We start from the raw sequence: 144,179 nt of genomic DNA on the forward strand, positions 1-144,179 counted from the left end.
GACGTCACGCGCCCAAGTGCGCCTCCGCTAGGGGCGTGACGGCGGCGAACCGACGTCGATAGCATCGCATTCGCTGCCGACAGCGACAACAACAACCTGCTCTTTGGGCCAAGGAGCAACTGGCTCCTGAAAGTAACGACTTAAATTCAAACAGTACGCACTCGGTATTTCCTAGCGTTCTACTCATCATAAAATATTTGTTAATCGCTACTTTCGTACCCAGAATGAGAGTTTCACTCTGCAGCGGAGTGTGCACTGATATGAAACTTCCTGGCAGATTAAAACTGTGTGCCGGACCGAGACTCGAACTTGGGAACGTTGCCTTTCGCGGGCAAGTGCTCTACCATCTGAGCTACCCAAGCACGACTCACTCCCCCTCATCACAGCTTAACTTCCGCCAGTACCTCGCCTCCTACCTTCCAAAGTTTACAGAGGCTCTCCTGCGAACCTTGCAGAACTAGCACTCCTGAAAGAAAGGATATTGCGAAGACATGGCATAGCCACAGCCTGGGGTGGATGTTTCTAGAATTAGATTTTCACTCTGCAGCGGAGTGTGCGCTGGTATGAAACTTCCCGGCAGATTAAAACTGTGTGCCGGACCGAGACTCGAATTCGGGACCTTTGCCTTTCGCGGGCCAGTGCTCTACCAACTGAGCTACCCAAGCACGACTCACGCCTCCTCATCACAGATTTCGTTATTACCACGTCTTTTCGCAGATATATCGATTCCGAAATTGCAGTATCGACTGCCCATATTTTTATTTTATATTTTTTTTTTCGCAATTTTCGCTAATATTTGGAACTTCTTTTGAAATTGTAGCAGAATATTACTTTCATTGCGTGTAGGAGTCTTACTTCTGAACTGTTATCACGTTTTTCTCATTGACTGCGTGAAGGTGGCACAAAGAAGCAGCGAGATTGCACGGAGGGGGGGGGGGGGAGAGGGGGGGGGGAGATGTGATTGGAATAACAAGATTTCCGATGTGAAAAGGTTGCACATCAGTTGCGTTAAAAACAATTTTTAATGCGACTAGTGTGCTATTTCTTCACGTCGCAAGTTTCAAAAACAGGTGCTGAAAATTATGATTGCGGTGGACGAGATGTCTGAAGGAAAACGCTGTCGTAATCGGCGCTCGGAGCTTCTAACAGAAACTGCAACGTTTAACTTTACTACAGCTGCTACGTCGCCAGCATTTGCAGCGATGGAAAATCAGGGAAATGTTGCGGACAAGTCCGATATGTGACGAAACGGAACGATGGACCCATCGGATAACTTTTATTGTGCCTCTTACATGCGGTTACAGTTGTTAGCAATGTGGTTATCGCCAAGTAAAAGTGCATCGTTTTTCTTCCAGTTTTGTTCTATGAGGCATAAGTAGGCTACTAGCTAGATAATGGCTCTGAGCACTATGGGACTCAACTGCTGAGGTCATTAGTCCCCTAGAACTTAGAACTAGTTAAACCTAACTAACCTAAGGACATCACAAACATCCATGCCCGAGGCAGGATTCGAACCTGCGACCGTAGCGGTCTTGCGGTTCCAGACTGCAGCGCCTTTAACCGCACGGCCACTTCGGCCGGCTAGCTAGATAATGTACAGGATTGTTGTTGTTGATGTGGTCTTCAGTCCTGAGACTGGTTTCATGTAGCTCTCCATGCTACTCTATCCTGTGCAAGCTTCTTCATCTACCAGTACCTTCTGCAGCCTACATCCTTCTGAATCTGCTTAGTGCATTCATCTCTTGGTCTCCCTCTACGATTTTTACCCTCCACGCTGCCCTCCAATACTAAACTGGTGATCCCTTGATGCCTCAGAACATGTCCTACCAACCGATCTCTTCTTATAGTCAAGTTGCACCACAAACTCCTCTTCTCCCCAGTTCTATTCAGTACCTCCTCATTAGTTATGTGATCTACCCATCTAACCTTCAGCATCCTCCTGTAGCACCACATTTCGAAAGCCTCTATTCTCTTCTTGTACAAACAATTTATCGTCCAAGTTTCACTTTCATAAATGGCTACACTACATACAAATACTTTCAGAAACGACGTCCTGACACTTAAATCTATACTCGATGTTAATAAATTTCTCTTCTTCAGAAATGCTTTCCTTGCCATTGACAGTCTACATTTTATATCCTCTCTACTTCGACCATCATCAGTTATTTTGCTTCCTAAATGGCAAAACTCCTTTACTACTTTAAGTGTCTCATGTCCTAATCTGATTCCCTCAGCATCACCCAACTTATTTCGACTACATTCCATTATCCTCGTTTTGCTTTGGTTGATGTTCATCTTATATCATCCTTTCAAGACACTATCCATTCCGTTCAATTGCTCTTCCAAGTCCTTTGCTGTCTCTGACAGAATTACAATGTCATCGGCGAACCTCCAAGTTTTTATTTCTTCTCCATGGATTTTAATATCTACTCTGAACTTTTCTTTTGTTTCCTTTACTGCTTGCCCAATATACAGATTGAACAGCATCGGGGAGAGGCTACAACCCTGTCTCACTTCCTTCCCAACCACTGCTTCCCTTTCATGTCCCTCGACTCTTGTAACTGCCATCTGATTTCTGTACAAATTGTAAATAGCCTTTCACTCCCTAGATTTTACCCCTGCCACCTTCAGAATTTGAAAGAGAGTATTCCAGTCAACATTGTCAAAAGCTTTCTCTAAGTCTATAAATGCTAGAAACGTAGGTTTGGCTTTTCTTAATCTAGTTTATAAAGTAAGTCGTAGGGTCAGCGTTGCGTCACGTGTTCCCATATTTCTACGGAATCCAAACTTATTTAATAATAAATAAATATTTAAGTATACAGCTCTAAAATAGGTGGTATATTTACAATCTGCAGCCGATACCTTTATAGGCCAGTACGTCATTATTTTATCAGTCGATACATTTTTTACGATGTATCCAGGGTCGGCAATAGTAAAGTATTAAATAGCTATGTATCACTTTCCCGATATTTTGAAAAATATCTGTAGTCCTACTGCCAACATCCAAGTCGCTGTTGCTGCGCTGTGGTTGGCTGACGGAGAACAGACGTATTTGATTTTCCTTAAGATACGGAAGATTGACGGCGTTACAAGATCTCGAAATTCAGAATGGACTTCAATATGAGATGCTCTGAATAGTTTCCACAGCGAAACTCTCTCTCGAAATCTGGCAGGAAACTCAAACAGATTTCGATCTTATGTACAGTATACTAGCAGCCAGTACCTTCATATCGTGATACCAATGGTGATGGCTGTGGTGTCACCGCCAGACACCACACTTGCTAGGTGGTAGCCTTTAAATCGGCCGCGGTCAGTTAGTATACGTCGGACTCGCGTGTCGCCACTATCAGTGATTGCAGACCGAGCGCCGCCAAACGACAGGTCTAGTCTAGAGAGACTCCCTAGCACTCGCCCCAGTTGTACAGCCGACTTTGCTAGCGATGGTTCACTGACTACAGACGCTCTCATTTGCAGAGACGACAGTTTAGCATAGCCTTCAGCTACGTCATTTGCTACGACCTAGCAAGGCGCCATATTCAGTTACTATTCTGAACAGATACTATTGTGAATCATGTACCGTCAAGAGCGACGTTCACCATTAATGGATTAAAGTTAAGTATGAAACTAATTACGTCCGCTTTCTGAATTCTCATTCCTTGTCATGTTCCAGACCCCACGTCAGCATAGTTCTTCCCTCCTCACGCCAGCCTGCGTGAGCTAAAACGAGTGCATTTCGGCCTCCAGTTGTAACACGGTGTTGGCTCTTCTCCCAACACAACAATGGCACTGGTGATAGTGCCTCTAACGCAGAGCTCCGAAATTCCTTTATAAATAAGCCAAGTAAATATTACAGAATTCGAATCTAGAAAAAATTTCAACATGAGTAGATATTCTCGGTGTAGCAAGGGAGCTTAAATCAATTAAATGCAAGGCTTCCAGTCCAGATTGTATACCAGTCAGGTTCCTCCAGAGTGTGCTGATACAATAGCTTTATATGGTTCAAATGGCTCTGAGCACTATGGGACTTACTTTCTGAGGTCATCAGTGCCCTAGAACGTAGAACTACTTAAACCTAACTAACCTAAAGACGTCACACGCATCCATGCCCGAGGCAGGATTCGAACCTGCGACCGTAGCGGTATCGCGGTTCCAGACTGTAGCGCCTAGAACCGCTCGGCCACCCCGTCCGGCTACTAGCTTTATACTTAGCCATCATATACGACCACTCTTCGAATGATCCATACTCAAGACTGGAAAGTTTCGAAACTCGCACTAATACCGAAAAAAATAAAAAATAAAATAGGAGTCATCCGTTGAACAGCAGACGAATATCACTAAGGTCGATTTGCAGTAGGAGTTTGTAAGATACACTGTCTTAGAACATTACGAATTACTTCTATGAAAAGATTTGTTGGTAACTAGTCGGCATAGATTCAGAAAATATCGTTCTTGTGAAACAACAGTTCTCACGAAGTAATGAGCATAATCGACAGGTGATGTCAAATAGAAACCCCATTTTCGGGCTTTTGACACCTTTCCCCACAAACGACTTCTAATCAAATTGCGTCCCTATGGACTATCAGCTCAGTTTTCCGGCTAGATACGCGAGTTCCTGTCAGAATGTTCGCAGTTCATAGTAAAAGAATAGAAATAATATCTGGCGTTACACAAGAAAGTGTTATAGGCCCTCTGCTGTTCCTGATTTACATAAATGACATGCACTATCTGAGCAGATCTTTCACATTATTTGCAGATGCTGGTGTCATGTGCTGTCTAGTAGAGTCATCAAAACATCAAAACCAATATTGCAAAATGATTTAGAGAAAATATCTGTATGGTCCGAAAATTGTCAATTGAGTGAAAATAATGAAAAATGTGAAGTCATTCATTGCTTGAATTTCTTGGAATAAGACAGTCTCGGTTGCAAAATCTTTTTTACTTATTGGACATGACGCGTTTCGCCCTTTTGGAGCAGCATCAGACTGGCCTAGGTGTGAAAAATTTCGGTAGCGAGGCATATGCAGATTAAAATGGGCAAATGGAGTTAACATCAAAATGCAAAAAGAGGCAAAGTTCCAGGCTGCGCAGCTGTCTCTGCAGTTAACTGCAACTGTGAACTGACGTAAAAATTAATGTCGAAAACCAACATTCGTCCATTATTTCCCGTATATGGCATTAAGATAAAATTTTCTAAGCAACATCGTCCTATCGTCAGTCCGCAGCTCGTGGTCTAGGGGATAACGCTGCTGCCTCTGGGTCACCGGGTACCGGGTTCGATTCCCGGCACGGTTGGGGATTTTCTCTGTCCGGGGACTGGGTGTTTGTGTTCTCATCATCATTTGTGGGAGTGACTAGATTGGATGTGAAAAGAAAATTGACTATGTAAAAATGGGGCTTTGTACGGGCCTTCATGACCGCTCAGTTGAGCGCCCCAAAAACCAAACATCATCATCCTCGTCGTAGGATGAATGAAAGCAGTGCGGAACCGGAAGTACAATGCTAAGTATAAGTACTGTGCTGGACAGGAAAGCTATGACAAACCGAGAAAAAATTCAGAAACTTACGTAATACGGAGCCAAACGCGTTCCGGTGTGCACAGCATGGAGCGTTGCGTACAGCTGAAAAATAGTAGACAATGCGGTCGAGAACAAGGATACATTCGCCCTCCAAGCCGGCGACGCAAACGCAGAGCCGTTGAGGCAAGATTATGCGACCGTAGTAGCAGACATTAAAGGCAGATGTCGTAAGCCAACCAGCGCCCTACTTACGAAAAGTGATTGCATAACTAAATTACATATGTGGAAGACGTACTAGGTAAAACAGTGAATTATTAAAATTGAATTTAGCGCAAGTATATTAATAAAATAGGTGCAAAGTCAAAAAATTAATACTGGTAGAAAGATACCTATAAAGTGTAAAATTTTTAAAACCTGTCAAACAGTAAAACTTAAATTGACGCTAAAACATTAATCAGACCGATAAAATCCTTTAAAAATAAGGAATAAAAAATGGTAACGTCACATTTACAATAAAAGCTATTGACGGGTTGGAATAGTGGGTAACATAACATCATAATAAGACTGGTTTCTATGACCAATTGATCGTTCGGCAAAATGCATTTCCCTGTACCGGAGTGTTTCAGAATTTCAATTTACTCTAAAAGATTTAGCCTTTTCCTTTTGCTGCCGGTATGGAGTACATGTAAAGTGTTCAACGTTTAGGGGCGGTGCCCACTACATTTTAGATGCTCTGCAAAGGTGTAATTCTGATTTATCTATACTACATTTTAGATCTGCATAGGGCTAATTCTGTTTAATTTATCCATACTTGAACTCATGTGAATGAGCATTAAAATAATTTGGGCAATATTCGGTTACACTATAAATCACGCAAATGTAAAGGCTGTAAATTCAGCTAAATACTTAGGTGGTGGTGGTTGTTGGGATGTTTAAGGGGGACTAAACAGCTAAGGTCATCAGTCCCCCATTCCAAAAACAAGCGAGACAAAGTCACAGAGCAGATAAAACCCCAAGGGGAAGGAGACTGCCCCCCCTCCCCCCCCCCCAGGTGCTAAAGAACACAAATTAGGCAACGAACACTACAGAAAAGAAGAGTACAGACGAACACCAGACAGAAAGAAATAGAAGAAAAGAAGATGGCTGGAGACTGGTTGACTGACCACGACAACAAAAAAGGGAAAGAGTCAACCATCCGATGATACTTAGGGTTTACCGTTACGATTAACTGAAGGTGGAACGATAGTGTCGATATTGTTGTGGGGAAAGAAAACCAAAGACTGCGATTTACTGGCAGAACACGTTGAAAGTGTAACAGGTTTAATAAAGAGGCTGCTTACACTACGCTTGTCCGGGCTCTTCTGGAGTAGGCGGTGTGGGGTGTGTGTCAGATGAGATTGACGGAGGACATCGAAATGGCAGCTCGTTTTGTATTATCACGAACTAAAGGAGGGAGTGCTACGACTCACGCCACGTCCTCAGAGCTTTACTTCTGCCAGTACCTGTGAGTACGGGGCGAGAGGCGTGCTTGGGTAGCTCATTTGGTAGAGCACTTGCTCGCGGAAGGCAAAGGTCCCGAGTTCCAGTCTCGGTCCGGCACACAGTTTTAATCGGCCGGGAAGTTTAATATCAGCGCACACTCCGCTGCAGAGTGAAAATCTCATTTTGGAATGTTCTTGTTTGAACTAAATTTCTTGTTAAAGAAACAAAGGGGCATTTTGCTCTATTGCAAATCCTTGCTATCCAGGCCTTAAGCCGTGAGTTGATGTTCAGTATGTGGCCATCAGGAGCGCTTTTATGTCAAGTATTTTTAAGATAAGGCCTTCAGCCGTCTTAAATTAAAATTTGAAAATTCACTTGTTTAAAACCTTTTTAAATTTTCTTCTCTATTGGAAATTCTTGTTATCCAGGACTCATTTCTGTATGCAGTGTGTGGCCTTCAGCCGAGTATTTAAGTAAGATTTTCTCCTTTAAGTAAGGCCTTCAGCCGCGTGTATTCCTTAAAGCAATTGTAATAACTTGTGTTCGGCCTTTCAGTCGTATTGTATTGAATCCTTTTAAGGACATGTGTGATTAAGTGTTTTTAGGAAAAATAAAGTTTGTGTGTTTTGTGCAAATGACAGTAACTGATTTTGGACCCTTTCCACAACCATAACCTGATCTGCTCTGTCCTGCGAAACCTGATTTCAGCACATTCCATCTTTAATGTTGGAATTCAATATGGTGCTGGCCAAAATTTAATGACAGCTTCCCCTATCGCAGGAATACATTCAATCAGATGCTGGAATGTTTCTTGGGGATTGGCAGCCCATTCTTCACGGACTGCTGCACTGGGGAGAGGTATCGATATCGGTCGGTGAGGTCTGGTACGAAGTCGGCCTTCCAAAATATTCCAAAGGTGTCCTATAGGATACAGGTCAGGACTCTATGCAAGCCAGTCCCTTACAGGGATGTTATTGTCGTGTAACCACTCCGCCACAGGCCGTGCATTACGAACAGGTGCTCATCGTGTTGCAGATAGACTATGTGTTTAACACTGGAAGGACCGCACCTCTCACTTTGACGGGTATTCTACTTCTGTATACTTATTTCTCCTAAATGGATTCTTCTACTGGTCCCATTTTCTATGACTTTTCACAAATATGTATCTAGAAAATTTTACATCATTCATGTGACATCCAGTTTCGAAAATTATATAGTTGTCAATAATTCCACTGCCCAAACATTATCAACCATACCTCCATCCTCATACTTTTCTTCCATATTTTCTTATAAACACATCATTTCATATCACTTTACAATGGATGCCCAACCAACACAGAGTCTCCACTAAGAATACACTACGTGGTAAATGACTTACAAATTCGTGGCGCCCTCCATCGGTAACGTTGGAATTCAGTGTGGTGTCGGCCCACCGTTAGCCTTGATGACAACTTCCCCTATCGCAGGTCTCGTTCAATCAGATGCTGGAATGTTTCTTGGGGAATGGCAGCCCATTCTTCACGAAGTGCTGCGCTGAGGAGAGGTATCGATGTCGGTCGGTGAGGTCTGGCACGAAGTCGGCGTTCCAAAACATCCCAAAGGTGGTCTGAAGGATTTGGGTCAGGACTCTGTGCTGGCCAGTGGATTACAGAGCTGTTATTGTCGTGCAACCATTTCGCCACTGGCCGTGCATTATGAACAACAGGTGCTCTGTCGTGTTGAAAGATGCAATCGCCATCCCCGAATTGCTCTTCAACATTGGGAAGCACGATGGTGCTTAAAACATAAATGTAGGCCTGTGCTGTGATAGTGTCACGCAAAACAACAAGGGGTGCAAGCCCCCTCCATGAAAAACACAACCACACCATAACACCACCCCCTCCGAATTTTACTGTTGGCACTACACCCGTTGGTAGATGACGTTCACCAAGCATTCGCCATACCCACACGCTGACATCGGGTCGCCACATAGTGTGCCATGATTCCTCATTCCACACAACGTTTCTCCACTGTTCAATCGTCCAATGTTTACGCTCCCTACACCAAGCGAGGAGTCGTTTGGCATTTACCGACGTGACGTATGGCTTATGAGCAACCGCTCGACATGAAATCCAAGTTTTCTCACCTGCTGCGTAACTGTCTTAGTACTTTCAGTGGATCCTGATGCAGTTTGGAATTCCTGTGTGATGGTAAGGATAGATGTATGCCTCTTACACACTACGACCCTCTTCAACCGTCGGCAGTCTCTGTCAGTCGAAATACGAGGTCGGCGTGTACCATTTTGTGCTGTAGGTGTCCACTTCAGTATCACATCGGAAACAGTGGACCTAGGGATATTTAGGAGTGTGGAAATCTCGCTTACAGACGTATGACACAAGTGACACGCAGTCACCTCACCACGTTTGACGAATGTGAGTTCCGCGGAGCGCCCCATTCTGCTCTCTCACGATGTCTAATGACAACTGAGGTCACTGATAATGGAGTACCTGGCAGTGCAATGCACCTAAAATGAAAAACGTATGTTTCTGGACGTGTCCGGATACTTTTGATCACATAGTGCACTAACAATGTCTCGCAGGGTGATCTCTTTGGGAGAGACGTTGCGCGCTATTACTCAGAAGCTACATCTACATACATACTCCGCAGTCCACCATACGGTGCGTGGCGGAGGGTACCTCGTACCACAACTAGCATCTTCTCTCCCTGTTCCACTCCCAAACAGAACGAGGGAAAAATGACTGCCTATATGCCTCTGTACGAGCCTTAAACTCTCTTATGTTACCTTTGTGGTCTTCCCGCGAAATGTAAGTTGGCGGCAGTAAAATTGTACTGCAGTCAGCCTCAAATGCTGGTTCTCAAAATTTCCTCGCGATTCACGAAAAGAATGCCTCCTTTCCTCCAGAGACTCCCACCCGAGTTCCTGAAGCATTTCCGTAACACTCGCGTGATGATCAAACCTACCAGTAACAAATCTAGCAGCCGGCCTCTGAATTGCTTCTATGTCCACCCTCAATCCGACCTGATAGGGATCCTAAAGGCTCGAGCAGTACTCAAGAATAGGTCGTATTAGTGTTTTATAAGCGGTCTCCTTTACAGATGAACCACATCTTCCCAAAATTCTACCAATGAACCGAAGACGACTATCCGCCTTCCCCACAACTGCCATTACATGCTTGTCCCACTTCATTTCGATCTGTAATGTTACGCCCAAATATTTAATCGACGTGACTCTGTCAAGCGCTACACTACTAATGGAGTACAGGATTCTTTTTCCTATTCATCTCCATTAATTTACATTTATCTGTATTTAGAGTTAGCTGCTATTCTTTACACCAATCACAAATCCTGTCCAAGTCATCTTGTATCCTCCTACAGTCACTCAACGACGACACCTTCCCGTACACCACAGCATCATCAGCAAACAGCCGCACATTGCTATCCACCCTATCCAAAAGATCATTTATGTAGATAGAAAACAACAGCGGACTTACCACACTTCCCTGGGGCACTCCAGATGATACCCCCACCTCCGATGAACACTCACCATCGAGGACAACGTACTGGGTTCTATTACTTTGACCCACTCACATATTTGGGAACCAATTCCATATGCTCGTACCTTAGTTAGGAGTCTGCAGTGGGGCACCTAGTCAAACGCTTTCCGGAAGTCAAGGAATATGGCATCCGTCTGATACCCTTCCTACATGTTTCGCAAGATATCATGTGAAAATAGAGCGAGTTGCGTTTCGCAGGAGCGATGCTTTCTAAAGCCATGCTGATGCATGGACAGAAACTTCTCTGTATCAAGGAAATTCATTATATTCGAACTGAGAATATGTTCGAGAATCCTATTGAAGCTTTACTTTTGTGCCGGCCGGGGTGGCCGAGCGGTTCTAGGCGCTACAGTCTGGAACCGAGTGACCGCTACGGTCGCAGGTTCGAATCCTGTCTCGGGCATGGATGTGTGTGGCGTTCTTAGGTTAGTTAGGTTTAATTAATTCTAAGCTCTAGGGGACTGATGACCTCAGAAGTTAAGTCCCATAGTGCTCAGAACCATTTGAACCATTTACTTTTGTGCGAGACATCCAAAAAATTACCAAAACTACAATGTAGTGTATAAAACAAAATCCTTACAAAAGTCAAATGGTAAGCACTGACTAGAAGATAAGGGTGCATTTTGGAAAAAAAGACAAAAAAAAAGGGCAGTGTGATAGCAGATGTATTGAGATACTAGGATTAACTTCCGCCGGTCGTTGTGGCCGTGAGGTTCTAGGCGCTGCAGTCTGGAACCGAGCGACCGCTACGGTCGCGGGTTCTAATCCTACCTCGGGCATGGATGTGTGTGATGTTCTTAGGTTAGTTAGGTTTAATTAGTTCTAAGTTCTAGCGACTGATGACCCTAGAAGTTAAGTCGCATAGGGCTCAGAGCCCTTTGAACCATTTTGATTAATTTCCCCAGAGCTACTTGCCGGAGCTCTAGAGGATAACAACGGTAGGAAATGACAAAGACTGAATTAAATCACACAGTTGAGGACGTTGGTAAGTGCTACTGTGAGATGAAGTGGTAGGGAGACAGGAGATTTTCGCGGTTGTCCGCATCACACCAGCCAGAAGACTGATGATTCAGAAGCAGAAAGCATCTGGTTTGTAATTGGGGGAGGGGACAGCTAACGGAATGCAAAAGCGCGAGAGGGCATCTCCCGCTGCCACAGGTGCCGCCCTTAAGCCGTCGGCACACGGACCGTGCATCCGAACGTTGAGCGTTGGGCGTGCCGAGTTTCTGACGTCATAGCGTGGAACAGCACGCTCGGGAGTATTTCCGAACGTGCAGAGCAATATCTGGCATGCCAGATATTCTGATCGTGCGTCTGAGCGTTGACCAATGAGATGGCACAACGCCACCTACGTCACACGCACGCCGTCTCCCTTCAGCACAGAGTTGTGAGGCGTCATATTGGCATTCATTTCAAGCCTATATGCATATACGCCGTTTCTGAGCGCCAGCAAACTGAGAATCACAAAAAAAAAAAAAAAAACCGTTGTTAACTGTGTGATTCGTTCCAATAAAAAAATGAGTAACATCATATTCGTGGCAAAAGAATTATTTTAACTTGCATATTGTCAGAGTAGGCTATTTGAAGCCAGCGACACACTGAAGATCTACCCAAAACGCATTGTTCTTGGTACAATTTGTTATAATTAAATTTCAACTGGTAACATAATTACCTACGATTAACGCTTTTAGCAAGGGGTAATACAATATGGCTAGGAACGCGTTGTTGGTTTAGCATGCCGGCGTGGTAGCTGAGCGTGTTCGGTCAGAGGGTTAGCAGCTCTTTGTAATAGAAAGACTGAGAAAATGGATCGACAACGAACTTAAACGGATGTTTTGCGACGTCCGCCCCGAGCACATGGAACGAACAAATGCGAACAAAACGAGATTTAAAAAAAAGCGTGTTTGGTCAGAGGGTTTAGCTACTCTCTGTAATAAAAAACTGAGTGAACAGATCAACGAACAACCTGAACCGGTGTCATCGGAAGTGCGCCACGAATAAATGCAACGAACAACATAAAATAAAATGAGATTAAAAAAAAATCGTAACGAGTAGCGTCTCCATTCAGTATTGAGGACAGGTTGGGGCGGTGGTTCGCGTCTCGACACTTCCAAAAAAATTTTTTTCCTAACATTCGCGTTTTTATTAGGTTCTGATACTTTATTATTAGTTTAATATAAGTATATGTTATAAAATTTTATGTTATGTAAATATAAGCTTACCTTTGTTTGAGGGGTGACTTTGTTAGATTGGCTTAACCTACAGGACAGCTTGCGCTACTTGTATAAAGATATTTTGCTCCTTTTTCTTTTACGCTTCGTAATTCACATGTCGCAAAGATTGTGCTACTGGGTAGGAACAGTGATCAAGTAAGACTGACCTTGGGGTTTTACTAAAATGTGGGAATGATGGAATAACGTTTATCTCGTGCAGAGAAATATTCCAAATTTGTACCGCACTGTTTGTAATGGAACTTTTATAAGCCAGTGTCATTACTTATTGGACATGGTACTTTCCTTTTCGTGGACAATGGAGGAAATGTGCGTTTTAATATAGCTAACGTGGGAATTTTACGCGCGCTGGTTGAGTGAACAGTGTGTTTTACCAACTAGAAACATCCCTCAACTGCCGCTGGAGTGCGTTGCGAACACGTATACCACGTTGGGGCCCACGTACCGTATGCACAAGTCTCATCGTTCCTGAGCGTTCAGCAGCACCTTAAACTCGGCACGCTAAACGTTGACGTTCGACAGCACGGTCCGTGTGCCGATGGCTTTAGGGAGTGGGACGGACCGTTGGCGCGTGCACGCACCACGCACCACGCGTGCCGTACTTTCCGGCCGGCACTACCTGGGGGTCCCCACTACAGCCGACAGAGAGAGCGGGCAAAGGAAAGCTGCCAGACGCCTCAGCGCTCGGTGACGCGGCGGGCTTTCGCTTTCTGCGTGGGAGAGGCGGCGGCGGCGTGGCGTGGTCAGAGGTCCCTATCCCAGCACTGCACTGTCCAGAAAGTAACGGCGCCAGACGGTTTCATCTGTCACCCCGAGAATACCGATATGTCCTTGAAACTTGTATCAGTCATCCTGTACACAGACCCGGACGTAGGATCTACGGAGCCCTAGCGTGAACCTCTGGTGTGAGCTCCACTCTACCACGAGAAATTTTGTAATACTAGCGGAAAAACATCCATTGGGAAAAATCTTCGGACTGGCACTTTGAACGCAGAACTTAATAGAAATTTACAATTCATTAGTAGTATGTAATGAACTGACAACGTTTAATATGAGAATAATTGAAATCATTAAGCCATTCGACTGACCCTACGACTTATCTTAGAAAATAGATCAAGGAAAGACAAACCTACGTTTGTAGCATTTGTAGACTTAGAGAAAGAGTTTGACAATGTTGACTGGAATACTCTCTTTCAAATTCTAAAGGTGGGAGGGGTAAAATACGGGGAGCGAAAGGCTATTTACAATTTGTACAGAAACCAGATGGCATTAGAAGAGTCGAGGGGCATGAAAGGGAAGCAGCGGTTGGGAAGGGAGTGAGACAGGGTTGTAGCCTCTCCCAGATCTTATTCAATCTGTATATTGACCAAGCAGTAAAGGAAACAAAAGTAAAATTCGGAGTAGGTATTAAAATCCATGGAGAAGAAATAAAAACTTTGAGGTTCGCCGATGACATTGTAATTCTGTCAGAGACAGCAAAGGACTTGGAAGGGCAGTTGGACGGAATAGACAGTGTCTCGCAAGGAGGATATAAGATCAACATCAACAAAAGCAAAACGAGGATAATCGAATGTAGTTGCTATTTGCTATTTGGGGAGCAAAATAACTGATGATGGTCGAAGTAGAGAGGATATAAAATGTAGACTGGCAATGGCAAGGAAAGCGTTTCTGAAGAAGAGTATTGATTTAAGTGTCAGGGAGTCGTTTTAGAAAGTATTTGTATGGAGTGTAGCCATGTATGGAAGTGAAACATGGCCGATAAATAGTTTGGACAAGAAGAGAATAGAAGCTTTCGAAGTGTGGTGCTACAGAAGAATGCTGAAGATTAGATGGGTAGATCGCATAACTAACGAGGAGGTATTGAATAGAATTGGGGAGAAGAGAAGCTTGTGCCAAAACTTGACCAGAAGAAGGGATCGGTTGGTAGGACATATTCTGAGGCATCAAGGGATCACACATTTAGCATTGGAGGGCAGCGTGGAGGTTAAAAATCGTAGAGGGAGACCAAGAGATGAATACACTAAGCTGATTCAGAAGCAATGTATGTTGCAGTAAGTACTGGGAGATGAAGAAGCTTGCACAGGATAGAGCAACATGGAGAACTGCATCAAACCAGTCTCAGCGCTGAAGACCACAACAACAACAACAAATCATTCGAGACGATCTATTGACCCTTTATTTGGCAATGTAGCTTTCAAGCAACATCGAACTGCTTTCTGCTAAATCTTGTGAGTTTCGCTCTCGTAAGGGCAATGGTGTTTACGAGCAACTTTTAAGCTATGACACGAAATGGTACGTTGTGGTCTCGCCTTATACGATTTCAGTGGTGCCAAGCAACAGCTCGTTGGAGGACGGGGTGGGGAGGTCTGTTGTGTCTTCTGTCGAAAGCTGATTCTGTTTCGGTGCCAGTGATGGCCGCGAGTTGATTGGAAAGAGGCCAGTTGAGGGCCTGCAACCAACCTGTGTGCATGCCAGACTCACTGGAGCTGGAACTGTATTTACAGTCTGGATTGCGACTTCGTACGACAGCTGGAGAACTCTGGTGGTTATCCCACGCATACTGACTGCAACTCTGTACGTTAGTCCGGCGATTCAATCTGTTGTGCTGCCATTCATAAACAGCATTTCAGAGGGTGTTTCCAACAGGACAACGCTCATCTAACATCGACGTTGTCATGTTACCTTCCACTGCTCGATCACCAAACCTGTCTCAAATGGAGCACATAGTCCGCAGTTCGTGGTCGTGCAGTAGCGTTCTCGCTTCCCGCGCCCGGGTTGCCGGGTTCGATTCCCGGCGGGGTTAGGGATTTTCTCTGCCTCGTGATGACTGGGTGTTGTGTGATGTCCTTAGGTTAGTTAGGTTTAAGTAGTTCTAAGTTCTAGGGGACTGATGACCATAGATGTTAAGTCCCATAGTGCTCAGAGCCATTTGAACCATTTTTTTGAGCACATATGAGGCGGCATCGGACTACAGCTCCAGAAATGAGCGTGTGACATTTGATTTTATCCATACTGGATGAGAGGTCGTGGTTGTGAACGTCAATGCTAGAAAATATATCGGCTCTACCACTTGTTTATAGTGTAAAACACTAAGATTGACGCGTTTCGGAAGTCAAGCTTCCATCATCAGATTAATAAAAAGTAAAAGAACCTGTTAAAACTCGCTAAAATGGAACATGCACCAGGCACAATAAAATTGATAATAATTTTTAGCAATTGGCAGGATACCATCATTTCATGAGGTTCTTGGAACATGTATACGTTATCTCATTGTATAGACATCTCTGTGACTTCCTTGTTTACTCGCGCGCGACCTCACTCGCGTTTCAGTGTCGTGTTTGGGGCGGTTTACGACGGTAGAGGAGAGAGCCACGTGGTTAGATGTTAAAACACCATAGGCGACACCATTTTAGAGTTATTTATATTTTGACGACTAGATGGAGATGCACCTTGGAAGGCATGGCTGCAAAAGGGAAGTAGCCACGATGTTTTAATTTTATTATCAATTTTATTGTGTCTGGTGCATGTTCCATTTTAGTGAGTTTTAACAGGTTCTTTTAGTTTTTATTATTCTGAAGATGGAAGCTTGACTTCCAAAACGCGTCGATCTTAGTGTTTTACGCTATAAACAAGTGCTTGAGCCGATATATTTTTTAACATTAGCGTGTGACATTGTTGGCCGGAAGGCGCTATCCGGGGAAGTTCGGCCGCCGAGTGCAAGTCTCATTTCAGTCGACGCCACACTGGGCGACTTCCGTGTCGGTGATGAGGATGAAATGATGATGAGGACAACACCCAGTCCCGGCCGGGAATCGAACCCGCGCCCACTACATTGTAGGTAAGCACTTTACCACAACTCCAGAATCACCCACAAACAGCACTAACGGTTACAATGAAATGAATACCCCTAGCTGCATACAGGCGTTGATATAACTCAACGCGGACAGTTGAAAATGTGTGCCTCGACCGGGACTCGAATCCGGGATCTCCTGCTTATATGGAAGACAATCTATCCATCTGAGCCATCGAGGACACAGAGGATAGTGCGTCTGCAGTGACTTATCTCCGGCACGCCTCCTGTGAGACCCATATTCCCAGCTTATTGTCCCGCACTATATTCATAGTGCCCCTGCCCATTATACTCATTACTCTCAGCTTTACTTCCGATTCCCGTAAGAGTTCGGGCACTGTTTGTGTATCCACACAGGAGAAAATGGTCAAATGGCCGGTGAGCCGCAACTATACAGGGTGTTACAAAAAGGTACGGTCAAACTATCAGGAAACATTCCTCACACACAAAGAAAGAAAATATGTTATGTGGACAAGTGTCCGGAAACGCTTACTTTCCATGTTAGAGCTCATTTTATTACTTCTCTTCAAATCACATTAATCATGGAATGGAAACACACAGCAACAGAACGTACCAGCGTGACTTCAAACACTTTGTTACAGGAAATGTTCAAAATGTCCTCCGTTAGCGAGGAAACATGCATCCACCCTCCGTCGCATGGAAATCCCCGATGCGCTGATGCAGCCCTGGAGAATGGTGTATTGTATCACAGCCGTCCACAATACGAGCACGAAGACTCTCTACATTTGGTACCGGGGTCCCGTAGGCAAGAGCTTTCAAATGCCCCCATAAGTGAAAGTCAATAAGGTTGATGTCAGGAGAGCTTGGAGGCTATGGAACTGATCCGCCTCTACCAATCCAGCGGTCATCGAATCTGTTGTTGAGAAGCGTACGAACACTTCGACTGAAACGTGCAGGAACTCCATCGTGCATGAACCACATGTTGTGTCGTACTTGTAAAGGCACATGTTCTAGCAGCACAGGTAGAGTATCCCGTATGAAATCATGATAACGTGCTCCATTGAGCGTAGGTGGAAGAATATGGGGCCCAATCAAGACATCACCAACAATGCCTGCCCAAACGTTCACAGAAAATCTGTGTTGATGACGTGATTGCACAATTGCGTGCGGATTCTCGTCAGTCCACACATGTTCATTGTGAAAATTTACAACTGGCGGTGAATCGAGGAAGTACAGTACATACTGACGAAACTGAAATGAGCTCTAACATGGAAATTAAGCGTTTCCGGGCACATGTCCACATAACATCTTTTCTTTATTTGTGTGTGAGGAATGTTTCCTGAAAGTCTGGCCGTACCTTTTTGTAACACCCTATATATGTATATATATATATATATATATATATATATATATATATATGAAGATCGTATATGTTTTTAGGACACGTCTGAAAGAACAGATACCATCTTTATATATATATATATATATATATATATATATATATATATATATATATATATATATATATATATAGATCATTAATCGTTCCTTTATTGATAAACCAAGTGCAACAGTCATGGAACACCATCCCATAAACTGACATCCGGCACCCGCACAACACAACACATGCACTTTTCCATCCCTGCCTTCAATATTCTGGCGGTTACACTGGTTATGAATGTACCATCATTTCACATTTACAGTGCCTTATCTCGCGTTTATGTTAAGCTATGGTCTTGCAATATTAATCACTTAAATATGTTAGCTAAACAAACGTACTCACGAAATTTCATTACTCTGCATTAATTAATTTGTGGTACCACGATGTTTTATTTGTCAGTTTATAACGCCTCTTCTTCTTGATGATTTGGTTTGATCTGTACGTGGCCTCAGCTAAAACTCGGCGAGAGTCGGTAGAGGGTTGAGATCGTTATCAAGTTACGAAGACGACGTTACACAAAATAACAGTGCTGAACCGGAATGTCGACGTGCCTGAGATATTTACTTCACCAAGAATCGTAATTAATCGTTCGTAATCGATCTTTAACTGATTAATGATTAAATATTACTGATAAAACCAATACAGTCACAAGTTGTGCCACAGACTTCTCTTCTCCCCAATCCTATTCAATACCTCCTCATTAGTTGTGTGATCTACCCATCTAATCTTCAGCATTCTTCTGTAGCACCACATTTTGAAAGCTTCTATTCTCTTCCTGTCCAAACTATTTATCGTCCATGTTTCACTTCCATACATGGCTACACTCCATACAAACACTTTCAGAAACGACTTCCTGACAGTTAAATCTATACTCGATGTTAATAAATTTCTCTTCTTCAGAAACGCTTTCCTTGCCATTGCCAGTCTACATTTTATATCCTCTCTACTTCGACCATCATCAGTTATTTTGCTCCCCAAATATCAAAACTCCTTTACTACTGTAAGTGTCTCATTTCCTAATCTAATTCTCTCAGCATCACCCGACTTAATTCGACTACATTCCATTATCCTCGTTTTGCCTTTGTTGATGTTCATCTTATACCCTCCTTTCAAGACACTGTCCATTCCGTTCAACTGCTCTTCCAAGTCCTTTGCTGTCTCTGACAGAATTACAATGTCATCGGCGAACCTTAAAGTTTTTATTTCTTCTCCATGGATTTTAATACCTACTCCGAATTTTTCTTTTGTTTCCTTTACTGCTTGCTCAATATACAGATTGAACAACATCGGGGAGAGGCTACAACCCTGTGTCACTCCCTTCCCAGCCGCTGCTTCCCTATGATGCTCCTCGACTCTTATAACTGCCATCTGGTTTCTGTACAAATTGTAAATAGCCTTTCGCTCCCTGTATTTTACCCCTACCACCTTCAGAATTTGAAAGAGAGTATTCCAGTCAACATTGTCAAGAACTTTCTCTAAGTCTACAAATGCTAGAAACGTAGGTTTGCCTTTTCTTGATATTTCTTCTAAAATAAGTCGTAGGGTCAGTATTGCTTCAAGTGTTCCCATATTTGTACGGAATCAAAACTGATCTTCCCCGAGGTCGGCTTCTAGCAGTTTTTCCATTCGTCTGTAAAGAATTCGCGTTAGTATTTTGCAGCTGTTACTTATTAAACTGATAGTTCGGTAATTTTCGCATCTGTCAACGCCTGCTCTCCTTGGTATTGGAATAATTATATTCTCTTTGAAGTCTGAGGGTATTTCGACTGTCTCATACATTTTGCTCACCAAGGGGGAATAAAGAGATATGCAAACTCCAAACTAATGTGCAATTTGCAACAACCGTCTGAAGATGAACTGGTCGGCTCCAAATAGATGATTAGTGGCTGTCTTTTTCTTTGAAATAATCAACCTACATTTTGTGCTCCGCCACGGCCTCAAGATAGTTTACGAAATGTTAGACCACTTTGTGTAGGTCGCCACAAAGCAGTTTCACTGCTGGAAATCAGAGGAATATGTTGTCGGCGATATACACTGATTCGCCGAAGAAACTGGTATAGACTTCGGTATTCAAATACAGAGATACGCAAACAGGCAGAATACGGCGCTGCAGTCGGCAAAGCCTATATAAGACAACAAGTGTCTGGCGCAGTTCTTAAATCGGTTACTGCTGCTACAATGGCAAGTTATCAAGATATAAGTGAGTTTGAGCATCGTGTTATAGTTAGCGAACGAGCGATGGCACACATCTTCTCCGAGGAGCGATGAAGTGGGTATTTTCCAGTACGACCATGTCACGAGTGCAACGTGAATATCAGGAATCCGGCAAAACGTCAAATCTCCGACATCGCTGCGGGCGGAAAAGGATCCTGCAAGAGCGGGACCAACGACGACTGAAGAGAATCGTTCAACGTGACAGAAGTGCAACCCTTCCGCAAATTGCTGCAGATTTCAGTGCTGGGCCATCAGCACGTGGCAGCGTGCGAACAATTCAACGAAACACCACCGGTATGGGCTTTCAGAGCCGAAGGTCCAGTCTTGTATCCTTGATGACTGCACGACACAAAGCTTTACGTCTCGCCTGGGCCCCTCAACACCAACATTGGGCTGCTGATGACTGGAAACATGTTGCATGGTGGGACGAGTCTCGTTTCAAATTGTATAGAGCGAGTGGACGTTTACGGGTATGGAGACAACCCCATGAATCCATGGACCCTGCATGTCAGCAGCAAACTGTTCAAGCTGGTGGAGGTTTTGTAATTGTGTAGGGCGTTATAACGCCTCTTCTTCTTGATGATTTGGTTTGATTTGTACTTGGCCTCGGCTAAAACTCGGCGACAGTCGGTAGAGTGTTGAGATCGTTATCAAGTTACGAAGACGACGTTACACAAAATAACAGTGCTGAACCGAAATGTCAACGTGCGTGAGATATTTACTTTACCAAGAATCGTAATTAATAGTTCGTAATCGATGTTTAACTGATTAATGATGAATTATTAATGCTAAAACCAATACAGTCACATCCACAACAAATCCCCTACAAGCTGGTTGTAATTTCAAGTATCTAAGAAATCGTAACAGTGAGCTTGTTATTTGAGTCAAAGATTCTACACAAGCGCCGAGCGCTACAGTCAAATATTATCACTGCGCGTAATTATTACTCGGGAGTTTCATGTCAATAATTTGAGAGAATTTTAAATCACAAATGCACGACTTGGCACGAGAGGGTGTTTTATTGCACAATATCAGTCACTTCCTAACCGAGCCTTGAGAAGAAAACTTTCCCAGGTGTTGGGGAGATTTAAGCTATATGCTTCGGACCTATCACTGAAGTTCCATAAACCACTGGCTATTATGAATGAAAATTGTCTATCAGTGTTCGTTGCCTAAATCACTGTCTAAGTAATGTTTAGTTCAAATATCTAGTTAAAAGTTCACTTTATTCTAGTAGGTAAAAGTCCTCCGTTCGAATTCTAATGCCGTGATATTTGAAGTCATAAGATCGTATTACTGCGTCATAATAGATCGCAACTATTCAATATCAAAAACAATCTAAGCGCGCCTACATGTACGAGCATTCAAATATATGACCTGCTTCGGCTAACTCTCGTAACGTAGTGACAATGCATTGAATTATACTTAGTCATTACTCACGATTCCCAAAGAGTATCCAACGAAGTATTCTTTGGGATCGTTGGTTCTACTTTGCGAATATTAATTTATGCTAATTTTGCAATTTATTATGATTTTGATTTTAATTTTACTGAATCTTAATCTTTCTTTCGTAGATTGCTAAATTGTCTAGTCTTAGACTCCATATTTAATTACTTGTTATTGTCCTAATAATAGTGATAAATGGAACTTCGTTCGCTTATTCACTTTTCTGGGAATTTGGGACTTGGGGGGAAATCTTTGGGGTATTGGGAGCTAATTTTTGATTTTTATTTCTCGTCCGAGGAAGTGGCATTACAGCATGTGCAGATGGAGTGATATGGGACCCATGATACGTATAGATACGATTCTGACAGATGACAGGTACGTAAGCATTCTGTCTGATCACCTGCATCCATTTCCGTCCATTGTGCATTGGGCGGACTTGGGCAGTTCGACACCCCACACGTCCTTAATTGCTACAGAGTGACTCCAGGAACACTCTTGTGAGTTTAAACACTTCTGCTAGCCACGAAACTCCCCAGACGTGAACATTATTGAGCATTGCAACGTGCGGCTCAAAAGAGATCTCCTCTCCCTCGTACTCTTACGGATTTATGGAGAGCCCTGCAGGATTCATGGTGTGATTTCCCTGCAGCAATACTTCAGACATTAGCCGAGTCCATGCCACGTCGCACTGCAGCACTTCTGCGTGATCGAGGGGACATTATAGGCAGATGTACCAGTTTCTTTGGCTCTTCAGTGTAATTGAGGAGGCTGGCTGGAAGTACTACTCTGAACTGAAGATCTGCCACTAGCAGAGGAATTCGTGGCAACCTATGTCATGCCAGTCACACGACTGCAACCTACAAAAGAATAAAAAACTGTTATGGACAGTTATGTGTGTAATCACACATATAGCATAAGCGAAATATTTCTTACGCCTGATCATGAATTGTTATAGCTGAAATTGGTACAAATAACGAAGATTCTCGTAACGGTTGGTGTTGTGTACATAGTTCCGCATAGACAGCGCGTGCACAGCTTTCCCACTAGAGCGCGCCCCGCTAAGCACAACAGCGCAGGCGCAGTGCTCGGCCGTCTCCGCATTACGAGATGGCGCTGCCATAGAGACGGACCAAATTCTGCTTCCGCCGATCCTCGTATTAATATGTAACGCAGCCAATGAGATTGCTGCTAACGTAGAACCTTTTCTCCTCACGGATCACACCCACGCAATGATACATGAACGCGTGAGGTATTATAACGAGTGTACAGACTTCCGATTAGGAGTCTGCATCAGTCTGTATTTATTTATTTTTATTTACTTATTTATTGTTCCAAGGGACCAAATTAAGGAGAAGTCTCCATGGTAATGGAACGAGTCAATACATGAAATTATAACACAATATTAGAAACAGATAAAATGAAATATAAAAAAACATATTCAGGTGACAAGTAAGTTTAAATCAAGAAAATCAACAATGTAACACTGGAATTTGCTTAATTTTTTCGCTCTTCCAGGAGCTCCTCGACAGAATACAAGGAGTGAGACATGAGGGAACTCTTCGGTTTAGACTTGGGCTACTGCTAAGATTTTTGAGTTCTTGTGGTAGCTTATTGAAAATGGATGCAGCAGAATACTGCACTCCTTTCTGCACAAGAGTCAAGGATGTGCATTCCTTATGCAGATTGCATTTCTGCCTAGTATTAACTGAGTGAAAGCTGCTAACTCTTGGGAATAGGCTAATATTGCTAACAACAAACGACATTAAAGAAAATATATACTGTGATGGCAATTTCAGAATTCCCAGACTATTGAATAGGGGTCGACAAGAGGTTCTCGAGCTTACATCACATATAGCTCGAACAGCCCGTTTTTGTTCCAAAAATACCCTTTTTGAATTTGAAGAATTACCCCAAAAAATAATACCATACGACATAAGCGTATGAAAATATGCGAAGTAGACTACTTTTCGTGTTGAAGTGTCACTTATTTCAGATACTGTTCTAATGGTACCAGTCTGCATTTGTCTGTACCAGTCTGTATGAGTTCTACATTTGTCTGTACCAGTCTATAGTCAAGTTTCAGTCTGCGCCTAATAAGATTACCATATTCCTGTGCATAGCCATGAAGATAAATGTATAGACACTTTTGTCAAGTATCAGAGATATATGTGAGAATAAGATTAACGTACCAATACCAAAGGAACTTGAGATTGCCAATTTAGGCCACCGTCAATCTGCTATTCTAAGCTTGCCAATGGCATTTCTATCGTCTGACCTAACGGCAGAAGATAAACAAGCCACGATAAGACCACGAGACATATTTCTGACACTCGCCTACTTCGTTAGAGCGACAAGTCAAATAATGTGATGGTGTGTGTACTGAAGGTACGCACACCACAGTTGGCTATGGTACAACGTGATTTTCTACCCAAATACATGGAAGGTGTGTGGCACCGATTACACCGAAACCTTTCACTGCGTGTAATACTCGGAACAGACAGCGGTGATTACACGGCCTTGAGTGGCTGCCTAATGAATGTCCAGGATTTCGCAGCCGCCGGTGAACGTCGCCCGCCCTTCAGCGCCAGAAGACGATCGTGCTCGTCCCTGACTCCGCGGCCGCCGCTGTGGGAACCAGACATTACGAGCCGCCGGCCAGGTTCCTCCCACGCACGGTGAAGGGGAACCAGTTGGATGCTCAATGGAGACACCGTGACCTCTGCCACGTGCGGCACCCTCCGAGTGACCCTGAGAGTCAACAACGCTAAAATCCGTCTTTTTTTAGGCATTTCAGCGTTCTCTTAACGATTATTCTGATATGACACCAACACCTGGGTCATACATACGTTTGTTTATTTACTAATATGGTATCTGTTCTTTCGGACATGTGCGAAAGAACAGATACCATCGTAGTAAATATATAGTTAAGGCTCACGGGCCACTAGACCATTTTCTTCCTCTGTGCGAATGCACAAACAGTGCCCGAACTCTTACGGGAATCGGCAACGCGCCGCTAGTAATGAGTATAATGGGCGGGGGCACTACAAATGTAGTGCGGGACAATACGTTGAGAATGTGGGTTTCGCAGGAGGCGTGCCAGAGATAAATCCCTGCAGTCGCGCTATCCTCTGTGTCCTTGGTGGCTCAGATGGACTAGCCGCCACGGTAGCTCAGCGTGTTCGGTCAGAGGGTTAGATGCCCTCTGTAATAAAAAAACTGAGTTTATCGATCAACAACGAACTTAAACGGATGGCTCAAATGGCTCTGAGCACTATGGGACTCAACTGCTGTGGTCATCAGTCCCCTAGAACTACTTAAACCTAACTAACCTAAGGACATCACACACATCCATGCCCGCGGCAGGATTCGAACCTGCGACCGTAGCGCTTAAACGGATGTCTTACGACGTCCGCCCCGAGCAGATGCAACGCACAAAAGCGAACAAAATGAGAATTAACAAAAAAAAGGGGGGGGGGGAATAAAGCGTCTGCCATGTAAGCAGGAGATCCAGGAGATCCTGGGTTCGAGTCCCGGTCGGGGCACACATTTTCATCTGTCCCAGTTGACGTACGTCAACTCCTGTATGCAGCTAAGGGTGTTCATTTCATTGTAATACATACGTTGGCCAGTCACAGAGTAGTGCCTCCTGTTTTTTTTTTTTTTTTTCTTCATTAGGTTGCTAATACTAATCATGAATTTTGCTTGCTTCCAGAAACCATCTTGTACAGACCGCTCCATGTAACAGCGTCCTACAACAACATATCCTAGCACCATAAGAGGGTTAAAATAAGGAAGAGTTTTCGTTGCACAAGATAGGTTTATTTAATGTTCATATCTGACGTGTTTCGCCTGTTCTAGGCATCACCAGACAATCTGCGGAAATTCCAGACTACTATACGAGGGTTGGAACTTTAATAGTGGCAACTATTTATTTACGGCTCGTACAAAATAGATACGTGTTTCAAAGTTTTACTGACCTTCAGAGTAGTCGCCAGCATTGTGTATAACCCGTTGCCAGCGATGTGGAAGTCGTAGGATACTCATAGCAGTGCCAGTTGTGTTGACAGTTCGAGCTGCGCGGTCTATTACCCGACGAATTTGTAGCAGTTCTGAAGCGAATGCCGTGAAGTGTTTCCTTCAGTTTAGAAATCGAGCTGAACTTACGAGAACTTAAGTCAGGGAAATGCAATAGGTGGTACAGCACTTAGCAGTCCCATCAGTCAAACAAATTGAAACGTCCCCTTAGAAAAAATTATGAATTACTGTGCTGATAAACCTCTTACGTTATTTGATTTTCAAACAGCTGAGCAGAACTGAAGGTACTCAGACATTTCTCTCTTTACTTATTCTGATCAACACTAAACTGACACACAACATTTTTAGCGCAACGCAATCTGACTTTCAATAATCCCTACAAAAGAATGGCCCTGACTAAAAATAACCTGTACCTTTCATGAATCACTTACCTCACAAAAATCTTCGTTACTCGAACTACTGCAATACAGCGAGCGCCAATACTGCCAGCTAAATAAAAGATTCTAACTACTGAAGGCACTAGCTACTGATAGGCATAGTCAGCAAATGAAAGATTTTGATAGAGAACAAACAATGTGCTTCACTTAATAATGTTCCAAAGTCATCATATATATATATATCAGTTCATGATATCCAATGTTACAAATTTACTCTTTCTGATGGACACACGTACAGATCGTCCGCTCTCAAAATTCTGCCATTTCTCTCGCATCATCCACCACTGCTGGCGGCTCACCTCCAACTGCGCAACGCTACGCGCTGTTCATATCCAACTGCCCAACACTACAATGGCGAATATTCCAACAATGCCAACCAGCCACAGACTGCACACAGCACAGCAAGTGATTTTCATACAGAGCGCCAGGTGACGTTACCAACATAAAAACCTAAACAGCCTACTTACAAAATCAGTAACAGCTTGCACTGTACGTACTTGAGCATTGTCCTGCAAAATGATGGTCAGGTCCTGCAGAAAGTGTCATCACTTCTGTCTCTATACTGTTCATTTTTGGAACACAACCTACGACCAGCTCAGAGACAGAAGTGATGACACTTTCTGCAGGACCTGACCACCATTTTGCAGGACAATGCTCAAGCACGTACAGCGCAAGCTGTCACTGATTTGTTTGACTGATGGGGCTGCTAAGTGCTGTACCACCTACTGCACTCCCCTGACTTAAGCTCTCGTGAGTTCAACTCGATTTCTAACACTTCACGGCATTCGGAACTGCTACAAATTCTTTTGGCAATAGACCGCGCTGCTCGAACTGTCAACACAACTGGCATTGCTAAGAGTGTCCTACGACTTCCACATCGCTGGCAACGGGTTATACACAATGCCGGTGACAGCTTTGAAGGTCAGTAAAACTTTGAAACACGTATCTATTTTGTACGAGCTGTAAATAAATAGTTGCCACTATTAAAGTTCCAACCGTGGTATATAAGTTGAGATTAAAGAAAATAATATATGAATAAATTAAAAATAACAAAAGGAAGACATAAATCGATTGGACTATGGAGTACATAACCACATTTGTGTTACAGAGGGTGGTGAAGGGTATCAGTTTTAACTCATAAAATACTGCATCATAGCTGACAATCGTGACCGAGGTGTCGAATACAATTAAGAGTCCCGTAGAATCCGGAGGCAACAGCCAGATGTCCACAGTCATACTTCATAACGTCACCGATAAAATTGTTCCTAGACGTATCCGAGGCGTCAAACTTGATTAAGAGTCTCAAAGCACTGTGAGGAAACAACGAGATAGCCAATAGCTCTGCTTCTTTGTATCACTCATGAAGAAAGCTCCCCATGAAAAGATGTATTGCGGTTGCTGTACCAGAGCCAAAGCAGTAGTTATCGCTTGGAGTGTTTCATATTTTGAGTGCTTATAGTAACCGTCAAACAAGAAAACCATTCAAATAAACATTGACGTAAATGAGTGGGGTGAAAGGTATAAAAAGGGAAGGGACTGGGGGAAGAGATGAGAGGGGAATAACGACTTCTTGCGAAGACAAAGGCGAGAACCGAAAATTTGTACCGGATCACACATGGAACACGTATTATGATCGAGTATAATGACTTTTCTGAAGACTAGAAATCTACTCTGTAGGAATCAGCATGGGTTTCGAAAAAAACGATGGTGTGAAATCCAGCTCGCGCTATTCGTCCACGAGACTCAGTGGGCCACAGACACGGGTTCACAGGTAGATGCCGTGTTTCTTGACTTGCGCAAGGCGTTCGATACAGTTCCCCACAGTCGTTTAATGAACAAAGTAAGAGCATATGGACTATCATACCAATTGTGTGATAGGATTGAAGAGTTCCTAGATAACAGATCGCAGCATATCATTCTCAATGGAGAGAAGTCTTCCGAAGTAAGAACGATTTCAGGAGTGCCGCAGGGGAGTGTCGTAGGACCGTTGCTATTCACAATATACATAAATGACATTGTGGATGACATCGGAAGTTCACCGAGGCTTTTTGCGGATGATGCTGTGGTATATCGAGAGGTTTTAACAATGGAAAATTGTACTGAAATGCAGGAGGATCTGAAGCGAATCGACGCGTGGTGCAAGGAATGGCAATTTAATCTCAATGTAGAGAAGCGTAATGTGCTGCGAATACATAGAAAGAAAGATCCCTTATCATTTAGCTACAATACAACAGGTCAGAAACTGGAAGCAGTTAATTCCATAAATTATCTGGGTGTACGCATTAGGAGTGATTTAAAATGGAATGATCATATAAAGTTGATCGTCGGTAAAGTAGATGCCAGACTGAGATTCATTGGAGGAATCCTAAGGAAATGCAATCCGAAAACAAAGGAAGTAGGTCACAGTACGCTTGTTCGCCCACTGCTTGAATACTGCTCAGCAGTGTGGGATCCGTACCAGATAGGGTTGATAGAAGAGATAGAGAAGATCCAACGGAGAGCAGCGCGCTTCGTTACAAGATCATTTAGTAATCGCGAAAGCGTTACGGAGATGATAGATAAACTCCAGTGGAAGACTCTGCAGGAGACACGCTCAGTAGCTCGGTACGGGCCTTTGTTGAAGTTTCGAGAACATACCTTCACCGAGGAGTCAAGCAATATATTGCTCCCTCCTACGTATATCTCGCGAAGAGACCATGAGGATAAAATCAGAGAGATTAGAGCCCACACAGAGGCACACCGACAATCCTTCTTTCCCCAAGCAATACGAGACTGGAATAGAAGGGAGAACCGATAGAGGTACTCAAGGTACCCTTCGCCACACACCGTCAGGTGGATTGCGAAGTATGGATGTAGATGTAGATGTAGACTCGAACCTGGATGCTCTGCTCCTCTTGAATTGTTGCCTTAACCGACTCTGAATTTACAACTTCACGCTCGCTGCACCCCCCCCCCCCCCATCTGCACTGTAACTCTTTCATAAAACAGCTTTGGCGCTCTTAGAGTAATAGATATGTGTGGTGTAGGTTCTGTCGAAGGTGACTGATGGCTGTCTGATGATAAGGTTTCGGTTCGTATGCGCAAACTAACTTCCGAACTCCGACGAGAATCACAAATCTAACAGTAGGGTGTTAATGGGTGAGGGGACTTCTCGTGGTTTGAGAGGGAAATTAGGAGTTTGCGTCTGGTGGAAAGTGTGTCCTGATGGCCAAGACGGTTAAGGCAACCGTTCAAGAAAAGCAGAGCATTCGGGTTCGATTCCCGGTTCTGCACGAAGTTTCAACTCTCGCCGATGGATTACCGCTACGGTCTCTGCCACTGGAAGTTGGTTGATTGGTTGATTCGGGGAAGGGGATCAAACAGCGAGGTCTAGATAGGAAGGACAGGGAAGGAAGTCGGCAGTACCCTTTCAAAGCAACTATAATGGCATTTACCTGAATCGATTTATGGGAATCACAGAAAACCTAAATCAGGATGGCTGGACGCGGGTTTGAACCGTCGTCCTCGCGAATGCGAGTCCAATGTGCTAACCACTGCGCCACCTCTCTCGATGCCGCTGGAAGTCACTTCCTTCCCATCTCTTCCTCATCCCGTTTCCTTTCCAGTCATTTCACTCCAAGTATTCATGTACTTATCCCAGATGCTTCATCGCGAGAGGTGTCATTTCTGTCCGACGTAACAGTAAACATTAGCTTTAAAATGATTACGTTGAAAGGGCAAAGTACCGCCCGACATTGAAAATAGGTACAACATTCTTCGTTATTCTTGTTAGAACAATGTATTTTTTGTAATAATAACTCAATTTCACGTAATACACCGAAGCCGGATACCAGTGAAGAAAAGAAGGAGAATTTATTTATTTAACTGATCACATGTGCACTCCCACAAAATAAATCCCTGCATCCAGTTTGGTGAGATCTGTGAAATGAATGAATATGTGGTCGTCTGCTAACCACAGATAGTGAATGTGCAATATATGATCATCTTTGAGACGATCCTTTGGCCACCTTTGGTGGGACCAAAGAGATGAAATTTACCTGAGCTTTGAGCGCCTGAAATGTGGCTGACCAATACGATAGCATGGTACTCCCCCACCTCGGCGGAGGTGTGAGATGACCTGAAGAACGGCCATGTTTCAGCACTCTGTTGCTGGCTCTAGTGTTGGTAAGACCTGTCTTAGGCGTGCTCCGTAAGGACAAAAGAGTGGAGACATGGTATGCATTTGAAATACTTAAGAGTAGTTTGGAATAATAATTTCTCTATTTCAGGAACTTTTGTGGATAGAATTAAATGTCAGGCAGGTAATGTTAAGGGGATCGTAGTAATCTTCGGAAGTGATCAACGGTCACAATGAAACCACGTGTAGCAATAAGTTGAAAGACTTCCGAGTGCTAAAGTTAAGCTGAATTACTAGCGTGTGTACTATAAGTTGGAAATATTTAAGAAATGGCGTGTGCAGGATATGAAATTAGAGACAGGCACTTCCACGTTGTGAGTACTGTGTGAATCTCAATCTGTGTATGAGACAAAGGATAAAGAGAAGTATTCGTCCAAGGTATCAGTTCATGACTCGCGTGTGTGACGAATATGATCTCAATATTACTTTGCGTGTTATGTTTCCGTGTGACGCTTGATTCAAACTCCAATACTCTGAGAGAGAAGCAAGGTGAGTCAGCCGTCTATCCAGAAACGCCACTTGGCTTGCATTGCACAGGAAGACGTGCATATATCCTCTAGAGTTAGTGGTAGGACAGACGAATATGGTCTTAATATTACCTTTGCGTGTTATGTTCCCGTGTGACGCTAGATTTAAACTCTAATACTCTGAGGGAGAAGCAAGGTGAGTCAGTCGTCTATCCAGAAACGCCACTTGGCTTGCATTGCACGGGAAGACGTGCATATAGCCTCCAGAGTTCATAGTAGGAAAGAAAAGTTACTAAGTGGGGCAGTGTCTTGTGAAACTGGGATGAATACTGATTGAAGTGGGAAAGCTGAAAGTGAGGTGATTCTAACATTGTGACTATTCTTTGTGATGTGTGTTGCCAGTGTGATGTATTTCACGTAATTTAAGTATGTGTGGTTTGCATGGGAGAGTAGCAAGATAGGTTCAGAGGAGTGGGTTATGCATGTTCCTTTTTGTACTGCTCGGTTTGGAGGAAATTTTCGTGATGGTAGGTGTGAGAGTCGAAGTGTGAGATACAGCAAAAGATCCACCATCCTATCCAGAAAGTGCACTGTAATGCTAGATAATTACGAGACCATAAGATAGAGAATCACCAATGTAAAGCCATGCCCACTGGGCGGAGTTTCCCATGTGTAATTGTTGTATAATATGTAGTGGTGTGTTTAGGTTATCTTTGAATCATAATAGAATTTATCGGAATCAAAAAGATAGTGAAAAGAAAAAGATTGGTGGCCTTGTTCTTCGAATAGTGTGTAGTCATAATATCCAGAATTTATAATGTGTGCGCCATTCATATTCAGTGCGATGGCCACGTGTTCATCAAAGCCGTTGGGTAAGAAAGAAAATGTGGTATTGGCAGTGCGTAGTGAACAATCAGAGTTGTGTAAATTACTAATAGTCAGATGTCCGTTATCCGTTTTCGTTGCGCAGTATTCAAACAGGAGAATAATTTTTAGCTTAATTGTGAGTACTAGAGCTCATAATCAGTCATTGATTTTACTCGATAAATAAGAATAAATCCACTCGCTTGGCAGACCACTCATCTTGCAGGCCTGACTGCTTGATGCCACAGTATGAGCAAGGCATGTGGGAGCCTCTCGACGTTAAGAGATATGAGCTCTTGTTCAATAGAAGAAAGCAATTTCAGAGTAACAAGGATGAATAAGTGCTTATTGCACTTAAGGTACGCGTGTTAGAACCTAAGTTGTAGGTTTGACGGTTACTACCGCCTCTCAAAATGTTCGCACTTTTCATAACGCCCTGTATAAGTTTGAAACTGTCGCACGTTCACGTTCGCATTCGACAACATTGTCTGACTGAACCACACACTGCAGAGAAGAAAGGCACAGAGTGAGACTTTCACTCTGCAGAGGAGTGTGCGCTGATACGAAACTTCCTGGCAGATTAAAACTGTGTGTCGGACCGAGACTCGAACTCGTCCCGAGATCGAGTCTTTGTCCGGCACACAGTTTTAATCTGCCAGGAAGTTTCAAGAAACGCCCAGTCATTTCACGAAAGGCTGACGAAGGTGTTTGGAGGTGCTACGGGGACGTCACGTCAGCAGCGTCAGGAGGTGAAGGACGGGCTCAACTGGCTGATGCAATGCGAAGCGGAGCGCCCGTCCAGCGGCTACGGTCACATCTGCATCTGAATACATACTCTGCAATTCTACCATACGGTGCGGGCTGCAGCGTACACTATACCACTACTAGTCATTCCTTTCCTGTTACACTCCAAACAGTGGGAGAGAAAATCGACTAACTTCTCGCATATTATATTCGAGGTCCTTGAGCAAAATTTATGTTGGCCGCAGTAGAATCGTTCTGCATGAACCGTGGCGATCGTTGCTGGCGCGCCACTCTCTTGGATGTCCATTATCGATCCTTCGATGTTTCTTATCTTTGCCTGCCTTGTTGTTTTCCGCATTCGCAGGGCGAATGGCAGTTGAGGTTTGCTCGGGCTACCTGCTGAGACGCCGCGAGCTACGAGATGGGAAGCAACCACTAATATGTGGAGTTGGTTGTACGCGGTCTGCCGGTTCAGCATGGAGGATATGTGTTCAAAAATGGTTCAAATGGCTCTGAGCACTATGGGACTCAACTGCTGTGGTCATAAGTCCCCTAGAACTTAGAACTACTTAAACCTAACTAACCTAAGGACATCACACACATCCATGCCCGAGGCAGGATTCGAACCTGCGACCGTAGCGGTCGTGCGGTTCCAGACTGTAGCGCCTTTAACCGCTCGGCCACTCCGGCCGGCAATATGTGTTGGCTGCCTGCCTGTCTGCTCTCCTGATTTTGCTCGCCGTGCCTTGCGACCGCCTAGCTTTGGTTGCTGCCTGGTGTATCCTACACGAGCCATACCGGACGTCCAGCAGACGTTAAGCAGCCTTGTGTTTCTTTTAAAGAAAAGGAGCAAATGTATAAGACCTTTTGTAACCACTTTTGGTGGCCTCTTAAGTGTGGCCTTCGCGTTTACACTGCCTTTGGGGAGAGCTAATTCTTTTAAATTTAAATTCTTGGGGTTTCCTATCATTTATAATATTTGGGGGGTTTTATTTGAATTTTCTCTTTGGGGTTTCTACCTTGTGCTTGGTTAAATGTTTACTTGTATAGCGCGAAGTGACTCCTGGTTAAAACTCCAAGAAGGTGTTTGATGTTACTGCCGCCTCCGGCATTCGTCTTTTCAATTAAGTGTTGTCCTCCCTTCAAGCGACTTGGTGTCACTCCTCGTTAATTAATGGTGGTTTATGTGTACTTAATTTTGAATTGGCCATTTGAAGTAATGTTTTTGAGGGCTGTATAGCACTAAGGCAACCTCATTGTATACCACCTTGCGCCCCGGTCTAGTACCTTAATTTTCAGTGGCACCAGTTAGCTCCACTACCGGTTTTACTGATGTGCTCCCTTCAAAATCTCGTCTTGTATAAGTTTGCCCCATGTGTGTCTGGGAACACAGAGATGAGCTTTAGTGTGACTTCAGTGCTAGTCAGTTAATGGAATCTTCATTTTGGCTTGGCTTCCACTGAAGAGTTTGAGTGGAGCGTAGTGTGTTTGATTCGTTATTCATTTAATCACTCTAAGTTTGTTTATTTAATGGAGAGAAAGACATTTAAAAACTGTTGGTATTAACTCCCCTAGTTGCGGGGTGTTGCTAATTCGTTCCAAATGGCCTACTACTTATTCAATGGCAAGACTGTTGATTAGTTGGCTACTGTGAGTACAGAGTCACGCTATTTATTTGTTACCGAAATTGTTGAAGTGTCTGTGTCGTGATTCAATCACTAGCTACGTGTTTGAGCTAAATTGATAAAAACCTTACATTGCCTCCTTAAAATTTGTTACCAGCAGAAACCCTTAAGACAACTAAGTTTTGTCACCTTTACTGGGGGCAATATTTCATGTAGTTAAATTTTGTCTTAAAATGTGTATTTCTCTGATGTAATAAACGAGTGATAAAAGAAAAAAGCAAAGGGGCCTGGTCCTTGCCATTGTGTCCGGTTTGTAACACGTATCACTGCACTCTGCTTCAAATGAGGGTTTTCTAAGTTTTATAGACAGATCGTCATATTACATTCAAGGATTTGCATTTGAGTTGGCCAAGCATCTCCGTAATACGCATATCAAATAAAGTTTTGCATCACCCCGGTTCCCAGAACTCCTGAAGACAGACGTTGACTGTGGATACTGTACCACAGACACAGTCCCTTTGGCTATTCAGAGACGTCACTAAACCCGCCCAAAGATGCAAACAACCGCGCATGAGCAGCGCCTACAAGACGGAGGGGGTCCAACAGCGGATCAGTTCCAGTTATTCTACCATGAAGGAGGTACACGGCTAATGTCGTCTGTGGTTCAACATGCCTACATGGCCAATACCGCTGTTCGATCGCGTCTGCATTGTTACTTTGTGCCAGGAAGGGCTCTCAACAAGGGAAGGGTCCAGGAGTCTTTGAGCGAAACAAAGCGATGTTATTTGGACATGGAGCAGATACAGTGAGACAGGAACTGTCGGTGACATGCCTCGCTCAGGCCGCCCAAGGGCTTCTACTGCAGTGGATGACCGCTACCTACGGATTATGGCTCGAAGGAACTCTGGCAGCAACGCCACCATGTTGAATAATGCTTTGCGTGAAGCACTGGAAGTCGTGTTACGACTCAAACTTTGCGCAATAGGCTGTATGATGCGCAACTTCACTCCCGACATCATGCACCACGGTACAGATGGGCCCAACAACATCCCGAATGGACCGCTCAGGATTGGCATCACGTTCTCTTCACTGATGAGTGTCGCATATGCCTTCAACCAGACAATCGTCGGAGACGTGATGGAGACTACCAGGTCAGGCTGAACGCCTTAGACACACTGTCCAGCGAGTGCAGCAGGGTGGAGGTTCGCTGCTCCTTTGGGGAAGGCATTATGTGGGGCAGATGTTCGCCACTGGTGGTCATGGAAGGCGCCGTAACGGCTGTGGGGTACGTGAATGCCATCATCCGACCGATGTGGCAGCCATATCGGCGGCCTTTTGTCGAGGCATTCGTCTTCACGGACGACAATTCGCGCCCCCATCATGCGCATCTTGTGAATGACTTCCTTCAGGATAATGACTTCGCTCGACTAGAGTGGCCAGCATGTTCTCCAGATGTGAATCCTATCAAATATGCCTGGGACAGATTGAAAAGGGCTGTTTATGGACGTGACCCAACAACCACTCTGCGGCATCTACGCCGAATCGCCGTTGAGGAGTGAGACAATTCGGACCAACAGCGCCTTGAAGAACTTGTGGATATTATGCCACGACGAATACTGGTATGCATCAGTGCAAGAGGACGTGATACTGTGTATTAGAGGCGCCAATGAGTACAGCAATCTGGACCACCGTTTCTGAAGGTTTCGCTGTATTGTGGTACAACATGCAGTGTGTGGTTTTCATCACCAATAAAAAGGGCGGAAATGATGTTTATATAGATCTCAATTTAAAAAAAAAAAAGAAATGGTTCAAACGGCTCTGACCACTTCTGTGGTCATCTGTCCTCTAGAACTTAGAACTACTTAAACCTAACTAACCTAAGGACATCACAGAAATCCATGCCCGAGGCAGGATTCGAACCTGCGACCGTAGCGGTCGCGCGGTTCCAGACTGTAGCGCCTAGAACCGCTCGGCTACCCCGGCCGGCGATCTCTATTTCAATTTTCTGTACAGGTTCCGGAACTCTCGGAACGGAGGTGATGTAAAATATTTTTTGGTGTGTGTACTTGCGCGCCGTGCGAAGGTACCGGTAACAAATGTAGCACCCCGGTTGTGAATTGCTTCATGAGTTCCTTTAATTCGACACCGTGCAGATGCCAAACACTCAAGAAGTTGACACTTCCTGGCAGATTAAAACTGTGTGCCCAACCGAGACTCGAAATCGGGACCTTTGCCTTTCGCAGGCAAGCGCTCTACCATCTGAGCTACCAAAGCACGACTCACGCCCGCTACTCACAGCTTTACTTCTGCCAGTACCTCGTCTCCTACCGTCCAAACTTTACAGAAGCTCTCCTGCGAACCTTACAGAACTAGCACTCCTGAAAAAAAGGATATTGCGGAGACATGGAAGGTAGGAGACGAGGTACTGGCAGAAGTAAAGCTGTGAGTACCGGGCGTAAGTCGTGCTTCGGTAGCTCAGATGGTAGAGCGCTTGCCCGCGAAAGGCAAAGGTCCCGAGTTCGAGTTTCGGTCGGGCACACAATTTTAATCTGCCAGGAAGTTTCATATCAGCGCACACTCCGCTACAGAGTGAAAGTCTCATTCTGGACTCAAGAAGTTGTCAAAATAGGTTGCACTGCCGTTCTATTTGTGATCAAAATTATAGACGAACCACACTTTTACGAAATTCTCCCAATAAACCGAAGTTGACCATTCGCCTTTGCTGCCACAATAGTCACTTGTTCGTTCCATTTCATATCGTTTTGCAAAGTTAGGCCAAGATATTTAAAAGACCCTACAGTTTCAAGCAGGACACTACTAACGTTGTATTACTGGTTTGTTTTTCTCACTCATCTGCATTAAGATACATTTTTCTACATTTACAGCTAGCTGCAATTCATCACATCAACGAGATATCCTGTATCTTGCAGTAACTCAAGGACGTCATATTTTTGTGCACAACGCCACCTGTAGTTTACTTTTCCCCTGTCTACCGAAAAGCAATGGAGATTTAGAAGCTTTCAGGAGAAAAATAAACTGCGGATGGAAACCCGTGTCTGAAACCATTATCCTCTGAGGCAACAGAGCATCACATTCACAGGAGACAAGGCCCTTTTCCTCTATTCGGTAATCGTTACGGCACATTCGTAATCACACTGAAGCGCCAAGGAAACTGGCATATGCAAGTGTATGCAGAAACAAAGATACGTAAACGGACAGAATACGGTGCTGCGGTCGGCAGCGTCTATATAAGAAGTGTCTGGTGCTGTTGTTATATCTGTTACTGCTATTACAATGCCAAGTTGGCATGATTTAAGTGAGTCTGAACGTGGTTTTATAGTCGACGCAAGATCCTGCAGTAACGGGACCAACAACGACTGATGAGAATCGGTCAACGTGACATAAGTGCAGCCCTTCCGCAAATTGCTTCAGATTTCAATGTTGGGCCATCAACAAACCTCAGCGTGCGAACCATTCAACCAGACATCATCGATTTGAGCTTTCGGAGCCGAAGTTCCAATGCTTGTTGTTGTCGTTGTGGTCTTCAGTCTTAAGACTGGTTTGATGCAGCTCTCCATGCTACTCTATCCTGTGCAAGCTTCTTCATCTCCCAGTACCTACTGCAGCCTACATCCTTCTGAATCTGCTTAGTGTATTCATCTATTGGTCTCCCTCTAGGACTTTTACCCTCCACGCAGCTCTCCAGTAATAAACTGGTGATCCCTTGATGCCTCAGAACATATCCTACCAACCGATCCCTTCTTTTTGTCAAGTTGTGCCACAAACTTCTCTTCTCCCCAATTCTATTCAATACCTCCTCATTAGTTATGTGATCTACCCATCTAATTTTCAGCATTCTTCTGTAGCACTACATTTCGAAAGCTGCTATTCTCTTCTTGTCTAATTTATCGTCCTCGTTTCACTTCCATACATGGCTACACTCCATACAAATACTTTCAGAAACGACTTCCTGACACTTAAATCTATATTCGATGTTAACAAATTTCTCTTCTTCAGAAACGCTTTCCTTGCCATTGCCAGTCTACATTTTATATCCTCTCTACTTCGACCATCATCAGTTGTTTTGCTCCCAAAATAGAAAAACTCCTTTACTACTTTAAGTGTCTCATTTCCTAATCTAATTCCCTCAGTATCACCCGAATTAATTCGACTACATTCCATTATCCTCGTTTTGCTTTTGTTGATATTCATCTTATACCCCCCTTTTAAGACACTGTCCATTCCGTTCAACTTCTCTTCCAATTACGTATCATCATTGACGCTACGATACAAAGCTTTACGCTCCGCTTGGGCCCGTCAGCACTTACGTTGAACTGTTGATGACTGGAAACATGTTGCCTGGTCGGACGAGTCTCGTTTCAAATTGTATCGAGCGGATGGACGTGTACGGGTATGGAGAAAACCTCATGAATCAATGGGCCCTGCATGTCAGCAGGGGAGTGTTCAGACTGGTGGAGGCTCTGTAATGGTGTGGGGCGTGTGCAGTTGGAGTGATATGGGACCTCTGATACGTCTAGATACGACTCTGACAGGTGACATGTCCGTAAGCATCCTGTCTGATCACCTGCATCCGTTCATGTCCATTGTGCTTCCCGACGGACTTGGGCAATTCCAGCAGGGCAATGCGACACCACACGCGTCCACAGTTGCTACAGAGTGGCTCCAGAAACACTCTTCTGAGTTTAAAAACTACCGCTGGCCGCCAAACTCCCCAAACAGTGACATTATTGAGCACATTTGGGATGCCTTCAAACGTGCTGTTCAGAAGAGATCTCCACCCCCTCGTCTCTTGCGGATTTATGGGCAGCCTTCCAGAATTCATGGTGTAAATTCCCTGCAGCACAACTTCAGACATTAGTCGAGTCCCTGTCACGTAGTGCTGTGACACTTCTGCTTGCTAGCGGGGCCCCTACACTATATTAGCAGGCGTACCAGTTTCTTTGCCTCTTCAGTGTAGAAATCCTGAGCGTGGAGCAGGCACGTGCGTGTTGGCGTTGAATGTTGAGCTCTCATTGCCATAATGAAAGGACCTACTCCACGCCAGGGTTTCCTACTACCACCAAGGAATGTAGATCTGATGATGGTCATCCACAGATAATAAGTAGCAACTTATACGGGATCACTACTATGTTTACTAAATTAATTGTAGCTAATGTAGCAAAGTAAAAAGACGACGGCTAGCAGAAATCCTTGGGTAACAGAAGAGATATTGAATTTAATTAATGAAAGGAGAAAATATAAAAATGCGTTAAATGAAGCAGACAAAAACGAATACAAACGTCTCAAAATTGAGATCGACAGGAAGGGCAAAATGGCTAAGCAGGGATAGCTAGAGGAGAAATGTAAGGATGTAGAGGCTTATCTCACTAGGGGTAAGATAGATACTGCCTACAGCAAAATTAAAGGGACCTTTAGAGAAAAGAGAACCACTTGTATGAACATCAAGAGCTTAGATGTAAACCCAGTTCTAAGCAAAGACGGGAAATGAGAAAGGTGGAAGGAGTATATAGAGGGCGATGTGCTTCAGGACAATATTATGGAAACGGAGAGGATGTAGATGAAGATGAAATGGGAGATACGACACGGCGTAAAGTGTTTGACAGAGCACTGAAAGACCTAAGTCGAAACAAGGCTCCGGGATAGGCAACATTCCATTAGAACTACTGACGGTCTTGGGAGAGCCAGTCCTGACAAAATTCTACCATCTGGTGAGCAAGATGTATGAGACAGGCGAAATATCCTCAGACTTCAAGATGAATGTAATAATTCCAATCCCAAAGAAAGCAGGTGTTGTCAGATGTGAAAATTACCGAACTATCAGTGTACTAAGTCACAGCTGCAAAATACTAACACGAATTCTTTACAGACGAATGGAAAAACTGGTAGAAGCCGACCTCGGGGAAGATCAGTTTGGATTTCGTAGAAATATTGGAACACGTGAGGCAATACTGACCTTACGACTTATCTTAGAAGAAAGATTAAGGAAAGGCAAATCTACGTTAGTAGCATTTCTAGACTTAGAGAAAGCTTTGACAATGTTGACTGGAATACTCTCTTTCAAATTGTAAAGGTGGCAAGGGTAAATAGAGGGAGCGAAAGGCTATTTACCTATTTGTACAGAAACCAGATGGCAGTTATAAGAGTCGAGGGGCATGAAAGGGAAGCAGTGGTTGGGAGGGGAGTGAGACAGGGTTGTAGCCTCTCCCCGATGTTATTGAATCTGTATATTGAGCAAGCAGTAAAGGAAACAAATTAAAAATTCGGAGTAGGTATTAAAATCCATGGAGAAGAAATAAAACCTTTGAGATTCGCCGATGACATTGTAATTCTGTCAGAGACAGCAAAGGACGTGGAAGAGCAGTTGAACGGAATGGACAGTGTCTTGAAAGGAGGATATAAGCTGAACATCAACAAAAGCAAAACGAGGATAATGGAATGTAGTCGAATTAAGTCTGGTGATACTGAGGGAATTAGATTAGGAAATGAGACACTTAAAGTAGTAAAGGAGTTTTGCTATTTTGGGGAGCAAAATAACTGATGATGGTCGGAGAAGATATAAAATGTAGACTGGCAATGGCAAGGAAAGCATTTCTGACGAAGAGAAGTTTGTTAACATCGAGTATAGATTTAAGTGTCAGGAAGTCGTTTCTGAAAGTATCTGTACGGAGTGTAGCCATGTATGGAAGTGAAACATGGACGATAAATAGTTTGGACAAGAAGAGAGTAGAAGCTTTCGAAATATGGTGCTACAGAAGAATGCTGAAGATTAGGTGGGTAGATCACGTAATTAATGATGAAGTATTGAATAAAACCGGGGAGAGGAGGAGTTTGTGTCACAACTTGACAAAAGAAGGGACCGGTTAGTAGGACATGTTCTGAGGCATCAAGGGATCACAAATTTAGCATTGGAGGGCAGCGTGGTGGGCAAAAATCGTAGAGGGAGACCAAGAGATGAGTACAATAAGCAGATTCGGAAGGTTGCAGTAAGTACTGGGAGATGAAGCTTGCACAGCATAGAGTAGCATGGAGAGCTGCATCAAACCAGTCTCAGGACTGAAGACCACAACAACAAACAACAATGCAGTAACAGTGTAGGTACAGCTTTTTTTCCGATACACAATCACCATTTGGCACAACCATTGTCGTCACAAGAATCCACTCTCTTCAGTCAGCGTATGAAATAAGAGAATTTTAAGATTTTTTAAATGAAACAATTAATTTTAATCTCTTTGCACACTGTTTATTGGTCCTTGGACAACATTTTCTGATTTGTTAAAGGAATTCGGTCGTCATTGTGCCCCTCATCAGTGAAGTTAGAGCGGCTCTCCCCATTAAGGAAGTCCTGCAGTCAGCAGATTTAATTTGAAATAAAAAAAAAAACAGTAGGAATAGCACAACCTTCTGAAATTAAAAAAAAGTTTAAACAAAGATTCAGATTGTCATGTGTTCTTGGTCGAATTTTTTGCAATAACTGAGGTATAAACTAAAGTCAAAACAATAGCGTAGTGCTCCCTGCGAATATGCCAGAAAAATAATTCAGCCAAATTTCAGAAAGATATCTTTATTAGTGAGTCTGCGATCCAGTCCGTCAGCTCAAAATACACTGTCACCAAAAGCACACGATAGATTTAAATCGTTCTTTCAAAAGTCCGTCTTTTCATTACTTTTTTCCAATTTCAAAAAAATTGAGTTATTACTCCGTGCGCAATATCCTATAGATTAAGGAAACTGTTTTCGAGTTTCCGTTCCTCAATAGGTACTAACTGAATTCTTATAGGATACTTTGGCGCCCGTCTGTCGGTCTGCCAGTCCGAGTGTTGAAAATCCTTTTTCTCAGCAACGAGGAAACGTATCAAGTTGAAATTTATGTCACATATTAAGGTCCACGGGTCCTTGCCAATGTAAAATAGAGAAGCTTCTAAGTCAATGCTGTCTAAATATACGGCCATTTATGTCACATATTTTCATACTCGAGAACTCTCTTATCAAAAACTACAAAGGACTAACCGTAGATCTATAACCATGAAACAGATTTTACACTACACCCAAAAGAAAAAACCCGAAAATTGTAGATTTTGAAAAAAAATCAGCCAATTTAGTTGCAAAAGGCTTCTTAAACTTCTTGTCAGATTAAAAACGTGTGCTGGACCGAGACTCGAATTCAGGACCTTTGCTTTACTACCTGCTGAGCTACTCAGTCACATCTTGTGGCCTCCCCCCACAGCTTCAGTTCTGCCAGTACCTCGTCTCCTACCTTCCAAACTTAACACAAGTTCTTCTGCGAACCTGGCAGAACTAGCACTCCTGAAAGAAAGGATATTGCGGAGACGTGGCTTAGCCACAGCCTGGGGGATGTTTCCGCAATCAGATTTTCACTTTGCAGCGGAGTGTGCGCTGATATGAAACTCACACTCAGATTAAAACTGTGTGCGGGAGCGAGACTCTAACTCTGGGCCTTTGTCTTTTGCGGGCGAGTGCTCTATCTTGCCTCCGAAAGGCAAAGGTCGCGAGTTCGAGTATCGGTTTAACTAACCGTTTTAATCTGCCAGAAAGTTTTATATCAGCGCACACTCAAGTGCAGAGCGAAAATCTCTTTCTGGAAATGTTCATCAGCCCTCAATCTAGGTTTAGATATTTCTAAAAATGCCTAATCTAAATGCTGCCGTAGAAGTGGGCAGCGACTAGTCGGGAGCGGTCCTTATGTCCTTCTCGCATAGAGGCCGTTGCTCTCACGTCGTCGTCCTGGAAAGCGGTCGGTCAGCATGCAATGGGCTTCTTCACAATCCTCTCTGCTCCATCGTTCCCGACTGGCGTCAGGCGCTTGACGTTACGATGGAACATTTTCTAAGACTCCCAGTCTATCCGTCTGTGATGTCACCGCCAGACACCACACTTGCTAGGTGGTAGCTTTAAATCGGCCGCGGTTCATTAGTACATGTCGGACCCGCGTGTCGCCACTGTGTGATCGCAGACCGAGCGCCACCACAAGGCAGGTCTCGAGATACGGACTAGCACTCGCCCCAGTTGTACGGACGACTTTGCTAGCGACTACATGGGCGAAGCCCCGCTCCTTTGCCGAGCCAATAGTTAGAATAGCCTTCAGCTAAGTCAATGGCTACGACCTAGCAAGGCGCCATTAGTAACATTGAATGTATCTAAAGAGTCTCACTTGTATCGCCACAATCTCCAGGTGTACCAAAAGGATGGATTAAAGTTAAGTATTCCAGAAGCTATGTACTTTTCTTCATAGCATTCATTACGTATCCTGTTTCAGACCTCACGCCCATCTGCTAGCTTAGCGCGTGCCTTTCGGCTTCCTCTCATTGTGTCTAGGCTGTCTTGTCTAGACACAACAATTTTTGGCGACGAGGATGGGATGACCTTGCCATTAAAGTCCAGGGTCAACGTGCACTGCAAAACGATGCGGCAGCCGCCGCTTCACCGGTACCGCAGCCACAACATGCAGTTGCACCGCCTTTTAGACCGTTTGACCCAGCTAAGGAAACATGGACGGAGTGGTCACGCCAGTTTGGATTTCATCTCGCCGCCGACAGAATTCAAGGTAACGAGCGGCAGCCTCATTTATTGTCGTGTGTAGGGGTGCAAACATACCGTGTGATAGTGAAATTGTTTCCCTGACGCGACGTAGCAACTCTGTCCTACGAAGAAATTTTGTCTGCTTTAGATGCCTATTTCAAAGAAACAGTCAATGTAGTTGCAAAGAGGTATACTTTCATTCGTACAAAACGTACGGCCAGTCAGACTAATAGGGAGTGGGTTGCAACATTGCAAGGCCTTACAAGGGATTGTGCTTTTGAGTGTGAATGTGGACTCCCTTACTCAGATACAATGGTATGTGATGCAATTGCACAGAACGTTTCTGATTTCGTATACGGGACCAAATTTTGAAACTAGTCAATCCCTCCCTTCAACAAGTGATCGATATATTAGATAGACAAGACACACTTGACTTTGCACAGGAATCATTTGAAACTTCGCCAGCCGTGTGTAACATTAACCGGCCCGCCGGGCGCGCTGTGCGGACCGGTAAACTGCCCTCGCGCACGTCCACGCAGCTGCCGCCACGCTCTAAACCAGGTGTGCCGCGCCAGCATACAAATGCAGTGAAATCATGCCCGCGGTGTGCTACTAGACATTCGCGTGACAATTGCCCGTCACGCCAAGCTATTTGTTTTTACTGTAATAAGAAAGGACATGTGAAAGTGTTTGCCAGAAAAAGCTCAGATCAGACATTCACAACCATTCCAGGCCCTTTGCTTCGCGCCGGAATCGAACCAAGAATACTCAGGCTCGTGAACCTTCGCCCATGGACATTCATGTAGTTAATTCCACTTCGTCCAGTGCCACTGTCTCTATCAGTGACTGTGTTCGTCCCACACAAAGTGTGCGTCGACGTCGCAGGAAATCGCGTCAAGTCGCAAGTGCTTCTGTACCAGTGTCATTTCAAATTGCACTAGACAGTCGCTCTTGTCGTCAGCAGTACAATAAACCTTTTGTCGATTTGGACATTCATGGCCATGTGATAGCATTCCAGCTCGATACCGGAGCTGCTGTTTCGTTGATCAATCACGACACGTACAAACAACTGGGCAAACCTCCGTTGCGTGCCGCGAATGTTAAGTTACATAGTTATTCAGGACGGCATATCCCTGTGTTAGGACAGTGCACTCTTCTTGCAACATACAAGGGACAAACAAAACTTGTGTCATTTTATGTTCTTCGTTCTTCTACTACAGTGAACTTGTTTGGTTTAGATTTATTTCAATTGTTTAACATGTCTATAGTAAATCAGGTCCTATCAGTGAATCAGACTGTGCCTTCAGACAGTGTTTCTCGTCTGTGTGACGAATTTGCAGACATTTTTGCACCGGGCTTAGGTTGCGCTAAAAACTATGAAGCTCATTTGGAACTGAAAGTACACGCGCAACCGAAATTTTTCCGAGCGCGCAATGTTCCCCACGCATTGCGTGATGAGGTAGCAAGAACATTAAACGATTTAGAATCACGAGGTGTAATTGAACGTGTGCAGGCTTCTGTCTGGGCCTCACCCTTACTAATTTTGCCGAAACCTTCCGGAAAATTGAGACTTTGTGTGGACTTCAAGGCAACAGTGAATCCACAACTAGTGATTGCAACTTTTCCCTTACCCCACCCGGAAGATCTTTTTCATAAACTGTGCCCGAGTAAATACTTTTCGAAGTTGGACCTAGCAGATGCGTACTTGCAAATCCCAGTGGACACCGAATCCCAGCGCGTCTTGGTGGTTAACACGCATCTTGGTTTGTACCGATTCAAAAGACTGCCATTCGGGTGTGCATCCGCCCCTGCATTGTTTCAGCAATGTTTACAAACTGTTTGTGCGTCGGTCCCTACTGCTGCGAACTATCTGGACGATATTGTGATCTCCGGAAAGACAGCAGATGAGCATTTAGCACACCTACGAACATTATTTCAAGTGTTGCGACAAGATGGTCTTCGCTTGCGGAAGAACAAATGTGTGTTTTTTTGCTCGTGACTTACCATACCTGGGACATGTAATCAATGCCCAAGGCATACATCCGAGTCCAGAGCACCTCCGTGCCATACACGACTTGCCTTCGCCGCAGAATTTGAAGCAGCTATAGAGTGTGTTGGGTAAAATTAACTATTATCATCGCTTTCTGCGCAATGCCTCTTCCATTTCAGCTCCGCTTCATAGCTTACGCCGTAAGGGTGTTCCGTTCGTCTGGACGACGGAATGCGAACGCGCTTTTCGCCAGTTGAAATCGGCGTTGCTTTCTAATACTTGCCTTACGCCATTCGATCCCCAGAAACCCCTTTTGTTGATGGTAGATGCATCGGATTTCGGGATCGGTGCTGTACTTGCGCACAAAGATGGATCGCATGATCGCCCTATTCCCTTTGCGTCCAAATTGCTCTCATCTACGCAAAGAAATTATTCACAGATAGAGAAAGAAGCTTTGGCTCACGTGTTTGGTGTTACAAAGTTTCATGAATTCTTGTATGGTCGTCACTTTACCGTCATCACAGACCACAAACCTTTGACATCGCTTTTTCATCCGAACAAGCCTGTACCTCCGCGTACAGCGCAGAAATTCATTCGCTGGTCTATTTTCCTCTCGCAGTACCGCTACGATATCTTGTATCGGTCCACTGCTAAGCACGGAAACGCCGATGCGTTGTCCAGTTTGCCTGTTGCTGAGGATAGAGCATTCGTTTCTTCCGAACTTGCTTGCATGTTCATTGATTCGGAAACCGATGACGTGGTCGAATCGTTTCCGATTGATTTTCGTCGTGTAGCTACAGCCACAGCTGCTGACCCTGTCCTTGCTACCGTTTTGCGTTTTGTTGCTACGCAATGGCCCTTGTCAAAGTCTCGGATCGAGGATCCGTTGGTTCGCCGATTTTTTGCTCATAAGGAGAGATTTTTTGTCCGACGTGGTGTTTTGTTGTTGCGTTCTGATAATGATCAGTCCAGAGTCGTGGTCCCACGTTCGTTACAGTCCTCTGTCTTCCGGCTTCTTCACCAAGGACATTGGGGTATAGTGAGAACGAAGCAACTTGCTCGTCAGCACTGTACTTGGTTCGGAATCGATGCTGCGATTACGAATATGTGTTCTTCTTGCATGGCGTGTTCCGAACAACAATCCGCACCGCCGTGGAAAGTCTTTGCATGGCCAACAGCCCCTTGGCAACGCTTGCACATCGATTTTGCTGGTCCATTCTGGAATGCTCGATGGTTGGTTCTGGTAGATGCTTTCAGTAATTTTCCTTTTGTTGTCCGGATATCTTCCACGACGTCATCTGCCACCATCCAAGCGTTGTCTGCTATCTTTTACGTTGAAGGTCTTCCGCAGACTATTGTTTCCAACAATGGCCCACAATTCATGTCCGCAGAATTTCAGTCATTCTGCCAGGCCAATGGTATTCAACATCTGTCATTCGCGCCGTTTTCGCCTCAGTCAAACGGTGCCGCTGAACGATTGGTCCGGACTTTCAAGTCACAGATGTTGAAGTTGAAAGAGTCGCATTCTCGGGAGGACGCGTTGTTGCTCTTTTTGTCATCGTATCGCTCTCTGCCCCGAGATGGTCGCTCGCCGGCTGAGCTGCTCCACGGTCGTCCTCATCGAACCTTGATGTCTTTGCTGCATCCGCCGCATCAGGTTCCTGTGCAGCGGCAGCCACCTGCTTTTGCTCCAGGCGACGTTGTATTCTATCGCAACTATGGAGGTTCACGACGTTGGCTCGCAGGGCGCATTCTTCGCTGCCTCGGCCGCGTAATGTGTTTTGGGGGCCTCTGGTGAGGTGCGTCGTTCATCTCATTCAGCTGCGCCTCTGTCGTCGCACGGGTTCTGCCGCTCCCCGTCTGCTTTCAGCGACGGTGCCGTCCGGTCAGCGCCCTGGGGACCCATCTACTGGCTCGCCTCATCCCCAGGTGCTACCGACGATGCCTTCCATTTTGCCCCATGGCGACGCGCCGCTGCCGCCTCCGCCACCGCCGCCTGTTCTCCCGCCGGCGCCGCCCGCAGTGGACGCCTCGCTGCAGCCGCCAAGCGCCTCCCTGGGTCACTCGCCGCCGATCGCTCCCGTGACCAGCTGTCCTCCGCCATGGAATTCTTGCCCGCTCCGGACTACATGACGTCATCGCGCGTCGGATACCCCGACGCAATAGAGGTCGACCCTTCGGCCCCTCCTGTCTCTTTACGGGCGCATACACCGCATGTTGACGTGCACCCTGGACTAGGTTTTCAGGCGTTTCCTAGCTCCCCTCGGACCGAATGGCCGGGTGCGGGTGGCACAGCCTCGCCTGTTGTTAGGCTCCCCACCTCATCGCATACGTCAACATGGGGTCCTCACCACGGCGGGCGGAAGCCTTATAACACGACCGTTCGCCGATTTGCGGGGGAGGAATGTGGTGTCACCGCCAGACACCACACTTGCTAGGTGGTAGCTTTAAATCGGCCGCGGTCCATTAGTACATGTCGGACCCGCGTGTCGCCACTGTGTGATCGCAGACCGAGCGCCACCACAAGGCAGGTCTCGAGATACGGACTAGCACTCGCCCCAGTTGTACGGACGACTTTGCTAGCGACTACATGGACGAAGCCTCGCTCCTTTGCCGAGCCGATAGTTAGAATAGCCTTTAGCTAAGTCAATGGCTACGACCTAGCAAGGCGCCATTAGTAACATTGCATGTATCTAAAGAGTCTCACTTGTATCGCCACAATCTCCAGATGTACCAAAAGGATGGATTAAAGTTAAGTATTCCAGAAGCTACGTACTTTTCTTTATAGCATTCATTACGTATCCTGTTTCAGACCTCACGCCCATCTGCTAGCTGAGCGCGTGCCTTTCGGCTTCCTCTCATTGTGTCTAGGCTGTCTTGTCTAGACACAACACCGTCCGTCTAATAAACCGAGCGAGGTGGCGCAGTGGTTAGCACACTGGACTCGCATTCGGCAGGACGACGGTTCAATCCCGCGTCCGGCCATCCTGATTTAGGTTTTCCGTGATTTCCCTAAATCGCTCCAGGCAAATGCCGGGATGGTTCCTTTCAAAGGGCACGGCCGACTTCCCTCCCTGTCCTTCCCCAATCCGATGAGACCGATGACCACGCTGTCTGGTCTCCTTCTCCAAACCAACCAACCGTCCGTCTAATAAGATCCCTTTTGTCAGTAACGTCACATGTTAAGGTCTATAGTCACTTTGCGGTGTAATGAATGCAAGCCTATAAGTGAATGCAGCCAAAACGTAAGGCCGTTTACGGCAGATATTTTGATACTCGAGAATCCTCTCGTTAAAACCTGTTGGGTACTTCAGCTTGGCGTAGAATCATGAAGTATACCATGAAGTAAAGGGAAAAAATCAGAACATTGTTAATTCCTAATTATATTATTGTTAATTCGTAATTACATCAACGAAAATAATATTTCTTCTGCCCTTTTGTTGTTGTTGTTGTTGTGGTCTTCAGTCCAGAGACTTGTTTGATGCAGCTCTCCATGCTACTCTATCCTATGTAAGCCTCTTCATCTCCGAGCAACTACTCCAACCTACATCCTTCTGAATCTGCTTAGCGTATTCGTCTCTTGCCCTCCCTCTACGATTTTTACCCTCCACGCTTCCCTCCATTACTAAATTGGTGATCCCTTGATAACCTCGGAACATGTCCTACCAACCGATACTTTCTTCTGGTCAAATTCTGCCACAAATTCCTCTTCTCCCCAATTCTATTCAGTACCTCCTCATTAATTACATGATCTACCCATCCAATCTTCAGCATTTTTCTGTAGCACCACATTTCAAAAGCTTCTATTCTCTTCTTGTCTTAACTCTTATCCTCTATGTTTCACTTCCACAGGTAGCTACACTCCAGAAAAATACTTTCAGAATAGACTTCCAGAAACTTAAGTCCACGCTAGATGTTAAGAAATTTCTCTTCTTCTGAAACGCTTTCCTTGCCGTAGCCAGTCTACATTTTATAACCTCCCTACTTCGACCATCATCAGTTATTTTGCTCCCCAAAATAGCAAAACTCCTTTACTACTTTAAGTGTCTCATTTCCTAATCTAATTCCCTCAGTATCACCAGACTTAATTCGACTACATTCCATTATCCTCGTTTTGCTTTTGTTGATGTTCAGCTTATATCCTCCTTTCAAGACATTGTCCATTCCGTTCAACTGCTCTTCCACGTCCTTTGCTGTCTCTGACAGAATTACAGTGTCATCGGCGAACCTCCAAGTTTTTGTTTCTTCTCCATGGGTTTTAATTCCTACTACTAATTTTTCTTTTGTTTCCTTTACTACTTGCTCAATATACAGATTGAATAACATCGGGGATAGGCTACAGCCCTGTCTCACTCACTCCTCAACCGCTGCTTCCCTTTCATGTCCCTCAACTCTTATAATTGCCATCTGGCTTCTGTGTAAATTGTAAATAGCATTTGGCTCCCTGTATTTTACCCCTGCCACCTTTAGAATTTGAAAGAGAGCATTCCAGTCAACATTGTCAAAAGCTTTCTCTAAGTCTATAAATGCTGGAAACGTAGGTTTGCCTTTCCATAATCTAGCTTCTAAGATAAGTCGTAGGGTCAGTATTGCCTCACGTGTTCCAATATTTCTACAGAATCCAAACTGATCTTTCCCGAGGTCGGCTTCTACCAGCTTTTCCATTCGTCTGTTAAGAATTCGTGTTAGTATTTTGCAGCTGTGACTTATTAAACTGATAGTTCAGTTATTTTGACACCTGTCAACACCTGCTTTCTTTGAGATTGTAATTATTATAATCCTCTTGAAATCTGAGGATATTTCACCTGTCTCATACATCTTGCTTAGCAGATGGTAGAGTTTCGAGTTTTTGTTATCCGATTTCAAGCTTGAAAGTAAACCATTCTCAAAACTTTTGGAATCCCTCAGACCGACCTCTTGCTAGTATCAATATCGAAAAGTGGTCAAAATCCTCCATTTTCGGAGTGGGTGAACTGTCTATGTACATAATTAAGATTGTATTGTAACGTAAATACACGAAACCTACACACAATTTTTTGATTTCAGACAAATTTTGCACTCTGCAGGACTTCCACCACAGACACATCTTGTTTTGATCGCAGCTCCTCAGATAGGAGGGGCTTAGATAACTGAATTCCTTTTAAAAAGTTAGAAAACGTTCTCGAAGAATCAATAAATAATGAAAAAGGATTGATCGCTTCATTAATTTTCCCCAAAAAATTGTAAAAATCGTGTATTTTATAAGCTGACTGATGAGAATGGACACTTCATCAGTGGAGCGGGAGAAAGCCAAAGGAGACAGGCCTGTCCGGTCACCGAACCCGGGAGTCCAGGAGACGGGGCCGAGCGCCAACTCCTGCTTTCCACCGCGGATACGTCGTTGAGGCGCCAGCACGGAGAAAGTACTTGTCGCCAGGATTTCCGGCGGCGGGCGTCGAACATGGGACCTGCTTGACGGACCACAGCTGACGACAGCTGACAGCCGAAGATCATCACTCGCATACACGTTACATACGGCTGTGTGGTCAGTTGATGGCATTAGCAGGGTTCCGTAGTTGTACACTACTGGCCATTAAAATTGCTACACCAAGAAGAAACGCAGATGATAAACGGGTATTCATTGGACAAATATATTATACTAGAACTGACATATGATTACATTTTCACGCAATTTGGGTGCATAGATCCTAAGAAATCAGTAGCTTGAACAACCATCTCTGGCCGTAATAACGGCCTTGATACGCCTGGGCATTGAGTCAAACAGAGCTTGGATGGCGTGTACAGGTTCAGCCGCCCATGCAGCTTCAACACGATACCACAGTTCAAGAATAGTGACTGGCGTATTGTGACGAGCCAGTTGCTCGGCCACCTTTGACCAGACGTTTTCATTTGCGAGAGATCTGGAGAATGTCCTGGCCAGGGCAGCAGTCGAACATTTTCTGTATCCAGAAAGGCCCGTACAAGACCTGCAACATGCGGTCGTGAATTATCCTGCTGAAATGTTTCGCAGGGATCGAATGAAGGGTAGAGCCACGGGTCATAACACATCTGAAACGTAACGTCCACTGTTCAAAGTGCCGTCAGTGTGAACAAGACGTGTATCAAATGGCACCCCATACCATCACGCTGGGTGATACACCAGTATGGCGATTACGAATACACGCTTCCAATGCGCGTTCACCGCGATGTCGCCAAACACTGATGCGACCATCATGATACTGTAAACAGAACCTGGATTCATCCGAAAAAATGACGTTTTGCCATTCGTGCACCCAGGTTCGTCGTTGAGTACACCATCGCAGGCGCTCCTGTCTGTGATGCAGCGTCAACGGTAACCGCAGCCATGGTGTCCGAGCTGATAGTCCATGCTGCTGCAAACGTCGTCGAACTGTTCGTGCAGATGGTTGCTGTCTTGCAAACGTCCCCATCTGTTGCCTCGGGGATCGGGACGTGGCTGCACGATCCTTTACAGCCATGCGGATAAGATGCCTGTCACCTCGACTGCTACTGATACGAGGCCGTTGGGATCCAGCGCGGCGTTCCGTATTACCCTCCTGAACCCACCGATTCCATATTCTGCTAACAGTCATGGGATCTGTACCAACGCGAGCAGCAATGTCGCGATACGATAAACCGCAATCGCGATAGGCTACAATATGACCTTTATCGAAGTCGGAAATGTGATGGTACGCATTTCTCCTCCTTACATGAGGCATCACAACAACGTTTCACCAGGCAACGCCGGTCAACTGCTGTTTGTGTATGAGAAATCGGTTGGAAATTTTCCTCATGTCAGCACGTTGTAGGTGTCGCCGCCGGCGCCAACCTTGTGTGAATACTCTGGAAAAGCAAATCATTTGCATATCACAGGTCAGAGAGTAGGAAAATTAATTTTGAGGCTTGTCAACTGTACTGTATAAGACACATGGGGTGGATGCCAGAAAATGTGAAGTCGCTGCACGTGCACCCGTTCATCTGATGCTAAGTCAAGTATTCTCGTCGGACTGGCTCCAGGCCTATGTGCATGAGTTTAGCGCATGCAACTCAGGCTTCGAGTCTTGCATCTGACAAGCAGTATTGTTTTCATTGTTTTAGAGAGTTATGTCCTTATACTAAGGTCAGTTTTATTATTACGAGGGCAGGTCAATTACTATCCGTAAACTAGTTATAAAATTTTATTGTAATCAAACAGGAAAGTTACAAGAACATCATGTTTCGACATAGTCTCCTAGCGTTTCAACGCACTTGGCCATTCGCTGTACAACCTTCCTGATACCCTCACAATGGAAGGTTAAGCTGCGAGCCAGGAATGCACCGCATCTTTCACTGCTTCGTCTGAGGCAAATCGACGGCCCTTTAATGCCTGTTTGAGTGGACCAAACGAGTGATAGTCAGAAGGGGCAAGATCGGGCCTGTATGGACGATGATCCAGTACTTCAAATTTGAGTTTCTGGAGCGTTTCAGCAGTGTGGGCAGCAGTATGCGGACGGGCATTGTTGTGCAACAACACAACACCTTTTGACAGCAATCCTCGGCGTTTGCTTCGAATTGCAGGCTTTAGCCTGACAGTAAGCATCTCACTGTAACATACACTGTTTGTTGTTGTGCCGCTTTCCCCATAATGTTCCAGTATTGGACCTTGTGCGTCCCAAAACACCGTAAGCATCAGTTTTCCTGCGGACGGTTGGGTCTTGAACTTTTTGTTGCACAGCGAATTTGGATGTTTCCATTCCATACTCTATCATTTACTCTCCAGCTTGTAATGAGGGATCCATGTTTCGTCACCAGTTAGGATCCTGTCTAAGAAGTTGTCCCCTTTGTTACCATAGCGATCCAAGTGTTTTATGCAGATGTCCAAGCGCGTTTGTTTATGCAACTTTGTGAGTTGTTTTGGGACCCATCTTGCACAAACTTTATGAAACCCAAGTCTGCTGTGGATTATTTCGTAGGCAGAACCGTGACTAATTTGCAGACGATGCTCCACTTCATGAATAGTTAACTGTCTGTCTAAGAGAATCATTTCACGTGAACGCTCAATGGTTTCTTCATTTGTGGCGGTAAACGGTCGTCCGGCTCCTTCATAGTGCGTAACACTTGTGCGACCATTTCGAAATTTTTCAGTCTATTCGTAGACACTCCGTTGTGGCAAAACACCGTTCCCGTAAAGTGCCGAAAGTCTTTGAAAAATTTCGGCCCCTGATACGCCTTCCGACCACAAAAAACGGATCACTGAACGCTGCTCTTCTTTGGTGCAAATAGACAGCGGTGCAGCCATGATTAACAGCACGGCAGCAATAACGAAATTTACCAAGCTGGTTGAAAATTGCAGAGATATAACAACAAATAAACAAAGCATGCGTCATCAACGTAAAACGACACTACTACCAAAATAAGACAAAAATATAACTAAACTGCGGATAATATTTGACTTACCCTCGTTTATTTTCCGGTCTCGGGGTTCCCGCTCGCTTATTGCAAAGTAGAGGGCAACAAAAACCTACCGTATTGCGTCACAAGTAAATGAAATTACAATGAAATGAACACCCTAGCTGCTTAAAGGCGTTGACATACGTCAACGGTGATAGATGAAAATGTGTGCCCCGACAGGGACTCGAACCCGGGATCTCCTGTTTACATGTTATTTTTTTTTGAAGTCTCAATTTGTTCGTTTTATCTGCTCGGTGCGGACGTCGCAAGACACCCGTTTGAGTTCGTTGTTGATCCATTAACTCAGTTTTTTTATTGCAGAGGGCAGCTAACCCTCTGGCCGAACACGCTGTGCTATCGTGCCGGCGTTGTGCATTCGCACAGAAGAAGAAGATGGTCAAGTGGCCGGTGAACCTTAATTATAAATATGTCGGAAAGAACAGATACCATCTTAGTATATACAAGTAAATGAGTTTAAGCTTGCGAATTTCATTGTTAACAGTAACTGGCCTACGTCTTCTTTACTAAACAACGTCTGTAAACAAGAAAAGGACAAAAAAAGTGGGGATAAAAGAGAGGAAACAGAAAATAAGAACATATTTTGCTTGGTTTCAGCGCGGACAGAAATTTTGAAAGCTATACATTTGTAAAACCTTACATTTACAAAAGGTGTATATGTAGCACAGTCGCCTACCGGCGAATATAGGATCGACAATCGCAGCTGCTGGACATTCGGCGAGATAAGTCTTCTGTTGACGTCACGTGTTCAACATTTCTCATGAACTTTTGGGGTATTTCCCGAGTTTGAATATAATGAATTTCCTTGAGACAGAGAAGTTGCTGTCCATGCATCAGCACGGCTTTAGAAAGCATCGCTCCTGCGAAACGCAACTCGCCCTTTTTTCACATGATATCTTGCGAACCATGGATGAAGGGTATCAGACGGATGCCATATTCCTTGACTTACGGAAAGCGTTTGGCTCAGTGCCTCACTGCAGACTCCTAACAAAGGTACGAGCATATGGGATTGGTTCCCAAATATGTGAGTGGCTCGAAGACTTCTTAAGTAATAGAACCCAGTACGTTGACATCGATGGTGACTGTACATCGGAGGTGAGGGTATCATCTGGAGTGCCCCACGGAAGTGTGGTAGGTCCGCTGTTGTTTTCTATCTACATAAATGATCTTTTGGATAGGTTGGATAGCAATGTGCGGCTGTTTGCTGATGATGACATGGTGTACGGGAAGGTGTCGTCGTTGAGTGACTGTAGGAGGATACAAGATGACTTGGACAGGATTTGTGATTGGTGTAAGGAATGGCAGCTAACTCTAAATATAGATAAATGTAAATTAATCCAGATGAATAGGAAAAAGAATCCTGTAATGTCTCAATACTCCATTAGTAGTGTAGCGCTTGACACAGTCACGTCGATTAAATATTTGGGCGTAACATTGAAGAGCGATATGAAATGCGACAAGCATGTAATGGCAGTTGTGGGGAAGGCGGATAGTCGTCTTCGGTTCATTGGTAGAATTTTGGGAAGATGCGGTTCATCTACAAAGAACACCGCTTATAAAACACTAATACGACCTACTCTTGAGTATTGCTCGAGCGTTTGGGATCCCTATCACGTCGGATCGAGGGAGGACATAGAAGCAGTTCAGAGGCGGGCTGCTAGATTTGTTACTGGTAGGTTTGATCATCACGCGAGCGTTCCGGAAATGCTTCAGGAACTGGTGTTGGAGTCTGTAGAGGAAAGGAGACGTTCTTTCCGTGAATCGCTGCTGAGGAAATTTAGAGAACCAACATTTGAGGCTGACTGCAGTACAATTTTACTGCCGCCATCTTACATTTCGCCGAAAGACCACAAAGATAAGAGATATTAGGTCTCGTACAGAGGCATATAGGCAGTCATTTTTCCCTCGTCCTGTTTGGGAGTGGAAAAGGGGGAGAAAATGCTAACTGTGGTACGAGGTACCCTCCGCCACGCACCGTATGGTGGATTGCGGAGTGTGTATGTAGATGTAGATGTAGATTTTCGGCCCGACGTGTCCTTTGTTAAATTACTTGTCGCAGCTGCGTCTCCGTTTTTAAACGTTGAACAAGAATCGCCCTGTACGTTACCCTATTTAATAATGACTACAGTCAAACCACAATGTTTGGCGGCAACTGGGGACAGTTTTCTCTTTCCCAGTAACGTTCACGGACGGATGTGAACGCTGACGTGAACGGCAAGAGTCGCCCCCTCGGCCCCTTCCTCCAGCAGGAGGTAATCCAGCGTGGGCTGGATTCTCCCACTGGAGAAAGTGCAGCCGCAGCAACGGCCGTCGGACGGCCTTCACTTTCGTCGCGTCGTCCCCCTCCCCTCTCCAGGCGCCCCCTCCCCCCCTTTTCCTATCTACAGACTGGACACGAGAATCGAGCACCACGAGCTTTCTCCTGGGGCGCTGGCACTCACTCACAGGAATCCGTCGGCAGGCCCTCGGCCGAGCTGTACGTGGCGACCACGCATACCGGTTGCGTCATCGGGAGAGGCAGGAACACAGTTTCAAGTACCCCCTAAAAAAAAAAAAACTGTATACTCGGTACCATAGGAAAGAAGGCTGAGTTGAAATGCAGTGCTGGACAACTGCTAAGGAACGCACATTGCCATAGACGGCATGAAACACAGTACATACGTAATAGAAAAAAAATGGTTCAAATGACTCTGAGCACTATGGGACTTAACTGCTGAGGTCATCAGTCACCTAGAACTTAGAACTACTTAAACCTAACTAACCTAAGGACATCACACACATCCATGGGCGAGGCAGGATTCGAACCTGCGACTGTAGCGGTCACGCGGCTCCAGACTACAGGGCCTAGAACCGCTCGGCCACTTCGGCCTGCATACGTGATAGAAAAAAGGAAGAAGTTGTGTGGAACTATGAAAAAATAAGCAAAATATACAAACTGAGTAGTTCATGTGCAAGATAGGTAACATCAAGGGAACTAATACTAAAATGTAAACTTTCACGGCCGGAAATATCATGTCCATTATAATTATCCGGGCTGTTATGCCGTGGTCGATTGATGAATTCTGTGGTGATTCCCAACGTTTCGTCTCCGACTGCGGGAGACATCTTCAAGGGGGTCCGTAGCTTGATGGAAGGTCCAACACACACACTGGCTCGCTACTGAGCCAGTGTGTGTGTTAGACCTTCCATCAAGCTACGGACCCCCTTGAAGATGTCTCCCGCAGTCGGAGACGAAACGTTGGGAATCACCACAGAATTCATCAACCGACCACGGCATAACAGCCCGGATAATTATAATGGACATCAAGGGAACTGTGAGCTCAGGAGCACCGTGGTCCCGTGGTTAGGGTAAACAGCTGCGGAATGAGAGGTCCTTGGTTCAAGTCTGCCCTTGTTCTCCCCTCGCATCAAATAGTGAAGTATAGTAGTATACTGTTTCTTTTTATTGAAATCAGTGATAGAAAGTGCTTCTCACCAAACATTTGTCATGCTCGCAGCCAAAACAGTGTCAAAAATATGCCCAGTAGTACTACTAGTTTTTTTAATTAATTTTTTTTCTCATTACTTGTACTACATTGTCTAGGAGACAAACATTACTTAGTGGAAAGTGGCAACTACTCATAATTTTTTTAAAGGGTTTCCCTTACTATGTGTCTATAAAATTATATTGTTTACTTACACTCTCCTTTATGCTTCTCTTATATAAGATGACAAACTTTTCTCTCTTCTTCAATTTATGTATAATCTGTAGTATATGTAAAAAAAGTTTCTTCCACTTCTGCTCCATCTATCATGCTGATGTTTCCCTCATACTGTCCCACCTAACAGTGTAAACTGGAGGAAGAGATCAAACCAGAATGCACAATGAGCCTGTGGCATCACAAGTGCATAGCATACAGAAACATGAACTCAAAATCTATGTGTCGATGCTACACACAAATTGTTATGCCTGTCCTGCAATGTCTACCCAAAAAATAAATAAATAAATACATAAAAAATAAATAAAAAAGATGACAAATGGCCATGTAAAAGGGTTCAAGGAACAACAATAAGAGAAAAACGAAAAAGGGAAAAATATAAAAACGAAAACCTATAAAATGACAGCAATATTAAACAACACTATGAATATAACAGGTTAATATAATAAAATGTCTTTTTTTTAATGTATCGTTGTTAACATAATTAAATAAATATATATGATTACAAAAAAAGTGAAAAGTTTAATTTTTTATTTTCAGTTTCTGTGACAAACTCTTACGGTTTCATCACTTTTTTGGGAGTTATTATCACATCCACAAGATAACTTGAATCGGGCAAGGTAGAAGAATCTTTTTACCCATTCGCTAAGTGCACAAGTTAGGTGGGTGGACAACATATTCCTGTCATGTGACGCACATGCCGTCACCAGTGTCGTATAGAATATATCAGACGTGTTTTCCTGTGGAGGAATCGGTTGACCTATGACCTTGCGATCAAGTGTTTTCGGTTCCCATTGGAGAGGCACGTCCTTTCGTCTACTAATCGCACGGTTTTACGGTGCGGTCGCAAAACGCAGACACTAAACTTATTACAGTGAACAGAGACGTCAATGAACGAATGGACAGATCATAACTTGGCGAAAATAAAGAAAGTAAACTTTTCCCTCGAGGGAAGACTTGAATCAAGGACCTTTCGTTTCGCAGCTGCTCACGCTAACCACGAGACCACGGCGCTCATGAGTTCCCACTTTCCTCGATGTTGCCTATCTGGCGCATGGACTACTTAGTTTGTATATTTTGCTTATTTTTTCATAGTTCCACACAACTTCTTCCTGTTTTCTCGATTGATCTGTGTTCAGTTTTTCAAGGCCTATCCACTGTGCCAACTTATAACTAAATCTGAGTGGGGTGCGATGGGGAGGTTCCCTTGTCAGACACTAATCAACATTTTGCACCTGTTGTTCACGGTGGGCACCAAACTGTTGAGAAGTGCTTGGGGGATATTCTCCCACATCTCTCTCGAGGCAATTTTCAGTCGATGCACGATTCGTGGAAGGAATCTTCGTTAAATAAGAGCATCCCAGGCGTGCTTTATAGGGTTTAGGTCCGGCAAGTACGCAGGCCGTTCACTTTCCATTGTGTCCGACAGCTCAGCGCTCCCGTGTGGACTGGCATTGTCGCCGATAAACAGAAATCAGGACCTACCGCACTTACAAACAGACGGACATTTTCCAACATTATCTCCCGCCAATACCACTACAAAAATATGCAACGGTGTTCGACTACTGTGCATAACGTCCGCCCTCACCTTAACTCCTAGGCCATATCGATAACGTTCACGAACATTCTGTGCTGTCCAACTGTTGCTTACCGCAGCCAACGTACTCGTTTCAACAACGAACTCTTTCTCCTTATGGCGTCGCTGAAATGCATTTGACAAGCTTCGGAGCGCACAGGTCGGCCTGATTTAATCGCCGCGAAATGCTTCTGGCAGAGGCACGAGTACCGCGAGCGGTTGCAACGTCTGCAGCGATCTGTCTAGGAGCGAGATGTCTGATCACTTACTCCGCTGGGGCCACGTGTCGATCATCTTGCGGTCTGGTAGTCTGTCTACGACCATCAGCGTGCTTTCTTAAAGGAATTTACATCTTCAGCAGCTTCCCATTACTAAATCTTAAACATGGTTGCGATTGAGCAACTGTATGACTTTGAAGACCTTCCAAAACACGGTATATTTACCCTTGACCTAGCTTTAAATACACTACTGGCTATTAAAATTGATACAGCAAGAAGAAATGCAGATGATAATCGGATATTCACTGGACAGATATATTATACTAGAACTGTCATGTGATTACATTTTCACGCGGTTTGGGTGCATAGATCCTGAGAAAAAAGTACCTAGAACAACCACCACTGGCCGTAATAACGGCCTTGATACGCCTGGTCATTGAATCAAAAAGAGCTTGGATCGCGTGTACAGGTACAGCTGCCCGTGCAGCTTCAACACGATACCACAGTTCATCAAGAGTAGTCACTGGCGTATTGTGACGAGCCAGTTGCTCGGCCACCATTGACCAGACGTTTTCAATTGATGAGATATCAGGAGAATGTGCTGGCCAGGGGAGCAGTCGAACATTTTCTGTATCCAGGAAGGCCCGTATAAGACCTGCAACATGCGGTCGTTCATTATCCTGCTGAAATGTATGGTTTCGCAGGGATCGAATGAAGGGTAGAGCCAAGGGTCGTAACACATCTGAAATGTAACGTCCACTGTTCAAAGTGCCTTCAATGCGAAAAAGAGGTGACCGAGATGTGTAACCAATGGCACCCCACATCATCACGCCGGGTGATACGCCAGTATGGCGATGACGAATACACGCTTCCAATGTGCGTTCACCGCGATGTCGCCAAACACGGGAGCGACCACCGTGATGCTGTAAACAGAACCTGAATTCATCCGAAAAAATGACGTTTTGCCATTCGTGCACTCAGGTTCGTCGTTAAGTATACCATCGCAGGCGCTCCTGTCTGTGATGCAGCAGCAAGGGTAACCGCAGCCGTGATCTCCGAGCTGATAGTCCATGCCGCTGCAAACGTCGTCGAACTGTTCGTGCAGATGGTTGTTGTCTTGCAAACGTCCCCATCTGTTGACTCAGGGATCGAGACGTGGCTGCACGATCCGTTACAGCCATGCGGACAAGATGCCTCTCATCTCGACTGCTAGTGATACGAGGCCGTTGGGATCCAGCACGGCGTTCCGTATTACCCTCCTGAACCCACCGATTCCATATTCTGCTAACAGTCGTTGGATCTCGTGCAACGCAAGCAGCAATGTCGCGATACGATAAACCGCAATCGCGATAGGCTACAATATGACCTTTATAAAATTCGGAAACGTGATGGTACGCATTTCTCCTCCTTACACGAGGCATCACAACAACGTTTCACCAGGCAACACCGGTCAACTGCTGTTTGTGTATGAGAAATCGGTTGGAAACTTTCCTCATGTCAGCACGTTGTAGGTGGCGCCACCGGCGCCAACCTTGTGTGTATGCTCTGGAAAGCTAATCATTTGCATATCACAGCATCTTCTTCCTGTCGGTTAAATTTCGCGTCTGTAGCACGTCATCTTCGTGGTGTAGCAATTTTAATATCCAGTAGTGTATTTATAAAAATAGCTTCTTGGGGTGGAATGGCCTTGTTAGATCACATGGTGATAAATTAGCTTCAGCTAATGTAATTTGCCACCATGTGATGTAACAAGGCCATCTCAAGGAGGTATTTTTGTAAATATCGAAACCTAGGTGAAGGGCTAAATAAACCTTTGGTTTGGCTTGAGTTTCTCCTGGCATATAGAATAATTTTCTAATAAGTTACGGGTATTCATCCCGGTAATATTTTCAGCGAACTTCCATATTTCGGCGGGAGAACACCCCGCCATTTTCAAGGCAAACTGCAGCGGACAGGCGACGTACAGGCAAATTTAAAACCTCGGTTCTTAGACAGATGCAGGAAAGATAACACACACTGAACGCTAGTGCCATCAAAGATGACCAAAGTCAGAGATATTGATAGTGAGACTACGAACTAGCAGGTGAGGTAACGTTGACTTTACCCCTCTGTTTTTTGACGGATTCCAAACAGAGTTTAAACAAAAACCTCCATCCCTGTTTACAAGGTTGCTCGCTAATTTAATCTCAACTGCCTCCTTAATGACACTGTCCCAATAACTGGACGTGCATGCCAATATCTCGGTGTTATTATATAACATGGGGTGACCAGTATCCAAGCAATGTTCGGCAATAGCAGATCTACTTGGCTGCTGTAATCGTGTGTGCCGTTTATGCTCACTACATCGGTCCTCCACGGTCGTGATAGTTTGACCGATATATGCCATGCCGCAGCTACGATATAGACCCGCCTTACGCAGACCAAGATCACCCTTAACAGAACTCAAAAGCGCTCTAATTTTAGATGGAGGTCGGAAAACACATTTCACATCGTATTTCCGTAAAATACGACCGATCTTGTTGGACTTGTTTCCTACGTGAGGCAACAAGGCAGTAGACTTAGGCGTCGACTCAGAATTATCATCCTTCACCCTATGTACAGTTGGTCGATAGCGCAACGCACATTCAATCTTTCTATCACTATAACCATATTGACGAAACGTGACCTCAAGATGGGAGAGCTCAGCTGGCAAAGTCTCAGTGTCAGAAACGACATGTACCCTGTCTACCAAGGTACGAAGTACCCCTTCACGCTGAGCCGGATGGTGACAACTATTAGCCTGTAAGTACAAGTCGGTGTGAGTACGTTTCCTGTGGACTGCATGTCCCAATGGTCCATCATCCTTCCTCCTAACCAACAGGTGAAGAAAGGGAAGGCAACCATCCTCTTCCACCTCCATCGTATAACGAATGTTCGGGTGGATCGAGTTCAGATGTTCTAGAAAGACATTCAAATTCTCCCTACCATTGGGCCAAACAACGAAGGTATCATCAACGTATCTAAAGAAACAGACGGGTTTCAAAGGCGCCGACTCCAATGCACGTTCCTCGAAGTCTTCCATAAACAAATTTGCTATCACAGGAGACAACGGACTACCCATCGCGACTCCATCTGTGTGCTCGTAATACTGGTCATTGAATAAAAAGTAAGTGGATACCAACACATGCCGAAAGAGATAGGTTCATTCAGCACCAATCCAAACCTAAATTAACCACAACGAATCAAACAGATGAACACGAGTGAAGAGAGAGACCACATCGAAACTTACTAAAATATCAGAGTCATTCAACCATAGTCCATCCAAACGACGTAAAAAATCAGTTGAGTTCCTGATATGATGTTCACACCGACCAACTTGTGGAGTCAACAGAGAAGCAAGATGCTTGGCTGATTTCTTCAAACTCACCACTCCCATTACCGTGCCCACGGCAGTGACACTTTGGCCGGCTCGTCCACGATCGTGAGCACTAGGGTGGCGTCTTGCAGACGTGCTGCCATGCCACACAGAGTGTTGCACTAATCGGTTCCACAACACATTTAGTCAAGAACTGCACTTTGTAACAACAACGACTCTGTACTATTGTACATATAAGTAATTCTTTTCATCTGATTTTACCATAAACTTGTGTAATTGATGTTCTGATTTCATTTCTTTTTGTTTCATGCCATTATGTTAAGAAAACTGTAAATAAATTTCAATGTGAATATTAATGTTTGTGTCAAACGCCAAGTAATGTTGTAATAGAATTGAAATGTAACAAATGTTGAAACTGTTGTAAAATGTTTGAAATTTTAACTGTGCGTCTGGTCCATACGTAGGCAATGTGTTAGGATATGTAGAAAGCAGTACCTCGGGTGAATACCCGGTCTGTCAGGGAGCGGTTAAATGGTGGATGGCAGGCGAGCGCGGGAAAATGCACGCGGGCACTGCACGACACAACGAGCACAGTAGTAGTTGGAATTTGGCACTGGTTTGAGCAACACCTTCTGGAGCGAGGAGGCTCTCCTGGAAGACATAGCTTCATTGAGCCTCGGGTATGCCGTTCCAACGCCCACACAGTACGGCAAAATTCCACAGGCACTAAATGGAAAAGTATTGCGACGCTAAGAAGAATTAAAGTGCCGATACATCAAGAGCAATAGCTGTGGTTGTATGTGTGTTCTGTGCCTCGCCATCTCGCCGCCCGCCAACCGCCGCATCGATACTAGCAGGTTGAAACTTTTATTACTGCATTCGTATGGGTCAGAGAGTGAACTGTGTTTGTTTGGTGCCATAATAACCTAAATTTTACCAGAACTACTCCATCATTTAATTATCGTCATAACTAACCTAGACAGGGTCCTTTCCAAACTTTGTGCAATTGGAGTGTCCCGAAGTGAAAATTAAAATTTGTGTTAATAATAATTATTTGCAGAACTAGCTATATTAGAATGATGTTTAAAGAAATGTTTTGTTAATGAACCAGTAAATGAATAGCGATGGTCTAACAAAGTCGAAAGATAACTTTAGTATTGACATAGTAATGAAGTTTATTATTTCGAGACAGATTTAAAGGCATTTAATTGAGAAGTAAATAAGATGAAATGAGTAGTAACTTATATACTGGAAAACTTGAATGAATAATAAATTCAGTAATCAATTTTTTTAGATACAACGGTCATAACAGTTTCAGGTTCCCCCCCCCCCCCCCCTCCCCCTCATTCATTTGAATTCTGAAGTGTTCTAAATTGGTTTGACTAGCAAAAGTTAAAGTCGATATAAAAATCAAAATTTATCAGTGTTTTATCTTTATTAAAACTGACACTTTGTGTGTGACACGAAAATACAATTTCTAGGATAACCTATGCCCGATTTTAATTAGATTAATACACAGTATAAAGTTTTTGTAGTAAACATTATAGTGTAGTGTTATGTGTCCATGATTTTCCATATCAGTACAGAATGTGAAACTATCACTTCAATAGATTTTATGGTTCTAAAATTCTACTATATTATGCAGTGTTACAACTTGTACAGGGAAGAAACTCAGTTAATGCCTAATTAGGCTGGCGACCGTATTATTATCACATTAGTAGCATCTTCTGGGTTGTTTTTGATCCATCCTGACGTGTAATTTCATTTCGAACTTACTTGACGGGTCATTGTTATTACAGAGTGGATCTAAGTCTGATTTGCCACCATTCAGGTACACACGGTCGATATCTATGCGAAAATCCTTTCTCATAAGGTGAATCCCGCTCACTTTCCATAGCAGAGGCTTTAACGAGTACTGTGTCACGGGAATTACAGCTTCATGAACCGTGGTACGCATACTGAGACCTCCTGCGCGGGCTTCGCTGCAGTTTACACGTCCCGGCCCCTACATCTCATTTTACTATCACTGGCGGGTGTTCCGTAGCAATTTTCGGTCGTCTCGTAAAACAGAAAGGTGTTCCTTAGCAAATGTCAGTTGTTCTTTAGCAACTGTGATGATAATGATGGGGCCCCTTCCTCCGCGGAGCGTAGGGGACGATGCGGGAGACCCCCACCGCCGTACTAGGCAGGGTCCTAGTGTAGGTGGTTTGCTATTGCCTTCCTCCGACCGTAATGGGGATTATATTATCATTAATCAAAAATACATAATCACACACAAATGTTACGTCAACGTTATTCCATGTCAAAACAGTAACATATAACAGTTACTCCTGCAGGCTATGTTATTGGTAGTACAAAAACAAAGCATTATTTATCGTCAGTATGTAAGGATACACAGTGGTTATGTCAGTGTTATTACTGTATCTAAAGCGTCGGTCGAAATACGTAAATGGTGTAACTGACAGTGTTTCGATGTCTAAAATGTATGTCAAAAAACATCCCAGCAACCACACACTGTTTATGACAAGATCCCCAATGTTACTGTGATGTCTAAATTACGAAAAAGGTGTAACCTACAATTGTTTCCTCATGTAAAAAGTCTGTCAAGGAAAAAAAGCCTTATCGGGATCACATTGTTTATATCACGTGTCACGAAATGATTTTCACATCAAAAATATATCTCAAAATACGCAAAGGGTGCGACTAATAGTATTTCTGCTCCTAAACGCATGTCCAAAACATGTAAAAGTGTGACTTACATTATTTAAACATCAAAAAGTCTGTGTTATTTATCAAAAATACACAAACTTCATAACCAACCCAATGTTTGCATTGTTTATATCAAGTGTCACAATGTTATTTTCATGCCTAAAATGTCCATCAAACTACGAAAAATGTGTAACTTACAGTATTTCCACACCGTATGTCAAAAAATGGGAAAGGTGAAACTTTGTATTATTCCCTAATCTAAAATGTATATCGAAAATACGTCACCTTCATTAGCTACACAATGTTTCTGTGGAGCATCACAATGTTATTTTCCATCTCTTTAAATAGATAATTGGTGTACCTTGCAGTGTTTTCAGACCTAAATTGTTCTACATCTGTACAAATCGTGTGCTCTGCTAAAATAAAGTACTAAGCGGCCGTTGACAGCTCCTTAAAACGACACAACAACACCCAGTGATCTTGAGGCAGGGAAAATCCCTGATCCCGCCGGGAATCGAACCAGGGACCCCGTGCGCGGGAAGCGAGAACGACGAGCTCGGGACGTAGCAACTGTCAGGCAGTGCAAAATACGTTATTTTTAGTTCGCATAACTTTCGTTTTCAGAATTGGTCGAAGCAATTCTGAGCCTTAACCCTTGAAAATGCTCGCATTCGGGAGGACGACGGTTCAATCCCGTCTTCGGCCATCCTGATTTAGGTTTTCCGTGATTTCCCTAAATCGCTTCAGGCAAATGCCGGGATGGTTCCTTTGAAAGGGCACGGCCGATTTCCTTCGCCATCCTTCCCTCACCCGAGCTTGCGCTCCGTCTCTAATGACCTCGTTGTCGACGGGACGTTAAACACTAATCTCCTCCTCCTCCCTTGAAAATGCCTGCAGCACAATAATCTTCTGGATGTCTAAAATCGTGTCGATACGCTTTCCTTTCATTGCAATTATCTGTTTTAGTAATGACCAGAAGTCCAATGGATACAAATCACGGTGATAAGGAGTACCACGGTACGTTTTTGAGCCAAGAAATAGCTGACGTCCTTGCTTTTGTGGGCGGTGCGTTGTCGTGTAGCAAACACCACGTTCCTCGATTCTGGTACGCTGGTCAGATCCGAGTAGTCCTAACCCACGAACAATTTAAAACTACGAAGTGGTAATCTGAATTCACCATTTGACCTTGCAGACTGAATAATTCCATTTGAACCATAAAAAATGGTGATCAGTGTCTTGATACAGTTTTTCCGCATGCGCACTATTTTCGATCTCTGAGGTTCTGGTGTTCTGGATCTTTCCATTCGTAGCTTTGCAACTTTACATGGGAAAGTACAATACGTACAAGAACCAAGAGATGAACAATAACACTGGAAGACAGAGAATGAAGTGCTTGGATTAATAAAGTGGTAAGACAGGGATGTAGTCTTTTGCCTCTGCTATTCAATTTATATATATAAGAAGAAATGACTGAAATAAAAGAAAGCCTCAAGAGTGGGATTGACGTTGAAGATGAAAGGATATCAAGGACAAGAATCTCTGACATTACTATCCTTTATGGAATTGAATGAAATTTATGGGAGCTGTTGAATAGAGTACATAGTATGGATTAAGTGTAAATCGAAGACAGTCGAAAGTAATGAGAATAATAATCATCACATCAGAATTGAGGAAAGTTAAGTAATTCTGCTTCCTAGGTAGGAAAATAACCCAGGACATAAAAGCAACTAGCACTGGCAAAAAGGAAATTCCTGCCCAAGAGAGGTCTATTAGTATCAAACACAGGCCTTAATCTCAGGAAAACATTTCTGAGAATTTAAGTCTGGGGCACAGCGTTGTACGCTAGTGAAACATGGACTATGGACAAACTGAAGCGCAAGACAATCGTAGCAGTTGTGATGTCGCGCTTCAGAAGGATGTTGAAAATTAGGTGGACTGATAAGGTAAGAAGTGAGGAGGTTCTCCGCAGAATTGGCGACGAAAGAAATATGGCAAATGTGTTAAAGCATCAGAGAATAACTACGACGGTAGACAATGAGGCTATAGAGGGTAAAAACTGTAGAGGAGGACAAAGATTGGAATGCATGCAACAAGTAACGGAAGACGTAGGTCGTATTTGAGATGAATGGCGGGCTGCATCAAACCAGTGAGAAGACAGAAAATTTAAAGAAAGAATCACAGTTAGCTGTGGTTTGCTAAAAATCTCCTGTTCTCAACATTGTAGCCTCACCTTTGTTCATGGCGTATTGCATCAGTAACCTTTAATCATTGCAGTTTTCCTCTGTAGTGTTTACAAAAACCAGACCCATATTTGTTGAATTTGCGTAAAGGATCCAGTCAGTTGATTGTAACGAATATATTCGAAGTGTTTGGATATGGTGGATCTTATGCTAAATGACTGGAAATCACAAGGGGCTGTGAGTTTTCATTCTGAGCAAGAGACCGAACTACGCTTCATTCACATTGAATGGGATGAATTCCACTCACGAGAGGAAAATGTCTGTCAACGCGGGTACTAAGTTACCCGTAACATTCTTGATCATTCTGACACCGATTTCATCGACACCAAACTCTTTGGCAAAGATTCTCATCATAGTTTTTCTCTTTGTGGTTACTGTAAAAATGTTCTTCGTTGAAAGTATCAGGATTAGTTCAGTAATAATTGGTAGCATTCAACCGTATTTTTGTCACACACACAGCTCAACCAAGCATTTGGAGAGGAAAATGCTCTCATGGTCAGGTTGCAAAATCAACACATCTACATCAACGTGGATATTCTGCAAATCATATTTAAGTACCTGGCAGAGGATTCATCGAACCAACTTCACAATTCTCTATTATTCCAATCTCGTATCGCGCGCGGGAAGTACGAACACCTATATCTTTCCGTACGAGCTCGGATTTCCCTTATTTGATCATGGTGACCGTTTCTCCCTATGTAGGTCGATGTCAACAAAATATTTTCTCATACGGAGGGGAACGTTGGAGAATGGAATTTCGTGAGAAGATTCCGTCGCAACGAAAAACGCCTTTCTTTTAATTATGTCCAGCCCAAATCCTGTATCATTTCAGTAACTCTCTCTCCCATATTTCGCTGGCCTTCTTTGAAGTTTTTCGATGTACTCCGTCCGTCCTATCTGGTAAAGATCTGATACCGCCCAGCAGTATTCTAAACGAGGACGGACAAGCGTAGTGTAGGCAGTCTCCTTAGTAGATCTGTTACTTTTTCTAAGTGCCCTGCCAATAAGACGCAGTTTTTGGTTAGTCTTCCCTACAACATTTTCTATGTGTTCCTTCCAATTTAAGTTGTTCGTAATTGTAATTCCTGTGTATTTCGTTGAATTTAAGGCCTTTATATTTAACTCATTTCTCGTGTAACCGAAGTTCAACGAATTCCTTTTGGCACTCACGTGGATGACCTCACAGTTTCCCTTATTTAGGGCCAACTACCAACTTATCTCACTAGGGGTAAGATAGATACTGCCTACAAGAAAATTAAAGAGACCTTTGGAGAGAAGAGAATCACTTGTATGAATATCAAGAGCTCAGATGGAAACTCAGTTCTAAGCAAAGAAGCGAAGGCGGAAAGGTGGAAGGAGTATATAGAGGGTTTATACAAGGGCGATGTACTTGAGGACAATATTATGGAAATGGAAGAGGATGTAGATGAAGACGAAATGGGAGATAACATACTGCTAAAAGAGTTTGACAGAGCACTGAAAGACCTGAGTCGAAACAAGGCCCCGGGAGTAGACAGTATTCCATTAGAACTAATGACGGGCTTGAGAGAGCCAGTCATGACAAAAAACTACCATCTGGTGAGCAAGATGTATGAGGCAGGCGAAATACCCTCAGACTTCAATAAGAATATAACAATTCCAATCCCAAAGAAAGCAGGTGTTGACACATGTGAAAATTACCGAACAATCAGTTTAATAAGCCACAGCTGCAAAATACTAACACGAATTCTTTACAGACGAATGGAAAAACTAATAGATGCGGACCTCGGGGAAGATCAGTTTGGATTCCGTAGAAATGTTGGAACACGTGAGACAATACTAACCTTACGACTTATCTTAGAAGAAAGATTAAGAAAAGGCAAACCTACGTTTCTAGCATTTGTAGACATAGAGAAAGCTTTTGACAGTGTTAACTGGAATACTCTCTTTCAAATTCTGAAGGTGGCAGGGGTAAAATACAGGGAACATCAGGCTATTTACAATTTGTACGGAAACCAGATGGCAGTTATAAGAGTCGAGGGGCATGAAAGGGAAGCAGTGGTTGAGAAATGAGTGCGACAGGGTTGTAGCCTCTCCCCAATGTTATTCAATCTGTATATAGAGCAAACAGTAAAGGAAGCAAAAGAAAAATTCGGAGTAGGTATTGAAATCCATGGAGAAGAAATAAAAACTTTGAGGTTCGCCGATGACATTGTAATTCTGTCAGAGACAGCAAAGGACTTGGAAGAGCAGTTGAACGGAATGGACAGAGTCTTGAAAGGAGGATATAAGATGAACATCAACAAAAGCAAAACGAGGATAATGGAATGTAGTCAAATTAAATTGGGTGATGCTGAGGGAATTAAATTAGGAAATGAGACACTTAAAGTAGTAAAGGAGTTTTGCTATTTAGGGAGTAAAATAACTGATGATGGTCGAAGTAGAGAGGATATAAAATGTAGACCGGCAATGGCAAGGAAAGCGTTTCTGAAGAAGAGAAATTTGTTAACATCGAGTATAGATTTAAGTGTCAGGAAGTCGTTTCTGAAAGTATTTGTATGGAGTGTAGCCATGTATGGAAGTGAAACATGGACCACAAATAGTTTGGACAAGAAGAGAATAGGAACATTCGAAATGTGGTGCTACAGAAGAATGCTGAAGATTAGATGGGTAGATCACATAACTAATGAGGAGGTATTGAATAGAACTGGGGAGGAGTTTGTGGCACAACTTGACAAAAAGAAGGGACCGGTTGGTAGGACATGTTTTGTGGCATCAAGGGATCACAAATTTAGCATTGGAGGGCAGCGTGGAGGGTAAAAATCGTAGAGGGAGACCAAGAGATCAATACACTAAGCAGATTGAGAAGGATGTAGGTTGGAGTACGTACTGGGAGATGAAGAAGCTTGCACAGGATAGAGTAGCATGGAGAGCTGCATCAAACCAGTCTCAGGACTGAAGACCACAACAACAACAACCAATTTCCGCACCATTCATAAAACTATGTCAGCATGACCAGGAAGGATTCAGAATTCACACTCATAGCAGTGGAAGTGCAAAAACATAACAAAATAAATTTTTTTAGTTATGAAATTTCTACATTTTACTGTTGGATGCATTTGTTCCTATAGCTACATTATTCTTCACAAGTAAGAGAGATTCTCTGATGAACTTTGCACAGCATACAAACCATACTTACAGGTGTACGAAACTCTAGAACTTCCCAAATCTATTACAAACTGTGCTAAAAATTGAGATAATTAAATACAAAATTTGATTTTTTCCTAAACATAATGTTTAAAACGACACAGCTCATTCATTTATTAATTAAAACTTCCGGGCTGAATTGCTGTGATCCATATATAAAACTGCTTCTCCTTCCTGATGTTTAGTTGCCTTCTTCTGAGGTGAGTCGGCACTGATACAGTGTGTCACAAAAAGGTACGGACAAACTTTCAGGAAACATTCCTAACACACAACTAAAGAAAAGATGTTATGTGGACATGTGTCCGAAAACGCTTAATTTCCATGTTAGAGTTCACTTTAGTTTCGTCAGTATGTTGTATCACGTTGGAACGAAGCCTCATCCGTAAAGAGAACATTTTCACTGAAATGAGGATAGACACATTGTTTGAAGAACCATTCGCAGAAGTGTACCCGTGGAGGCCAGTCAGCTGCTGATAGTGCCTGCACACGCTGTGCATGGTACGGAAACAACTGGTTTTCCCGTAGCACTCTCCATACAGTGACGTGGTCAACGTTACCTTGTACAGCAGCAACTTCTCTGACGCTGACATTAGGGTTATCGCCAACTGCACGAAGAATTGCCTCGTCCATTGCAGGTGTCCTCGTCGTTCTAGGTATTCCCCAGTCGCGAGTCGTAGGCTGGAATGTTCCGTGCACCCTAAAACGCCTATCAATTGCTTCGAACGTCTTCCTGTCGGGACACCTTCGTTCTGCAAATCTGTCTCGACACAAACGTATCGCCCCACGGCTATTGCCCCGTGCTAATCCATACATCAAATGGGCATCTGCCAACTCCGCATTTGTAAACATTGCACTGACTGCAAAACCACGTTCGTGATGAACACTAACGTGTTGATGCTACGTACTGATGTGCTTGATGCTAGTACTGTAGAGCAATGAGTCGCATGTCAACACAAGGACCGAAGTCAACATTACCTTCCTTCAATTGGGCCAACTGGCGGTGAATCGAGGAAGTACAGTACATACTGAGGAAACTAAAATGAGCTCTAACATGGAAATTAAGCGTTTCCGGACACATGTCCACATAACATCTTCTCTCTATTTGTGTGTGAGGAATGTTTTCTGAAAATTTGGCCGTACCTTTCTGTAACACCCTGTATATAGTTGGTGCACATAAACAGTTTCAATCCAAAGATACAATTCACCATGGAGAAAGAGAGTAATGGACAACTAAATTTTTTGGATGTATTGGTTATTAAACGGGCCGGGCGGACTTTAGGGCACAAGGTATATAGGAAAGACACACACACCGATCGTTACCTACATAAGGATTCAAATCATCATCCTAGGCAGAAGAGAGGAGTCATAAAAACTTTAGTGGACAGGGCTAATAACATCTGTGAGCCAATTTATTTGCAAGATGAATAGATCGAGCACTCCACCCTAGAAGAAAAGTGTCCGCAAATACACGGCAACAACAACCGTCGGCTGGAAAAGTTTTTCTTCCATTTATTCATAATATCACGGATCGTATTCGGAAAGTTTTGGCCAGGTTTCAATTGGAGACAATCTTTCGACCTACCAAGAAAATTAGTGAAAGTTTAAGATCGGTGAAAGACGCAAGACACCCCTTAGATACCCCAGGTGTGTATAGAATTCCGTGTAGCTGTGGCATGGTTGATATTGGAACAACTAGAAGAAGTGTTAATACCCGCCTAACGGAACACAAAAGGAACTGTAGATTGGGACAAATTGACAAAATAGCTGTAACGGAACACGTTTTCAAAGACGGTGATCACGAAATAAAATTTAGTGAGACAAACGTGATGTTAGGACCTCACATTACTATACCCGCATGTATAGAGAAGCTATAGAGATATACAAGCACGAAAACAAATTTAATAAAAAAGAAGAAGGATTAAAACTAGACAAGGTATGGCGGTCGACTCTGTACCAACAAAGTGACTATCGATTACTTATAATCGAGAGAGATGGCACTATCCAGAGCTAGTTTTAAAGTCGAAAACACGTGACGAGTGGTGGCGCCATCTAAGCGCTCTATATGAGCGGGACCTCCAGCGCATAGCAGCCAGTCGCCGACTCACCTCGGAAGATGTTGCCCGCATTAGGCAACGAAACGTCAGGAAAGAGAAGCAGTTCTATATATGGACCACGGCAATTCAACCTGGAAGTTTTAATTAATAAAGACGCTGGCCGTGAAAGCTTACATGTTATGATAAGCTCATTCATTTTTTCACAAATTAAATAGATTCTAGAGTTTCAGACACCAGTAAGTATGGTCTGTATGCTCTACAAAATTCATAGAAAAGTCCCTCTTATGAAGAAAAGTGTACCTATAGCAACAAATGCAGCCAATAGTAAGTGAAAAAATGATGAAATTTCACATATAAAAAATTATTTTGTTATGCTTTTGAACTTCCGCTGCTACGAGTGTGAATCCTGAATCCTTCCTGGTCATGCTGACAAAGTTTTGTGAATTTACTTGTAAAAGTATAGACAGTGGAAATTAAAATGTCCTGTGGTGCCTCTGCTGCTCCAACTCGGCCCGTTTGAGGTCCTGACCCCCATACCTGATGTATGAACATTATGAATTACCTCAAATAGAACGGTAATTTGACAAACAGTCCCCATGGATTTAGAGAACACCGTTCTTGTGAAAGACAATTGGCTCTTGACTCACACGAAGTATTGAATGCTACTGAAAAGGGATTTCAAATTGATTCCTTATTTCAAGATTTTCAGAACGCTATTGACACTGTACCACACAAGCGGGTAGTAGCGAAATACGCGTTATGGAATATCTTAACATTTATGTGATTGGATTCGTGATTTTGTATCCGAGAGATCACAGTTAGTAGTAATTGACGGAAAGTCATCGAGTAAAACAGGATTGTTTTTTGGTGTTCCCCAGGGTAGCGCTATAGTCCCTCTGCTGTTCCGTTTGCATATATTTAGCAGAAATCTGAGCAGTCGTCTTAAGTTGTTTGCAAAGGATGATGTCTTTTATAGTCTAGTAAAGTCATCAAAAGATCAAAAGAAATTGCAAGACAATTTAGAAAAGATATCTCTATGGTGCAAAGTTGGCAGTTGACCCTAAATAATTAAAAGTGTGATGCCAGCCACATGAGTGCTAAAAGGAGTCCGTTAAACTTCGGTTAAACGACAACTAAGTCAAATCTACAGACTGCACATTCAAATAAATAGCGATTAATTACAATTATGAACAACTTAAATTGCAAAGAATACATAGATAATGTTGTGGGAGGTCAAACCAAAGATAGCGTTTATTTCTGGCGGGACACTTAAAAAATGTAACACATCTACTAAACAGACTGCCCACACTACGCTTGTGCGTCCTCTTTTGGAGTACTGTTCCGCAGTGTGAGATCCTTACCAAATATAATTGACGGAGTACATCGAGAAAGTTCAAAGAACGGCAGCACGTTTTGTATTATCGCGAAATAGTGGAATAAGAGTGTCGTTGACATGATACAGTATTTGGGGTGGACGTCATTGGAGCAAAGGTGTTTTTCGTTGCGGTGGAATTTTGTCACGAAATTTGAGTCACCAACTTTCTGAATGAGAAAATGTTTTGCTAACGCCGACGTACATAGGGACAAGTGATCATCATAATAAGGGAAATCAAAGCTCGCACGGAAATATATAGCTTTTGGTTTTTCCGAGGGCTGTTCTAGAGTGGAATAATAGAGAATTATTGTGAAGATGGTTCGCTGGACCCTCTACTAGGCACTTAAGGATGATTTGCAGAGTATCCATGTAGATGTAGATGAACCGCTGTATCCAGGTTACTTCAGTATCTGTGCTCTTTCCTCCGATTCGCTGTTGTGAGCTAACGCAACTCGTTCGTATTTTGCTACTAGCCATGTGCTACTGGACACATATTCGCAATTTGTGGCACATATGGATTATATATTTATTTCGTTGCCGTCTCGCCGCATTACTGAGTAGCGTGGCTAGGATGTTAGTGCATGCAAGCCTCGCCTACTGTCAAATCATTCCGAAAGTTACCTGCCTGGCATATCACTTACGTCAGTGCTCGCCAGGTGTCTTTAATTCATTGGTGCATTGTACTTTTATTAGCACAGTGTTCAGTGCACTTGCTTAAAGTTTAGCTGTAATCTACCTGTGTGGCATATTATCTATTCAATGCTAGCCAGCCATCTTCAGTTCAGTGGTGGTTTTCGTATTTTATTAGAAAGCCTTTAATGCTTTCATTGCTTGCCAAATTGGTTTAATTCTGTGCTTAATTACAGTAGTCTTTAACGCTTTCAGTGCTTGTAAAACTTGTTTCATGCTTTGGTGTTTTATATTTTATTAGAATAGTGTTTAATTTCTAATTAGAATAATGTTTAACTCTGCTTTTATGTGGGTGGCTTAGGACAATTTTGTCATTATTCAACGCCTTATTTATCAGGATCAAACCCAGAAAGGGGTCATTGTATGCTTTGGTAGGTCTTGTGGCATCCACCAAAGCATTTTGTAAATTATTTATACCTCTGTGGAAAAGGTGTCTATTTTGGTAAGACAGTTGTCCAGCTGATTCCAGTAACTGCTCATTACTTGTCATGTGCTGTTCTCCGAACTATACGCCTGGGTAATTATTATCTCGTAATGATTATCTTGTAATTTGTTTATTCGCCATTTCTGCCCACCGGACTTAGTTGACAGAGTCTGTGAGTTTGGTCTGCTATTGTCCGCTCTTTGCTTTCCTGTAACTTTTGAAATTGTGTACGTTGCTTTGGTATTCCATAATTCATTTGGTTTTATGCATTGTGTCCATTGTTCTGGCATCTGTACTGGATTAAGCAGAAGTCATAAAATATTAACGCTTATTATAGGAAAAACGGACATTATGGATATAAACGGATTTCATTTCTTATATTCTTATAAAAAAGAGGTAAACATCTCCTACATATTGTTGCGGAACTGTCAGACAACCAATGCCACCCGCTAAACCGAAGGCTCGTCTTCTACTCCTGTGGAAGCGATGAATTAAGACTGGCAGCGCAATAAAAACCAGAATCCACCAAATAATTCTGTCGTTCGTGAAAAGAACTGTTGTTGTTGTTGTGGTCTTCAGTCCTGAGAGTGGTTTGATGCAGCTGTCCATGCTACTCTGTCCTGTGCAAGCTTCTTCATCTCCCAATACTTGCTGCAACCTACATCCTTCTGAATCTGCTTAGTGTATTCATCTCTTGGTCTCCCTCTACGATTTTTACCCTCCACACTGCCCTCCAATGCTAAATTTGTGATCCCTTGATGCCTCAGAACATGTCCTACCAACCGGTCCCTCCTTCTTGTCGAGTTGAGCCACAAACTCCTCTTCTCCCCAATTCTATTCAATACCTCCTCATTAGTTATGTGATCTACCCATCTAATCTTCAGCATTCTTCTGTAGCACCACATTTCGAATGCTCCTATTCTCTTCTTGTTCAAACTATTTATGGTCCATGTTTCACTTCCATTCATGGCTACGCTCCATACAAATACTTTCAGAAACGACTTCCTGACACTTAAATTTATACTCGATGTTAACAAATTTCTCTTCTTCAGAAACGCTTTCCTTGCCATTGCCAGTCTACATTTTATATCCTCTCTACTTCGACCATCATCAGTTATTTTGCTCCCCAAATAGCAAAACTCCTTTACTACTTTAAGTGTCTCATTTCCTAATCTAATTCCCTCAGCATCACCCGACTTAATTCGACTACATTCTGTTATCCTCGTTTTGCTTTTGTTGATGTTCATCTTATATCCTCCTTTCAAGACACGGTCCATTCCGTTCAATTGCTCTTCCAAGTCCTTTGCTGTCTCTGACAGAATTACAATGTCATCGACGAACCTCAAAGTTTTTATTTCTTCTCCATGGATTTTAATACCTACTCCGAATTTTTCTTTTTTTTCCTTTACTGCTTGCTCAATATACAGATTGAATAACATCGGGGAGAGGCTACAACCCTGTCTCACTCCCTTCCCAACCACTGCTTCCCTTTCATGCCCCTCGAATCTTATAACTGCTATCTGGTTTCTGTACAAATTGTAAATAGCCTTTCGTTCCCTGTATTGTAACCCTGCCACCTTTAGAAATTGGAAGATAGTATTTTAGTCAACATTGTCAAATGCTTTCTCTAAGTCTATAAATGCTAAAAACTTAGGTTTGCCTTCCCTTAATATAGCTTCTAAGATAAGTCGTAGGGTCAGTATTGCCTCATGTGTTCCAATATTTCTGCGGAATCCAAATTGATCTTCCCCGAGGTCGGCTTCTACCAGTTTTTCCATTCGTCTGTAAAGAATTTATGTTAGTGTTTTGCAGCCGTGGCTTATTACACTGGGAATTCGGTAATTTTCACAACTGTTAACACCTGCTTTCTTTGGGATTGGAATTATTATATTCTTCTTGAAGTCTGAGGCTATTTCGCCTGTCTCATACATCTTGGTCACCAGATGGTAGAGTTTTGTTAGGCCTGGCTCTCCCAAGGCTGTCAGTAGTTCAAATGGAATGTTGTCTACTCCCGGGGCCTTGTTTCGATTTGTGTCTTTCAGTGCTCTATAAAACTCTTCATGCAGTATCCTGTTTCCCATTTCATCTTCATCTACACCCTATTCCATTTCGATAATACTGTCCTCAACTACATCGCCATTGTATAGACCCTCTATATACTCCTTCCACCTTTCTGCATTCCCTTCTTTGCTTAGAACTGGGTTTCCATCTGAGCTCTTGATATTCATACAAGTTGTTCTCTTTTCTGCAAAGGTCTGTTTAATTTTCCTGTAGGCAGTGTCTGTCTTACCCCTAGTGAGATAAGCCTCTACATCCTTACATTTGTAATAACATACAATTCCTAAACATTGATAAAAAATCTACAAAATAACACTACAGGATACAGTACAACTAGGAGGTAACAGGCCCGAGTACTTTTTCGTTTTGAGTCTTCTGACTGGATTGATGCGAATCACGAATTCCTCTCCGCCTCTCCTGTGCCAACCTCTTCATCTCGGAGTACTTGAAACGCACGTCTTCTATTATTTGCTGTATGTACTCCATTCTCTTTATTCCTCTACAATTTTTACCCTCTACAACTCCCTCTAGTATCGTGCAAGGTTTTCTCTGATGTCTTATCAAATGTCCTGCAAACCTGTCCCATCTTCTACTCAGAGTTTTTCATCCGTTCCTTTCCTCACCTATTCTGCAGAGAACATCTTCATTCCTTACCTTATCAGTCCAACTAATTTTCAACATTTGTCTGTAGCACCACGTCTCAAATGCTCCGATTCTCTTCTTTGCTGGTTTTCCCATAGTCGATCTTCCACTAGCCTGCAACGCTGCGCTCCAAACGTACGTTCTCAGAAATTTCTTGCTCGGTCTATGTTTGATACTAGTTTTTTCTCTTGGCCGAGAACGCCCTTTTTGCCATTGATGTCCTCGCTACTACGACCGTCATGGGTTATTTTTGTCTGTACCTACAAGAATTTCTTAACATTATCTACTTCGTGAACACCAATCCTGATGTTGTTCTCATTACTTCGATTCGTCCTCAGTCACTCCATTCAGCAGAACCTGCAATTCTTCGCTTTCGCTGAGAATAACAGTGTCACCAGCGAATCGTATCACTGATATCCTTTCACCTAGGTTTGAAAAATATGTAGAAATCAGCCAACCGGTTGCAAAGGTTTTCTATATACCTTGACGGGGTTTCGTCACCTCTGAGGGTGACCCTTAGTGGTGACGAAACCTGGTCAAGGTATATAGAAAACCTGCGCAACCGGTTGGCTGATTTTTACATATTTTTCAAATTTGTGTATACGGTTGCTGCAAGCGTCAGCCATGTTTAAACTTTCACCTGGGAATTTAATTCCATTCTTGAACCTTTATTTTGTTCTCGTCATGGCTTCTTGGATCTACAGACTGAGCAGTAGGGACGAAACTACATCCCTGGTTTACACCCATTTTAATACCAGCGCTTCGTACCTAAATGAACACACTGCCGTTTGGCTGTATAGTCGATTATTTAGTAACAACAATAATATAAAATGGCGGCTCATTTAAAAATTATTGTACGACTGTTGCTCAGCCTGATCAAAAACTATTTACTTCGTACTTGGTCTTCCACAATTATTTATTCCCTCTTGGTTGCTGTACGTGTCGTATATGACCCGTGTATCGACTCGTGCCACACCTTGTGTTTAGATTGCATTGGTTTTCCTTTTCTTCCCCTGACATGTTTGTTTGATATGTTGTCTTTCATTAAGTGGCTGCTTCGTTGTATTTTCCCTCTGTTATCGATATCTGCGTTTTGCTTCAGGGAAACTGCTATGGAGGAAGTGAGATCTTTGACCGGTTGTAACCTCGTGTGGTGGCGCGGAAGTAAGAGTGTGCGCTCAGAGAGTGGTGGACACGGGAGAGCAGTGTGGCTCTCCAGCGCGAAGCAGGCGTGGTCGGTTGTACCGAGTCGCCACGTGATGTGTGTCGGTTGTGTGTAACGAGCGGGTCGAGTTGACGGAAGAGCTCCCCGCGGGTTGGTTGTATACAGAATCGCCCCACGAGTAGTTGCTGTTCATTTCGCCTTGGTGGGACGTTAACAAGCTTCTTTAAATCCTCCGTTTCAACACTGAAGTTTAAAAGGAGACACCTAACATGAAGGAGCGATCACTACCCGTCAACGTTGCAGAGAAGACGTGAACTCCGGTGACAGAGCGTGTTGTCGCGTGACCGTGGCGTGTTGGGTACGCTGGCGACGCGTGCGCGGTCGGATGTGTGGATCCTTGCCATCGGAGGTCGTGTACTGCCTGTTCGAGCATAATTGCAAGTTAAGTTCGTGGGAGGTTTAATCATTGAGCAACAATTTTGTGTAACCCGCATCTCTTCTGCCTTGTGGCCTCCGGCGACCGGATTTCCTATCCCCGGCACCGGTCTAACTGATCTTTCCTCCTCCTCTCGTTACTGCCCGATGAGAGGTGTAGTTTTGGCAGTTTAATTGTTTCTCTATTCTGTCGTGGGTTATGAGTAAATTCATGCTTCTTGTTGGTTGATCATGTGGTCGCTCATTCAGGACTGTGTGGTGTAATGTTTCCTTGCACGAGGTTAGGTCTAATTCTGTCAGCAAGTTAAGCCACCTTATAACAAGTTTTCGCTGGCTAAAAGTCGGTGCAGTGACCAGCCTGAGAGTGGCAATTGTGTTTACGGGCGTATTCAAATTGGTCAGTATTCTGTCTAGCCTGGGCATCCCTGAGTGGGTGATTTGTGGCCGCCTTACACGGGTCCGTCATATCTGTTATGTTCTAATGATATTCCAGGACACTTTTGTTTAAATTTTTTTTAAATTCCTCCAAGGCTGTAAATTCCTTTTATTGCCATTAATCGTGTGTTTGCTGAGACCTGTTTAATTTTTTTTAATGGCGGTGTTGGTAGCTTCACTACCTCACCGTACCTTACTATTTACTTCAGTATCCTCTTTACTACTGTTCTTTAAATTTTTTTAAAATTGTTGTATTGCTCTAAATTACTTTGATTGGCGTTAGCGGCGTGTTTTAAAAGGTTGTTTATTGTCGTAGTGCTAGCTTCTGTGTTTTTTTTAATTTTTTTAAAATTGTTGTATTGCTGTAAATTACTTGATTGCCGTTAGCGGCGTGTTTAAAAGGCTGTTTATTGCCGTACTGCTAGTTTGCTAGTTTGTGCAAGATACGAATAAAACGTTTGTGAAAATCTCAACTCGACAGTAAACTACTAGAAATTTGGCACCGTTTCCCAACTTGTGGTGTGGCTTGTAGTAGCCGTAACCACTGTGTGTGTCAGTATATTACCCACCTTTCCCAATAGCTTACACCTATTTTTCTCAAGAATTGGAACATCTTGCACCATTATACATTGTCAAACGCTTTTTTCAGGTCGTCAAGTTCTATGGGCGTGTCTCGACTACTGGTAACGGGAGAAATCTGCTACGTCAGCAGTTGGCTGGCAAAGGAAGGAGAGATGGTGGCGTAAGGTTGTGATCAGCCGACTTTGCTCCAGAGAGGACCAGGGAAGTGTCAATAGGTGGCCTAAGAAAGTGGCGGCGAGGTGCGGCATCCTGGTGCCCCCCCCCCCCCCCCCTCACGCGATCGGTCGGTGGCACTGAAAGCCGCTGCCCACGAGAGAGCAGCGCCTCGTATCGAGCCCTGGCAGTGACCCACATGCGCCCGACTGCTGCTTCCGCTGAGCCCGCCTCTCTCTCTCTCTCATTTCAGCTCTCTAGTCCTCGAGACACTCTCACTCTCCTTGATGCGCCCACGCAGACCCGGTAAAGTTTGACGCTCTGGTCGAGTGAGGTGGCTGAGCGTGTAAGGTGCCTCTTATGTGAGGAAGACATTTTTACCAGTTTTAATAAATCATTGTCTCTTATTGCTGTATTCACGACAGTTAGGAAGTGCTGAAACGTAAAATTTGTGGCAGTTCCCAAAAGATGTTGCTTGACGATATTTAGTCTAATTTTAAATCACCAAGAACACACACCACTTGGCCTGCTTAAGACTTCTTCATTGACTTTTGCTTAGCAGCTATCCCAGAATCATCACATCTTTGCTGCCAAAGAATAAACAAAATAAAATAAAATTTTAAAGATATTACATCATGTATAGTAATGAACTATAGCTATTAACGGTCTTGGCAACTTCATAAAATATAAAAATTCCATTCACATTTCATCACTGTTGCCTTTACACTATTCCTACACCAGTAACAGTTACGAATTAATTCATGGTGATCAAGGAATTTCCTTTAAAAAAAGTCAGCTCAACATTAACATAAAACAATAATAAAACATATTGGAATGACAAAAGATATGATACAAGATAATTACAAAAACTCTTTACAATGTCTGGTATGATATTTGATTAATTCTCCACAGAGACACTGCTCCAAGAATCGAGGTGGGAACCTTATAATCCGGCCTGACTTCGATACTCTGATATTTGGAGATGGTTCCTCTGTGGGATGTTGTGGTTCAGTGTCCTTAGAAAAATTTGGAAATTCCTTCTCTAATTCCCACTTTTCTTGCAGGAGATAAGCTGGTTGAAGTCTGTCCACTGACACATTTATGTGTTTGCACTTCCTTTTCATAGTGAAATATTTTTCATGTCTTGAAATGACATGAAGGGGACCATCATATGTAGGTTCTAATGGTTTTCTAACCCTGTCACGGGAACAGGTTTGCAGATCTTTTGGAACAAATACTGATCTTGATTTGCTTTGTGTAGGCCTACTAGGTTTCAGATGAAGCATTTGCTTTTGCAAATTAGATGCAAATGAATAAAGGTCAATCTTTGTAATGGGCTCTTCAAAAAATTCACCAGGAAGTCTTATAGTTTTTCCATATACCACCTGTGCAATGGAATGGTTCGATGTTTCTCGCACTGCAGTGCGCAACCCCAATAGAATAGTAGGCAGAATTTCTGTCCAATTAGAACTGTTATGGGCCTTCATGGCAGACTTCAGATTGCTATGTAGTCGCTCAATTTTAACATTGCATTGAGGATGATATGGCGTTGTGTGCTGAATTTTCATTCCACATACTATACCCAAATTATTAAACAACTGCGATCCAAACTGTGTTCCTTGGTCAGTGATTACCTGTGATGGTGCACCAAATCTTGCAATCTAGTGCTGGTAGAAGGCTGTTGCCACTTTTTCAGCTGAAATATCTTCAAGTGGTATCACTTCCATCCAAGATGTGAAACAGTCAATACAAGTTAAACAATAAGTCATGCCATTGGAAGGAGGAATAGGTCCGATGAGGTCAATGTGTACAACACTGAAACGTTGATCAGGTTCTTCAAACCTCTCTAGCGGTGGTTTAGTGTGGCTAGTGACCTTGGTTTTCTGACAACTGACACAGGATTTGGTCCACTGTCGCACATCACTTTTGATGTTTGACCAAATGGCTCTGCTACTCAACAGTTTCACTGTTGTCTTTATGCCAGGATGAGCTAAACCATGAAAATGAAGAAATATTTGATAACGAAAAGGGTGAGGAATATAAGGTCTGATATTTGCAGTGGATGTGTCACACCACAATGTTTTCCCTGATGGAAGTTGTGCAAATTATGTGTCCTCCGAATACTGGAAGTGAATACATCAACTACAAAGAAACATTCAGCATTGTCCTTACAGCAATTGTAGACGCAAATTACTGCTTTCAGTATGTAAATGTTGGATGTCACAGGGACAGAAAGAGAGGGCAGGAGGAGATTGACTTAGAGGGGGAGAGAAATCGACCTTAGTGAAGGGGAGAGTGACATAGGGGGTAGGAGGTGATAGAGAAGCAGATGGACAGAGAGAAGGGCAGGAGAAGATGGAGAGTGGGAAAAGAAGGAGATGGACATAAGGGATAGGTAGAGACATCCGGGCAATGCCGAGTTTATTTACCTCATTTATAAAATTAATAAATCTTCATATGTTGTTAATTAACAACTTTGTAAATGATTAAATGATTCATGTAATATACGATACACAAACTATACTAAAATATGAGATGAATAAAATGTAAAATTAAAAATTTGTGTTGTTTTGTGCTTAATTTTAACACTCTAAAATTATAAGTGAATTTTAGTTTGCTAAATCATCGTATTATGACAAAGCCATAGCAAAGCGTGGCCGGTTCAGCTATTACTACAGTATAATTGTCATTTCAAGTTACAGAGTTTAGTTGAAGAGACGAGATGAATGAGACTGCTCCTGAAGATTCGAGGGTTTGCCTGCTGGTTTGTCAAGGGCACTATTGTGCTGAGACTTGATCGACCTTGCTGCAAATTCTTCTGCATCGAAGCAATGCAGTGAAGGTCCATTTATTGAAATGAAAAGTAGATTTGAAAGTGTCGGAAATTGTAAGTTATTTCTCTGATCAGTCAGTGTTAAATTCATGGCACTAAATCCGCGTTCACATTCAGCCGTAGATATAGGTATAGCTTCGACTGCTTTCCCAAGTTCCTTCACAGAATTTGGCATGTGTTGAGGATTTTCTTTATAGATTCGAAAATCTTTAACTAGTGACGCACACGTGCTTTCATGTAATTTAAAATCCACCTTGTTACACAAGGGAGAAGTTGATATGTCACCATAAAACACACGTTCATAATCATCTGAAGGCCATGTATCTGAATTTAATAGGGCTACACCCGAAAAGAAATCCAGGTCCTCAAAGCGATTTTTTATGTTGCCTACCAAAGATTGAAAAAATTTCTTCCGAAATGTCTGAAATCTGCTATATTCATCACATGATGGTCCTTTAATTAATACCCCTTTGAATGTGCCCTTTTCCTCGAAATCTTGTACTATCATCCTACTTCGTGGCGAGTCATTGGTTTTCACTGTTTCAAGAGTTCTTATAGCCACGTGAGTTTCCTGTTTTGCTTTAAGGACTGAAGAATTTCTGTTCTGCATAAAGAATGATAACACTTGCAGAACTTCTAGGACCTCATAAAGCATAACTAATTCCATTACAAGCAACCACTTTGTGAGATGTTTTAGTAAACCTTCAAATTTAGATCCCTCCTGAGTTGATCGGGAACCATAATGTCTCAGTTTTCCAAAAAGATGGACAAGAGAACTGTGACTTTCAAGAAGAGCTGGAACAGCATTAAATGAGGAAGCAATCCAACGTACGCGAAAAATACGCCCTAGTTTTAATAGTTGCGAGGATAATTCTTGTGAAACACTTTGTAGTAGTCTCTGATTTTTTGGGACTTCGAGAAAACACAGAATATAAGGAATCTAAAAAAACCTGTATATGGTATACATCTGCTACATCATTCGTAACATCGTGGACAGCTAATTCTATTTTGTGGTTTATACAATGAACGACAGTTAAATCCTTATGTAAATGACTACGCAGTAGAGCGGCTACGCCTTTGTAACGTGTAAGCATTGATGAGGTACCATCTGTTGCGATACTTACAATGTGGTTTTTTTTTAGTACATCATTTGTAATGCCACACTTTTCAAGAGCTGCTAACAGTGTGCTGAAAATGCATTCTCCTGTCCCACTTTCTAATTTAACAATGTCAAAAAAATAATTGCAAGCAACTGCCTCAGAGGACAAACGTAAATATATTATTAAACAAGTTTTATTGGAAACCGTTGTACTTTCGTCTATCATGATACTGAAGTTTGTACCCGATTCTACAAGGAAGTGAGCAAGATTTTTTTTCATTTCTTCTCCTACCAACATAATAATATTTCGGCATGCATGGTGAGAATGAAGCGTATTACCGATTGTAGTTCGATTACTGCAGGATACGATTTGAATGATAATTTCTGTTTAGCTATTAAATATGCAGATCTGAACAACGAAGCAGTTGCGATTGCTTTTTCTTGATGCTGTTTTCCTCCCAACCTTTCACTTTCACTCACACATTTTTCTAAACTTTTCTTTTCTTTCGTACTCATGATTTCTACGCACTTCATGTGTGATTCGCACTTTGCATGATCCCAGATATTATAATTTAGTTTTTTGGCGTTATTAGCAGAAACACCAGCTAAAAACGCGTTATCGATACGCACACGTTCACTGCTTTCCACCTTAAGTTCACGAACTTGTGAACACACTGTGCATATTACGAAGTTTTTGTCACTTACGGACAGCCACGCATTAGTCTTTTGCCAGTTTTGAAAACGTGATAAGGCAACATAATTTCCTACTATAATCTAAAGAGTACTGTTACTCCCATTCCTACCTTGAGACGTGTCACAGTTTTCAGTCACCGGAGAATCAGTCTCTTCCCCTGTATTAGCACCATCATTACCGTTTTCTTTTTTACATCCACTGTCTATTTTAACTCTTTTAGCGCCACTGTTATTATCCTGACTGTCAGAGTTTGTACACGTATCAGGTAATGCACTGCTCTTAAGGAAATCAGAAGTTTTGCTTTGTTTGAATGACATCCTGAAATTCTGTTGTTCTTACAGACCCGGACGCGCTCAACTCACTAATGAAGCCACTGAAGCGGGAACGTGTGAAGATCGCCGTGTGTTTGGCGGACGCGAGGCAACGAGCGAACGGCACCAATTAATTTGGAGTACGCGATGCTGGGGAGCCTGTGTTAAGCTGCACCCACGTGGTTCGCGGCTAGCGGAGTCAGACCGTCCGATCCCGTCTGGTAGGTACCGTTGCTCACTTCGCAGTTCGCACTACTTTGTGCTTTCGTCCCAGGTGCGTTAGTCCGCGCCATACTGAAAGGTGGCTACACTGAGCCACAGCGCCAGAGATTGCGCCAAAGAGTTTTATTCCGCCGCCTCCATTGGCAGTTGTTGTCGAAAAGTCGTGGTGGAGTGTGCTTATCGAGATGTGGTAGTAGTGAGTCGGTGTTGAGATGTTGTAGTAGGGAGTGCTTGTTCCATGTTTTATGCAGTTGTTTGATGGGCTAGACAGCAGATGTTGTTCGAATGGAGATATTGTCATGATCAGAGTGCTTTTCGTCAATATATATGAAGGTAAAAAAATTCCCTTTTTTTTATTATTTCAGTGTCTTAAATAATGCCATTACAGGTTCAGTCAACAAAGCATTTGGCTTGTGTTCTTGTATTAGAGTGTGATTCTGGTTTCCTTACGCAATTATAGTATTTCTAGTTTTTTTTAATTGCTTCAGTATAAATGGTGTTCAAAATATCTTGTCTTATTGACGAAGAACCGTGCCAGATGTGTACGTTGAATCAAACTTCCACACACAGAACAATTACACTTGTGTTTTGGTTTCGTAGGTTTTATAGTTGCTGGGGACTCAATTAATTAATTGTATTAACGGAAATTTTCTTTCATTCTTTGTTGTTATTCTATGCAGTCAGATTGCGTACTAAAACTAGTCAGGGCCAACCGTTTACGAGACTTCGTAATCGGACAGACACCTACTAAAAATAAAAAGTATTTGCATTCATATTTTAATAATAATTAAGCCCCCATGCACCTGGCGACCGCTGCTTCGGATCGTCCCTTGGAATTCTTCTGATTGTAAAAATAGTAGACAGTAGTATTGTTGTAGTAATTTGTAGTCTAGTAATTGTAGTCTATATTGCATGTGTAGATTTGGTAATTGTCATTCTTCTAATGGTATTTTTTGCAGAATTTAATTTTTGTTGTCCTGTACACGGGTTTGACAATTTTGTGCAGTTAGGAAGATTTCAATTGTTCGTTAATCGTGTTTGAGGGAAGCATTTCGTGTGAATGATATTGTTGGTGATAAAGTGTCATTGTGTGTGATTTTCGTATAGTGACGAGTTTTGTATGTTTTGTAAATGATTACGCGATCGATGAAAAAGGCAAAAATGATGAATAGTCAGAATAACGAAATTGTTGACATGGCGAACTCGCCAACACAGGAGAACAGGATGATGAATAATGAAGTGGAAAACAATATAATAAGTCGGGAAAATAGTCCGGAATCAATTCAAAATTTTTCACAATCAAAACATTTTCAGTATACGAGATTAACGACAGAAGACTCTGGAATAGTATCGAACACAGATAGCTTTATGGCTATGCCGAAGGAAGTTGGTTTCGCGGGAAATGTTAGCGGCGAAAAGAATTTTGAACCAGTTAATATGGAGCAGTTGATGGGTGTAATATTAAATTTGGGATCTGAATTAAAAACATGGTTAGACTCACAGGGATCACAAATACGAACAATTAAAACCGAGATGGAAGCAATGGCAACACGGTTAAGCTCACGAATAAGGACATGTTTCAAAAACATGAAAGATGAATCAAACAAAGAAATTAGAGAAGTGCAACCAATTTTGAATGCTCACAATAATAGTTTAATTTCAATAGCAATTAGACAAGAGGAACAGGACAGAGAACAGGAAGAAAGAGATCGCGTGATAGTACAAAAATTTTCAGAGTTAAATTTACAACGTGCACACGATAAGGAAGAAATATTTGAGAGAATCGAGGAATCCGTACCAAATGAAAGAATAAATAATCTAACACAACAATATGAACAGTTAACTAATAAATGTGTCAATACTGAAACCCGAGTCGCAACACTTACAGAAGACGTAAGTAAACAGTAAGAACAAATAGGTGATTTATCGGAAAGAGTGGAGGTGATTTCAGATAAATTGACAAATCTTAGTTTACATGGATACAGAGATTCAGATGATACAGCTCCATTACCATTTGCAGAAACCGAAGAGTACCAGAACATAAATAAGCATGTTGAAAATCAAGGAAAATTTTGGATTCATTATTACGTATTTTTGCACGAGTTGGCATTACAATGAACTTGGAAAAATCTGAATTTGGTCGTTCTCAGGTGAAATTTCTCGGTCACATTATTTCTACAGAAAGTATTCTTCCTGATCCAGAGAAACTGGACGCTATTCGTAATTATGCTGTTCCTACCACAAAACGTGATGTTCGTAGTTTCCTTGGTGTCTGTAATTTTCTTAGACGTTTTGTTAGATTGGACGATTTGACCACACCTCGTTTATGTGAACTATCTGGAAAGAAATCTAATTGGTGTTGGGATGAGGAAGCTCAAGCAGAATTTGAACAACTTCGTGATGCTTTAGTTGCTGCTCCACTTCTTTCACATCCGGATTTATCTAAAGATTTTTGTTTGGCGACGGACTCATCATACAAAGGCCTAGGTGCACATTTATTTCAAGAGATAGAAGAAAACGGCGTTGTAGTACAGAAAACTGTTGCATTTGGAAGTCGTGTTCTCTCTAAATCCGAAAAGAATTATTCGATTACGGAACTTGAAGCTTTGGCTGTTGTTTGGGCTTTCACAAAATTTCGGACATTTTTGTTTGGCAGACATACTAAGGTTTACACCGATCATCGTGCTCTGGAATTCTTATGTCAACAAAATTAACTCATGGAAGATTGTCACGATGGGCGTTGTATCTACAGGAATTTGATTTTAGTATTGTTTACATACAGGGTTCTTCAAATATTATTGCTGATGCTTTATCACGTGCACCTGTGGGTTTGAAACAAAGTGCTGAGGAGGACTGCAAAGAAAACAATTATTGTTTGATGTATATTCAAGGTGTTGCGTTTGAGAATTTTATTTCGTCTTCGCTCCAGGACATCGCTAAGGAGCAAAATAAGGATCCAATCTGGAAGGACATTAAGGAGAAGTGGAGGAGAAAGGAAAGCGTAGCGATCAGACAGTATTATTTAGTTCGCAATGATATTCTTTTTAAACGAAAATCGGTCGACAACTCTGTTTGGTTAGTTTGTATTCCTGATGAGTGGGTCAATAAATTGATTTGGTACACACATTTTAGTTATGCACACTTTGGTCCCAGAAAATGCTTTCATAAATTACGAGAAAATTGCTACTTTAGTAATATGGAAAAACGTATTCGATCTGTTCTTGCCAAATTCAAATTATGTCAAAAGGCTAAGCCGCCAACTATTTCTCACAGAGCACCGTTGTTTCCTATCATTCCAGCGAAATTAAAGGAGATGGCTGCAGTCGATTTGTTCGGTCCAGTGGTTCGTTCTGCTAATGGTTTTGCGTACATTTTAGTAGCAGTGGAACTGGCATCAAAATATGTGTGTTTTACACCTTTACGCAAAGCAACAGCTCGTTCAGTATCTAAAGCTTTCATCAAACATTTTCTTAAAGAAGTGGGTCATGTTGATAAGGTTATATCAGAAAATGGATCACAGTTTCGCTCTAAAATTTGGGTTCGTACTCTACGGCGTCGTAAAATTAAACCAATTTTCATTTCACTTTTTCACCCTCAATCTAATGCTTCAGAGAGATGGATGAAGGAAATCAATAAATTGTGTCGTCTTTACTGTCATCAGAATCACAGAACGTGGGATCAGTATCTTCATATTTTTCAAAACATTCTGAATGAACTCCCTAATGATTCAACTTCTTTACCGCCTATATTGATATTAAAAAATAAATCACTGACAAATCGCATTTCGGAAATAGTTCCTTTTCCGCCTTCACGGAAACTGCGGCATTCTGAAGTTGTCAACCTGGCTCTGCAAAATATTGCATCTGCGGCTGCTAGAAGAGAGAAATCAGCTAAGCATCGTGGTCGTTCAAAAATCTTGTCAGTTGGTCAGAAGGTGTTAATTAAGTCTCATCGTTTGTCTCACAAAGGAAAAGGCTTGTGTCGCAAATTTTTTCTGCTTTATAACGGTCCATATAGAGTTCGAAAAATTATTCATGATAACACTGTTGAAGTAGAAACTCTTAAATCTCGGCGCTCTAAGGGAATACATCATATATCGAACGTTAAAATTTTTGTGGAATGACATACTTTTGAGAAACTAACAGTTACATGTAAACACGCAGAGAATGCAAGGATACCGCGCCGTGTTCCGGCGGCGGCACATACTCAAAGCAACAGTCAAGTCTGCGCGGCGCACAAGGCAGTCGTTGACCGCAAACAATTACTTCCTACGTCACGCGTACCTACAGCTGATCGAGCGCTCGGTGCGAATGCACTGACAGCCGTAAACAAATACACAGTCTAAAGTCTCCGATTAAATTCAGTATAAAGCTATAGTGACTTGATAAATTATGTTATTAACGTTCAGTATTTTTCAGGATACGGTTGTATAAAATATTTAAGAACTTCAGGTTAATTCTGTGTGTGTCCGACGTTAAGAGGACTTGCTATCGAGAAATTTTCAGGAAGAATGTAATTTCGCAGAAGAAACTAATAAACTAAAAAGGTAACTATTAATTGAGTTTATTTTTCAGGTAACATAATTCCACTTGGTACGTACTTTAGACGTAATTTGCTGCTCGCGATTACGTGATTCATACTTTGTGCTAAATTTCATTTACTTGTGAAGCGAAGTGCTTGCGTACGTTAACTGATTTTGACAATGATTGTTTAATGAACAGGGTTGTTATTTGTATATATTATGCATCGCTTGGCTGCTATGCTTTTTCACTGACGTCATGTTTTTTATTATGTGCCAGCTGTGCTTATTTATTTAAATTATAATTGTCACCTGATTAGTTGTGCTGATATGGTTATGTATGTAAGTTATACTTTGTGATTTATCTGCTTGCGCCTTCATGTTTACTTATTAAGATTACATATGAACATTTATTTGCTTATGCTGATATGATGCTAATGACCTGTTTATTATGTAAGATACATATTTGCTGCTTTGCGTATGGATTGCATATTTACACATTTCTGTTTAATTTGGTATATAGAAATGCTGATATACGGTGTACGAACATGGAGTTTGGGTCACACCATGGTATTAATTACAGATTGTTTGCTTGGCAGAGCCTCGTTTAGGAATTGTGCTGCATCCACTTCTTGACATTCTGTTCTCTACTGGTATATTTACTCGCTATTGCATGTTTTGCTTACGCTCAGTGCCTTATATTTTTAAGATAAGAAAATGAACTGCTATAATTCGACGAACGACATTAGTACAAGAAACTTCATAGAAGTCACATGAGCTGGAGGTTTTATGGAAGCTGTATAAATTTATGGTAATAGGAAGGAAGCTAACGACATGACATACCAACACTAGGGTTAGACCATTGACAGTTATTACACTGCTTTCTTCGTGAGCAATTGAAATAGGAAGTGACACTCGACACAAGAAATGCTCCACATGTTTGCTTCTGCCATGATTCTTGAAGTGGTGTACACACTGTGAAATATTATGATCATTCACACTCCGTAATCGTACTTAATTACTGAGAGTTATTCGAACTAAAGTCTGTTAGAGGTCATATATGCATTTCTCTTATTTAATGATGGACAAGGTAACCAAAATGTATTTTATAATTCATAATGAGTAGAAGATTTGGGTCAGATGGATTACACAGAGGTTGTGTGTGGACACTGTGTCTTCGGATTGCATGGGATGATGAATTGAAGTTTGCACTAGGATTTTATCTGTACTTGTTCGAGAAGACTGACTAGAGGAAAGAGTTGTTATGGAAGTGAAATTATATTGGCGATAAGGTTTATATGTGTCGACGAATTGAAGAGGTATTATTGAGGTATTGAGGTTGTGTGAAGTTGATGATTATTGGAGTTTTGGTGGACAAGAGGTAAGGTAAATGATATTGATGATAAGGTTTATATGTATCGACGAAAGAGGTATTATTGAAGTATTAAGATTATGTGATGCTGATGATTATTGGAGTTTTGGTGGATAAGAGGTAAAATAAGCGAGGAGCATTTTTTTTTTTTTGGTTGGTTAAATGGAACAAGGTGGATGAAGATGGCAGACTAGAACACTCAAGTAGAAGGAAGATTGTCTACACACACACTTTGTTAAATCAATAAGCAGTACATACCTTTTTTTGGAGAGAGGAAGTAATTGCATATCTTGGCACTCTGACAGTTGTTCAGCAACCGTACATTTGATTTGGCTTGGCAGACATTGGTCTTGACATGATGACTATGACGTTGACTAACTATTATTGACTGTTATACATTGCTGCCACTACTACTTGATACACATGATGAACATCAAATTTTGACAGAATTGCATTTACACAGTTAACACTACTCAATTACACAGTAGCACTAATGTGGACGAAAGATGAGTGAGTGTGTTTTGTGTGTTTTCCCTTCCTAATCCCAGATAATTGGTACCGACCTATCTCCTAAATATTATTTTACTTGTTTGTTGTGGGTTGCACTGACACCCATAAATATTATAGGTTTACTGATATTTGTGTATTTGTAATAGTAATATGACAATTATCTGATATCATTTGTGTGTTTATTATAATTTGTATGTTTAGTGCCGCCCGCAGCTCGTGGTCGTGCGGTAGCGTTCTCGCTTCCCGCGCCCGGGTTCCCGGGTTCGATTCCCGGCGGGGTCAGGGATTTTCTCTGCCTCGTGATGGCTGGGTGTTGTGTGATGTCCTTAGGTTAGTTAGGTTTAAGTAGTTCTAAGTTCTAGGGGACTGATAACCATAGATGTTAAGTCCCATAGTGCTCAGAGCCATTTGAACCATTTTTATGTTTAGTGTAAGAGCATTGATAATAATTTTGTAAAAGCAATTGTGTGTGCATTCAAACTGTTGTTCACACCTGCACCTATTCAACATTGATGTGTGACACTTAGAAATGTTTAATTTCTGCTGATGAACTGTGTGATTAGTGATAGTGAATATTATGGACTGTTACTTGCACTTTTTCTACATGATTGGTGCCACTAGGACATGTTTAATTTCTGCTGATAAACTCTGATGAACAGTGTGATTAATGATAGTGAATATTATGGGCTGCTGTCTGCACCTGTTCAACACTGCTGGGTGCCACTATTGGGACTGCTTCTACTGAAATGATGTCATTTGTTGGTGTCTGCACCTGTTCAACATTACTGGGTGCCACTGATGGAACTGCTTGGACTGACATAATGTCACTTGTTGCTGTCTGCACCTGCTCAACATTACTGGGTGCCACTGATGGAACTGCTTCTACTGAAAACTGCATAAAACATGGAACAAGCACTCCCTACTACAACATCTCAACACCGACTCACTACTACCACATCTCGATAAGCACACTCCACCACGACTTCTCGACAAGAACTGCCAATGGAGGCGGTGGAATAAAAGTCTTTGGCGCAATCTCTGGCGCTGTGGCCCAGTGTAGCCACCTTTCAATACCATTGCCAAAAGGTGGCCTAACGGTAAATGTTCGCACAGGTACCGGGCCGGTTACCACCCTGTGATAGGGCCCGAGGTGGGAATTTCAGCCCCCAGATCACCCAACTCTACGGTACGACTGCTGCGGCATGACTGCCACACTACTTCCCTCGCAAGCTCGCAAGTAAACGGATGACGCACCTTAGACGAAAGCAACAATGACAACATGAGAATGATGATTTAGTTCTAAATGTTTTGAAATGCTTAAATACTACATAGCAGTTTTTCAAAATTAATAAGCAAACATATTAATAGTATTAATAGTAAAACTGTATTAAAAACTTTCAGAGTTCGGCTCAACAAATTTAAATTGTATGTAAGTTTTACTCCAATGCACGGGAAATAAACAGACCAGGTTGGGATGCATAAACTAAAACCAGAGGAGGGGATGGTCTGATGCACAGGGGAGGAAATCCCCACCATCCCCCGCCCCCCCCCCCCCTTGCAAATCTCACACTCGTCTCACGATAAATATAATGTTATTTTCATTTTTATGCCGTTTTTGGCTCTGGGACAATTAACAACCGATGTCTGTTTGCTTTTAATGCTGTTGTTGGTTCGCAACATTTAAAACCGGCTCTTCCCATTCTGTTTGGTACGACCTTGTCGTCGTAGATGGGCTTGCCTTACTTACTAAGTGTCACAACTATTGACTTCGACACTTGTGCTGTTATGCACACTGAACAGTATGTATTGGGATTCATCTGACATTTGTAATCGACCCCCTTTACGTTAACACGCTTACAGCGCCATCTATTAGTCAGTTCTGTTTCATGACGTTTTACCATGCATCAATAATATACTGTTTGAATTTGACATCATTCTGAGAAGTGGCTCCCTGTCTGAAGCGTTTTGAAACTAGAACTTTAGTTATACATTGTACAATAACGCATCGTTCAGGTCCTATGCTCATCAGTAAAATCTTTCGAAAGCCAAGATCGCACATAAATTTCTTTATTTGCAAACAACCGGTTTCGACAGTCTTTGATTGCATGTTCAGGTCTGTAACACAGTGCATATACATGGAATAGATCCCATATCATGAGTTACGACGTAATGTTTGAGACAGAAGTTCTAGTTCAGCATTATATGCAAACGGAATAGAACTGTACATTTACATGTCATAAATAATTTATGTTATACAAAGCATTCGTCTGACAAGGGTTTCACGCCAATTTGTCACGTAGATAAAATGTTGCTCATTATATATTTATAATTAACCTTTATACACACGTCAAAAATGTTTTGCGTCATCTCGATTCCGAGAGTTCCGGAACATGTGCAGAAAATTGGAATAGAGACCAACATAAACATCATTTCCGCCTTTTTTATAGTTCATGGAAACCACACATTGCATGTTGTAGAACCATACAGCGAAACCTTCAGAGGTGGTGGTCCGGATTGCTGTACACACCGGTACCTCTAATACCCAGTAGAGCATCCCCTTGCATTGATGCGTGCCTGTATTCGTCGTGGCATACTATCCACAAATTCCTCAGGGTACCGTTGGTCCAAATTGTCCCACTACTCAACCGTGGTTCGTCGTAGATCCCTCAGAGTGGTTGATGGGTCACGTCGTCCATAAACAGCTCTCTTCAATCTATCCCAGGATTGTTTGATAGGGTTCATGTCTGCCGATATGGTTGCACTAGCGGTTGGAGGCTGTCATTCATGTATCGTACAGCCGTTACGGCGCCTTCCATGACCACCAGCGGCGTACGTCGGCCCCACATAATGCCACCCCAAAACAGCAGGGAACCTCCACCTTGCTGCACTGACTGGACAGTGTGTCTAAGGAGTTCAGCCTGACCGGGTTGGCTCCAAACACGTCTCCGACGATTGTATAGTTGATGGCATATGCGACATTCATCGGTCAGGAGATCGCGACGCCAATGCTGAGCCGTCCATTCCGGATGTTGTTGGGCCCATCTGCACCGCGCTGCATGGTGTCGTGGTTGCAAAGATAGACCTCGCCATGGACGTCGGGAATGAATGCAGCCTATTGCGCACAGTCTGAGTCGCAACACGACATCCTGTGGCTGCACGAAAAGTATTATTAAACACGGTGGCATCGCTGTGAGGGTTCCTCCGAACCATAATCCGTAGGTAGCGGTCATCCACTGCAGCAGTAGCCCTTGGGCGGCCTGATCGAGGCATGTCATCAACAGTTCCTGTCACTCTGTATCTCCTCCATGCCACTTAGTTTCATTCCGACGCCTGGACATTTCCCTTGTTGAGAGCCCTTCCTGGCACAAAGTAACAATGCGGACGCGATCAAACCGCGGTATTGACAGTGTAGGCATGGTTGAATTACAAACAACACAGGTTTTATGACTGAAACTGATCGGGTATCGGACCCATTCCGTCTAATAGGCGGTGCTCATGCATGGGTTTGCGTGGGTTTCGTGACATCTCTGAACAGTCGAAGGAACTTTGTCTTTGATCCAATATCCACAGCCAACGAGTATCCAAATAAATTTTGATGTACGCATATTACATCTCTCTCCCAATAGGTTACCTCTATTTTTTTCAGAATGTAAGTAGGCTGTTTAGGTTTTTGTGTTGGTAACGCCATGTAGCGCTCTGTATGAAAATCACTGACTGTGGTGTGTGAAGGTTGTGGTTGGTTTGCATTGTTGGAATATTCGACATTGTAGTGTTGGACACTTGGATGTGAACAGCGCGTAGCGTTGTGCAGTTGGAGGTGAGCCGCCAGAAGTGGTGGATGTGGGGAGAGAGATGGAGGAGTTTTGAGAGCGGACGATCTGGACGTGTGTCCATCAAAGAGAGTAAATTTGTAAGAGTGGATGTCATGAACTGATATACTCGTGTATATATATATATATATATATATATATATATATATATATATATATATATATATATATATATATAAACACTATTAAGGTAAATACATTGTTTGTTCTTTATCAAATTTTTCATTTGCTGACTATGCCTATCAGTAGTTAGTGCCTTCAGTAGTTAGAATCTTTTATTTAGCTGGCAGTAGTGGCTCTCGCTGTATTGCAGTAGTTCGAGTAACGACGATATTTGTGAGGTAAGTGATTCATGAAAGTTTGTGTGTCAGTTTAGTGTTGATCAGAATAAGTAAAGAGCGAAATGTCTGAGTACGTTCAGTTCTGCTCAGCTGTTGGAAAATCAAATAATGTAAGAGGTTTATCAACACAGTCACTCATAAATTTTTCTAAGGGGACGTTTCAAGAATTTCGAAAATCTTGCATCATTTTACATTGCCAGACGCTTTTTCCAGGTCGACAGATCCTATGAATGTGTGTTTATTTTTTTTCACACTTTCACTCATTATCATCCGCAATTTCAGGCAGGCTTCCTCTCTGGTGCCTTTACCTTTGTTAAAGCCAAACAGATTGTCTGTAACAGATACTCAGTTATATTTTCCATTCTACATCGGAACAGGATTCGGAAGACCCAACGGTACTGACCGTCCGGCTTGTCATCCCCAGCCTACAGATATTCCTGGATGATGATGTGGAAGGGTATGTGGTCAGGAATCCCGGCCAGTGTTAGTTTTCCTGACCGGAGCCGCTACTCCTCAGTCAAGCATCTCCTCAATTTGCCTCACAAGGGCTGAGTGCACCTACCTTGCCAACAATGGTCGGCGGACCGGATGGTCACTCGTCCAAGTTCTAACAAAGCCCGACAGCGATTAACTTCGGTGATCTGACGGGAACCGGTGTTACTACAGCGGCCAGGCCTTTGGCTTCTTTTGCATACTACCACTTGCCCGCGAAAGGCAAAGGTCCCGAGTTCGAGTCTCGGTCGGGCACACAGTTTTAATCTGCCAGGAAGTTTCATATCAGCGCACACTCCGCTGCAGAGTGAAAATCTCATAAAGGAAACATCCCCCAGGCTGTGGCTAAGCCATGTCTCCGCAATATCCTTTCTTTCAGGAGTGCTAGTTCTGCAAGGTTCGCAGGAGAGCTTCTGTTAACTTTGGAAGGTAGGAGACGAGGTACTGGCAGAAGTGAAGCTGTGAGTACCGGACGTGAGTCGTGCTTCGGTAGCTCAGTTGGTAGAGCAGTTGCCCGCGAAAGGCAAAGGTCTCGAGTTCGAGTCTCGGTCGGGCACACAGTTTTAATCTGCCAGGAAGTTTCAGCCTAACATCAGTTAGGGACTACCAACATACCATGAAGAACGGCTGGCTTTTGCACTCTGATTGTTATTAACTGGTGACATTTACGTTAGCCACATAGTATTTACGTCAGTGATGTTTTTGCATTTTAATAGTTGCCATACGTCACATAGTTTCTGATGTATGCAGTGACATGTACGGACGACTTCAATGATTTTGTGGAAGTATTAGATCTGGGATTGCAGAGAAAAAGTTGGCCGCGCTGGATTAGCGTTCCAAAGGATTGGAAAAGGGCACAGGTCATCCCCGTTTTCAAGAAGGGACGTCGAACAGATGTGCAGAACTATAGACCTATATCTCTAACGTCGATCAGTTGTAGAATTTTGGAACACGTATTACGTTCGAGTATAATGACTTATCTGGAAAGTAGAAATCTACTCTGTAGGAATCAGCATGGGTTTCGAAAATGACAATCGTGTGAAACCCAGCTCGTGCTATTCGTCCACGAGACTCAGAGGGCCAGAGACACGGGTTCCCAGGTAGATGCCGGGTTTCTTGACTTCCGCAAGGCGTCCGATACAGTTCCCCACAGTCGTTTAGTGGTTCAAATGGCTCGGAGCACTATAGGACTTAACATCTGTGGTCATCAGTCCCCTAGAACTTAGAACTACTTAAACCTAACTAACCCAAGGACATTACACACATCCATGCCCGAGGCAGGATTCGAACCTGCGACCGTAGCAGTCACGCGGTTCCGGACTGAGCGCCTAGAACACAGTCGTTTAATGAACAAAGTAAGAGCATATGGACTATCAGACCAATTGTGTGATTGGATTGAAGAGTTCCTAGATAACAGACCGCAGCATGTCATTCTCAATGGAGAGAAGTCTACCGAAGTAAGAGTGATTTCAGGTGTGCCGCAGGTGAGTGTCGTAGGACCGTTGCTATTCACAATATACATAAATGACCTTGTGGATGACATCGGAAGCTGACTGAGGCTTTTTGCGGATGACGCTTTCAGAGTTTAAGACAGAACGCAGCATGTCATTCTCAATGGAGAGCAGTCTTCCGTAGTAAGAGTGATTTCAGGTGTGCCGCAGGGGAGTGTCGTAGGACCGTTGCTATTCACAATATACATAAATGACCTTGTGGATGACATCGGAAGCTCACTGAGGCTTTTTGCGGATGATGCTGTGGTATATCGAGAGGTTGTAACAATGGAAATTTGTACTGAAATACAGGAGGATCTGCAAAGAATTGACGCATGGTGCAGGGAATGGCAATTGAATCTCAATGTAGACAAGTATAATGTGCTGCGAATACATAGAAAGAGAGATCCCTTATCATTTAGCTACAATATAGCAGGTCAGAAACTGGAAGCAGTTAATTCCATCAATTATCTGGGAGTACGCATTAGGAGCGATTTAAAATGGAATAATCGTATAAAGTTGATCGTTGGTAAAGCAGATGCCAGACATTCATTGGAAGAATCCTAAGGATATGCAATCCGAAAATAAAGGAAGTAGGATACAATACGCTTGTTCGCCCACTGCTTGAATACTGCTCAGCAGTGTGGGATCCGTACCAGATAGGCTTGATAGAAGAGATAGAGAAGATCCAACGGAGAGCAGCGCACTTCGTTACAGGATCATTTAGTAATCGCGAAAGCGTTACGGAGATGATAGATAAACTCCAGTGGAAGACTCTGCAGGAGAGACGCTCAGTAGCTTGCTACGGGCTTTTGTTGAAGTTTCGAGAACAAAGCAGTATATTGCTCCCTCCTACGTATATCTCGCGAGGAGACCATGAGGTTAAAATCAGAGAGATTAGAGCCCACACGGAGGCATACCGAAAATGCTTCTTTCCACGAACAATACGAGACTGGAAGAGAAGGGAGAACCGATAGAGGTACTAAAGGTACCCTCCGCCACACACCGTCATGTGGCTATTTACAATTTGTACAGAAATGAGATGGGTGTTATAAGAGTCGAGGGACATGAAAGGGAAGCAGTGGTTGGGAAGGGAGTGAGAGAGGGTTGTAGCCTCTCCCCGATGCTATTCAATCTGTATATTGAGCAAGCAGTAAAGGAAACAAAAGAAAAGTTCGGAGTAGGCATTAAAATCCATGGAGAAGAAATAAAAACTTCGAGATTCGCCGAAGACATTGTAATTCTGTCAGAGACAGTAAAGGACTTGGAAGAGCAGTTGAACGGAATGGACTGTCTTGAAAGGAGGGTATAAGATGATCATCAACAAAAGCAAAACGAGGATAATGGAATGTAGTCGAATTAAATCGGGTGATGCTGAGGAAATTAGATTAGGAAATGAGACACTTAAAGTAGTAAAGGTGTTTTGCTATTTGCGGAGCGAAATAATTGATGATGGTCGATGTTGTGTCTAGACAAGACAGCCTAGACACAATGAGAGGAAGCCGTAAGACACGCGCTACGCTCACGCAGATGGGCGTGAGGTCTGAAACAGGATACGGAATGAATGCTATAAAGAAAAGTACGTAGCTTCTGGAATACTTAACTTTAATCCATCCTTGTGGTACATCTGGAGATTGTGGCGATACAAGTGAGACTCTTTAGATACATGCAATGTTACTAATGGCGCCTTGCTAGGTCGTAGCCATTGACTTAGCTGAAGGCTATTCTAACTATTGGCTCGGCTAATGAGCAATGCTTCGTCCATGTAGTCGCTAGCAAAGTCGTCTGTACAACTGGGGCGTGCTAGTCCGTATCTCGAGACCTGCCTTGTGGTGGCGCTCGGTCTGCGATCACACAGTGGCGACACGCGGGTCCGACATGTACTAATGGACCGCGGCCGATTTAAAACTATCACCTAGCAAGTGTGGTGTCTGGCGGTGACACCACAGTCGAAGTAGAGAGGATATAAAATGTAGACTGGTAATGGCAAGAAAAGCGTTTCTGAAGAAGAGAAATTTGTTAACATCGAGTATTGATTTAAGTGCCAGGAAGTCGTTCCTGAAAGTATTTGTATGGAGTGTAGCCATGTATGGAAGTGAAACATGGACGATAAATAGTTTAGACAAGAAGAGAATAGAAGCTTTCGAAATGTGGTGCTACAGAAGAATGTTGAAGGTTGGATGGGTAGATCACATAACTAATGAGGAGGTATTGGATAGAATTGGGGAGAAGAGGAGTTTGTGGCACAACTTGACAAGAAGAAGGGACCGGTTGGTAGGATATATTCTGAAGCATCAAGGGATCACAAATTTAGCATTGGAGGGCAGCATGGAGGGTAAAAATCGTAGAGGGAGACCAAGAGATGAATACACTAAGCAGATTCAGAAGGATGTAGGCTGCGGTAGGTACTGGAAGATGGAGAAGCTTGCACAGGATAGAGTAGCATGAAGAGCTGCATCAAACCAGTCTCAGGCCTGAAGACCACAACAACAACAACGAGTCAAAAAAAATTACGAATACGATTTCAGTGTGACAGTATTCTTCAATCAGAAACATTACATTACCTCCGAATACTTCCAACGATCACGAAAAAGATGTCATAAACTAAAGCAGACAAGTTATCAGACGAAAGATTTTTGTTCACACCACTTCAAGGGACCATCAGTATACATTCCTATAAATTTTGTTTCTGCCACTGGGTCTGTATAGGTTGTATCTTCATTTAATTTAACAGTGTCATTCTCTCTGTCTGCAGAGGTATGCTCCTTGGATGGGAAGTAAAGGAAAGAACTTAATTGCTGGATTCCCAGAGCCGAGAAAAATCCAAGTCGACTATTTAAGGGATGTTGGGGAGCAAACCTGCAGGACCAACATGGACTCGTACTATCGTAATGTATGGAAAAGTCTAGCGAGGTATTTATCCTGCAGTGGGTTTCTAATGGCCTATTATGGTGCCGAGATCCAGGGTATTAAATGTGGCGGCAATGGAGGAAAGATGTTGTAGTACGGGGATTATAGAGGTAGCGGTACGTGGAACTACGGTCAAAAGAAAGTCGTAAAGAGATGAGAGAACATTAAAAACTCTTACTTACATAATAAGGAGAGACTCATAGTTGAAACTAACGAACATTCAATGAACACACCGGTTTGAATTTAGACAAGGTAAAGGAAAAAAAAAAGCTACAACACCACTACGAATGATATTAGAAGGAAGAACGGGACAGGTAAGCCGAATTCAATGCCCTATAGAAGGATTTTGACGGAGAGTGCTGGAAGACAGTGTTTTGAAAACTGAATAAGACTGGAATAGTCTGGAGGAATAAGAGACTGATTCTCGAACTGTACCAAAACAAGAGTACAGAAATAGATATCAGCGGCAATAAGAAAGAGGCTAGAAAGAGGGAAGGTATCCGACAAGACTATCCTCTCTCTCTCTCTCTCTCTCTCTCTCTCTCTGTCTCCTTGTTTACTTAAGTAATTTATAGAAAGTAAAACGCAAAGAAAGATAAGCATCCCCAAAGGGGATCAAAATTACCGGTGAAAAAATACATTGCATGTGATTTGCTTGTGATGTACTACTCTTAGCGGATTCTGAAACGGACATGAACTACATGTTAAAGATCTCGCCTGACGCCTTTAACAGCCGCAAACTGAAAATAAACTCGAACAATATTACAGCAATTGTGATACATAAATCGAACAGATGGTGACGGAAAACTTTAAGACAGGAAATAAAATGCCATTTTAGTAAATTAACTTTCAATACAATGGGAAAACAGCCAATATTGCAAATTTAACTTTCATTTACTTGATCACTGCTTTCGGCTTGGCGCTTATTTTTAGATCATCCAAATTGGTATTCCCCTAAATATAAGAACCATGTCAAGACAACAACATATACGTATAACAAAGTGCAAATGAACGTTTACAGAGTATAGTGCTTGTTGGAAATTTGTAAATTAACTTTGCTGCTTGAAAAGCAAAATAACAAATGACAGCAGGAGTATAGTGAATATTAAAAGAATAATTTCAGTCATTACTCAAGCATTCACAAATAAGACTAATTTATTAACAAGCGACCACTTACTACTAAACAAAAAAGAAATCCATCAAGACATTTATTTTGAGCATTTTAAGGTACGATTGTGTAAGTTGTGCTCTGAAAAACTATTGAACAAATACTAAAAGAAATTAAAGAGAAAAAGACCGTGATTAATATGATACAGGTAAGAAAAACTAAATTGACTGGACAGTTTAGATAACATAGATTTATGAAAACACCTTGGAAGGAACTTGGCCCTTTACTTGCAGCGGTGTACCGTAGGTCTCTAGAAGAGCGTAGCGTTCCAAAGGATTGGAAAAGGGCACAGGTCATCACCGTTTTCAAGAAGGGACGTCGAACAGACGTGCAGAACTATAGACCTATATCTCTAACGTCGATCAGTTGTAGAATTTTGGAACATGTATTATGTTCGAGTATAATGACTTTTCTGAAAACTAGAAATCTACTCTGTTGGAATCAGCATGGGTTTCGAAAAAGAAGATCGTGTGAAACCCAGCCCGCGCTATTCGTTCACGAGACTCCGAGGGCCATAGACACGGGTTCCCAGGTAGATGCCGTGTTTCTTGACTTTCGCAAGGCGTTCGATACAGTTCCCCACAGTCGTTTAATGAACAAAGTAAGAGCATATGGACTATCAGACCAATCGTGAGATTGGATTGAAGAGTTCCTAGATAACAGATCGCAGCTTGTCATTCTCAATTGAGAAAAGTCTTCCGAAGTAAGAGTGATTTAAGGTGTGCAGCAGGGGAGTGTCGTAGGACTGTTGCTATTCACAATATACATAAACGATCTTGTGGATGACATCGGAAGTTCACTGAGGCTTTTTGCGGATGATGCTGTGGTGTATCGAGAGGTTGTAACAATGGAAAATTGTACTGAAATGCAGGAGGATCTGCAGCGAATGGACGAATGGTGCAGGGAATGGAAATTGAATCTCAATGTAGACAAGTGTAATGTGCTGCAAATACATAGAAAACAAGATCCTTCATCATTTAGCTACAATATAGCAGGTCAGAAACTGGAAGCAGTTAATTCCATAAATCATCTGGGAGTGATTTAAAATGGACTGATCATATAAAGTTGATCGTCGGCAAAGCAGATGCCAGACTGAGATTCATTGGAAGAATCGTAAGGAAATGCAAACCGAAAACAAAAGAAGTAGGTTACAGTACGCTTGTTCACCCACTGCTTGAATACTGCTCAGCCGTGTGGGATCCGTACCAGATAGGGTTGATAGAAGCTATAGAGAAGATCCAACGGAGAGCAGCGCGCTTCGTTACGGGATCGTTTGGTAATCGCGAAAGCGTTACGGAGATGATAGATAAACTCCAGTGGAAGACTCTGCAGGAGAGACGCTCAGTAGCTCGGTACTGGCTTTTGTTGAAGTTTCAAGAATATACCTTCACCGAGGAGTCAAGCAGTATATTGCTCCCTCCTACGTACATGTCGCGAAGAGACCATGAGGATAAAATCAGAGAGATTAGAGACCATACGGAGGCATACCGAAAATGCTTCTTTCCACGAACAATACGAGACTGGAATAGAAGGGAGAACCGATAGAGGTACTCAAGGTACCCTCCGCCACACCCCGTCGTGTGGCTTGCGGAGTGTGGATGTAGATGTAGATGGAAAAACTATAGGGGAAAACAAACAAGAAGCAGACCTAGAACATACATATTTCAAAGGATTTTCGTTGGAATAAACTGCAGCAGTCATAACCCAATGGTACGGATGGCGAGTGTTCCATCAACAATGTCTTTAGTATGTGATGGTGCTAATATAACATATTATTCGCTTGTACCAACAAAAATGAGTAAACTGATGGTGCCCGAAGAACGATACATTCTCAGGGAAACGGGAGTGAAAAATTTTGGAAGTGGTAACTTTTGTGACCCTGAACGGCTGACAAGTGTGAAAGTCCCTCAGAAGACGAATACGTCTTACTTTTTTTTTTTATTGTAATCCAGTCGGTGCGCAGACGACAGCTGCGTCAGAGACGAACCACGTCACAACGGTTTCTCCTCTTGAGTGCCCCCGCGGCGCGTGACGTCACTGGCGGGGCACACGAGCTGCCCTGGACGAAAGCCAGCCATCGTCAGGCGGAACTTTGGACTTTGGTTTCGCAGTCTGACGCACCGCGGCACTGCACGAGCGCAAATCCAACAGCTCCCGTCGAACGCGAGCCTAACTAAAAAAAAATGCAATGTCTCTCTTGTGCGACCTTAGTACCCGTCATCGATCGGATGTTTCACGATGTGCTCGCGGCATCAACTGTTAGACAGTTCACGGTAAATGATGACAGCCAAAACAGTTGCAGGATAAAGATTTATTAAAATTCTTGACCAAGGTTTCGGTATATATAAATATACCTTCATCAGAAGTGAAAACTCTAAAATTACACCCTGCAATGGAGATTAATAAAACAATTGTGCCAAAAGGCGTCATCAGTAGTTGAGACATGATCTCCATTTTTTACAACATGATTATAGACACAGGCTCAATGCGGACACAATTTAGCATCAGTACTTCGCCTATGAACTGATGCCGCACGTTTTTCTTTTTAAATTCCTTAAACACTTTCATAGCTATTACAAATTAACAGGCACAGATTTTCAAGACTATGAGGGTGGGAGAAATTATTTTATACTTTTAAGTCCGTTTTTAAAACGTGCTATATTAAATATTATTTAAATAACTATTTTTCTGCTTCTTAGCTCGTGTGTGCCGAATTTTTCAATAGAATTGAAACATTTCGATAAGGTTACAACGGGAAAGTGCGGTAAGTTTCACGATTATTTCAGTTTCTGTTAAACAGATACAGTGCTTCCTCTCACAGAAACCCCAGGAAGATAAAAATGAGAGAGAATCGATCTTATACGGGGACTTACCAGCGGATTAATAGTGGCCGAGCGGTTCTAGGCGCTTCAGTCCGGAACCGCGCTGCTGCTACGGTCGTAGATTCGAATCCTGCCTCGGGCATGAATGTGTGTGGTGTCCTTAGGTTAGTTAGTTTTAAATTCTTCTAAGTTTAGAGGACTGATGACCTCAGATGTTAAGTCCCATAGTGCTCAGAGCCATTTGAACCATTTGAATCACCATGTTGCGAGCTATGTAGAAAGTTTCAAATCCCTAGTTTATCAGGAAATACTGAAGCTAAACGAAGTACCCTCCGCCATACACATGCTGCGTTGTTATCCACTACTCACTTACGTTGAAAATTTAACGTCTTTAGCTCATCAGGGAGTTAGTTTAAAATATATTACAAAATTTGTACCGGTCCAACGAACAAGGAAGCGACCTCATAAATACGCGCTAAAAAAGTTATGTGATCAGCAGACCAATACACGATCGTATTAGATTATCTGTCCCTTTCTACATTGGATGGCTACAGCATATTGGCAAGGATGTAGACAGCAACGTCAATATGTGTATGTACTTTTGTTAAATGTTTTCGTGTTGCCACTGCAGCCTGAAGAAAAGGGTTGTGCCTGGAAACGTGTCGCTTTATTAAATAATTTAAGTAAGTAAAAAAAATATATTGTAACTGGTTGCTGACACTCAAGAAACCTTTTCCAACTTCTAAGTAGGTACAACGACCGAGAGAAAGAAGGGCGTGTGCTTCGCTGGTGAGTCACCCGAAGAGTGAGTTGAAGACGAAGATCCGTAGCCAGGAGGTGTCGATTACTGCCCTCGCGTGTCTAGTCGACCGGCTCCACGTATCGACTGTCGGTGGCTCGGCGCGGTCGCTTTCTACAGGACAGAGAGAGAGAGAGAGAGAAAGCATAGCCCGCCATCTGACCTTAGGATGTAAACATCAGGTAGGGGAGTTCCCGGAAAGGCATCCGTTGATTTCTCCGCTGTCCACGCCGCCTCTGCCAGCACCGAGCCGTCTACAGTTTCCAAACCGCGTGGTTTACCAAATGTCGCCGCTTTCACGCGACGCATCCGCGAGTCAGCTGCCACGAATTGGCAAACAGTTCAGAAATGTTCAAATAACTTTCGGGTTTGCTGCCGGGTGACGTCGTCGACCACCGCCGATATTTCGGCAGGAGCACACCCTGCCATTGTCGAGGCACAACTACAAGGAGGAAGCAATGTGGAAAGGGAATTTAATACCTCGGTTCACAGAGGAGAAACAAGGAAGATCCCACACACACAACAAGAAACCGCATAGTCAACACACAACCAAAGATAACCAACATCAGAAATATCGATAGTGACTGTTAATCAACAGGTGAGGTAGCATTAATTCTGTCCCTCTGTTAAGGTCTCACATAGTTCAGAAGTGGTTGCAGGTTTTCAGCTCCTGTACTGAAAATTAGCAACGTAATAACTGAACTACAAGGTGTACAACTTAGCTTCCGCCGTTTGCCGATAGGTGGCGACAACGGTAAGTAGCGATCGAAAGAAACAGATCGCAGACGTCAGGCAGTTGGCTTGGACCTTGGTCAACATAACCTCAATCAAACATTAGTCGATTTCAAATATTAAGTCAAATTTGACCAGGTTTCGACGCTACTATGATCGTCATCTTCAGAATTAACTTAACAGTCCTAAAACGTATTAGGTATATAATACACTAATAAAATTAAAGTTTGTACTGACTGTAAAGAGATGCAGTACTTACAAGTCACATTTAAAAAAAAAAATTTGAAGAGAAACTTCTTTCATAATTTGATACCCATTCGCTCTCCTACAGAAAGTTCTGGCGTTTATAAGATTATCTGTGATACCTGCTCCTCCTATTATATAGGGTAAACTGGACGTGCTTTCACCGTCAGATATAAAGAACATCTTTTGAGAAAGAACGACACCCGTCCCCTAAATTCATCCTTTGCCGATCATCTCTTAATTACTGGACACGTGCCTACAGCCATTTGTGATAGCAATATTTTGCATACCGGAAAGAAGGGGCGTAGGTTAGATGTTTTAGAGGAATTAGAAATTTTCAAACATCTCTCTCGTCATGATGGCCTCATTCTCAACGAACAGCTGCAGCTGCGAAATAAAAACTTTTTCGACTGTATAAAGCCATTACTTGATCTTTGATTCAAATTTCCTCATGCAGTTTGCCGAAATGTTGTTTTCCTGTTACATCTTTGCTGTTTTCTTGTATGTCATAACTGACGTTCTTTCGAGAACTGATACTACCGTCATATATAGTTAAAAATATGGATTCCCGGCGTTTGACCTTCTTGTGCGAACGCACACGCTATGCCCGAACTCGTACGGGACTTGGTAGATTAATCTGCCACGAGTAATGAGTATGATGGGCAAACATCTGTTAGACGCGCTACGAATGTAGTGTTGTGGACATGTTGGGAATGTGGATCTCACGGGGAGCGTGCAAGGGATAAGTCCCTGCAGACGCACTATCCTCCGTGCCCGCGGTGGCTGACATGGATAGAGTGTCTGCCATGTAAGCAGGAGATCCCGGGTTCGAGTCCCGGTCGGGGCACACATTTTCAGCATGTCCCCAATGAAGTGTATCAACGCCTGCTTGCAACTGGGGTGTCTATTTAATTATCATTTCATTTCTAGCAAAGCTGCATGGTCATCCACGGTAACTGTTCTTTCGGGAACAGATACTACCGTCATATATAGTTATAACTGACGTTTTTTTACGTTACAAAATGTATCTCTGTTTAAAGCAGATAAATATGTAACTTCATCCTATTATCATTAGTGCTTACGTTATGCCTGAATCAGCTTCATCACAATTTCATGTGTCTAATTTTGAATGAACAGTAGCCTAGTTGTTTCTGCGGCTACTAGATGGCGCTCGTAGCAACACCATGTTTACTTGCCCACACTTTCTAACGTGGGCACCTCAGTCTTGTTGCAACTCTTATTCACTCAAGTACGAGCGGCCCTTAGCGGCTCGCCATCTTATTTGCAACTATTCACAACGTCGCCTTTAAGGCTTAGGTTTTTTTAAAATGTGTCTTGTAAGTACTGCATCTCTTTCCAGTCAGTACAAACTTCAATTATATTAATGTTTTAGAACAGTAAATTTAATTCTTAAGACGACGCTCATAGTAGCGTCGAAACCTGGTCAATTTTGACTTAATATTAGTGACCTAGGACTTATTTGTTCTAATATAATTCTGACACGGTCACTGAACCTTAGCAGCTATGTTCAAAGTTTTTTTGTTTTTTTGTGTCTGCATCATAAAGTTGTTCTTGATTGAAAATGACAATTTACGAGCCTAATTCTCGTCATTTGCGGGAGGTGTTACTGTTTTGTTTCATTATGAAGAAAACAGCAGCTGTGTCTCATCGGATGCTCCCAAGTACTTATGGTAAGGACGCTATTAGTGAAAGAACGTGTCGTGATTGGTTTCAACGCTTCAAAAACGGTGAGGGGCATAGTGGTGGAAGAGAGAAAGTTTTCGAATATGCAGAATTGGAGACATTGCTAAGTGAAGACGGTAAAACTGAAGAAGAGGTTGCACGATTAGTGGAAGAGACACAGCAAGCCATTTCAAAACGTCTTAAGGCTATGAAACTCAGGTCCCGTGTGAGCTGAAGCCAAGAGACATTGAACGGCGTTTGTGTGTTTGGGAACAGATGTTTCAGAGGCAAAAACGGAAGGGATTTCTGCATCGCATCGTGACCGGTCACGAAAAATGGGCTCATTACGATAACCCTAAACGGAAAAAATCATGGGGATATCCCAGCCATGCTTCCACGTCGACGGCCAAACCGTATTTTCACGGCTCCAAGATGAAGCTCTGGATTTGATGGGACCAGCTCGGCGCCGTGTACTATGAGGTGTTAAATCCACGTTCTACAATCACAGGTGGTCGTTACCGAACGCAATTAATGCGTCTGAGCAGAACATTAAAAGGCAAACGGCCGCAATACAGTGAGAGGCACGAAAAAGTGATTTTCTAGCACGACAACTCTCGACCCGACGTTAAAAAAAGAGGTCAAAACGTGATTGGAAACGTAAAATGTGAAGTCCTGCCCCACCCGCCGCTCGATACAATTTGAAAAGAGGCTCGTCCGACCAGGCAACGTGTTTCCAGTCACCAACAGTCCGACGTCGGTGTTGACTGGTCCAGGCGAGGTGTAAGGCTTTGTGTCGTGCAGTCATCAAGGGTACACGAGCGGGGTTCTTCGGCTCCGAAAGCCCATATCGATGATGTTTCGTGATTTCCTGTCAGGAAGGTCGCAGTTCGTAGTAATAGACGGAAAATCATCGAGTAAAACTGAAGTGATATCAGGTGTTCCCCAGGGAAGCGTCCTGGGATCTCTCCTGTTCCCGATCTATATAAATGACCGGGGGTGACAATCTGAGCAGTTCTCTTAGGTTGTTCGCAGATGATGCTGTAATTTACCGTCTAGTAAGGTTGTCCGAAGACCAGTATCAGTTGCAAAGCGATTTAGAAAAGATTGCTGTATGGTGTGCCAGTTGACGCTAAATAACGAAAAGTGTGAGGTGATCCACATGAGTTCCAAAAGAAATCCGTTGGAATTCGATTACTCGATAAATAGTAAAATTCTCTAGGCTGTCGATTCAACTAAGTACCTGGGTGTTAAAATTACGAACAACTTCAGTTGGAAAGACCACATAGATAATATTGTGGGGAAGGCGAGCCAAAGGTTGCGTTTCATTGCCAGGACACTTAGAAGATGCAACAAGTCCACTAAAGAGACAGCTTACACTACAGTCGTTCGTCCTCTGTTAGAATATTGCTGCGCGGTGTGGGATCCTTACCAGGTGGGATTGACGGAAGACATCGAAAGGGTGCAAAAAAGGGCAGCTCGTTTTGTATTATCACGTAATAGGGGAGAGAGTGTGGCAGATATGATACGCGAGTTGGGATGGAAGTCATTAAAGCAAAGACGTTTTTCGTCGCGGCGAGATCTATTTACGAAATTTCAGTCACCAACTTTCTCTTCCGAATTCAAAAATATTTTGTTGAGCCCAACCTACATAGGTAGGAATGATCATCAAAATAAAATAAGAGAAATCAGAGCTCGAACAGAAAGGTTTAGGTGTTCGTTTTTCCCGCGCGCTGTTCGGGAGTGTAATGGTAGAGAGATAGTATGATTGTGGTTCGATGAACCCTCTGCCAAGCACTTAAATGTGAATTGCAGAGTAGTCATGTAGATGTAGATGTATGGTTCGAATGCTGACAGTTGCTGATGGCCAAGCATTGAAATCTGCAGTAATTAGCGGAAGGATTGCACCTCTGTCACTTTGAACGATTCACTTCAGTCATCATTGGTAGTCTTCTTACAGGCCCTTTTTCCGGCCGCAGCGATGCCGGAGGTTTGATGTTTTACTGGGTTCCTAATATTCACTGCACACTCGTGAAATGATCGTATGGGAAAATTCCTATTTCATTCTTACCTCGGAGATGCTGTGCCCCATCACTCGTGCAACGATAAAAACATCATGTTCAAACTCACTTAAATCTTGATAACCTGCCATAGTAACAGCAGTTAACAACTGCGCCAGCCACGTTTTGTCTTATATAGGCGTTGTCCACTGCAGCACCGTGTTCTTTGTATTTGAATACACATGCTTATACTAGTTTCTTTGAAGTTTTAGTTTAAGTTGTGGTTGCAAAATATTGACCCAAATTGTTTTCAGGAAAATGGAAGAACTCATAGGAGTAGAGTTGTAGAACTAATATAAGCTACCATAGACTGTCAAAAGTAGGCATAGAATATAGTAAGGCTCCTAGTAGTTTTACTCTGTTAAGGTCATTCACCCATTACCTGTGCATTAGGTGAGTTCCATACCTATGAGGCGTTATCTCGCAACGAAGACTTTCTTTACGTGTACGATCAGTCTTACTAGATTCCTCTAAAAACCGGAAACGATGAACCGTCTAGAAACAGAACAGGATATATAAAGGGTAAGGTAATCTATCGACCATTTCTGTTCTACACAGTTAACTGGCAATACCGTAGAATGGGACAAAACCCAAGGGCTTTGGAAAATGACGTCACAAGTTATGACAGACGATGCATAGCAAATACAGAGACGCATGTTGACGAACAAAAGGAATGGAGTACTGTGAAAACAGATTGTGGACAATGTAATGTTACAAATGGCTCTGAGCTCTATGGGACTTAACTTCTGAGGTCAGCAGTCCCCTAGAACTTAGAACTACTTAAACCTAACTAACCTAAGGACATCACACACATCCATGTCCGAGGCAGGATTCGAACCTGCGACCGTAGCGGTCGCGCGACTCCAGACGGTAGCGCCTAGAACCGCTCGGCCACTCCGACCGACTGTAATGTTACATATATCACTTTTTTCGCAGTAGGAAGTCTTAGTGCACTATCCTTCAGTTGATGTATTTAGGTCAACTGAAGGTTGAATAAAAAAGAAAGGAAAAGAAAGGACACATGTAACATTGGCATGTGGCATGGAGTGCCTCAGTTGACAGATGTGGATTGTATCCTGTATTTCAGATGACCTATATGTTCAACTGAAGTACAGGATACAACACTTACGTGTATCAGTTTGTTCACCTTCGTTAGTACTAGTATAAGCTGAAGAAAAGGATACCAGTACTAGTGAAGGCGAAAACAGCAACAAACGCAAGATTTGTATCCCATTCATCAGTTCACCTATAAATGTCAACTGAAGAACAGGATGCTAGTACTAATGATGTAAAATTTGTCTCCTGTATTTAAGTTGACCTATAGAGGGTATTAGTACAAGCGAAGACAAAAAATGCGACGAACGTAAAATTTGTATTCCATTTTTTAGTTGAGGTATATAGGTAAAAGACGTTAAGACCCTAATGTCTATGACGATGGTGGCGCGGGGTGATTGTGGGGGGTGGGGTACTAGGTAACGTCTGATTACACTCAGGGGTAATGATCTCAGAACAGTTGTAAGAGACCTGTATTATGATGCTTGCATGCATGTCCAAAGGAACTTTGCACCGTAATTCAGACGAACACAGGCGCTGGGGTATCGTACTTTCAGAAGTGTCTCAGGTGCTGGAAAAGGTGTTTTTTTCAGGCTTTCGACACCTTAATGTGACTGCAAAAAGTATTTACATTTTTCCTTTTGATTCTGTCATCTAGTCACTTCGGTAACCAGTGTAAAATTAGGCTGTTGTAATTTAGAATCCACAGACTAGTTCCCTGCAGTTCTGCAAGTCCATTCATCTCTACATAACTACTGCAAACTAGATCCACATGCACGTATTTAATGTAGCGAAGCGTTAGCATCCCTTTTTACCCTTTACACTTCCCTCGAACACCAAATCAGTTAGTCCTTAATTCCTAATGATGTGTCCCATCAACCTATTCTCTCTTCGAGTCGAACTGCGGCGTAAAGCACTTTTCTCTGCAATTAGAGTCAGTAGCTCTTCAACAACTAGTTGACCTATGCAAGTATTATGCAGTATTCTTCTACAGCAGGATATCCACTTCTTGTCTGTGATGTTGCCAGTCTCCATTATATACAGTCTTTACTACACATTTCGTCAGTCATTTTGCTCCCAAAATCGCAAAACTCTTCTGCCACCTTCAGTGTCTCATCATAAACTAATTGAGTGGTTTACAGCTCTTCTGAGATCATTACCCCTGAGCACAATCAGATGTTACCTGGTACCCCACCCCCTACAATCACCCCGTGCAACCATCGTCATAGATATTAGAGCCCAACTAAACTGCAGAACGAAAAAGAGTTTTCTCTGAACATTTTTGTTTTTAAGATGATAAAACATAAGTGACTTTTAGCTTCTGTAGGTGTTTTATTAAACAATGAACTAATGAGTCAGTAAGAGAATTGACAACAGCTTCTGAAAGAAGGCAGATAACTGTCACAAAACACGTTTGCTTTGCAGGACTCCTCTCCCTAACGACACCTGCTTCATCCCGGCCCTGAAGTCCACTTAAAATTAAACAGTGAAAATGTGGACTTTACACTTATTGTTCGTAAATCACGTGACTGCTGGACGCCTTACTTCCGAGACTGGCAGGTATTGGATGCAGTCAGACTGACAACCCTTTTGTGTCTAACCATTGCCAGCAATAATAATAGTAATCATCTAATATTCTGCGTGGTGTCTGTTTGTTCTAAGTCGTGTCTTCCTATCACTTTTGCGCAACGACGCTCTGAGAGTGTTTTTTAGGGAATTGACTAGTATGAACCTGGGACCTGCTGCTGGTAAGGAGACGCCAGACCACACATGACATGTAGAGTTCAGAAGAGTTCAGTGAGACTAGCGATGATATAATCAAATACTTAATGATTTCAGTGTCAGATCCACTGCACTCCCTGTAAAAGAATCTTAATACTCACTAAATTTAGTGGAAGGGGTTCAAGGCTTTCCTATTTTTAGTTAACTGGTAAAATAACGTCGAAAAAGCAGTTAAGTTTACCATTGGAATTTTTGTTCTACTCACAAAACATTGTTTATAAATTGCGCTATTGATGATAAAAACCAACTGCGTTCAACAAAAATGTGAACGAATATTCCCTGAATGGGTTTCCAAGTTCTATAATGGATCGAAGGATGACCTGTCCCATATCACATCTATAATCTAGGTTTAAGCTAAGTTTCATAAAAGAGAAAACTACCAAAAATGGTCTACAGTGACCCTCAATTATCTTTAATTACTTATTTAACGTGTCGTAAATTACAGTGGCCGATATGGCTTCTCAATAATTATATAACAGAAAAATCATTGCGTTTAACATTGTAACTTCAAGTAGCAAATGTGAATACCACGAAGTTTAATCGACGATTGACATTAGTATTATGCAAAAAGGGGATGTAACAGATGAGACTTCTGCAGTTCTGAGTGAAGCCTTATGCGCTCTTATGCCGTATCGGTCGTTACGCAGCGTCAGGGAGCGGCGGGCAGTGCAGCTCCACACACCTCGCCGTCTCGGTAGCAACTCTACCGAACTTCTCTTTACTACAAGTTACTGAAGTGGGTTTAAGAAAAAGGTATCTGGCTGTGTTTTCAACTGACCAATCAGGGTCTCAATGTTAACCTTAAGCCCCGCCTACAAAAATTCTGTCTATCCAATGAGAAACGTTATACTTTTCGTGGTGGGGCAATGTTTTTAATGTTTGCTACGTAACAGAGATGCGTATAGTTTCACGCTAAAACTTGCAGATGGTGTGGCCCTATTAGTGTTATCGTAACATCTATACTGTTCTTCTGGAGGGCTCTATCTTTTAACATGGGCCGGGGGGTGGTTAGCTGGCGACGTGGGTGTCCGTCCCTTATCGTAGGGCCTTCTAGCTTACACGGCTCTGCTCTCGGCTTCTGTTCTCGTTTCTCCCCTCGGAACTGCGTCTGTTTCACGGTGGGAAGGTATGACATGCATTTAGGCGTTCTTGTGTTAGTCTGAGGTATTCCATTTGCTCACTCGTTGATCATATTACTTTGGTTAATTTAATGTCAGCTGTCTGACATACTGCCGGATTTGCTATCTTGTCAGGGTTTTCATGGAAGGTGTTGGATTTGCCTGACACCTTACAATAATAACAGTAATAATAATGATAATACTGAGTAGGGCTCTAGAGTAATGTAGTAGCTATTACTTATTGCTGTGTCCCGCTATCAATTACTTCATTTAACTATTGCGAAGTAAAAGATGAAACACTTTCAGATCCATTGTGGGAACTACCCACAACTCGGAGAAACCATTTTCGTGAATACGATATGTATGTCTCAATTTTACTGTGACAAAATGATGGTACGCAGTACAGAATGCGTGGGTAGTTGGGTGGACTATGTGAAGAAGATGTTTTTTATAGATTCGTTTCACAAGCTGTAACATCCACCACATTTAGTCAAGTGTTACTGCTAGTATTTGAGCAACAAATTTAGTTATTGGGAACTTATGTGCCCATTATTACAGTCCTATGAAAAGTGATAATGGTAATAATATTTTAAAAATAATGTAGTTCCATGACCAAACCACAACTGAATGCTTCTGTTTTTACCCCTCACAAGATCTCATTTTACCCCTCAGGGGGTAACTACACCCAAGTTGGACACCATTGACCTACTTTAACCCTTTCACACCCTCTGACTACAATTGTGTACATTAACTTTTACAGTCTGTTAGCTGCAACAAAAGTATTTCTTCCCTAAGCGAACCTGAGCTGCACACTTGTAAATGTTCGACCTTTTCATCACGCGCAACTGCTGCCAACCATTGGGCATCACTATAAAAATATCAGCAAGTCAATGTAGCAGTGCGCAGCAACTCGTGACCAGCATTCACATGGTTCGGTATATTCCAGTGTATAATTGAATATTGCTGTTGTTATTTTACATGGAAATTATTGAATGATTATTTTACTATTTATTACAATAGTGAATATTTCATAACTAGTTATTTTAGCCCTTAAAGTGAATCCAAGTGAACAAAGTACGTTTTGGAAACGGGGACATATTTTGTATAAATCTTGGTCCTAAACTCATTAAAAAATCACATAAGGCCATTACCACGCAAAGAAAAATTTTTCTTCTTCCAGAAAAATATCGGGTCTGAAAGGGTTAATTCGAGTACATTCACTTACCCCTCTTTGGCTTCTGTTAATGTTCGCTCTACAAGACATTCTCAAAACATTATACACTCAGTTCACTTCATATTCCAAATTATCTACCTTCTCTGACAGAATACCTTAGCAAATACAGTGGTCAAAATAAATGTTGCATACTGCCGAAACTTCAGAATTAAATGTTGTGATTCAGAAACACTTTGTGATATCAATGCACTGACTTATTTGTAATGTAATTCTACACGAGACAGTCCATGTTTCTATTACTAGAGAGCGGTATGTGCAGCTCATTTCAACGGTGTCACCTGTAAACACTGAAGTACTCGTGCTGCAGAACGGATAGGACAATACTATTGTAGGTTCCGTACAGCCACTCCAGGATCGCCACAGTGGTTGCCGCAGAAGAAACTCAATGGGTGGGCAGGACCGATATCTGCCTATAACAGCAAGTAGACCCCCTCAGCACAATGCAATACTTCTGCAGCGGCAGTTCCAAGCAGCTACAGAAGTGTAGGTCTCAAGACAAATGATATGAAATAGGTTCCACGTTCAGGGATTGCGTGACACAAGGCCCCTCAAGGGTCCTGCTCTAAATTGGGTATGGAGAAAGGCTCGCGACATATAGGAAATAAACTACTCTTTGTGGACGAGGCAGCAGTGGGACACAACGCTCTTTTGCGACGAGACCATTATCAGTTTCCACTCTCGAAGTACTAATATTCGTGGGTGGAGGCAACGAGGACAAAGTTTACACCCTAACTGTGTGACTGAACGCCATCCCTATCAATGGGGTTGTCACGATTTGGAGTGCAAACGTCTATGGCTGCAGGACACTCTCTATGCCAATACACGGGAAGATGACTGATCCTCGCGCGCACTGTGGCCCCATTTGGTGAACATATTGGAGCAAGATTCACGATCACGAACGACAATGCACGATCTTATCGTCTCAATCTTGTAAACATCTTCTTAGTGGAGCATACAAACAGTCGTATGGAATGGCCCCCATATTCTACAGTTCTCAGATGCACTGAGAATGCATGGCCAATGCTAAAAGGAGCGATTTTCATTTGTCCTGTCTCAGCAGAGAAATCACAGAGACCGCTATGGAGGAATGGAGCGATATGCCACGATCTTATTTGGCCAACTTAGTAAGGAGTATTGTTGTTGTTGTTGTTGTTGTGGTCTTCAGTCCTGAGTCTGGTTTGATGGAGCTCTCCATGCTACTCTATCCTATGCAAGCTTCTTCGTCTCCCAGTACTTCCTGCAACCTACACCCTTCTGAATCTGCTTAGTGTATTCATCTGTTGGTCTCCCTCTACGATTTTTTCCCTCCACGCTACCCTCCAATGCTAAATATGTGATCCCTTGATGCCTCAGAACATGTCCTACCAACCGGTCTCTTCTTCTTGTCAAGTCGTGCCACAGACTCCCCTTCTCCCCAATTCTAGTCAACACCTCCTCATTAGTTATGTGATCTACCCATCTAATCTTCAGCATTCTTCTGTAGCGCCACGTTTCCAAAGCTTCTATTCTCTTCTTGGCCAAACTATTTATCTTCCATGTTTCACTTGCATACGTGGCTACAATCCATACAAATACTTTCAGAAACAACTTCCTGACACTTAAATCTATGCTCAAGGTTAGCAAATTTCTCTTCTTCAGAAACGCTTTCCTTACCATTGCCAGTCTACATTTTATATCCTCTCTACTTCGACCATCATCAGTTATTTTGCTCCCCAAATAGCAAAACTCCTTTACTACTTTAAGTGTCTCATTCCCTAATCTAATTTCCTCAGCATCACCCGACTTAATTCGACTACATTCCATTATCCTCATTTTGCCTTTGTTGATGTTCATCTTATATCCTCCGTTCAAGACATTATCCATTCCGTTCAACTGCTCTTCCAAGAACTTTGCTGTATCTGACAGAATTACAATGTCATCGGCAAACCTCAAAGTTTTTTATTTCTTCTCCATGGATTTTAATACCTACTCCGAACTTTTCTTTTGTTTCCTTCACTACTTGCTCAATATACAGATTGAATAACATGGGGGAAAGGCTACAACCCTCACTCCCTTCCCAACCACTGCTTCCCTTTCATGCCCCTCGACTCTTAAAACTGCCATCTGGTTCCTGTAGAAATTGTAAATAGCCTTTCTCTCCCTGTATTTTACCTCTGCCACCAGAGTTTGAAAGAGAGTATTCCAGTGAACTTAGTAAGGAGTATTATACTGAGAAGAAACTGAGATGTCTGCCGCGTCATCTTTTGTAATTTTTCTCTGGTTGTATTTGTTTATGTTTACCAAGCAGAGATGTATTTATCTTCTTTATTATCGTTTTCTTGCGACTGTTTCTGCCACAACAAAACCAGTTTTGTTTCCTATTATGTCCAATGCTGACAATAAAGCAATACGCAAAATTTAGTTTGACCACTGTATGAAAGTTTTTATTTCTTCTATCAGATATAATTCGAAATTTATTCGCTGGTTGTGAATTCTTTGACATCAGTTGTCGCAGGTGTAGATGTGCTATTACTGAAAATTTGTGCCAGACTGGGCGTAACGCGAGCCGTCTCCATTCCACGTTGTCTCATTCTCCCTGGCACAGGAATGGAATTAATAACGTTTCCAACGAACAGGTAATGACAGCAGCCTACGGCATAAGGATTTAGACAAAGAGACATTTGGAGGTTTGGGACGCTTCGGAGAGCATCCACGGATAGCCTAAGTCGTTGAGACAACCACTCCCATTAACCGGGAAATTCAGGTTTGGAGCTCATTTCACAAAATGGCTCTGAGCACTATGAGACTTAACATCTGAGGTCATCAGCCCCCTAGAACTCAGAGCTACTTAAACCTAACTAACTTAAGGACATCACACATATCCATGCCCGAGGCAGGATTCGAACCTGCGACCGTAGGGGTCACGCAATTTCAGAGTGAAGCGCCTAGAACCGCTCGGCCACAGCGGCCGGCGTTCCTTTCACATATCACTGGTAGGTAGTAAATCTACATCCAATACATCTGATGTCAAAGACTACGCAATCAGTGATGCAGTATGTCGTACAGTTGTGGATCTTCAGCGAGATCTGTTTTTTCAGACATGCGGATAATTCTTCTAATTGAATTTTAATTCTCTTTCGAACGTTACATGTGGTTTGTTTTACTGCTCACTCATTGTACGGATTACATAATACGAGTGTTCCGTTTACAGGTTCTTAGACTGTTTTCTTTACAAGTCGTAGATAACTTCGCATTGTATGCATTGTATCATTATTGACGACCTATATTTACGGATATTAATAACTAGAGTTTAGTATCATTCTACCTGTGATCCAAAAAATGTGCTCCATCCTTCTGTAGATAACTGGTCGTAGCATTTTACAATCATGACGTTTTTAATTGATTTTGAGATAATATTCACAATAATATCAGAAATTGAGTCCGCCTTGATGCAAAACACCCTGTTATTCGTTTATTTCTTTATTCTCCCAAACCAGTTTCGGCGACAAATAACACCATCATCAGTGGTTTTTTAAAATCTAAAACATGCAGAAAATCGAACGGTTATACAAACGAAGTAGCACATTATTACATTTATGTACATTTATGAAATAATGTGCTACAGTGTTTGTATGGCCATGCTATTTTCTGCATGTTTTAGATTTGAAACAATTCACTGATGATGGTGATATTTGTCGCCGAAACTAGTTTGGGAGAGTAAAGAAATAAACGAATAACAAGGTGTTTTGCATCAAGGCGGAATCAATTTCTGATATTATTGTTTTTCTATGCAAATACACACCAAATGGAACAGTTTCAAGATAAAATCATGATAATATTCACATCTGGCAGAACCTGCGTTCTTAGATGTTGGCATAGTTACACTTTTTTTCTTGAGATGTAAAGGTAATTCCGCATGTCTCAAATGTCTGACACGCCAGCTTAAATAATGATTCATTTTCTAAACGATCGTCTTTCCCCTCCGCTTTCTTTCGACTTAGGTCTTCCGGGGTTGTGTCAAATACATTTAGCTTAAGAAACTGGAAAGGATGTTGCTCGGTTTGTTCTGAGTACTGGGTACGTAGAGGCCCTAAATCCACCGTAAAACCGCGACTGTGGACGCAATACGTGACCGTCGGCAGGTTCTGCGGGTTTCCCTGGAAACTCTGACACGCTTGCCTGGCTTTACCTGTAACAACCGACGCTACCGACTGGTTATCGCGTCGCCGGGAAAATATCACTCCGAGGCTTCTAGATTCATACAGCAGGGCCTGCCTTGTGAATCAGGTGACGACCAGAATGGTGCCCGGAAAAATGGAAAGAAAACTGAGAGACTTAGTGGACGAAGATGTCTGGTTCCCTGAAACTAATAGAAACCGTACGAACTTTTCTGATCTCGTTCTTAGTAAGGGGAAAAAACTTGAAGGAGAATCGAGATACCTTCCCAGCATTCCGTAAACACTTTCATTCAGTCTCCCCCTGTCTTAAGCCCCACAGACTCTGTACCCAAGCCAATAACAGACTCCCTCCCCCCGACGCAGTATATCCTATCAACTATAGTCCGTTCCTCCCCATGCAACCCCATGTAAGGGCTTCTCCTTCGCATCTTTCCCTACCCCTTTCCTCGTCCGACAAAGGCACAGCGCACACCTCAATCGCCGACCCCCTTAACCTTTACAACAATGAAAATGTTTCAGTCCCAAAAATAGCTTATTTCTATGTATTTCCATTTCCTGATTCCCACAATTGTCATAAAAAACGACCGATTAGCACTTGCTTTGGAGATGCAACGACATGTAATTTTTGTCCGACCTACGGTTTTTTAGTGTTAATTTTATATTTTGGGTTTTCACACCTGTTAAATGACAAATAAAACACGACGGTCACCAGTTGTATTCAGTCTATGACCATTATGACTGCTTATGTGACTATGCGTTTTATATTGCTTGTGTTGTAATTAGTATAGAATTTCTGGTTTCCAAATGCTTTAGAGGTCTAAAATTTCTTAAATGAGAAGCTAGGAAAATGTTTCAATTAAGTGAATAATTTTTGTTACTCCCATAACTTCCGCCAACTTGAATAATGTTGTTTTGAAAAATAAAGCGTGTGTAGTTTCAACTGGTGTTTTATAATACTGAAATTGAACAAACTTTTATACGGCAACCGTACAGTTGGTGTATTTTCCACCGATGTCGAAACTCTCTCATTTGGGCGAAATTATATAGATTACCTGGCTTCCGCCTGCCAATCAAAGCGAGTTTTGAACGATTGGGATTACTTTTCGAATGTTTTCTATGAGTATAAACACGTTTACGTGTCGTTTTGAACTGCTCACATTTTGCATCGTACAAAAAACAAGTGAAATGACAACTTAAGCAGACGCAATTACAATATCTACTTTCAATAAAAAGCGGAATTAAGCGTGTAATATGCAATTAGAAAGCAGAATACGTGCATTTTCCATAAATGGCGCTATTTCGTACGAAATTTCACGTCTTCTGATGGAATTGCCGTGTGGCTATGGCCTCCCGTCGGGTAGACCGTTCGCCTGGTTGAGTCTTTCGAGTTGACGCCACTTCGGCGACTCGCACGTCGATGGGGATGAAATGGTGATGATTAGGACAACACAACACCCAGTCCCTGAGCGGAGAAAATCTCCGACCCAGCCGGGAATCGAACCCGGGCCGTTAGGTGTGACATTCCGTCACGCTGACCACTCAGCTAACCAGGGGCAGACTTCGTCTTCTGGTAAAAAAAATACGGCTTCAAAGGTACATTTTCCCGAACAGTAACCTGCAAAAAACTCTCAGCCATATTCTCAAGTGCACAGTTGCTCATATACACAATTCAGGAGTGAATAAAATCCTTGTGACACGTGTCCCGTTTATTATAGGGGACAAACTGGAAGTTCCTTTAGTGTCAGGTATAAGGAACATTCATTGAGAAAAAGAGCCACAAATGTGCACAGTTCTACTTTTTCTGATCGTCTGCTAATTTCCGTACACAAACCGAAATGTGGTGAAGAAATATGCATTTTAAAAAGAGAAATGAAAGGTCATACGCTCGTTGTACTCGAAGACATGAATATTTTCAAGCATATTTCTAAGAACGATGGCCTCATCCTCAGTGACCAATTACAACTACGTAACAATATTTGTTTTTTAATGGTTTCAATACACTGCTTGTCGAATTTTCATTTCTCTATTTTTACTCTATTTTCTTGCCTCTTGTTCCGAAACATCACTTTCGTCCAATGTCTCAGACATGCGCTACTAAGGGTACCTACATAAAAATATTTTCTGGATTGTACATGGCCGATCGGTTCTAGACGCAATAGTCTGGACCCGCGCGACCGGTACGGTCGCAGGTTCGAATCCTGCCTCGGGCATGGATGTGTGTGATGTCATTATGGTAGTTAGGTTTAAGTAGTTCTAAGTTGTAGGGGACTGATGACCTCAGAAGTTAAGTCACATAGTCCTCAGAGCCATTTGAACCACTTTTGGATTGTACAGCTGTTTATAAAATTTTTCTGTGTTATTCTGTCCTTTACGCAATAGTAATTTCTGTAAAGTATAACAGATGATATTGGTTATACATGATCGGCTTGACTACTCTGAATTTTAAATAATACACACGTCAAAAAAAGTTTTACATCGTCCCGGTTCCCAGAACTCACGAAGATAGACGTTGACTGTGGATACTGTATAGCAGACACAGTCCCTTTGACTGTTCAGAGATGTCACGAAACCCTCCGAAAGATGTAAACAACCATGAATGAGCTGCGCGTATTAGACGGAGGGAGTCCGACAGCCGATCAGTTCCAGTCATTCCACCATGAAGGAGGTACACGATTTACGTTGCCTGTAGTGCAACCTTGCCTAGACGGTGAATACCGCGGTTCAATCGCGTCCGCTTTCTCACTTTGTGCCAGGAAGGGCTATCAACAAGGGAAGAGTCCAGGCTCATGTCGTTCGGACATGGAGGAGATACAGAGACACAGGAACTGTCGACGACATGCCTCGCTCAGGCCGCCCAAGGCTGCTATTGCAGTGAATGACCGCTACCTACGGATTATGGCTCAGATGAACCCTGACAGCAACGCCACCATGTTGAATAATGCTTTTCGTGCAGCCACAGGACGTCTTGCTACGACTCGAACTGTGCAAAATAGGCCACATGATGCGCAACTTCACTCCGACGTCCATGGCGAAATCCATCTTTGCAACCACGACACCATGCAGCGCGGTGCAGATGGGCCAAACAACATGCCGAATAGACTGCTCAGGATTGGCATCACGTTCTCTTCACCGTTAAGTGTCGCATATGCCTTCAACCAGACAATCGCCGGAGACGTGTTTGGAGGCAAGCCGGTCAGGCTGAACGCCTTAGACACACCGTCCAGCCAGTGTAGCAAGGTGGAGGTTCTCTGCTGTTTTGCGGTGGTATTATGTGGGGCCGACGTACGTTGGTGGTGGTCATGGAAGGCGCTGTAACGGCTGGACGATACGTGAATGCCATCCTCCGACCGATAGTGCAACCATATTGGCACCATAATGGTGAGGCATCGGTCTTCATGGACAACAATTCGCACCCCATCGTGCACATCTTGTGAATTACTTCCTTCAGAATCACGACGTCGCCCGACTAGAGTAGCGAGCTCGTCCTCCAGACATGAACCCAGTCGAACATACCTGGGCCAGATTGAAAACGGCTGTTTGTAGACGACGTGACCCACCAACCACTCTGAGGTATCTACGCTGAATCGCCGTTGAGTAGTGGGACAATCTGGACCAACAGTGCCTTGAAGAACTTGTCTATAGTATGCCACGACGAATACAGACACGCATCAATGCAAGAGGACGTGCTACTATGTATTAGAGGTACCGGTGTGTACAGCAATCTGGACCACCACCTCTGAAGGTCCCGCTGTATGGTGGTTTTCATAAATAAAAAGGCGGAAATGATGCTTATGTTGATCTCTATTCCAATTTTCTGTAGAGGTTCCGGAAATATTGGAACCGAGGTAATGCAAAACTTTTTTGGAATGTGTATATTAAACTCTCTTTCTTTATGTTTTGTTCTACTAAATTCCAATTATTTGCGTTATAATGTTTCGAATGGGCCCATGCCACTGCTCGCGCCAGATAGGCGGCGCAACTTGTATTGTTTTCGTGGCAACAATGTAAGCCATTCGGCCGATCAGTCTAATGTTATACCTAGCTAGGCACAAGTGGCATAAGGCTGAAAGTGGTTTACTTTATTTTTGACACTAGCATAGCTGCTCCAATTTCTGACCATTGGTTTTTTGCAGTGTAATTTTACGTAAGGAACCATTGTATGTTGTTGTTGTTGGGGTCTTCAGTCTTGAGACTGGTTTGATGCAGCTCTCCATGCTACTCTATCCTGTGCGAGCTTCTTCATCTCCCAGTACCTACTGCAACCTACATTCATCTGAATCTGCTAGGTGTATTCATCTCTTGGTCTCCCTCTACGATTTTTACCCTCCACACTGCCCTCCAATGCTAAATTTGTGTTCCCTTCATGCCTGAGAACATGTCCTACCAACCGATTCCTTCTTCTGGTCAAATTGTGCCACAAACTTCTCCCAAATCCTATTCAATACTTCCTCATTAGTTATGTGATCTACCCATCTAATCTTCAGCATTCTTCTGTAGCACCACATTTCGAAATCTTCTATTCTCTTCTTGTCCAAACTATTTATCGTCCATGTTTCACTTCCATACATGGCTACACTCCATACAAATACTTTCTGAAATGAGTTCCTGACACTTAAATCAATACTCGATGTTAACAAATTTCTCTTCTTCAGAAACGCTTTCCTTGCCATTGCCAGTCTACATTTCATATCCTCTCTACTTCGACCATCATCAGTTATTTTGCTCCCCAAATAGCAAAACTCCTTTACTACTTTAAGTGTCTCATTTCCTAATCTAATTTCCACAGTATCACCCGACTTAATTCGACTACATTCCATTATCCTCGTTTTGCTTTTGTTGATGTTCATCTTATATCCTCCTTTCAAGACGCTATCCATTCCATTCAACTGCTCTTCCAAGTCCTTTGCTGTCTCTGACAGAATTACAATGTCATCGGCGAACCTCAAAGTTTTTATTTCTTCTCCATGGATTTTAATACCTACTCCGAACTTTTCTTTTGCTTCCTTCACTACTTGCTCAATATACAGATGGAATAACATCGGGGAAAGGCTACTACCCTGTCTTACTCCCTTCCCAACAACTGCTTCCCTTTCATGCCCCTCGACTCTTATAACTGCCATCTGGTTTCTGTACAATTTGTAAATAGCATTTTGCTCCCTGTATTATACCCCTGCCACCTTTAGAATTTGAAAGAGAGTATTCCAGTCAACATTGTCAAAAGCTATCTCTAAGTCTACAAATGCTAGAAACGTAGGTTTGCCTTTCCTTAATCTTTCTTCTAAGATAAGTCGTAAGGTCAGTATTGCCTCACGTCTTCCAACATTTCTAAAATATCCAAACTGATTTTCCCCGAGGTCGGCTTCTACTAGTTTTTCCATTCGTCTGTAAAGAATTCGTTTTAGTATTTTGCAGCTGTGTCTTATTAAACTGATTGTTCGGTAATTTTCACATCTGTCAACACCTGCTTTCTTTGGGATTGGAATTATATTCTTCTTGAAGTCTGAGGGTATTTCGCCTGTTTCGTACATCTTGCTCACCAGATGGTAGAGTTTTGTCAGGAGTGGCTCTCCCAAGGCCGTCAGTAGTTCTAATGGAATGTTGTCTACTCTGGGGGCCTTGTTTCGACTCAGGTCTTTCAGTGCTCTGTCAAACTCATCACGCAGTGTCGTATCTCCCATTTCATCTTCATCTACATCCTCTTCCATTTCCATAATATTGTCTTCAAGCACATCGCCCTTGTATAGACCCTCTATATACTCCTTCCACCTTTCTGCTTTCCCTTCTTTGCTTAGAACTGGGTTTCCATCTCAGCTCTTGATATTCATACAAGTCGTTCTCTTATCTCCAAAGGTCTCTTTAATTTTCCTGTCGGCAATATCTATCTTACCCCTAGTGAGATAAGCCTCTACATCCTTACATTTGTCCTCTAGCCATCCCTGCTTAGCCATTTTACACTTCCTGTCGATCTCATTTTTGAGACGTTTGTATTCCTTTTTGCCTTATTCATTTACTGCATTTTTATATTTTCTCCTTTCATCAATTAAATTCAATTTTTCTTCTGTTACCCAAGGATTTCTACCAGCCCTCGTCTTTTTACCTACTTGATCCTCTGCTGCCTTCATTACTTCATCCTTCAAAGCTACCCATTCTTCTTCTACTGTATTTCTTTCCCCCATTCCTGTCAATTGTTCCCTTATGCTCTCCCTGAAACTCTGAACAACCTCTGGTTCTTTCAGTTTATCCAGGTTCCATCTCCTTAAATTCCCACCTTTTTTCAGTTTCTTCAGTTTTGATCTACAGGTCATAATCAATAGATTGTTGTCAGAGTCCACATCTGCCCCTGGAAATGTCTTACAATTTAAAACCTGGTTCCTAAATCTCTGTCTTACCATTATATAATCTATCTGATACCTTTTAGTATCTCTTGGGTTCTTCCATGTATACAACCTTCTTTCGTGATTCTTAAACCAAGTGTTAGCTATGATTAAGTTGTGCTCTGTGCAAAATTCTACCAGGCGGCTTCCTCTTTCATTTCTTGGCCCCAATCCGTATTCACCTACTACGTTTCCTTCTCTCCCTTTTCCTACTACCGAATTCCAGTCACCCATGACTATTAAATTTTCGTCACCCTACACTATCTGAATAATTTCTTTTATTTCATCATACATTTCTTCAATTTCTTCGTCATCTGCAGAGCTAGTTGGCATATAAACTTGTACTACTGTAGTAGATGTGGGCTTCGTATCTATCTTGGCCACAATAATGCGTTCACTATGCTGTTTGTAGTAGCTTACCCGCATTCCTATTTTCCTATTCATTATTAAACCTACTCCCGTATTACTCCTAATTGATTTTGTGTTTATAACCCTGTAGTCACCTGACCAGAAGTCTTGTTCCTCCTGCCACCGAACTTCACTAATGCCCACTATATCTAAATTTAACCTACCCATTTCCCTTTTTAAATTTTCTAACCTACCTGCCCAATTAAGTGATCTGACATTCCACGCTTCGATCCATAGAACGCCAGTTTTCTTTCTCCTGATAACGACATCCTCTTGAGTAGTCCCCGCCCGGAGATCCGAATGGGGGACTATTTTACCTCCGGAATATTTTACCCAAGAGGACGCAATCATCATTTAATCATACAGTAAAGCTGCATGCCCTCGGGAAAAATTACGGCTGTAGTTTCCCCATGTTTTCAGCCGTTCGCAGTACCAGCACAGCAAGGCCGTTTTGGTTATTGTTACAGGGCCAGATCAGTCAATCATCCAGACTGTTACCCTTGCAACTACTGAAAAGGCTGCTGCCCCTCTTCAGGAACCGCACGTTTGTCTGGCCTCTCAACAGATACCCCTGCGTTGTGGTTGCACCTACGGTACGGCTATCTGTATCGCTGAGGCACGCAAGCCTCCCCACCAACGGCAAGGTCTATGGTTCATGGGGGGAGGTAACCTTGGTACGTCATGACAAATGTCATCTTATGTTTGTTTTTTTCTTCAAATGGCTCTGAGCACTAGGGGACTTAACATCTGAGCTCATCAGTCCTCTAGAACTTAGAACTACTCAAACGTAGCTAACATGAGGACATCTCACACATCCATGCCCGAGGTAGGTTTCGAATGTGCAACCGTAGCGGTCGCGCGGTTCCAGACTGAGGGGCCTAGAGCCGCTAGTTCGTGTTTGTGTCATATTAAATTTTTTATATATTTTATGGGGTTCATCAACATTTCCATTCTGATTAAGACATCCTTAGTGGGTGTCGAAACCTAGGTCAATGTACCAGATAGTTATTAGCAACTGGTTGGCTGTATAACGCTATGTTGAAATTAGATATGTGTTAATTAGCATATATTTGACGAATTTTATATTTAAATGATGCAGTTATACTAAAAGAAGAAGACCGAAGCATGATTTGAACTAGCGATCCACTGACAGACCAGATTACTACTTCACAACGCCACTGATTCAGTTATGCATCTCTTCCACATAAACTTCACGACTTTGGTAAGGAACACAGCAAAGTCGCTTTATTCTGTAGAACTGTGAAAAACAGTAAGAACAATCTATTTCTCGGCAGCTTTTAACGATGTTCCACGCGGGTGTTTTACTACAGAGCAGGAAGTAGCGTCAGGTATTTTCACACTCTGCGTTAAAAGCGCGACAGTCAGAGCACAACACTACAGAGACTGCGACTACACACGATTACGATTTTAGAAATAAAAACCACATGGCTGAAAAATGATTAACAAAAACGAGGATGGTCGTTAATTAGAGTTTCACGCTACTAAATCTACGGTTCGGTACTTTTGGCATACTGCATATACGACGTAGTAAATGCTGTGATTACCTGTAGCATTGGTAGTATTGATAGGGGGAGAAACATAAATGGATATGTGAGAGAGGAACTAGGAGCCGATGACTTCTCTTTGTTCTTTGTTTGTTTTGAACATAACTGGAACTACACATCGTTCAGTGTTAGTCCACTGTGTATTTTATATCTTTACAAAAGATTAATTACATTTTATAAGTAATAAAACGTAGTTGAACACATAACTTCTGTGTTTTTTTTTTTGTAACCAAATCAATTATTTTGATGCAAGTACAGTTGACTTGCACAGACGTAAGAAATTATATAAGTATTGATTTATGTTATACTCAAATTTCACTTTTTTTTTAGAGAAATTACTTTTCCTAGATCGGTATAATTTTTTTTTCACAACATCTCTCTGTGCCACGTTATAAAACAAAAATTTTCGAATGAAACCTCAATTTATCAATCAAAAACAATCAAATCGGCGATCGAGGACCCTGTGCATCATGCGCCGACCTCACAATGCTCCTGCATAAACGGCGATCTTGTGCACTTTGGATCCAGTTGTCACGGACTACTAGGTGGCAGAGGTGTTCCTGAAGCTGATCTTCCCATCACTTCCTGGGTCTTCCGATTAGACAGGTACCATCAGGTCTTCCCGTAAGTACAGTTTTTGCCCTAAAGTTGTCTGGTCTCCCAACAATGTGGCATGCCAAGCTTATTCTCCGTGCTTTCAGTTTCTGAACGATGTTCGGTTGCCTCATCAGCTAATATAATTCTTGGTTTTTTCTAAGTCTCCATGAACTCCCTTCCTGGACGGATCCAAAGACCCTTCTCATAATTTTTCTTTCGAAGATCAACAAATTTTCTTCATCCTTCCTTGTTGTGCTTAGGATTTCTGTCCCATACAACAATACTGGCACTATCGCCGCATTGTATGCTTTAAGTGTGGTCTTAATTGACAGAGTCTTGGATGACATTATCTGCTTTAGACTGAAATAAATTTTAGACCAGTTCAAAATACGTTGGTTTATTTCCTGTTTTAAATTATTTTGCCTGTTTAACCATGTATCAAGGTATTTAAAATTTTCCACTTTAGCAAATTTCCATATCCCTACCTGTAATGGGATGTCGTTAGGGGCTTCTCTTGATACCTCTATTACCTCGGGCTTTTCCGCATTAATCCGTAACCCGATTTTACTTGCAATTTGCTACAGTTTCTGTCATCTCTTCCTCTGATTCTGCTAGAACGATGTCGTCTGCATAACCCAATAAATCTGTCCTACCATTTAGTGCCACCCCTTTGTTTTCTCTTTTCATTTCTCTAATTGCTTTACGACCAAATTAAGTAACAGTGGTGAAATAACATCACCTTGTCTCACACCCGTTCTGACATGGAATTCCTCGGACAGCTCCCCTTGGTATTTGACTTTGCTACTGTCTCCGCTGCGCACATATTTATTAACTTCATTGGTATACCAAGCTTTCTCAGGATGTTGTTCATACTTAATCCGTGGATACTGTCATAAGCCTTTGAGAAGTCCACGAACGTCACCAGAAACCGATGGTTAAATTGCCAGCACTTTTCACAGATTTGCCTCATGGTGAAAATTTGTTCGATGATCGACCGTCCTTCCTGCAAGCCTGCCTAGTATTCTCCTACAATATCTTTTGCTACTGGCTTAAGTTTTTCAAGTATTGTTAAAGACAGCACATTATAAGGTACACTTAGTAGAGAAATGTCTCTGTAGTGGTTACAATTCCTATTACTGTTCTTTTTATGCAGTTGGAGAATGACGGCCGATTTTTCACTCTTCTGGGATCTCCTGTTTTTCCCATATTTCTTTTATGAGATTGTATAGCTCTTCCTGAACTGTTTCTCCTTTCTTCAACATCTCTACCGTTATCCTAGCCTCTCCTGGTGCCTTATTATTCTTCAGTTTCCTCATTGCTCTTTCTACATCTTCTTGAGTCACTTGAATGTTTGCGTCTTCTCCTTCACCCTCTCTATTATTCTCACGTGGAAACCTCAATTTATAATTGATAATTTCAATTTTGTTGTTAATACTACTTCCTTTTAAGGAACAGACAGGAGGATAACTATGTAGAATGAAAATATTCCATATTTATGTGTTCCTTAATATATTAGATAGGGGTATTGTATAGGGGTAGCGTCTTTGATTCATAATCAAAACGTCTTCGGTCCCGGGTTCGATCCCCGCCACTGCCGAAATCTTAATAAATAATCAGCATTGGCGGCCGAAGACTTCCGGTATAAGAAGTCAGCCTCATTTGCCAACGGCCTTGTCAAAGAGGGAGGAGGAGCGGATAGAGGTTCAGGGCACTCTCTTGTCCTAGGGGTGGGAAATTGCCCCTAAAGGCGGAAGAATCGGCAATGATCAACGACATGAGGATGCAGAAGGCAATGGAAACCACTGCATTAAAGACACGTAACGTGTATCCACAGGACATGTAGCCTGCAATTGAAGAAGTGTCATGATTATCTCTCCATTAGCTAAAGATTCCGGAATAGTTCCCCATTCGGATCTCCGGGAGGGGACTGCTAAGGGGGAGGTTACCATGAGAAAAAGATTGAATAATCAACGAAAGGATAACGTTCTACGAGTCGGGGCGTGGAATGTCAGAAGCTTGAACGTGGTAGGGAAACTAGAAAATGTGAAAAGGGAAATGAGAAGGCTCAATCTAGATATAGTAGGGGTCAGTGAAGTGAAGTGGAAGGAAGACAAGGATTTCTGGTCAGATGAGTATCGGGTAATATCAACAGCAGCAGAAAATGGTATAACAGATGTAGGATACGTTATGAATAGGAAGGTAGGGCAGAGGGTGTGTTACTGTGAACAGTTCAGTGACCGGGTTGTTCTAATCAGAATCGACAGCAGACCAACACCGACAACGATAGTTCAGGTATACATGCCGACGTCGCACGCTGAATATGAACAGATAGAGAAAGTGTATGAGGATATTGAAAGGGTAATGCAGCATGTAAAGGGGGACGAAAATCTAATAGTCATGGGCGACTGGAATGCAGTTGTCGGGGAAGGAGTAGAAGAAAAGGTTACAGGAGAATATGGGCTTGAGACAAGGTATGAAAGAGGAGAAAGACTAATTTAGTTCTGTAACATGTTTCAGCTAGTAATAGCGAATACCCTCTTCAAGAATCACAAGAGGAGGAGGTATACTTGGAAAAGGCCGGGAGATACGGGAAGATTTCAATTAGATTACATCATGGTCAGATAGAGATTCCGAAATCAGATACTGGATTGTAAGGCGTACCCAGGAGCAGATATAGACTCAGATCACAATATAGTAGTGATGAAGAGTTGGCTGAAGTTCAAGACATTAGTCAGGAAGAATCAATACGCAAAGAAGTGGGATACGGAAGTACTAAGGAATGACGAGATACGTTTGAAGTTCTCTAACGCTATAGATACAGTAATAAGGAATAGCGCAGTAGGTAGTACAGTTGAAGAGGAATGGACATCTCTAAAAAGGGCCATCACAGAAGTTGGGAAGGAAAACATAGGTACAAAGAAGGTAGCTGCGAAGAAACCTTGGGTAACAGAAGAAATACTTCAGTTGACTGATGAAAGGAGGAAGTAGAAACATGTTCCGGGAAAATCAGGAATACAGAAATACAAGTCGCTGAGGAATGAAATAAATAGGAAGTGCAGGGAAGCTAAGACGAAATGGCTGCAGGAAAAATGTGAAGACATCGAAAAAGATATGATTGTCGGATGGACAGACTCAGCATACAGGAAAGTCAAAACAACCTTTGGTGACATTAAAAGCAACGGTGGTAACATTAAGAGTGCAATGGGAATTCCACTGTTAAATGCAGAGGAGAGAGCAGATAGGTGGAAAGAATACATTCAAAGCCTCTATGAGGGTGAAGATTTGTCTGATGTGATAGAATAAGAAACAGGAGTCGATTTAGAAGAGATAGGGAATCCAGTATTAGAATCGGAATTTAAAAGAGCTTTGGAGGACTTACGGTCAAATAAGGCAGAAGGGATAGATTACATTCCATCAGAATTTCTAAAATCATTGGGGGAAGTGGCAACAAAACGACTATTCACGTTGGTGTGTAAAACATATGAGTCTGGCGACATACCATCTGACTTTCGGAAAAGCATCATCCACACAATTCCGAAGACGGCAAGAGCTGAGAAGTGCGAGAATTATCGCACAATCAGCTTAACAGCTCATGCATCGAAGCTGCTTACAAGAATAATATACAGATGAATGGAAAAGAAAATTGAGAATTCGCTAGGTGACGATCAGTTTGGCTTTAGGAAAAGTAAAGGGACGAGAGAGGCAATTCTGAAGTTACGGCTAATAATGGAAGCAAGGCTAAGGAAAAATCAAGACACTTTCATAGGATTTGTCGACCTGGGAAAAGCGTTCGACAATATAAAATGGTGCATGCTGTTTGAGATTCTGAAAAAAGTAGGGGTAAGCTATAGGGAGAGACGGGTCATATACAATATGTACAACAACCAAGAGGGAATAATAAGAGTGGTCGATCAAGAACGAAGTGCTCGCATTAAGAAGGGTGTAAGACAAGGCTGTAGGCTTTCGCCCCTACTCTTCAATCTGTACATCGAGGAAGCAATGATGGAAATTAAAGAAAGGTTCAGGAGTGGAATTAAAATACAAGGTGAAATGATATCAATGATACGATTCGCTGATGACATTGCTACCCTGAGTGAAAGTGAAGAAGAATTAAATGATCTTCTGAACGGAATGAACAGTCTAATGAGTACACTGTATGGTTTGAGAGTAAATCGGAGAAAGACGAAGGTAATGAGAAGTAGTAGAAATGAGAACAGCGAGAAACTTAATATCAGGATTGATGGTCACGAAGTCAATGAAGTTAAGGAATTCTGCTACCTAGGCAGTAAAATAACCAATGACGGACGGAGCAAGGAGGACATCAAAAGCAGACTCGCTATGGCAAAAAAGGCATTTCTGGGCAAGAGAAGTCTACTAATATCAAATACCGGCCTTAATTTGAGGAAGAAATTTCTGAGGATGTACGTCTGGAGTACAGCATTGTATGGTAGTGAAACATGGACTGTGGGAAAACCGGAACAGAAGAGAATCGAAGCATTTGAGATGTGGCGCTAAAGACGAATGTTGAAAATTAGGTGGACTGATAAGGTAAGGAATGATGAGGTTCTATGCAGAATCGGAGAGGAAAGGAGTATGTGGAAAACACTGATAAGGAGAAGGGACAGAATGATAGGACATCTGCTAAGACATGAGGGAATGACTTCCATGGTACTAGAGGGAGCTGTAGAGGGCAAAAACTGTAGAGGAAGACAGAGATTGGAATACGTCAAGCAAATAATTGAGGACGTATGTTGCAAGTGCTACTCTGAGATGAAGAGGGTAGCACAGGAAAGGAATTCGTGGCGGGCCGCATCAAACCAGTCAGTAGACTGATGACCAAAAAAAATATATATTTCCTCATTCAGTTGCTAAACTGTTTCCTGCTTCCGTATTGTAAGGAAATCTAATAAGACACTGATCACATGATTGCGTTAGTAAACAAAGGAACCGAAATGAGGGAACGCCCAATTGGTATGCAACACACCTAACATACAGGCAACGCGGGTACGGCCTTCAGCGGCTACCAGGAAAACTGCCGTAGTCTCAGCTTACTTAGGACAATCTACAGGAGCCTAAGGTAGTTTTACAACTCTACTGTTAATGCATTAGAATATCTTAAAGTTTTTACCGTAATGTAGTAATAAGATATCTAATACATAAATGGGATCTAAACACCAGTGCCATGTGCTACGGCAGCTAGCCATTCATCACGTTTGTGTTTGTTTGCATTAGTTTTACGCTTATGATGACCAAAGCATAGGAACAGTGGTCCTACAAAGTTACTAATCGCCTTGTTAAAGGCGATCGGGTTGAGGTCCGACACGAATTGCTGCTGTCAGTGCTGTTTCAACTAGTTCCCCAGCAAGTATTGGAAGGCAACTGCCCGCAGTGAACATTTGGAGGCGGTTACATTGCAAAAGTGTTTCCTATAGCGGCACATGAAGCTGTACGTCTGTAGTGGACCAAACAGCACAGTATCTGCATAGTAGCAGACTAGAGCTGTGTAGTGTAGTCGAGCTAGTCACGATTTTGCCTCTCCTGAAACGATTCAAGGCACCACGTGCATCAACAGCCCGAAGAGGGGTATAACTCGTATGTGTGGAGGCTGGAGTTTAGGTTTGAGGCGATTGTATGATGTTCTTCGAACCGCGACTTGGTTCGATTAATTTTTACAAAAATGCCTGCGCCCCACGAAGGAATCATACGAACGGGGCGGAAATCGGTCCATGTGATGTACGCCTTCAGACAAATAAATGATTGCAGTTCAGAAAGAATTGGACGATTTTTTCAAGAGAAAGAGCTTCAAAAACTGAGAAAGTCATTACCGTACTGGTCCACCCACCTCTGGCCCGTATACAAACAGTTATTCGGCTTGGGATGGGTTGACAGAGTCGAGGGACACCGTGTCAAATTGTATCTGACTGGTGCGTTAAATCGTCAAAATCTTGAGGTGCATGGAGAGCCCTGCCCATAACACTGCGAAGGTACTCAGTTTGGAAGATATTTGGTGACCTTGATGGCCAATGTAGAATTTGGAAAGCAGAAATTACTAGATTCCATTGCGTCGTGGTGCAGCAGCAACCGGTTTCGAATTATTTCAGAATGAAAACACTCTTGATTGCGAAGTTATTTAATATCAATAAGGCGTTTCACAGTTTTGCGGCATCAGGTTGTGTAAAAGTAGCAGGATATGTAATCTGTCCGTCATAAACTGTGGTGCAAAATGCCTGGTCATTTATAAATTTCGGGAAATTGGTAGGATAAATCCCTAGTTAAATACCCAAAATTCGTAAATGCCCGGGCATTTATGTATTTTAAAGATTGATTGACAAGAGGTACTTACTAAAAAAAATTGTAAGCTGAGGTTTTTTATCGGAGAAGGTGCTTGGCAACACTGTTTCTTTAGTGCTTGGGTAACCAAAAACTGCTTTAGAGTTTGGGGGGAGTAATCAGGGGAAGTAAATTGGACTGTAAACATAACTTTTTACATCTTTAATGAGGTCAATTTTTTCTTCACAGCAATGCAGTCATACGGATGTAGATAAAAAACTAGCAGAACAGAATACTATAGTCTGTCTCAAATGTCGCTACATCTGACAATAAAGCAATTTTTTTTTCAATGAAAACAGTTTATTTAAGAATACATTTACTATCAAGAAACACATGCCAGCTGTTTAATGAACTCAGTAATAATTTTTGCTATCAATAATCGTTCTTCAATAATATTCAGAGATTTGGCACGAATTATAAAGCGTGTTACGTTATAAAGCGATGACCTAAGGACAATTATTTTTTTATTCGTACCAACAGTCACTACACAGCTGTTTAACGCAGTGTGTGTGTGTGTGTGTGTGTGTGTGTGTGTGTGTGTGTGTGTGTGTGTGTGAGTGACAGTACGAGTGTGTGTGTGTGTGTGTGAGAGAGAGAGAGAGAGAGAGAGAGAGAGAGAGAGAATAGTAGAACTGCAATAAGAAAATAATCACAGATCGTCAGCAGTCTAAATTTAAAAGAGCTCTGGGTGACTTACGATCAAATAAAGCTAACTATGCAGTCCATCACAATTTCTGAAATCATTGGTGCAGGAGGCAGCAAAACGACGTTTCACGCTACGTGTAGAATGTATGTATCTGACGATATATCATCTGACTTCCTGAAAAACACCATCCACACAATTCCGAAGACTGCAAGGGACGACAAGTGCGAGGATTAAGGCACAATCAGATTAATAGCTCATGCATCCAAGTTGTTAACAAGAATAATATACAGAAGAATGGAAAAGAAAAATTAGGATGTGTTAGACGACGATCAGTTTGGCATTAGGAAAGGTACAGGCACGAGAGAGGTTATTCTGAAGTGGCGATTGCTACCGGAAGCAAGACTAAAGAAAAATGGAGACAGGTTCGAAGGATTTGTCGACCTGGAAATAAACGTTCGAAAATCTAAAATAGTGAAACGTGTACGAAATTCTGGAAAAATAGGAGTAAGACACAGTTTGTACAAGAGCCAAGAGGGAATAACAAGAGTGGATAACCAAGAACGAAGTTCTCGGATTGAAAAGGGTATAAGACAGGGTTGTGGTCCTTCGCCTCTACTGTTCGATCTGTACATCGACGAAGCAATGATGGCAATAAAAGAAAGATTCAACAATGGGATTAAATTTAAAGGTGAATGGGATCACGAAATTGATGAGCCATGATGGATAGAGCATTGAGGACGGAAAAAGAAGGCTAGTATTGAGAGAAAGGCCATTCCTGGGCAATAGAAGTCTTCTGGTATCAAACATAGGTCTCGAAGAAAACGGTCCATTGACCCACAGTCAACATGGGTTTAGAAAACATCATTCCTTCGAAATACAACAAACTCTTTATTCACATGAAGTGTTGAGTGCTATTGAGAAGGGATTTCAGAGCGAATCCGTATTTCTGGATTTCCGGAAGGTTTTTGACACAAGCGGCTGGTAGTGAAATTGCGTGCTTATGGAATATCGTCTTAGTTATGTGACTGGATTTGTGATTTCCTGTGAGAGAGGTCACAGTTCGTAATAATTGACGGAAAGTCATCGAGTAAGACAGAAGTGATTTCTGGCGTTCCCCAGGGTAGTGTTATAGGCCTTTGCTGTTCCTTATCTATATAAACGATTTTGGAGACAACCTGAGTAGCCGTCTTCGGCTGTTTGCAGATGACGCTGTAATTTATCGACTAATAAAGTCATCAGAAGATCAAAACAAACTGCAAAACGATTTAGAAAAGATATCTGAATGGTGTGAAAAGTGACAGTTGACCCTAAGTAACGAAAAGTGTGAGGTCATCCACATGAGTACTAAAAGGAACTCGTTAAACTTCGGTTGCACGATAAATCAGTCTAATCTAAAAGCCGTAAATACAACTAAATACCAGGGTATTACAATTACGAACAACTTAAATTGCAAGGAACACATAGAAAATCGTGTGGGGAAGGCAAACCAAAGCTGCTTTTTATTGGCAGGACACGTAGAAAATGTGACAGACCTACTAAGGAGACTGCCTGCACTACGCTTGTCAGTCCTCTTTTAGAATACTGTTGCGCGGTGTGGGATCCTTACCAGATAGGACTGACGGAATACATCGAAAAAGTTCAAAGAAAGGCAGCACGTTTTGTATTATCGCGAAATATGGGGGAGAGTGTCACAGGAATGATACAGGATTTGGGCTGGAAATCATTAAAAGAAATGCGTTTTTCGTTCCGACAGAATCTTCTCACGAAATTCCAATCACCAACTTTCTCCTCCGAATGAGAAAATATTTTGTTGACATCGACCTACATAGGGAGGAACGATCACCAACATAAAATAGGGGAAATCAGAGCGCTTGGGGAAAGATATAGGTGTTCATTCTTTCAGCGCGCTAGACGAGTTTGGAATAATTGAGAATTGAGAAGGTGGTTCGATGAACCCCCTGCCAGGCACTTAAATGTGATTTGCAGAGTATCCACGTAGAAGTAGAAGTTAATGTTTGGAGCGCAGCATTGTATGACAGCGAAACATGGAGTGTGGGAAAACCGCAACAGAACAGGATAGAAGTATCAGAGATGGAGTGCTACAGAATAAAGTTGAAAATTAGGTGGACTAATAACGTAACAAATGAGGAGGTTCTCCGCAGAGTCGTCGACGAAGGAAATAAATGGGAACGCTGACTAGAAGAAAGGGCAGAAAGACAGGACACCTATTAAGACTACAGGGATTAACTTCTATGGTATTAGAAGGAGGTGTAGACGCTAAGAACTGTAGAGATAGCGGGGGCTTGGAACGCATCCAGAAAGTAACTAAGGGCGTAGGTTCCAACTGCTTGTCTTTGATGAAGTGATTGACACACGTGAGACTTTCGTGCCGGGCCGCGTCAAACCGGTCGTAGCTCAAAAGAAAACTGGACCAGAGGCGATATTGCACAATATTAGCTCGATGTCTCCTAGCGTTGACTAGTTTTCTGTCTGTTGCACTTACGCTAGTTGCAAAGTATGATGCAATCTGCATCTCGTTGGACAGGGTCTAGGGAGATCCCCAACCGCGTCGCTCTTCCAGGCCGGGTGGCCTTGAACTTGCCGGCGTTCCCGGATCTGACGACGGCCCGGCGTGGGGGCTTTTAGTCACCTGCCGAAACACGGGACCAGGGATCGTGTGTGCGACGTCGCGAAGTGACGCACCGCAGCTGGCGATTCCTGGCGCGCCAGCTTCCCGGTAGCCGCCGCGTGACGTAACGAGGGCCGAGCGCCGCGGCACACAAGCCGCTAGGCGCGTGACGTCATCGTGACGACAGCGGGTATGCAGGCGTGCGTATGTCTCGCCTCCACGCAGCAGGTCGCAGTGCGTCTGCAATATCGCCGCCGGCTTCCGGAAATGGGCGCCAAGGATGCGGATTCGACCTGCTTTTTACCTTTTTGTGTGCGTCCGTGGAATTTTGTGTTGGTGGTGGCGTAATTAGTGGTAGGTGCAACCTTGAACCCAAGCAACGCCAAGGCACTCACTTTCTATAACGCGCCTTACCTAGAAGTGGTACTGTGGACTTTATGCCTACTCCAAAAAAAATTTTTAAAAATTGATTAATTTTTGTTGAATTTTATTTGCAGTATATTGCCATACAGAGTGAAAAGTATTTAAACCGACAAACTCTGGGATAAATATTTTTCCCTAATGTCATTTTTTCCTATGAGGAGCATTCAAACCGGTAGAGGAAGATTCTTCTGGCGACAAATTAATTAAACCAACAAAAAACTCCAGAGGGGACATATCTGGGGATCGAGCAGGCCATGGTACAGGACCACCTCTGCCAATCCACGTTTCTGGGAACCGTCGGTCCAGGAATCGACGCACATGACGACTGAAATGTGCCGGCGCCCCGTCATGTTGGAACCACATGAGTTGTCTTGTAGGGAGCAGGACGTCTTCCAGCGATTCTGGCAATGCTCTGGCGAGAAAATTGTAATAGTGCCTGCCATTTAATGGCCTATGTAGCAGATACGGCCCAATTAAACAGTCCCCAACAACACCGACCCATACATTAACGAAGAACAGCACTTGATGAGCGCTAGTAACTGTGGCATGCCGCTTATCCTCACTCCAAACATGCGAATTGTGCATGTTGAAGACTCCATCAGGCCCGAACGTTGTTTCATCGGTAAACAACACAGAGGATGGAAATGTAGGATGCATTTCACAGTGTCCCAGGTACCACTGCGAAAACTGTGCTCTGGGTGGATAACCAACTGATTGCAGGTTGTGGACACGCTGTAAGTGAAATGGACGTAAAACTTGCTCTCGAAGGACTGTTCTTTGCACGAGCGCTGATTGAAGGATCCCGCTCCACACGCTGCAAGACAGCTTCCTCAAATTGCAGCGTTCTTACCGTGCGACGGCGTCCCTGTTCAGGAAATCTGCTAAATGACCCGGTCTCACGCAGACGTTGGTACACAGCAGCAAAGGTCGTATGATGCGGTATACGGCGATTAGGATATTGTTGTTGATAAACCCGCTGCGCAGCTCGTCCGTTGTGGTGCGCTACGTAGTATGCACCAACCGTACCAGTGTACTCACTCCAGGTGTATCGCTCCACTAGTAAACAGAGACAATGCCCTACTACACTGGTGGGCAGCAGTTGCCTACAACTGAAGAGCGAAATATGCCCTCTAACAACTGAAGATCGTAATACTGCCTCTAACAAGTGAAGAGCGTAATACGGTCTCCACCAGTTTAAATAATCCTCATAGGAAAAAATGGCATTAAGGAAAAATATTTGTTTTGATGCCCCTTCAACTTCCCAGAGTTTGTCGGATTAAATACCTTTCACCCCATATACAAGTCCAGAACTTGAAAATACCTCTTAGCTTTCTCTTAGCAATATCAACTCATTTTCACTCACGTGAACTCGCAACTTTGTGACCTCCATAATAGAATTGAAAAAGCAAATTTTTTATCGCACCTGGAAGGCGGCGCATGGGTCTGCTCCCGTAAACTGAAAGGTAGGCCGAATATAGGAAGTGAGTAGGAGCAGGAAAAGGTGAAGTAGACTTGACAAGTTTACTGCAGTTTTTTTTCTTTATTGTCGTTTTGATACCTTACAAACTAGGTAGGCCGGTAGCGGCCTATTTAAGGGGGGGGGGGAGGGGGGGGGGGGGGTAGGACGTCAAAAGGGGCGACTTGGAGCAGGAGGGGCACCACAAGACATTTTAATTTCTACTGTCCATACTTTTACAAGTAAATTCGTAAAACTTTGTCAGCGTGACCAGGAAGGATTCAGGATTCACACTCGTAGCAGCGGAAGTTCAAAAAAAATTTTTACATGTGAAATTTCATCATTTTTTCACTTACTACTGGCTGCATTTGTTGCTATAGGTACACTTTTCTTCATAAGTAAGAGCGACTGTTCGATGAATTTTGCACAGCATACCAACCGTACTTACAGATGTCGGAAACTCTTGAATCTATTAAATTAATGAAAAAATGAATGAGCTGTTACGTTTTAAACTTTATGTTTAGAGGCCGGCTGGGATGGACGAGTGGTTCTAGGCGCTACAGTCTGGAACCGCGCGACCGCTACGGTCGCAGGTTCGAATCCTGCCTCGGGCATGGATGCGTGTGATGTCCTTAGTTTGGTTAGGTTTAAGTAGTTCTCAGTTCTAGGGGACTGATGACGTCAGAAGTTCGGTCCCATCGAGCTCAGAGCCATTTTTCTTATGTTTAGAAAAAAATCTAATTTTGTAAATAATTATCTCAATTTGTACCATGGTTTTTAATAGATTTGGAAAATTGTAGTTTCATACACCTGTAAGTATGGTTTGTATGCTGTGCAAAATTCATCAAAGAATCTCTCTTACTTGTGAAGAAAAATGTACCTACAGCAACAAATGCAGCCAACAGTAAGTGAAAAATGATGAAATTTCATACGCAATAAAAATTATTTTGTTATGTTTTTGCACTTCCACTGCTATGAGTGTGAATCCTGAATCCTTCCTGGTCGTGCTGACACAGTTTTATGAATTTATTTGTGAAAGTATAGACAGTAGAAAATAAAATGTCCTGTGGTGCCTCTCCTGCTCCAAGTCGGCCCGTTTGACGTCCTACCCCCCTTAAGCCACTCCTCGGCCATAGGAAAGACGCACAGTATAACAGGAATACAGAAAAACATACATGCAGGACAAAAACGGGAGACAAACATAGCAAAAATAAGGGAAGTCGTTCACCGATGTACTGCTCGGATAAGAAAATGTTCAACACTGCACACAACAGAGAACACAGAATGTCACACATGAACGGAGGAGCTCAGACGGAGAACCACTGATGCAGTGACGGGATGACAAACACGACCCCTGCGGCGCTCGAAGACGCACAGTTCACACAAAAAGCCGGGGGCGTGCCAGAGGGAAGAGGTGAGGGTAGGAGGGAGAGGGGGAGGGGGTTGATGCCAGTGGGAGAGGAGAAGGGAGGGGGAGGGGAGAGGGTAGGGGGTAGTGGAAGCCCGGTGGGGATGATGAGGGAGGGAGGAAGTAAGGAGGGAGAGGAGGGAAAGAGGGTGCCCTGGAGGAAATACACAGGGAGAAGAAGGGGAGTATCAAAGTTGGTAGGAGGGGTAGATGCAGTGGATGAGGGCATCATCAGGGAGGGTGAGTTGGTGGAAGCCACCTTGGGCAAGGGTATGGAGTGTGGAGAGATGAAGAGCGGGTGGGATGTGGGAGTACAGGCGGGGCAGCGGACAAGGGTGGGAAAGGATGGGAGAGACAAGTGGGTGAAGGGGATCAAGTTTGCAGGAGGTGTAAAGGATCCGTATCCGTTTGACGAAAAGGAGGAGGTGTAGGAACGGCCGTATCCGTTTGATGAAAAGGAGGAGGTGTAGGAACGGAATTAAGTCGTAGAGGATTCGTGTGGTGGGGGGGAGGCGGATGCGATAGGCGAGGTGGAGCGCATGGCGGTCCAGAATTTGAAGGGATTGGTAGAAGGTAGGAGGGGTGGCTATCCAGGCAGGATGGGCATAACAGAGGATTTGCTACAGTCAGAATTATGATTGCATAATGGTTACTTAACTTAGGCCGAGCTGAGCTTGTAGGTGCGAAGCCATACAGGTATCAACGCTAACACCTACTAGTAGTTGGACAACAAAGGCAAAGTCTGTAATGGGTAGCCCCTATGAAGTAGGAACAATGTTGCTCTTGATTAAATGAGCAGAATCTGGAGCGGCGGTCGTAGAGCTGCACAGCGCCGGCTAGAGGGCGCTGTCGTCAGTGTCGTTGTCGTAGTGCCAACCTAAGAATTTTTACCTACGCCGTGGCATCGTAGCTATCGATACCACACAAATTTCGTTCATGCGCTCATGTATAGAGAGGCTATCGAGATTGATAAACACCATAGTGATTTTAACAGGAAAGAGGGAGGCGTTAAACTGGATATAATTTGGATGTCAGCGTTGCAACAATTGCGCGCCAATCGATTACTTTCAATCGAGGATGTTGGCATTACCAGAGACACTCTCATAGCCGACGCCACGTCGTGGACAGTGGCGCCCTCCACACTGCCTGTATAATCAGCGCTTCGTCGAGTCCTCCTTGCAGTTCGCCGCTTTGCCTCGGAGGATGTCTCCCGCAGTTGGTGACAAAACGTGAGGGGAGAGTTTTATACGTCGATCACGGCATATCAGCCCGGAAGTTTTAAGTGAAAATACCGGCCGTGAAAGCCTACATTGTGCCGACGCCACGTCGTGGACAGTGGCGCCCTCCACACTGCCTGTATAATCAGCGCTTCGTCGAGTCCTCCTTGCAGTTCGCCGCTTTGCCTCGGAGGATGTCTCCCGCAGTTGGTGACGAAACGTGAGGGGAGAGTTTTATACGTCGATCACGGCATATCAGCCCGGAAGTTTTAAGTGAAAATACCGGCCGTGAAAGCCTACATTGTGCCGACGCCACGTCGTGGACAGTGGCGCCCTCCACACTGCCTGTATAATCAGCGCTTCGTCGAGTCCTCCTTGCAGTTCGCCGCTTTGCCTCGGAGGATGTCTCCCGCAGTTGGTGACGAAACGTGAGGGGAGAGTTTTATACGTCGATCACGGCATATCAGCCCGGAAGTTTTAAGTGAAAATACCGGCCGTGAAAGCCTACATTGTGTGAACAGTTTCCTTCATTGTTGTTGACTTTTACACTCAACATACATTCTTAGAGGGATGCTGATGTATAAGCAATGCCCTGAAACTGCAAATAAGGAGTATGACATTCA

The sequence above is a fragment of the Schistocerca americana genome, chromosome 9 (genome assembly GCF_021461395.2).
Source record: "Schistocerca americana isolate TAMUIC-IGC-003095 chromosome 9, iqSchAmer2.1, whole genome shotgun sequence".
Taxonomy (NCBI): Eukaryota; Metazoa; Arthropoda; class Insecta; order Orthoptera; family Acrididae; genus Schistocerca; species Schistocerca americana.